Genomic DNA, 137,816 nt, shown 5'->3' with positions numbered 1-137,816 from the left:
CTAACCAAGTCAAAATAAAAAAGGCTATTAATGAGGTGCAATAAAAAAGGGGGGCACTAACTGCTAGGATAAATGAGGCACAAGAGAGAATCAGTGATATAGAAGACCAAATGATGGAAAAGGAAGAGGTTGAGAAAAGGAGAGATAAACAACTACAGGATCACAAGGGCAGAATTTGAGAGATAAGCGATACGATAAGATGAAACAACATTAGAATAATTGGGATCCCAGAAGAAGAAAGAGAGAAAGGGGCAGAAGGTATATTGGAGCAAATTATAGCAGAGAACTTCCCTAGTGCGGGGAAGGAAACAGGCATCAAAATCCAAGAGGCACAGAGAACCCCTCTCAAAATCAATAAAAAATAGGTCAACACCCCAACATCTAATAGTAAAACTTACGAGTCTCAGAGACAAAGAGAAAATCTTGAAAGCAGCTCGGGAGAAGAGATATGTAACGTATAATGGTACAAACATTAGATTGGCAACAGACCTATCCACAGAGACGTGGCAGGCCAGAAAGGACTGGCATGATATCTTCAGAGCACTAAATGAGAAAAATATGTAGCCAAGAATACTATATCCAGCTAGGCTGTCATTGAAAATAGAAGGAGAGATAAAAAGCTTCCAGGACAAACAAAAACTAAAGGAATTGGCAAACACGAAACCAGCCCTACAAGAAATATTGAAGGGGGTCCTCTAAGCAAAGAGAGAGCCTAAAAGCAGCATAGACCAGAAAGGAACACAGACAATATACAGTAACAGTCACCTTACAGGCAATACAATGGCACTAAATTCATATCTTTCAATAGTTGCCCTGAATGTAAATGGGCTCAATGCCCCAATCAAAAGACACAGGCTATCAGATTGGATTAAAAAACAAGACCCATCGATATGCTGTCTGCAAGAGACTCATTTTAGACCCAAAGACACCCCCATATTGAAAGTGAGGGGGTGGAAAACCATTTACCATGCTAATGGACACCAAAAGAAAGCTGGGGTGGCAATCCTTATATCAGACAAATTAGATTTTAAACCAAAGACTGTAATAAGAGATGAGGAAGGACACTATATCCTACTTAAAGGGTCTATCCAACAAGAAGATCTAACAATTGTAAGTATCTATGCCCCTAACATAGGAGCAGCCAATTATATAAGGCAATTAATAACAAAATCAAAGAAATACATTGACAACAATACAATAATAGTGGGGGACTTTAACACCCCCCTCACTGAAATGGACAGATCATCTAAGCAAAAGATCAACAAGGAAATGACTTTAAATGACACACTGGACCAGATGGACTTCACAGACATATTCAGAACATTCCATCCCAAAGCAACGGAATACACATTCTTCTCTAGTGCCCATGGAACATTCTCCAGAATAGATCACATCCTAGGTCACAAATCAGATCTCAACCAGTACCAAAAGATTGGGATCATTCCCTGCATATTTTCAGACCATAATGCTTTGAAACTAGAACTCAATGACAAGAGGAAAGTCGGAAAGAACTCAAATACATGGAGGCTAAAGAGCATCCTACTAAAGAATGAATGGGTCAACCAGGAAATTAAAGAAGAATTAAAAAAATTCATGGAAACCAATGAAAATGAAAACACAACTGTTCAAAATCTTTGGGATGCAACAAAGGCAGTCCTAAGAGGAAAGTATATAGCAATACAAGCCTTTCTCAAGAAACAAGAAAGGTCTCAAATACACAACCTAACCCTACACCTAAAGGAGCTGGAGAAAAAACAGCAAATAAAGCCTAAACCCAGCAGGAGAAGAGAAATAATAAAGATCAGAGCAGAAATCAATGAACTAGAAACCAAAAGAACAGTAGAACATATCAACGAAACTAGGAGCTGGTTCTTTGAAAGAATTAACAAGATTGATAAACTCCTGGCCAGACTTATCAAAAAGAAAAGAGAAATGACCCAAATCAACAAAATCATAAATGAAAGAGGAGAGATCACAACCAACACCAAAGAAATACAAACAATTATAAGAACATATTATTAGCAACTCTATGCCAGCAAATTAGATAACCTGGAAGAAATGAATGCATTCCTAGAGATGTATCAACTACCAAAATTGAACCAGGAAGAAATAAAAAACCTGAACAGACCTATAACCACTAAGGAAATTGAAGCAGTCATTAAAATCTCCCAACAAACAAAAGCCCAGGGCCAGATGGCCTCCCAGGGGAATTCTACCAAGCATTTAAAGAAGAATTAATACCTATTCTCCTGAAACTGTTCCAAAAAACAGAAATGGAAGGAAAACTTCCAAACTCGTTTTATAAGGCCACCATTACCTTGATCCCCAAACCAGACAAAGACCCCATCAAAAAGGAGAATTACAGACTAATATCCTTGATGAACATGGATGCAAAAATTCTCACCAAAATACTAGCCAATAGGATCCAACAGTACATTAAAAGGATTATTCACCACGACCAAGTGGGATTTATCCCTGGGCTGCAAGGTTGGTTCCACATCCACAAATCAATCAACATGATACAATATATTAACAAAAGAAAGAACAAGAATCATATGATCCTCTCAATAGATGCAGAAAAAGCATTTGACAAAGTACAGCATCCTTTCTTGATCAAAACTCTTCAGAGTATAGGGATAGAGGGTACATACCTCAATATCATAAAAGCCATCTGTGAAAAACCCACAGCGAATATCATTCTCAATGGGGAAAAGCCGAGAGCTTTCCCCCTAAGGTCAGGAACTCGGCAGGGATGTCCACTATCACCACTGCTATTCAACATATTATTAGAAGTCCTAGCCACAGCAATCAGACAACAAAAAGAAATCAAAAGCATCCAAATCGGCAAAGAGGAAGTCAAACTCTCACTCTTTGCAGATGATATGATACTTTATGTGGAAAACCCAAAAGACTCCACCCCAAAACTGCTAGAACTCATACAGGAATTCAGTAAAGTGGCAGGATATAAAATCAATGCACAGAAATCAGTGGCATTCCTATACACCAACAACAAGACAGAAGAGAGACAAATTGAGGAGGGATCCCATTTACAATTGCACCCAAAACCATAAGATACCTAGGAATAAATCTAACCAAAGAGGCAAAGAATCTATACTCAGAAAACTATAAAATACTCATGAAAGAAATTGAGGAAGATACAAAGAAATGGAAAAACGTTCCATGCTCATGGATTGGAAGAACAAACATTGTGAAGATGTCAATGCTACCTAGAGCAATTTACACATTCAGTGCAATCCCCATCAAAATACCATCCACTTTTTTCAAAGAAATGGAACAAATAATCCTAAAACTTGTATGGAACCAGAAGAGACCCCGAATAGCCAGAGGAATGTTGAAAAAGAAAAGCAAAGCCGGTGGCATCACAATTCTGGACTTCCAGCTCTATTACAAAGCTGTCATCATCAAGACAGTGTGGTACTGGGACAAAAACAGACACATAGATCAATGGAACAGAATAGAGAGCCCAGAAATGGACCCTCAACTCGATGGTCAACTAATCTTTGACAAAGCAGGAAAGAATGTCCAATGGAAAAAAGACAGTCTCTTCAACAAATGGTGTTGGGAAAATTGGACAGCCAAATGCAGAAGAATGAAACTGGGCCATTTCCTTACACCACACACAAAAATAGACTCCAAATGGTTGAAAGACCTAAATGTGAGACAGGAGTCCATCAAAATCCTAAAGGAGAACACAGGCAGCAACCTCTCTGACCTCAGCCACAGCAACTTCTTCCTAGACACATTGCCAAAGGCAAGGGAAGCGAGGGCAAAAATGAACTATTGGGATTTCATCAAGATAAAAAGCTTTTGCACAGCAAAAGAAACAGTCAACAAAACCAAAAGGCAACCGACAGAATGGGAGAAAATATTTGCAAATGACATATCAGATAAAGGGCTAGTATCCAAAATCTATAAAGAACTTATCAAACTCAACACCCAAAGAACAAATAATCCAATCAAGAAATGGGCAGAAGACATGAACAGACATTTTTCCAAAGAAGACATCAAAATGGCCAACAGACACATGAAAAAGTGCTCAACATCACTTGGCATCAGGGAAATCCAAATCAAAACCTCAATGAGCTACCACCTCATACCAGTCAGAATGGCTAAAATTAACAAGTCAGGAAATGACAGATGTTGGTGGGGATGCGGAGAAAGGGGAACCCTCCTACACTGCTGGTGGGAATGCAAGCTGGTGCAACCACTCTGGAAAACAGTATGGAGGTTCTTCAAACAGTTGAAAATAGAGCTACCATATGGTCCAGCAATTGCACTACTGGGTATTTACCACAAAGATACAAATGTAGGGATCTGAAGGGGTATGTGCACCCCAATGTTTATAGCAGCAATGTCCACAATAGCCAAACTGTGGAAAGAGCCAAGATGTCCATCGGATATGGATAAAGAAGATGTGGTATATGTACACAATGGAATATTATGCAGCCATCAAAATGAATGAGAGCTTGCCATTTGCAATGACGTGGATGGAACTGGAGGGTGTTATGCTGAGTGAAATAAGTCAATCAGAGAAAGACATGTATCATATGACCTCACTGATACGAGGAATTCTTAATCTCAGGAAACAAAATGAGGGTTGCTGGAGTGGTGGGGGGGTGGAAGGGATGGGGTGGCTGGGTGATAGACATTGGGGAGGGTATGTGCTATGGTGAGCACTGTGAATTGTGTAAGACTGTTGAATCACAGATCTGTACCTCTGAAACAAATAATGCAATATATGTTAAGAAGAATAAAAAAAGAAGCAGATAGCAGGAGGGGAAGAATGAAGGGGAGTAAATCGGAGGGGGAGATGAACCATGAGAGATGATGGACTCTGAAAAACAAACTGAGGGTTCTAGAGGGGAGGGGGTGGGGGGATGGGTTAGCCTGGTGATGGGTATTAAAGAGGGCACGTTCTGCACGGAGCATTGGGTGTTTTGCACAAACAATGAATCATGGAACACTACAACAAAAACTAATGATGTAATGTATGGTGATTAACATAACAATAAAAAATTTAAAGATAAAATAAAAAAATCACAAATACATCTGAAAAATCATTTGGCATCTTGCTGTTTTTGTAGCTGGACAACTTAGATCTTATTCATCAGCCTGCTGAACTCTTCCTTTTTCAGAAACAGATACCATCCAAAAATATTTTGATATCCTTGTTTTTAACTGTTGTAGCTTGCTGAATCAAAGCAGCTGAGTTTGATGCAAGTCCAGTGTCATTTCCTTCAAGAATTAACTCATCTTGGGGTGCCTAGGTGGCTCAGTCTTTGGGTGTCTGCCTTCGGCTCGGGTCACGATCCCAGGGTCCTGGGATCGAGCCCTGCATCGGGCTCCCTGCTCCGCGGGAAGCCTGCTTCTCCCTCTCCCACTCCTCCTGCTTGTGTTCCCTCTCTCACTGTGTCTCTCTCTGTCAAATAAATAAAATCTTTAAAAAAAAAAAAGAATTAACTCATCTTTCTGGACTTGAAATACAGAACAAGCAACACCTGGCCTCATCCCAAACCTGTGGATAATATTTTTCACCCAGGAAATTTCAACAAGAGAACCATTCTCCTGAATAACAACGTTGATGGGGAAGTGAGCATACGCAAACCTCATCTTGCAACGGAAGCCCAGTGTAACGCCTTGATTATGTTCTATACACAGATAATGGGGAAAATAGCCAGTTTTTTTCTATTTCTCCACCACTTGCGGACTCTGAGCCTCTCCTTTTTCTTTCCAAGAAGACTGAGTTCTACATTGATGTGATTGAAGTCACCTCACAAGGTTCTTCTGGGGCCCTTTACAGTTAACAGTGCATCCCTTCAGAGTGATGTTGACTTTTCTGGAATGGCGACAGTGTGATTGCTGAGAATGGTCTTCATTCCCACAGTAGATGTGGCAGAAAGTGTCTCAGTTCCACTGTTTTGGGACTCATAGCCTGAACTACATTTTCCAGAAGGCTATGCTGCTGCAACTTCACATTTCATGGAATATGTTCTTCTGAGCTTGAATAGGCAAATTGCTGAAACCTATGAAGCATTGCACTTCAGGCTGGGTCGGAGTTCTTTGCTTCAGGCTCAGTCTTGTGGAAGAGAGGGACTGACGACCCAGCTCTGGTTGTCCCCTTATTCTTGGAGCACTGGACTACACTTCATGGAAGCCTTAGAGGTTCCACTCTTTCCGTTGGAACTCAGCCATCTGCCAACCTGAGGAGCCTTTAGTGGAGCTCCTGGAGGCATGATGTTGTGCTAGGCAAGGCCCAGGGCTGCCCAAAATGTGGAATCTCAGTGCAGGAGCAGACAGGGCTTAGGCCTGTGTGGGTGGAGGCAACAGAACAAGTCAGTGGAAAGATCCTGTATGCAAGACTTTTTTTTTTTTTAAGATTTATTTATTTATTTGACAGAAAGAGAGAGAGAGACAGTGAGAGAGGGAACACAAGCAGGGGGAGTAGGAGAAGCAGGCTTCCCACAGAGCAGGGAGCCCGATGCGGGGCTCGATCCCAGGACCCTGGGACCATGACCTGAGCCAAAGGCAGATGCCTAATGACTGAGCCATCCACGCGCCCCTATGCAATACTTTTTTTTTTAAGCAAATGTTTTCTTTTTTTTTTAAGATTTTATTTATTTATTTGAGAGAGAATGAGAGACAGAGAGCACGAGACGGAAGAGGGTCAGAGGGAGAAGCAGACTCCCTGCTGAGCAGGGAGCCTGATGTGAGACTCGATCCTGGGACTCCAGGATCATGACCTGAGCCGAAGGCAGTTGCTTAACCAGCTGAGCCACCCAGGTGCCCCCCTATGCAATACTTTTAAATCCACTTATGACATCTGCCTCTTAAAAGCAGCATTTATACCATTTACACTTAATGTAGCTACTGAAATATTTTGATTTAAATATGCCATTTTATATTTCACTCTGTGTTGCATGTTTCCTTTTTCTCTCCTTTATGTTGGATTTTTAAAATTATTATTCCAAATTTTCCCTTTACTAGTTGGTAGGTCCTTTTAGTCACTGCTCCAGGAAATGTCATACTTACCAAAATACAAGGTTTTCAATACTCTTATTCTCCTCTCAAGTAATGCATTTAATTACATTTGTCCCCTTAGACTTAAAATACAAGATCAGTAACTGCATATCTCTGTATGTATACAATTACTGAATTTAATGGACACTCTTACCCAAATTACAGTACAATTTTGTTTGGTTTGTTAGTGTTCATTTACATTTACTCGTAACACTGATACAAGTGGTGTTCAGAAAAAAGTTAGGTCTTGTCAAAGAAAAACAAAGCAAGATGCTACTTACAGGTGGTAAATAAAGATTTTTTCATTAATAACTACCATAGTAGGGAAGAGAGTCCAGTGTAAGTAGCTCAAATTCCCTGAAACAAAAGGCAGGAGACTTTTTTTTTTTTCAAGATTTTATTTAAATTTCAGTTAACATATAGTGTAATATTAGTTTCAGGTGTAGAACTTAGTGATTCATTACTTACACTACCCAGTGCTCATCACAGGTGCCCTTAATACACATCACCTAATAACCCATCCCAACACCCACCTTCCCTTCAGTAACCTTCAGTTTGTTCTCTATAGTTAAGAGTCTGTTTCCCGATTTGCCTCTCCTTTTCCTCTCCATGTTCATCTGTTCTGTTTCTTAAATTCCACGAGAGAAATGACATGGTATTTGTCTTTCTCTGACTGACTTACTTCCGTTAGCATAATACTCTAGCTCCATCTGCGTCATTGCAAATGGCAAGACTTCATTTGTTATGGCTGAATAATATTCCATTATATACACACAAACATAGATAAACCACACTTTCTTCTTTTAAAGATTTTATTTATTTGAGAGAGAGAGAGAGAGAGCATGAGCAGGGGGAGGGGCAGAGAGAGAGGGAGAAGCAGACTCTCCACTGAGCAGGGAGCCCGGGGCGGGTCTAGATCCCAGGTCCCCAGGATCACAAACCGAGCTGAAGACAGACACCCAACTGAGCCACCCAGGTGCCCCTATATATGTAAGCCACATCTTTATCCATTCATCAGTCGATGGACACGTGGGCTCTTTCTATAATTTGGCTGTTGTTGATAATGCTGTTATAAACATCAGATGCATATATTTCTTCAAATCAGCATTTTTGTATCCCTTGGGTAAATACCTAATAGTGCAATTGCTGGATCATAGGGTAGTTCTATTTTTAACTTTCTGAGGAATCTCTATACTGTTTTCCAGAGTGGCTGCACCAGTTTGCATTCCCACCAACAGTGTAAGAGGGTTCCCCTTTCTCCACATTTTTGCCAACACCTGTTGTTTCCTGTTGTTGATTTTAGCCATTCTGACTGGTGTCAGGTGATACCTCATTGTAGTTTTGATTTGTATTTCCTTGATGATGAGCGATGTTGAACATCTTTTCATGTGTCTGTTAAGGGCAAGAGACTTTTTAAATGCTGGGTTGTTGCTAAAAAAAGACACTGCAGGGTATTAAGGTGGTCCATGTGACTAGGCCACCTGGGTTTGCTAATTTGCACTTATCCAGAGGAGAAACAAATCTCTCATATCTTTAGGAGCTACTTGTGCAAACTGGAGAAAGCTGCCCACCAAAGTTAGGCCCTTACCCTCCCACAGGGACTAAGGCCTGAGCAGGAGCTATCTATTCAAAAAGCTTGAATTCCCAGGTCCTACAGAAGACAGGGGTGGTAGAAGATCTACATCTTTTTCTCTTTTTTAAAAGAATTTATTTATTTATTTGAGAGAGGAGGGGAGAGAGCACAAGAGAGCAGGGGAGCAGCAGAGGGAGAGGGAGAAGCAGGCTCCCTGCTGGGCAGGAGCCCGATGTGGGGCACGATCCCAGGACCCTGTGATCATGACCTGAGCCTAAGGCAGATGCTTAACAGACTGAGTCACCCAGGTGCCCTGAAGATTTATACCTCAAAGGGGCAGAGAAAAGCTTTTTAAAATAACTGCTCTAAGAAAGGGGTCATGGACCTATTGCCTGTTACCAGATTTTGGCTGGAACAAACAGTATATTCTCATGGGAGCATTTGAGCTTTCTGAGGCAGGCATTTTAAGAGGAATGGGGTCATCCTAGGGACACAGCCTTAACATACTAGCAACCAGGGCATAGTTTGGTTAAGTCTCTTAGTGCAGACATATGTGGAGTTGTTTGTGTCAAGAAGTTCTGCAGTTTTCAGCTTTCTATCATAAGATGAAATAACTAGGAAAATATTTTGTCTTGATAGGCAAAATATTTATGATATTAGCTAAAATAGTGTTTCACAGAGATAAGCATTTTTAGTGATATGTAGACCTGTCCTACCATTACAAGAAGTTTAGCATCCCTGGCCCTTGGATAATAAATTCTATTAGCACCTTTCTGTCATCGTAACAATCAAAACATGTTCCCACACATTTCCAAATCCTCCCTAGAGGGGGATATGATCTCCCACTAGGAAACACTTACTCTGTGATAAACTGGAGTTTATCTAATCAGAAGAGTATTTTTTCATTGAAGTATAATTGACATACATTATATTAGTTTCAGGTATACAACATATTGATTTGACAATTCTATATATCACTCCATGCTTACCACAAGTGTAGTCACCATTCGTTACATTATTACAACATTATTGACTATTCCCTATGCTGTATTTTTCATCTCTGTACCTTATTTATTTTACAGCTGTAAGTCTGTACGTCTTAATCCCCTTTATCTATTTCACCCATCCCCCACCCACTCCCCCTCTGGCAACTACCAGTCTGTTCTCTGTATTTAAGAATCTGGTTGGTTGGTTGGTTGGTTGTTTTTCTTAGATTCCACATATAAGTGAAATCACATGGTATGTCTTTTTCTGACTTATCTCCCTTAATATTGTACCCTCTAGGTCCATTCATGTTGTTGCAAATGGCAAGATCTCATTCTTTTATATGGCTGAGTAATATTTCATTGGAAAAATATTCATACCACCTCTTCTTTAGCCATCCATCTATCAATGGATACTTGGTTTGCTTCCATATCTTGGCTAGTAAAGCATGCTGCAATAAACATAGGGGTGGATATATCTTTCTGAATTAGTGTTTTCATTTTCTTTGGGTAAATAGCCAGTAGTGGAATTACTGTGTCATATGGCATTTCTATTTTTAATTTTTTGAGGAAACTCTATATTGTTTTTCACAGTGGCTGCACCAGTTTACATTCCCACCAACAAGGGTTCCCTTTTCTCGACATCCTCCCCAACGCTTGTTATTTCTTGTCTTCTTGATACAAGCCATTCTGACTGGTGTGAGGTGAAACCTTGTTGTAGTATTGAGTCACATTTCCCTGATGGTAACTGCTGTTGAGCATCTTTTCATGTGTCTGTTAGCCATCTATATGTCCTCTTTGGAAAAATATCTATTCAGGTCCTCTGCCTATTTTTTAATCAGATTGTCTTTCAGTGAATTACATAAGTTCTTCATATAGTCTAGATATTAATCCTTTATCAGATATATCACTTGCAATATCTTCTCCCATTCACTGGGTTGCCTTTTTGTTTTGTTGATGGTTCCTTGGCTGTGCAAAAGCTTTTTGTTTTGGTGTAGTCTTAATAGTTTATTTTGCTTTCATTTCCCTTGCCTGAGAACATTTCCAAATATGTTGCTAAGGATGATGTCTAAGAGATTACTGTCTATGTTTTATTTTAGGAGTTTTATGGTTTCAGGTCTCATAATTGGAAGAATTTCTAGAGATATGATGTTAGAGAAAGATAGCAACTGGTCTCTGAGTAAGGTTATCTCCCTGCAAGTAATTTAGAATTTGTCCTCTGAAATCATTGCCTCCTCTCACATACGGTTCTAGTGATTTAATTTCTACTCCTTGTTGATGAGGGAGCAGTTAGTTTTTGTCTTCCTTGTCCTTCAAACCATCACATTGTTTACCCTTCCTAGAAGTGCTTCCCTGCTGAGGAACTGGATTTGACTTCTAGAATACCCAGAACATGATCATATACTATTTCTTTACTCATAAGCAGACCTTTCTAAGTAAGACATAATATCCTCTTCAGAGCTAAGGAATGAGCCATGAGAAACTGTGAAGGATGAGGGGAAAAAAGCATATCTTTCAATGGATGAAATCACAATCACAGGAGTAAGAGACATTGCAGATAATACCAGAATACATCAGTGAGGAGTCAACACCTTTCAAATATCTGAAATCTCCCACTCAAAGTCCTAAGGCCTACGCTGGAAAGACCTGAGTCATAGGGAAAAATGTGATACTTTTCAGGCTGGATCCTAACTCTATAACCACCTACTCCTTGGGTGTTTTTCTTCGCTTATATTTTCTCACATTTCAAAAGGGGGAATGCACTTTTCCCCCAATAATTACCCTTTTACCGGTATTTTTCCTTAGTTTTCAGTAGCCTATGGTGAACCTAGGCATGTTTTTTATATTTTTCCACTTGGGTTTCTTGGGGGATTCTTGAATCTGTAAATTTGTGTTTTCAGCTCTTTATAATTTTCATACAGATCTGTAAAATTTCACCTATTATTACTTCAAAAATGTTTTACATTATCCTACAGGTAACTGAAGAGAGTATTAATTTTTTAAAAACCTTTTTCTCTGTTCTTCAGTTTAGACAATTTCTATTGATCCATAACTTCACTTTCTTTTGTCTTTTCCTGGCAAAGCCCATTTGCTGGCAAGCCCATCCAATGATATAGTTTTCAAATATGCTACTTTTAGCTCTAGAAATGATTAGGGACAAAGTATCTTAAAAGGCTTCTGGGGGAAATAATGAAAAAATATGGAGGAAAAAAAGAATTGATAAGTTACATATTCTTTAGGATTTTCTATCAACACAATCATATCTGTAAATAATGACACTTTTTTCTTTCAAATCACTGCACCTTTTTTTCTTGCCTTACTGAATTAGTAAGAATCTCAATTACAATATTAAATAGAAAGCCTGATAGCAAGTATCTTTGTCTCATTCCTAGATGCCAATGGAAAGTTTTCACCATTAAGAAGGCTGATTTCTCTAGAATTTTATACATACCTTTTTTTTTTTTTAAGATTTTATTTGTTTGACAGAGAGAGACACAGCGAGAGAGGGAACACAAGCAGGGGGAGTGGGAGAGGGAGAAGCAGGCTCACCGCTGAGCAGGGAGCCCGATGCAGGGCTCAATCCCAGAACTCTGGGATCATGACCTGAGCCGAAGGCAGATGCTTAATGACTGAGCCACCCAGGCGCCCCTTATACATACCTTTCTTTATGTGACTGAGGAAGTTCCCATTTTTTGGTCTTTGCTGAAAGGATAAATTCTATGAAATGTCTTTTCTCCATCTATTCATGTGAGAATATATGATGATTCTACTTCACATTAGACACATTAACATAATGTGCTAAATTACACTGATTTTCAAATGTTAAACCTACTTGCATTCTGACAATATTCCGAATTTAGTCATGATATATTATTCTTTTCATATATTGCAGGATTTATTATTATTTTGTTTTGTGTATTTGTTTTCATTAGTGAGAGTGACCTATAAATTTCCTTTCTCTTGAATCTCCTTACAAAGTTTCAGTATCCATGTTTGCTTCACTTCTTAAATAGTGTGTTCCAACATTTATCAATTCTCTTGAGACTTTGTACGAGTGGGTTTTTTTCCCTTAAATCATTGGTAGAATGAAGTCATGTGAGCCTGAACTACTAGAAAGGCCTATAATAATGGATTCAGTTTCATTACTAGGTATAGGACTCTTCACATGGCCTGTTATCCCCCAGCAAAGTTGATTTATTGTATATTACTAGGAATTTGTTTCATATAAATTTTCAGATGTATTGGTATAAACTGTGTATGAAATCCTTTCATTATCTTTTTAATGTATGCAGGATTCAGAGTGACCCAATTTTCATTCCTAGCTTGTTTTCTTTCTCACTCTCTGTTCATCTGATGAAAATGGAAAAGTGTGGCATGTTTATACAAGAAAATATAAATGTAGCATTTTGACACAAAAATGAATAATAAATGATGTGGGAAGCAAAGGCAAAAGAAAAAAAAAATTTTTTACTGCCACTGATAAGACCTTGAAACAGGTAGAGTGATCTACCTCTAGGTGCTCAGCTGCCTCGATGTTGACACTTTGCTAAGGGCAAAAGTCAATCTTAGTCCAACGCCCCAGGATCCAGTAAATCTTATTTAACATATAAAAATTTCTTTGGAAACTTCCTTTATCTCTACCCCCCAAGATATATGTTGGCATCATCCCTCAAGCATATGGCTCACTGACATACATCTGAAGGGTCTCATGACTAAGGTTTTATTAGACAATAACAAATGACCTTTTCCTAATAATAGCCAGCCTCCTCAAGGTTCTGGAAACCTTGCTTCCAAAATTCCTTAGAGACTTACGCTATCCCTACCCCCCTCCCAACTTGAAAGTACACAATCAGTCGGGGCGCCTGGGTGGCTCAGTTGGTTGAGTGGCTGCCTTCGGCTCAGGTCATGGTCCTGGAGTCCCAGGATCGAGTCCCACATCGGGCTCCCTGCTCAGCAGGGAGTCTGCTTCTCCCTCTGACCCTATCCCCTCTCATGTGCTCTCTCTCTCTCAAATAAATAAAATCTTAAAAAAAAAAAAAAGTATATAATCAGTCACTCTTCATAACCCCAGTGCAGCTCTTTCTGCCCATGGGTCCCTATCCTTTAATAAAACCACCTTTTTACACTGAAGATATCTCAAGAATTCTTTCTTGGCCATCAGCTCCAAACCCCAACATTTCGTACATCAATAAATAACCTAGAACTACATGCAACAACATGCAATTGGTGAATCACACAAACAATGTTGGGCAAGAGAAGTCAGGCACAAGAATATATACTGTGTAATTCCACTGATATAAATTAAAAGATTGCCGGGGCACCTGGGTGGCTCAGTGTGTTAAGCGTCTGCCTTTGGCTCGGGTCGTGATCCCAGGGTCCTGGGATCGAGCCCTGCATCGGGCTCCTTGCTTCGCAGGAAGCCTGCTTCTTCCTCTCCTACTCACCCTGCTTGTGTTCCTGCTCTCGCTATCTCTCTGTCAAATAAATAAATAAAATAAAATAAAATAATAAAATAAAAAGATTGCCAAATCAATCTTTGCTGTTAGAAATTTGGATAGTGATCATTCTTGGAGAATGAGAAAGAAAACAGAAGAGAGCATGAAGACATACTTTGGGATGCTGGTAATGTCCTGTTTCTTGATCTGGATACTAGTTAAATAAATGGATGTGTTCAGTTTCTGAAAAATCCATCCAGCGGTTCTTAGGCTATATGTGCTCTTAGGTATGTATATTACACTCAAAGAAGTTACTATTACAAAATCAGAAGGGCTTCTGCTTTTTTGCTCCAAAATGGAAAAAGCTTGTAAGCGATCACTACTGTCCTCACAGCAAGAAAAAAAGCTAATAAGCAAACTGAAAATTAGTAATTCTTTTATTGCCCCCAGAGAATTGAGGTTACAGGGCAAACAAATGGTCTGAGAACCGGAGAGAGAATCACAGATAACCTGAAGGAGAAGCTGCTAGAGGCAGGGACTGGTAGGAATTGATGAACTGCTGGAAACAGAGTGTGGACCAGCTTGAGAGTTAAAAACTCCTACAGGCCCCCACTTTCTTGAGTTTGACCTCTAAGAACATCACCACTTTCTCAGAATGAAGATCAGAAGAAAGTCTCCTCTTGCTTCTAGCAGGGGGAGGGGAAAATAACCATTTTTAAATATTTTATTTTTATTTTTTAATTTTTTTTCATTGAAATATTTTAGATAGTCTGTTGTCCACCTGCCCTCAAGGGAAACTAATTTACCAGAGAATAACCAATGTGGAGGAAGGGAAATACCCAGCCCCCTCTAGCCCTCCTGTGTCACCTAAGTGGTTGAGGGAGGAAAGGACCTGAGAAGAACTTGTGCAGGTCACAGGTCAGGGTCTCAGGCAAAGTGAGAGACTAGGACCAAAAATTCTTCCCCACCCCTACACTTCCTCTATATCAACAGGATTCTTGTATAAAAACAGGGTTAGAGCTGAAAAAAGAAAAATCCGCGATCATATCAATTGATCAGAAAATTATTTAACAAGGGGCGCCTGGGTGGCTCAGATGGTTGGGCGTCTCCTTCGGCTCAGGTCATGATCTGGGCCGCATTGGGCTCCCTGCTACGCGGGAGGCCTGCTTCTCCTTCACCCTCTGCCTCTCTCCCTGCTCCTGCTCTCTCTCTGTATCTCTGTGTCTCAAGTGAATAAATAAAATCTTAAAAAAAAAAGAAAATTATTTAATAAAATTCAACAGTCTTTCATCATAAAAACATTAAACAACAAAATCCTTGCTAGTTATTTTGTGGATATCGACCGAATGATACTAAAGTTTGTATGCAGAGGCAAAAGACGAGAATACCCAACACAATATTGAAGAAGAACTAAATCGGGGGTCTGACACATAATTATCCAGTCAAATCTTAATATTTATATAACATTTCTCTCTTTGGTTATGCTTGGAAAAGCTATTCCTAAACCAATATTACCAAACATATACAAGATTATCACCAGATCACTTTTACATTTAATGACTCAGTCAGCGTTGCATATATCCTAATGTAAAGTATTAAATTACTTCACTCCTACTCACCATTATTAAATGTAGCTAACACGGTGTATTGAGAAAACCAGTCCATTCTCGGCAGTACCAAAAGTTACTTTCCTGTATGTTATCACCAGGCTGCAGCTACCTTAGGGAACACTGCGCCAGAGTCCCCGCCATGGCCCTGGGGCCGCACCAGTGACCCTACTTTGCGGCTCTGCACCCACACGCCTGAGGCTTCGGCAGCCGCCAGTTCCGGGCTGCCCTTCCCTGCCTTCTAGCCTGATCTGGACCACCAGGACGCGCGCACCGCGCCCTCTCCTGTTTCCCCTCCACCGTTACAAGTCCTCCCGTGCCGCACTCAGAGCGACGACTCCCGGGGGGCCCGCGCAGGGACGTCCCGGCGGCCAACTCGCGCTCTAGCGAGACTTCTGGGATTTGGGCTACTTTTCCCACAAGCCACCGCGGCCACGGACATTCAGGTTCGAACTACATTTCCCAGAGGGCAGCGGTCACAGCGGATCTTTGGCTTCCCATCCATTTTCGCGCGGTTCTCGTGCTGCGCACGGTGAGTTGAACTCATCTCAGGATGTAAACGGCATGGGGTGCGGACAGGCTGGACTCGGGGCATCCAAGTTAATCCGGGGTTGGGGAGGAAGTCTTTAAAGCGTGGAAGCCGGTAGTAGGGGCGGCCAGTTGTTACCGTGATCTCAGGCCTGCGGTTCAAGCACCATAGAGGAGGGTGGTGTGTGTCTATAGGGACAGGTGGGGAGGGCGGTGGCGCGCGCGGCGAGATGTGCCTCCGTTACAGTGGGTACGCTTGTGGAGTGAGAGTGAGACAGGTGTGTAGCTGTGCGCGTGTGATGTGCATTTGGTTGCGTGTCTTTTACCTGGATGGCGATTGTTGTGGCTCTATTGTGTCATTGTCCCATGGCTCTAGGTTCCCTGCTGCTTCCTTCGTCTTCTCTCCTCTCAGCTACCTGTGGCTGCCACCGAGGAACGGTCGTAAGAAGGAAGTTCGAGGTTGGGAACGCCTTGGAAATTCTTTGCTTGGGAGCTCTAAGGGGCAGCCACGTGTCTCAGAACCACGGCGTTCTCAGAGATCTGACCGCAGGAACTTGCTGTAAACCTTACACAGATTACACGCTGTCCCACTTCCATCTGTTTGTGTGTGTGTGAACAGGGCAGGGGTGGACGTAGAGAATGTTGTACAACGAAGTCATTCTGTGCTCCAAGAAAAACCTGGCGTCTTATCGCTCCCTACCTGGTCCTGCCATTCCCCCAAAGAAGGACCCTGATGAGGAAAGAATTGTTATATCCCCAAAAAAAAATCAGTGTTTGGGCTAGTTTTTCTTTCATAAAATTCCTGGTTTTAGGGCATGCTTTCCTTTGTCAGAAATGTCCTAATCGTGATCTGGTTTCTTCCCAGTGGATGTTGGGTACTACTGAGGTAAACCTCGTTAACATTTTCATGTTAATTGGGTTATCATTCACATCCTCCTGTGTATTCTCTTATTGTAGACCAAAAAGATTCAGAGTTTTTGGTCTAGAATCAAGGACAATTTTCCTGTTTTTGATGATGTGAAAAATTAATGTTCAGTGTTATGGAAATGTTTAATGATTAACCCATATGGTTGAATATTATGCAGCTGCTAAGATTATGTTTATACAGGGGCATCTGGGTGGCTCAGTCGGTTAAGCGCCCCACTCTTGGTTTTGGCTCATTATCTGGGGGGTGGTAAGATGGAGCCCCTAGTACAGCTCCGGGCTCAGGGGGGAGTCTGCTTGGGATTCTCTTCTCCCTCTGTTCCTCCCCCATTCATGCACATGCTCTTTCTCTCTAAAATAAATCTTTTTTTTTTTTAAAGATTTTATTTATTTATTTGAGAGAGAGAATGAGAGAGAGAGAGAGAGCACGAGAGGAGGGAGGGTCAGAGGGAGAAGCAGACTCCCCGCCGAGCAGGGAGCCCGATGCGGGACTCGATCCCGGGACTCCAGGATCGTGACCTGAGCCGAAGGCAGTCGCTTAACCAACTGAGCCACCCAGGCGCCCCTCTTTCTCTCTAAAATAAATCTTAAAAAAAGAAGATTATGTTTATAGAGTTAGACTTAAGAAGAAAATGTATACTCTATAATGTTAAGCAATATTCATATTTATCAACAGTAATACCCTGGAAAATTTTTAATTAAATATGAATCCCACTTAAGAAGGTATTACTGTGAGAAGTTTTCCAAGGAGTGCATCATAAATATTTTAATTGTTTATTGAGAAAGGGTAGTGGTGTAGCTACATTTATCAAGTATCTATTGTCTATCAAACACTCTTCTACCTTTATTACATTCGATGATGCAGTCTGCAAGTGCCACTTACCTGTATTGTGTTCATTTTCAGTAGAATCTTGGTAAAGTGTTGGGGAGATATAAATTTATACATAAATTCCTTACCATCACCGTGCTTTCTTAGGTCAGCATAATTTGACAGTAAGGTGACAGTGGTGGCTACTGTCAGAATAACATCACTCCCTTGTAAAATCACAAGTCGCATTATCTGAATCTCCCTAGTGGCCTCTGATGCATTTATTCCCATTCAGTGTTCACCTTACTTACTAAAAAAAACATAAAAGTAGCAACCATGTCATTTGAGTCTTTTTATCAACCCAAATACTAAGATTGCATGATTAGGCATATCAAGCACTTAGTAAAAGTCTGATTGTTTTATCCCAAATTCTACTCCTAGGAATTTATATTAAATACACAAAAATATAACAGTAGGTAATAGGTTAATTAATTCAGTTCTACTATATGATGGCATATATACCATTATTAATCGTGATGATACTGGTCCAGGCTAATAAATATACATAATGTAGGAATGGCATCCTGTTGAATTTTTTTTTTTAAGATTTTTATTTATTTATTCATGAGAGACAGAGAGAGAGAGAGAAGCAGAGGGAGAAGCAGGCTCCCAAAGAGCAGGGAGCCCGATGCGGGACTCGATCCCAGGACTCTGGGATCATGACCTGAGCCGAAGGCAGACGCTTAACCATCTGAGCCACCCAGGCGCCCCTGTTGAATTTTTTTTTTTAACGCCCAGCGTGGAGCCTGATGTGGGGCTTCATCTCACAACCCTGAGATTGTGACCTGAGCTGAAATCAAGAGTCAGACACTTAGCCAACTGAGCCACCCAGGTGCCCCAACATTTTAATCATTTTTAAGTATACAGTTAACTAGCATTAAGTATATTCACATTGTTCTGCAACCATCACCACCAATCATCTTCAGAATTTCTTCATCTTCCCCAACTGAAACTCTACCCATTAAACACTTCCCATCCCCCTTCTACCCTCCACCCCAGTCCCTGGCATCCACTTTCTGTCTCTATGAATTTGATTATTCTAAGAATCTCATATAAGAGGAATCATACAATATTTGTCCTTTTGTGACTAGGTTATTTCACTTAGCATGATGTCTTCAAGATTCATCCACGTTGTAACTTGTATAAAATAACCCTGATTTTTATGGCTGCATAATATTCCCTTGCGTGCATATACCACATTTTCTTTATCAGCTTATGGACATTTGGCTTTCTTGCACTTTTTGGCTGTTATAAGTACAAACACTTGTGTAAAAGTTGTTTTGGATTTTTTTTTTTTTTTTGGTGAATGTGTATTTTCTATTCTTGGGGTATATACCTAAGGGTGGAGTTGCTGGATCACATGGTAACTCCTACATTACCTGTTTTATTCTCATGATGTTGATGTAAGTGAAACTAATAGAATAATTCAGCAGCTTTCCAGAGGATATGACTAACAGGGTGGGAAATAGCTCTGTGAAGAAAACTCAACATCAGTATATGTTAAGACTATTCTCAGAGACTTTACCCATTTTTTAGGCAGTAATCCAGCAGTGAGCATACATAAAAATCAGAGAGTGTTGTATTACTGGTAGCTGAAGAAAACAAAAACCATTTAGCAAAACAATCCAAATTTAATGTACTTCTCCAAGACCAAGTAAATACTGTTTAAAAAAATGAACTTTGCACATTTTGGAAAACAACTTCCACTTAAAACATAGCAAAGGTTCATATGCATATATATTTTAATTTTAGACATGGCCATTGAATCAGTAACTTCATATACTGAAACTCTCATCAAGATCAAAAGAAAAATATGTGCCATATATACAGGGGAATATTATTCAGCCATTCAAAAGATTTTGCTATTTGCAACAACATGGGTGGACATTACCCTAAATGAAATGTTAGAGAAAGACAAGTAGCAATACTGTATGATCACACTTAACATGAGGAATCTAATCCTCCACCCCCTCAAAAAAAAAAAAAAAAACTGAACTCAGATACAGAGAAAAGATTGGTGGTTGCCAGAGGTGGGGGGAGTGAAATGCATGAAGGTGGGCAAAAAGTTCAAACTTTCAGTTTTAAATGAGTTATGGGTATGTAATGCCCAGCATGGTGACTATAGTTAATAATACTGTTGTAATCATAATACTTTATTGTGTATTTGAAAGTTGCTAAGAAAGTAGGGGCTTCTCATCACAAGAAAAAAATGTATGTATGATGATGGATATTAACTAGACTTAACTGTAGTGATCATTTTGCAATATATACAAATACCGAATCATGCTATATACCTGAAACTAATATAATGTTGTATGTCAATTATATCTCAAAGAAATATGTAAGTTTTAGGGTCAAGTCTAATGCAACAATATATTATCTCTAGAAACTGGTTATTGAGGCATGACCTTCTTGAGGTTGCTTTAGGTTTTTTCCATCAGCTTTGCTTTCTAAGTTCCTTGATCCCTGGTGAAATTTTGAGATTTTATGACTCAGATTGCATAACAATATTCTGGAACACACACACACACACACACACACACACACACACACACACACACTTTGGCTAAGATTAGCCATGTGAGCTTCACCTTTCTTTATTCATCAGTACAATGAAATGCCTATGTCAAAGGAAATCTTCTCTTCAAATGTCTATGTCATTGAAACAGCAAAGAAACCTGTCTCTTGTGTGTAGGCAATTATTACTTTCCAAGAAAAAAAAAATCAAGAGAAAAAGAAAAGCACTGTATGAGTGTATAGCTTTCTGGACTTTTTTTTCTACTGGAGCCTGATGATTTGTCAGCCTTTCAATATTGAGATATGCATGTATTTTACAAATAGTATAGTGTAACTGTGATTTCATAATCTGATTTTTCTGACAGTATTTCTGGAGTATTTTCCATGTCTTCATTATTTTCCCTTCACATTTTGTATGTAACGTGTTTCGTAATATATTCAGCAGTTTTTCTGGAATCAGAATGTTGAACCCTGCCTGACCAATTTTATGGCTTTTTTAACCTGTACACCCTTTCTTCTTTTTTATTTAATTTTTTAAATGATTTATCATTTGAGAGAGAGAGAGTACAGGGAGGGGCAGGGGGAGGAGACCAGCAAGACTCCCCACTGAGCAGGGAGCTGGCTGCGAGGCTCCATCCCAGGACCCTGAGATCATGACCTGAGCTGACACCCAACTGACTGAGCCACGCAGGTGCCCCTAACCTGTACACCCTTTCTAATCTGTTCATCCTCACTGATCCCAAAGCCAGAAAGTAAGGCTTTACTTACTTGGTATTTACTTGGTTTGGATGGTGCAGGTCATTTTCAATCCTGAAAGCTGTGAATGAAGGGAGGAGAATGTGTTCAGGGCAGGACTGAGCAGCCCAGTCTCAGGTGCCGAACAGCTTCCCCAAATTGGAGGACTGGCCAGAGAGCTGTCTGATGAAGTATCTGCGTTTCCTGGGGATTAGGGGAAGAGTTTCAATTTATCTAAAATCCTTTTGTAATTGGGTGTGTTTGTATGTTAGGAGGTATTAAGTAAAATGGAATGGAGAAGCAAAACATTTCATTTCTTACGTAGTAACACTAAAGCATGCTTGCTCTCACAGGGTCTCTTTTTCCTTCCCAGTTCTGGATTCTCTTGTTTTTTCTAGTAGAGAAACCCCAAGGAAGACTGATCAGTTTTTGCCGATATCAAACCATGACATATGTAAGTTGATGTTCCCTTCTTGTTGAAATAAATGTTTTCATTACATTTCATTTCATTCTTGTGATATAAATGTTTTCATTAATTATCCTGGAAACTTACTACCGGGAAACACTCCAATCAATTATTGGTTCCCTATACTAGTGAACAATCGTTGCAGATAACCTCTTGTTCTCCTGTGACCAGTCTCTTCCAACCTGTGTTTATGTATATACTGGCTAGAATATGCATTATCTCTTATGTGCCCAACTTATTTTAAGAGCAGTGATGGAAGAATGAAAAAATAAAGTCCTGTAAAGAAATGATTTGAGCTTCCCATGTCAGGATTATAGCTGATGAATTAGAGATGAGGATCCCATTTGCCAAACATGGAAAGATTCTGACATTCTCATAGACATGAGTTTTCTAGGTACAGGTGATAAAGCCTGGTAATAAATGGTCTCTGTCTTAATGTAGATTGAGATTAATGCTTTGTGAGGCTTTTAAAATTGAATAGACATGTGATTTAGAACTTGCAAATATATGGATCATGGGTTTTAGTAAGGAATTTCTTTTTTTTAATATATATATATATTTTTTTTTACTTTTAAGATTTTATTTATTTGAGAGAAAAAGAGAGCTCAAGTGGATGGGGGGTAGGGAGGGGTAGAGGGAAAGAGAGAGGGAGAAGCAGACTCCCTGCTGAGCAGAGAGCCCGACTTGGGCCTCCATCCCAGGACCCTGAGATCATGACCTGAGCCGAAATCCAGAGTCAGATGCTTAACCCACTGAGCCACCCAGGCACCCTATATTTGATTTTTTAAATTGAGATATAATTGACATATAACATTACAAATGGTTCCCCACTTAATTTTTCAACTTTATGATGGCATGAAAGCAATACCCATACAATCATTCTGTTTTTCAATTTCAGCACAATATTCAACACTTTATTATAATGTAGGCTTTGTGTTAGATGATTTTGCCCAAATGTAGGCTTATGTAAGTGTCCTGAGTATGATTAAGTTAGGCTGAGCTAACAGTGATGTTCAGTAGGTTAGGTGTATAAAATGCATTTTTGATTTATGAGATTTTCAGCTTATGATGGGTTTATCAGGATGTAATGCCATCATAAGTCAAGGAACATCTGTATATTAATTTCAGGTATACAGTATAATTTGATATTTGTCTACATTGTGAAATGATCACTACAATAAGTCTGGTTAACATCCACCACTGTACATAGGTACAGGTGGATTCATTGTAAAATGTGTATATATCCATGAAACCATCACTACAATCAAAATAATGAACAGATCCATCACCCCGCAAAAGCCTCAGTAATCCTTCCCTCCCAACCCCCCAACCCCTCCCACTCTGCTTCCAGGCAGTTACTGATCTGCTGTCTGTTAACATAAATTAGTTTACTCTTTCTAGATTTGTATACAGATAGAATCAAACAGTATATACTCTGTTTTGTTTCTTGTATTCAGCATAATTATTTTGAGATTCATCCATGTTGTTGCATATATCAGTTCAATCCAAAATATAGTTGAATAGTATTCCATTATATGGATGTATCATAATGTATTCATCCTTTCTCCTGTTGACATTTTGGTTGTTCCAGTTTGTGTTATTATAATTAAAGCTGCTAAGAACATTCCTGTGAAAGTCTTTGGGTGCGTCTAAGTTTTTATTTCTCTTAGGTAAATGCCAGAAAATCAAACTTCAGGTGAGTTTCTGTGTTCACAAAACTTTTATTTGGACATGAGAACATTTGATTTTCTTTGCCTGAAGTATATACTTCAGGTTGAGACCGTCTTTACACCTTCCATCCACAGTTAATGGATAGAAGTCATTGAGATAAATCCTTCACGTGGCTCTGATTTTCTGTCTTCTCCAGGTAATAGTCATATATTCAATTGGCAAATCATTTGAATTATACAGTTGGTCTTTGTTTTATTTATTTATTTTTTTATTAGAGAGAGCACAAGAGTGGGGTGAGGAGCAGAGGGAGAAGCAGACTCCCCACTGAGCAGGGAGTCCGATGTGGAGCTCGATCCCAGAACTCTGGGCTCATGACCTGAGCCAAAGGCAGACGTTTAACTGGCTGAGCCACCCAGGTACCCCAGTTGGTCTTTATTTTAGATGGTGATTAAGCAAGGCAGCATGGGTTTATGTGGAATTACACACCACATATTTCTGATATTCTACAGAGGCCTAATAGTCAACAAATGACAAAGGCATCTGCTTTGTGAAGCTTTTGGGAGTGGGATTGCAACTGGGTATTTGAGGATAGAGATCCATGTCAACAAGGGGAGGAATATGTTCAGGTGATCTCTAAGTTATAACCAGTAGTACTAGTCAGGTGTTATTTGTGGCCTGGCAGCCTGAGTTTTTTTCAGGTATATCATTGGGTGGATTGTGAGAGGCAGTGTGGTGTGATATTGAAGCGGATGGGCCCTGGATATCCAAGATTTGGTTTGAGTCTTGGCTCTGTCACTTCCTAGCTGTATGAGCTTGGTGTATTCACACAGCCTCTGTGTTCCACAGTGCTCAGATGTACTTTATAATAGTACATATTTCATAGGAATATAACCAGGTTAAAAATGTAAAGCTCATGACAACAGAGCCTGGAACATAGGAGTCTTCAGTAAATATTAACTGTTGTGATTCTAGGTGATTCCCCTTCAGGGTCCAATAGTAATGGAAATACGAAGGTAACTGATGGTTATTTGCAAGGTAAGAAAATTATCCAGAGGCTCAACTGCTTAAAAACAGGGGTTCTTAATCTTCCGTTCTTTGATTGCTCTTGTGAGCTTCCAGAGGCCCATAGATCATTTGAAACAGTATTCAGAAGTGTGTATTTACTGATTATCAAAGGTGAATATGACCAAAAACATTCAGAAATGTTGGTTTGGAAACAAAATGGTAATAATGGATACAATCTTGTATAAAGTGTTCAAGATTACAGAAATAGTTGAGTAAATCCCACCACATACTACATACATACATGAGATAAAATAACATGCAGCTAGTGAAATTATGCTTATAAAGATTCTTCATGGGGCACCTAGGTGGCTCTTGGTTAAGCATCCGACTCTTGGTTTCAGCTCAGATCATGATCTCAGGGTCGTGGGATGGAGCTCCATGTCAGGCTCCGCACTCATTGGGGAGTCTGCTTGAGATTCTTTCTCTCTCCCTCTCCTTCTGCTCTTCTCCCCTACACACTCACATGTGCTCTCTCTCTCAAATAAATAAATAAATCTTTAAAAGATTCTTCATAAGAAGGAAAAATACATAATGTAATGTGAACCAATATTCATAAACATGAAAAGTATTATTCAAAAGCACTTTAAAATTAGATATGAATCTCATTTAACACTATAGGGTTATATAAAATATTTTACAAGGTTTGTATCCAAAATGGTATTTTAATTATATATGTGTAAAGGAGACATCTGTATCTACATTTGTTGAGAATCTACTGTATACAAAACTGTTTTCTGTCTGCTTTTTACACATGCTTTCAATCTGCTGATTCCACTTACCTGAATTATGTTCATTCATAGAAAAATCTTGATAGTGAAACTTTTTTTTTTATTATGTTCAGTTAGCCACTATATAGTACATCATTAGTTTTTGATGTAGTGTTCAGTAATTCATTATTTATGTATAACGCCCAGTGCTGATCACAACACGTGCCCTCCTTAATACCCATCACCCTGTTACCCTCTCCCCCCACGCTCTCCTCTGAAACCCTCAGTTTGTTTCCTGGGGTCCATAGTCTCTCATGGTTCATCTCCCTCGCTGATTTCTCCCCCTTCAGATTTCCCTCCCTTCCCCTCTGGTCCTCCATGCTATTGCTTATGTCCCACATATGAGTGAAACCATATGATAATTGTCTTTCTCTGCTTGACTTACTTCACTTAGCATAATCCCCTCCAGTTCCATCCATGTCAGTGCAAATGGTGGGTATCCATCCTTTCTGATGGCTGAATAGTATTCCATTGTATATATGGACCACATCTTTATCCATTCATCAGTTGAAGGGCATCTTGGCTTCTTCCACAGTTTGGCTATTGCGGACATTGCTGCTATGAACATTGGGGTGCATGTGGCCCTTCTTTACACTACATCTGTATCTTTGGGGTAAATACCTACTAGTGCAATTGCTGGGTCATAGGGTAGCTCTATTTTTAACATCTTGCAGAACCTCCACACTGTTTTCCAGAGTGGCTGTAACAGCTTGCATTCCCACTTTTGAATTATACTGATGATATTACTCAAGGATTGTCCAAGAAATGGTAGGTGAAATTTATTTCAACAACATTGTTTTTCCAATTCAGAGTTAGAGTTTACAGTTTATGAGTGGAAAGATCTCCCTATAATTTTTTAAAAAATATTTTGTATAATATTGGTGCCATATTTCCAGGTAGGAATTATATCTGACCATTGCAAGAAAATCCAGTAACCTAAAGAATTATGAACAAGAAAGAGAAAATTACCCATAGTCTGTTGTCATCATGTCCTTCTTCCTCCCTGCCCCCCCTGCCATTAATCACCAATTATATTTTGATACAGATTTTTCCAGTTTTTATCTGTAAGCATATATTTTTGGTCTTGATTCTGTAATATAAAATAACCTTATTTGATCACATAAGGTGACAAAAGAATTTCCAACTCTTAATTTGTAAAAGAAATCTTGAGTTGCATTATTGTCTCTATGCCTGTAAAGAGAAGGCCCTTAATCCCCTCCTTACTTGAAAAACCTTCCTGAGTATTTTCACCTCTTAGGAGCATAGATTTGTCAGTTAAAATCAATTACCAGAAAATGGTAACATTTCTGCTAACATAGCGTTTTTTCTAAAGATTTTATTTATTTATTAGAGAGAGAGCACAAGCAAGGGGAGCTGCAGGCAGAGGGAGAGGGAGAAGCAGGCTCCCTGATCAGCGGAGCCCAATGTGGGGTTAGATCCCAGGACCCTGGAATCATGACCTGAGCCAAAGGCAGGCACTTAACTGACTGAGCAACCTAGGCACCCCAACATAGCATTTTAAAATCAATTTTTTAGGGGCACCTGGCTGGCTCTTAGTTTTGGCTCACTTCCTGATATCAGGATCATGAGATTGAGCCCTGCGTCAGGCTCTACGCTCAGCTCAGAGTCAGCTTGAGATTTCCTCTCCCTCTCCCTCTGCCCCTCCTGCTCATGCTCTCTCTCTCTCTCTCTCTCAAATAAATAAATCTTTGAAAAAAATAAAATCGATTTTTTAAAATGAGATTAAATGTCATTTCAGAGAATATAGAAAAGATCTGATGTCTGGGTTATTCCAAGTATCTGTTGTATAAACATTTCCAATGATAGATTCATTGTTAACAGAAACATGGAATAGGTGGTAAAAGTTATGAATAATCAGATAAATCTCCACCTTGTTCCAAAAAACAGTATTTAGACACTCACTAAATTCTTAATTTGGCACCTGATCATCAGATTCTCTGAACTCCTTTAGGATGTTGAAATGATTTTTCTGAACTGCCTGTGGCAGGGGATGGGCATATTTTCTCCTAAAGTGTTGGAAAATCATTTTTGTAAATATTTGTTTATTGAGGAGAATTACATGCTTAAAGCCAGGCTTTGACATTTTTTTTAATTAGCATTATAAGAATGCAGGCCTAAGGAACTTAAATTTTATTGTAAGAAAAAACAGAATTAGCAGAATTGTGTTTTCTTTTAAAACAGTAAATTAAGGAACTTGGAAGGCTCTCCACTTCATTTTTTTAAAGATTTTATTTATTTATTTGAGAGAAAGAGAGAGGACAAGAAGGGGGAGGGTCAGAGGGAGAAGCAGACTCCCTGCTGAGCGGGGAACCTGATGCGGGGCTTGATCCTGGGACTCTAGGATCGTGATCTGAGCCAAAAGCAGACAGATGCTTAACCCACTGAGCCACCCAGGTGCCCGAAGTTTCTCCTCTTTAAATAATAGTAACTAACTTAAGCAATTATTTTATTAAGTATTTTATATAGATTACATAATCTTCAGACTTTTATATGCTATTTTATATTCTTTCCCAGTTTACCAACGAGACTTCAAGGGACTGGCATGTTCATAAACATCAGAGTTTCAATCTGAAATTCATGTCCAAAAGGTCTGACAACAGTCTGAGCCACCCAGGTGCCCCCAACATAATTCTTTTACCATGTTGCCTACTGTTAACATGTTTTCAGTTTCTTGTTATAGAAAAATTCTCTGAAAAACATTCTGCATATAATTTTTATACCTCTTTTTATTTCCTTAAATTTTTAATAGTGGACCTTCATATAAGAAATTAGACATTTTAAGGGCCTACAATATTGTCTGACCCTGTGATACTAGCATTTGAGTTGATTAAATGACTAAACATATGTAGCCCTTCCTTCCCCCCCTTTTTTCTTTTTTCTTTTTTTTTTTTAAAGATTTTATTTATTTATTTGAGAGAGAGAATGAGATAGAGAGAGAGAGCATGAGATGGGGGAGGGTCCAAGGGAGAAGCAGACACCCTGCTGAGCAGGGAGCCCGATGCGGGCCTCGATCCCGGGACTCCAGGATCATGACCTGAGCCGAAGGCAGTCGCTTAACCAACTGAGCCACCCAGGCGCCCTCCCCCTTTTTTCTTTTAAAGAGAGCGAATGTACTGAGTGGAGTTGGGGGGGGGCGTGCATAGGAATAAAGAATCTTAAGCAGGCTCTACACTCGGCACAGAGCCTGTGACACAGGGCTCGATCTCACGACCTGGAGATCATGACCTGAGCTGAAATCTAGAGTCAGACGCTTAACCTAATAAGCCACCTTGGTGCCCTTTTATATGTTACATTTAAATGCCAATAATCCAACGGGATATAAACTACGATTAAGAATAAGTATAGATCAAAAAAAAAAAAGAATGAGTGTAGATCAGTGTATAGTAAAGACCACTAAAGAGAGTTAGATGACCTACCTTGGGAATTCATGGGAAAGTGACATTGGTTGGATTCTGGCCATTACTACAAAGTGCGAACAAGTTATACTGAGCCCATGGAATCTCTCTGGAGATAAGTGGGGTTTATTGTGTAAACTTTTGCTTTCTAATTTTTTCCCTCAACTGATGTTTAGATGCAAAATGAGACTAATAGGATAAGTTGATTGGGCAGTTGTCTGGAAGACATTGTGGCTAAATGTCAAGAAAAAACCTCCTTGGGGTCAAGAAGACTTTAGAGTACTCAGAGCTTTATTCCAAGCTCAAGAGAGTGTTTTAAAATTAAATGAAGTCTCGGGTCGCCTGGGTGGCTCAGTTGGTTAAGCATCTGCCTTCGGCTCAGGTCATAATCCCAGGGTCCTGAGATCGAGCCCCGCATCGGGCTCCCTGCTCCGCGGGGAGCCTGCTTCTCCCTCTCCTACTCCCCCTGCTTGTGTTCCCTCTCTCGCTGTGTCTCTCTGTCAAATAAATAAATAAATAAATAAATAAAATCTTTAAAAATTTAATTTAATGAAGTCTGTACTTTTTGGAGAATAGCTTCTAACACATACATTTGTGTATATATATATTTTTAAGTCAATGTATGACCACTGTTAAAATAATTATGAAGTATATTTAAAACAAAAAGAAAACCAAGATTACGCCTATAAAAAAAAGGGATGGTAACATAGGATTGTGTAATGTAATAAAATGGATAAATTACCAAACCTTTCCATCAGTTGATATCCTGTTCCCTGTCCCGCAATGTCTGTCTCTTTTTTAATGATCTAATCATGTTGTACTACTATTTTTTATCTTATTTTTCTATTGGTAGTATATCTGTAATATTGTCCATGTCCTCAAATATATTTTCCTTTTTAGCATCTAATGGCTGCTTTGTATTCTGTTGCCTGAATATTTAGTATTTAAGTAGTCAGCTTGGCTGGACTCAAAACACAGAATGTAGGCCTAAGCAATTCCTTCTTTGTGTTCATTTCCCATATATTGACCAACTTCAACGGACCATGAGGCCATAAAAACACCTCTGGTTTGGATGGTGAGGGCTCTTTCAGCCTTGGAAGATGGGAGTGAAGGCAGGTGGATCCACTCATGGAAAGACTGAACAACCCAATCTCAGGACTAGATCAGCCTTCCCAACATGGGAGCTTGTCCAGGAGATCTCCTGCTCCTGTGTTTGGATCTGGCTTCAATGCCAGAAGTGATTTATTCTACAATGACCTTTGTGTAGTCTGGTGTCCTGGGACTTGGGAGAGACCTTAGATCCATCTTCCATTTTTCCCTAAATTGTGTGTGCAGTAGTGGGGGCTAATTTTAGAAGAATGGAGGAACAAAAAGATTGTACTAAATTAAGTCATATTGGGAACACTAAAACTTTTTTTTCTTCTCTCAGCTCTGGAGTCTCTGGAATTTGAATTGTTTTCAATGGAGGAACACCAAGGAGCACTGATCAGGTCTTACATTTCTAAAACCATGACCTGTGTAAGTTGGTTATTCCTGTCTTCTTGCAATATTATGATTTTGTCTATGTGGGTTTTTTGCTTAATTAACCCAAAGCTTCCTACTTAAGAGGGCCTCTTTCAAGTTATCTGCTCTACAGTTTGTCCTAAAATTAAAAAAAGTGATAGAAAATAGCTCAGTTTCCTCCTAATGAGTGTAAATCATCCGATTTACTCAAACCACTTCTATGCTTATTCAATCAAAGGCTATGATGGAGCAGTAAAGGAGTGAAGTCCCGTGAAGGAAATATTTGAGTTTCCTTTATAGGTCTCTGGTTTGATGAGTTAGAGATGTTGGTCCCATTTAATTACCACAGGTAGACTTTCAAATTCTCCACAGACCTGAATTTTCTAGGCAGATGAGATGGATATTGGTATCAGTTGGTCTTAGTCTTAGTATATGATGGTATCTCATGTTCTTGAGCATTGTAGAATGATAGGAAACATTTGGGTCATGCATCTTTCTAAGGAATTATTGAGAGACAAATGTATCTATTTTGTGGTTGAATGTGATCTGATGAATTTGGGTGACATCTATTTGATTATGGCTCATCCTTCATCAGTGTACAGTTAGAAATAAAAATGTTGAGTAACTGATGAAAGATGACAATGAATGAGAATTTATCCTAAGGAGTGTAAATGTGTTAATTTCTAGAATTGATGAAGACCTTTGAAATTTTGTCCAACTAAGTATATAAATGTCAGGAATGGATTAAGTCTGAGATATCTATAATACAATGTATTGTGACACAGCCAGAATTTATTTGTCAAAACAAAGAAAAATGTTTATGATGTGTTCTGACAAAGGATGAACTCAATGCCTATAGAAATGTCAACTTTTTTCAAAAGCTTTTACTTAATAGAGAAATTTTTATATTCAGTATCGGAGGCAAATCCCATCTTTGTTTAACTCTGAAGGAAAAATAATTTAGAACCTCACGTTTTTTTGAGAATTTATACATCATGCAACTAGCTGACTACATGATTGTGCATTATACTTTATTGAATAGGAAAAAAACTTTAATCTTATCCATTCCCCAGTAGGTCTGAGTTTTTGTGATGGCCCACAACCTACAAAGATTTGTCTGTAACAATAGGATTCTTCAGGAATATGTAGACATTTGGCTTTGATTTTCTAGTCCATTTGTACCATATCATTCCCTTTCTTTAATTCACTCCTGTAGTCTCCTGTCTTTACCATCTTGAAAATGTGTTTCCAATTTCACACTACATGGGTTTGCAGTTTCAGGAATTAGTGACATTCAGGGATGTGGCCATAGACTTCTCTCGGCAGGAGTGGGAATACCTGGACCCTATTCAGAGGGACTTGTACAGGGATGTGATGTTGGAGAACTATAGAAACTTGGTCTCATTGGGTAAGTTCATTTGCCATGAGAAATTTAGAATGTGCTCTGTGGTATGTTGACTTTCAACACAGGGAATTTCAAAGCTCTTTCAAGATGTAAGCTGAATTTCTTTTTCTTGTTCCCAGAGGGAGGTTTGAGGTCTGTCAGTTTGTCAGTGCCTCTACCACCAACCATAGTCATTTCCTCTTCTGGTGATGCTCACATTTCCCTCGCCCTTCCTGTCATTGCCTCCCTTCCTTACTTCCCAAGGGGCTGGACAAAAGTTCCTTATATTTATTCCATATATAGCTATTGTCCAAGAAGCCTCGTTTCCCATTGTGTTCAGGCTGAATATTGCTATGTATTTGCTGGGTCATCCTCTGATCCACCTGCAGGGCAATAGTTAGATGAAGATTTGTGATTGGCTGTAGCTGTGAGAAGAGCTCTATAACTTCTATAGTGTGGACTGGATAAACAATATTCATTTAAAACTGAAGGGTACACATTTCATTTTCTGCAACCAGTTTTATATGATTTATGGTTGAAAGTTACAATTCATGAGCATGATATTTATAATTGAATGAATATTTTATAAGTGAATCAGGTTGCTTCTTGTTTTCCTCTTAAGGAAATAAGATAATTTTAATTGGCATTATGTCCCAATTATGATACTTTTCCTGAGAAGCAGGGGGGAGAGGAATATCTATACATGCATACAAATTTAATCATCAAATAACCATGCAATAATAGTATTATCATACCGATTTTACTTGCCAACATTGGGGAGCAGTGTGTTGAAATGATTTCCTCAAAGTCACAAGGTTGGTAGACATTAGAGGAGAAAGAATTTGTGCACACGCCCTTAGCTCCAATGAGTGTCCTCAAACATTGTTAACCTTTTCAATCACTTTGTTCAATTTTCTCTTAAGAGGAAGAGTCTATAGTGAGTTTAAATTAAAATAAAATTTCATCATACCTGCCTGGTTCCTTAAATCATCTCATCCTTCTATTATCTGAAGTCTGTATCTGTAACATTTAACCTTGATTTCATGACAAATTTAAGGAAAGCTAAAGATTTTGTGAGTTCTGTTTTTATTTCTGTACCATGTGGCTTTTTTTTTTTTCTTGTAAGCAGGACATTCCATTTCTAAGCCAGATGTGGTTGACTTATTGGAGCAAGGAAAAGAGCCCTGGATGATTTTGAGGGAAGAAACACAAGGACAGTATACAGGTAAGGAGGGCAAGGAAGGCAAAGAGAAGCCATCAGGGCTGGTAGCAGCCTATGTGGTAAGGGGGAGGAGTACATCTCTGTGGTATTGGCAAAGCCCTCCAAGGTACCAAGACTCGGTGGTGCCAAGAGCATGGGCTTGTGACGTGGGGAGGAAATCAAGGTCTCAACATGAGCTGTAGAAGAAACTTCAACTTTACACCATTTGCCATTCATCTTATTTCCTTATATTTCAAACCCATTTTCAGTGACAGGGAATCTCATGTTTCATTCATGCAATATTTTATCTATATATTGGATTCAGCTGTTCTCTATGTCCCCTTTTGCACACACACACACACACACATATCAATGCAGTGATAGTGAACAGTGATAGTGAACAAGGCTTATAAGGTCCCTGCTCTCGTGGAATTTACATTGTACTAGATTGAGGATAACAGTAAACAGCTAAATAGATAAATAATATTGGGCAATGGAATGATGGAAAGTAAGCAGAAAGTGGGCCATTTTAGATAAGGTAGTTGCGGATGACTTTTCTGAGGTGGTAACATTTGAGAGGATACCTGACATAAGGGCCTAGGACATGTGTTTGGGAAGAATGTTCCAACCTAAACGCATAGCTTGGAAGGCTCAGGAGTGGCTGGGGCAGTGGGAGAAAGGGATGAGGAGACTGGAAGGAAGGGGGCCAGGGAGAGCTTTGTGAGTTTGAGGAGCACCATCGTAGACCAGAATAGAAGGCCTCAGGAGAGAGTAATAAGTAACGCAGCCACAACTGTTAGGAGGAATCAGCTCATATGAGGTTTTATTAGATTTGAATCATTAGGAATAATAAGTATTAGTATCAATTGTGTTATCTGTTTTAAAATTTTTAATTTTAAACCATTTTTTTAAAAATGTTAGTCAAATACAGAGAGCCGCTTTAAGCACATGTCCAGCGCAATGAGTTAAATGCGGTAAACACCAATGTTATGAATTAAAACTTCTTTCTTCTTATTTTGAAATAATTTCAAGTCACAGAAAGGTTGTAATAATAATGCAAAAATGTATTTTATACCTTTCAACCAGTCTTTCCAAATGAGGAAAGCTTTCTAGTCCACAATGAAGCCCTTCACAAGTCCACACCCAATCACAATCTTCTCCCCCTGCTAAGTGCAACCACTCTTCTCATTTTAATAGAAATCAGTTCCTTCCCTTTTTTCTCCCTCCAATGTCTTTATGTGCTTTTAAAATCTTCTTTAATCTCTAAGTTTCCTCTTCATCTCTTTTGTTCCTAACCATTTATTTGCTGAAGGAACATCTTCCATTCTGTTTTGCTGATGCCATTTTGAGATTTACTTAAACATGTTCTCTGACTTCTCTGTATCCTCTAAAGATTTTATTTATTTATTTGACAGAGAGAGACACAGCGAGAGAGGGAACACAAGCAGGGAGAGTGGGGGAGGGAGAAGCAGGCTTCCCATGGAGCAGGGAGCCCAATGCGGGGCTCAATCCCAGGACCCTGGGATCATGACCTGAGCGGAAGGCAGTCGCTTAACGACTGAGCCACCCAGGCGCCCCTCTCTGTATCCTCTAAATAAGTAGTGGGATCAAGAAGCACAATGAGATTTAGATTATCTATATATAATATTATATCATATAATATATAAATATATTAAGTTTATAAATATATACATAAATATATTTTTAGAATTTAAATATATATTATATGATATATATTTTGGCAAGACAACTTTCTGGACAGTCTTGTATACATAATATGTTGTCAGTATCGAATGCTGGCTCCTTCCATATCAGACAGAATCGAGTTTATTGCTTACTGTTGTAAAGGAAAACACCACCAAAAAGAGCTTTGGTAGTATTTCAAAGAAGGAAATGCAAGGATGGATGTTATTGACAATTGAAAGTTTGGTTTAAGGCCAGTCTTTCAGTGTGATTAGGATTGGGTGAAGATCAAGATACAACAGTGGAAAATTCATGGAAATTAGGTAAGAATTTTGAGGCTTGGGGGGCATCTGGGTGGCTCAGTTGGTTAAACATCTGCCTTTGGTTCAGGGTCCTGGGATCGAGCCCCACATTGGGCTCCCTGCTCTCTTCTCTCTTTGCCACTGCCCCCTGCTTGTGCTTTCTCTCTCTCTCCCTCTGCCAAATAAATAAAATCTTTAAAAATAGGGACGCCTGGGTGGCTCAGTCGGTTAAGTGTCTGCCTTTGGCTCAGGTCCTGGGGTCAAGTCCCACATCGGGCTCCTTGCTCATCGGGGAGCCTGCTTCTCCCGCTGCCTGCCACTCCCCCTGCTTGTGCTCTCTCTCTCTCTCTCTCTTTCTCTGTCAAATAAATATTTAAAAAAAAAATACTCTTCAATAAAAACTCAATAACAGTGTATTTTTATACTTTTGTGAAAAATTGTTTCATATGTTTAAGAGCCAGTTCTCTCTATTTCGTGAGTATTGGGATTGTGTGTCTCCCCCATTTTTCTATCTGGCTTTTAATCATTTGTCCCTCAATTTTTTTTTAAGATTTTATTTATTTATTTGAGAGAGAGCGAGTAAGTGAGAGAGAGCACAAGCAGGGTGAAGGGCAGAGGGAGAAGCAGACTCCCCGCTGAGCAGGGAGCCCTATGGGGGGCTCGATCCCAGGACACTGGGATCATGACCTGAGCCGAAGGCAGCCACTTAACCGGTTGACTGTGCCACCCAGGCGCCCCTGTCCCTCAATTTTGAAGAGTGTTTTTATAGGAGTGCCTGGGTGGCTCAGTCGTTAAGCGTCTGGCTTCAGCTCAGGTCATGATCCCGGAGTCTTGGGATCGAGCCCTGTATCCGGCTCCCTGCTCCACGGGAAGCCTGCTTCTCCCTTTCCCATTTCCCCTGCTTGTGTTCCCTCTCTCGCTGTCTCTCTCTGTCAAATAAATAAATAAGTAAATTCTTTGGGGGGAAAAAAGTGTTTTTATATATTAGGAGTATTAGCCTTTTGTCTGAAGTGTATGTTGTAAATATTTTCTCCCAGTTTCTCAATTTTTTTTTGTTATTTTGATTATGGCAGTTTATTTATTTTTTAATGTAGTCAAATTCATCCTTATTATCTCTGAATTTTGTGTCTTGGTTAGAAGCTATCTCAAGGTTAAAGATAAATACACATCTTTTCTTCTATCACATGTATGATTTTATATTTTACATTTAAATCCCTAATCCATTTGGAGTTTATTCTTTTTTTTTTTTTTTTAAAGATTTTATTTATTTGACAGAGAAAGACATAGCGAGAGAGGGAACACAAGCAGGGGGAGTGGGAGAGGGAGAAGCAGGCTTCTGCCGAGCAGGGAGCCGGATGCGGGGCTCGATCCCAGGACCCTGGGATCATGACCTGAGCCGAAGGCAGACGCTTAACGACTGAGCCACCCAGGCGCCCCCCATTTGGGGTTTATTCTTATGTATAAAGTAAGGTATGGATCTAATGAAATCTTTTCCCACACGGCTACCCCAGTTGTCCCAACACCATTCATTTAAACATCCATCTTTGCTCCCTTCATTTGAAATGCCACCTTCGGGGCACCTGGGTGGCTCAGTCTTTAGGCGTCTGCCTTCGGCTCAGGTCATGATCCCAGGGTCCTGGGATCGAGCCCCGCATCGGGCTCCCTGCTCAGCAGGAAGCCTGCTTCTCCCTCTCCCACTCCCCCTGCTTGTGTTCCTTCTCTCACTGTCTCTCTGTCAAATAAATAAAATCTTTAAAAAAATAAATGAAGTGCCACCTTCATCATATAATACATTTCCATATATTCTTTGGTCTATTTCTGGGCTTTCTGTTCTGTTCTGTTCTATTTGTGGATCCATGCACCACTACCACATTGCTTTTATTATAGTTATATTGTAGCGCATTTTAATGTTTGTTAGGGCTAGTCACCCTTTTAGATTTTCAGTGTTTTTCTGCCTATTTTTGAATGTTTGTTTTTCCATGTGAACTTGATCATTAACTTTTCTAACTCCATGGAAAGCTTATTAGTATTTTATTTGAATTGCACTAAATTTACAGATTAATTTAGGAAGAACTGAGATCTTTATAATGTTTATTAATTTTCCCTAAATACTTAATCATGTTCTTTACTGTTATAAATTACATTTTCTCTACCGTTTTGTCCTTTACCTAGTTATGGTTTTCCAATAGAAAGACTCTTAATTTTTTCAACAGGTTTATTGATATATAATTTACATAACATAAAATCATTCTTTTTTTTTTAAGATTTTATTCATTTATTTGACACAAAGAGAGAGAGAGGCAGAGAGCAAGTACAAGCAGGGGGAGCAGCAGACAGAGGGAGAAGGAGAAGCAGCCTCCCCACCGAGCAAGGAGCCTGACGTGGGACTCAATTCCAGGACCCCGGGACCATGACCCAAGCCGAAGGCAGACGCCCAACCAACTGAGCCACCCAGGCACCCCTAAATCATTCTTTTTTTTTTTTAAGATTTTATTTATTTATTTGAGAGAGAGACACAACGGGAGAGGGAACACAAGCAGGGGGAGAGGGAGAGGGAGAAGCAGGGTTCCTGCTGAGCAGGGAGCCCGATGCAGGGCTTGATCCCAGGACCCCAGGATCACGACCTGAGCCAAAGCAGACGCTTAACGTCTGAGCCACCCAAGCGCCCTAAAATCATTCTTTTAAATTGAACAAATCAGGGGCACCTGGGTGGCTGTCAGTTGAGCATCCATCCAACTCTTGATATTGGCTCAAGTCATCACTTCTCAGCCTTTTGGCTAAGATCAAGTGATAATTGGTTTAAGTCATGATCTCAGCATAGTGATATGGAGCCCTGCATAGGGCTCCACGCTCAGCAGGGAGTCAGCTCGAGATTCTTTCCCTCTGCCCCTCCCCCTGCTCATTCATGCTCTCTCTCTCTCAAATAAATAAATGAATAAATCTGAAAAAATAAAGGGAACAAGTCAGTGTTTTTTAATATAATCACAATTTTGTGCAACCATCACCAGTATGTAATTCCATCACCCCAAAAAGAAATCTGATACCCATTAGCAGTCATTCTCTATACCCTACTCTCAGCGTCTGGTAACCACTAGTCTACCTTCTGTAGATTTGACTATCAGGAGTATTTTATATACATAGAATTATACAACATGTAGCCTTTTGTGAATGGCTTCTTTCATAGCGATTTTGAGATTCATCAATATAATATCAACTTCATTCTTTTATTCTGGCTGAATAATATTCTATTCCACTCTGATTTCTTTTGTTGTTTTTATTTTGGTATCATACTTAGGAAATCATTGTGTAATCCAAGGTCTCAAAAATTTACTGCTGTGTGTTTTTCTAAGAAGTTACTAGTTTTAGCTCTGACATTTAGGCCTTTGATCATTTTGAGTTAATTTTCATGTGTGTTATAAAGTGTAAGGTTCCAACTTCATTCTTTTGTACACGAATATCCACTTGTTCCTTCACTGCTGCTAAAAAGACCCCATTGAATTTTGTTGGCTCCCTTTTCAGTAATGAATTGATCATAAATGGAGATTTTATTTCTGGACTCTGAATTCTATTCCATTGATCTCTGTATCTGTCTTTATGCCAGCACCATACTATCTTGATTTATTGTAGCATTGTAGTAAGTTTTGAAATCAGGAAGTGTGAGAACTGTTACTTTGTTCTTCTCTTTTTTTTTTCCTTCGGGATTATTTTGGCTGTTTGGAGTCTCCTATATTTCCATATGATCATTTTCAGCAACAAAGGCAGTTGACATTTTGATATGGATTGCATTGCGTCTATTGATTAATTTGCGGAACATTACAATCTTAACAGCATTGTTTTTCATGAACCTGAGAGGTCTCTCCTTTTATTTAGGTATTTAATTTCTTTCCACAATATTTTGAAATTGTCAGTGTATAGATCTTAGGCTTCTTTTGTTCAATTTATTCCTACATATTTTATTCTTTTTGTTATAATTGTAAATGCATTTCTTTCTTAATTTTGGTTTTAGATTGGTACCCTTGATTTTAGTAAGTTGCCATTATATCCTGGTATACTATTACATCATCTATGATATAGTGATAATCTTATTTCTTTTTTTTTGATAATTTTATTTCTTTACCTCCTTTTCTACCTCTGATTTGTAAATTGAATGGCTAATATCTTTTGTACAGTCTTAACCAACTGAGCCACCCAGGCGCCCTAGTACAGTCTTGAATAGTTGCAGAGACAGTCGGCTTCCTTGATTTGTTCTTGATCTCGGCAGAAATGCCTATAGTGTTTCCTCACCTAATAAACCAGCTTTAGAACTAAGGAGGTGTGTGTGTGTTTTATGTTGTGGAAGTATCCCTGAGCTCCTGTTTGCTTGGATTCTTCTTTGCTAATATTTTATATGTTTTCTCTTGATATTCATAAGTTATTTTGGCCCATATTTTCTTTTAATGTCACTTATCAGGTTTAGATATTAATATTTTTTCATAAAAATTACAAGAGAGGGGCGCCTGGGTGGCTCAGTCGTTAAGCATCTGCCTTCGTCTCAGGTCATGATCCCAGAGTCCTGGGATCGAGCCCCGCATCAGGCTCCCCGCTCTGCGGGAAGCCTGCTTCTCCCTCTCCCACACCCCCTGCTTGTGTTCCCTCTCTCACTGTGTCTCTCTCTGTCAAATAAATAAAATCTTTAAAAAAAAAATTACATGAGAATTAGAAAGTTTTCCTTCATCTTTAACGATCTGGAACAAGTTATGGAGCATTAGCTCTATGGGTAAAAGCAGTTATGGCCTTCTGTGACTTCTCCCCTAATATTTCCTTCAAAAAGGACAAAGGAATGAAAAAGTAGTAAATCTAAACAAAATCCACATCCTAGTATATCTTGAAGGCAAGATACCAAAAGTTCCCGATATCTGTAAGAAAACCCCCACACTTGCCCAGGAAAGGTGGTTGGTTCTTCTTGCTCTTTAATAGTAAAATTAGGGTAGGGACGTCTGGGTGGCTCAGTCGGTCAAGCGTCTGCCTTCTTCTGGGATCGAGTCCCTCACTGGGCTCCTTGCTCAGTGGGGAGCCTGCTTCTCCCTCTGCCTGCAGCTCCCCCTGCTTGTGCTCGCTCTCTCTGACAAATAAATAAAATCTTTTAAAAAAATAGTAAAATTAGGGGTGCCTAGCTGGCTCAATTGGTAGAGCACGCAACTCTTGATCTCAGGGTCATGCGTTCAAGCCCCATGTTGGGCATGGAGCCTACTTAAAAAAAAAAAGTAAAATTCAATACTATTGAAAGAGCCTCACAATGAAAATGACATTTACAAAGATCACCAACTGATAAGATTTTGCCATATCTTCTTTATTTCTCTCTATACCACATTTATAGAGGTATTTGAAGGCATGTCTTAGGTATTATGACTTGACCCATGAATCATTCACCAAACATCTCCTAAGAATAAGGGTGTGTTTTCTTATTTTTTAAAAAGTTTATGTATGTATGTATGTATGTATGTGTGTGTGTATGTTATTTCTTCACCCAGTGGGGCTCAAACTCACAACCCAGAATCAAGAGTTGCATGCTCTTCGACTGAGCCAGCCATGCTCCCAAAGGGTATGTTTTTGGGGTACCTTGGTGGTGCAGTCCATTGAGTGTCAGACTCTTGATTTCAGCTCAGGTAATGGTCTCGGGGTCCTGAGATCAAGCTCCGAGTTGGGCTCTGCGCTCAGTGCAGAGTCTGATTATCCCTCTCCCTCCCCCGCTTGCTCTTGCTCTCTCTCAAATAAATAAAATCTTTTTTTATAAAAGTGTCTTTGTAAAGGTTTATATAAATATTTTTCATAGAGAGGAAGTTCCGTTTTACATAATTGCTAAGATTTTTCTCAGGAATTAGTCTTTCTACATTTATTGACAATCATATGATTTTTTTCTCCATTGTTCTCTTTCTGTGTCGAATTCTATTTATTGACTGACTGAATTCTGGAGTCTAGTTCTGGTCATGGTGTGTTGATATATTATCCCTTTTCAATATTGTTAGATTGGAATTTTTAATATTTTATTTAGGTTTCATGAATGAGATTAGCCTGTAATCTTCCTTTTTTATTATCCTTTTTAAGGTTGGCTTTAACAGTTACATTAGCTTTATGAATATGTTGAGGAGAATGTATGCTTTCTCCCCCCCTTTTGGAATGTTTGAAGAAATATGACAGGAAAACCACCTGGGCCTTCAGTTACATTGTAGTTTTGGGGTTTTTTTGGAGACGGCGGGGGGTGGGTGCAGGGAGGGGCAGAAGGAGAGTGAGAAAGAGAATCTCAAGCAGGCTCCACACCTAGCGTGTGAGCCCCACACAGAGCTCAGTCTCACAACCCTGAGATCATGACCTGAGCTGAAATAAGAGTCACTTTTTTTTTTAAAGATTTTATTTATGTATTTGACAGAGAGAGACACAGTGAGAGAGGGAACACAAGCAGGGGGAGTTTTGGAGAGGGAGAACCAGGCTTCCTGCGGAGCAGGGAGCCCGATGCAGGGCTTGATCCCAGGACCCTGAGATCATGACCTGAGCGGAAGGCAGATGCTTAATGACTGAGCCACCTAGGCGCCCAGTCACTTTTTTTTTTTTTAAGATTTTATTGATTTATTTCAGGGAGAAAAAGAGAGAACACGAGCAGGGGGAGGGGGTGGAGGGACAAGCAGACTCCCCACTGAGTGGGGAGCCCAAGTGGGGCTCAATCCCAGACCCCAAGATTGTGACCTGAGCTGAAGTCAGACACTTAACCGACTGAGCCACCCAGGCACCCCTGTACTTTTTTTTTAAACTTACTTGGTTTGGGGTGCCTGGCTGGCTCAGTCAGTAGAGCATGTGACTCTTGATCTCAGGGTCATGGATTTGAGCCCTACGTTGGGGATAGAGATTACTTAAAAAACAAAATTTTTTAAATAATAAAACTTACTCAGATTATGTAACGCTAGAATTTTGAAGTTTTCTGTCTGTTGATTTTGTAGAGGCTGTTTTGTAGAGATGTATGTGTTTCATCCAGGTTATTAACAAATGGTGTTTTTTCATGATGTCATTTTACTGTATTTGTGAGGTGTAGATGGCCCAAAAGTGAGGTCCCTGTTAGCTGGAATTCCTGCATTGAATATTGTTGCTGTCTCCTTTTACTTTTATTAGTTTTGAGAGAATCACATTAGTAACATTGCTTTAAAATGCAATATTTGGCATTGTGGATCTTCTGTGTTATTTGTGGGCACTGTTTTTTAAAAGTACTTTTATCTTTCTAATCTGTTTTCATTTTGTTGCTCTTTTTCTAGCTTCTTGCAATAAATGTTTAGATCATCAATTTTCAGGTTTTCTTTTCTCATGTATTTAAATCTGTTACATAAATTTTTTCTACTTTACATTAGATATAAATGGATGCAGATGTTATAATTTGGTTCAAAATAATTTCTCTATGGAAATTTAGAAAATACTGCCTTAGATTCACTATTTTCTTTCTTTCTCCCAGCCTTTTGTCTTTAAAAATTACCAAGCCAAATGATAATATTAAAAATATATATGTAGTTAATTACCCTTCACATAGATTTAACTTTGGTTATTAACATTTTGCCTTTTTCTCTCTATATATGCACCTTCCTTCTTGGCTCACTTGATGGTAAGTAGCAGTTAATCATTAAATTTCACCTCTCAAACACTTCTGTGTGCCTTTCCTAAGAATAAAGGCTTTCTTCTATATAGTCACACTATTTGTTTTTTTTTTTAAGATTTTCTTTATTTGACAGAGAGAGCACAGCAGAGGGAGAGGGAGAAGCAGGCTCCCCACTGTGCAGGGAGCCTGATGCAGGACACGATCCCAGGACCCTGAGATCATGACCTGAGCTGAAGGCAGCCGCTTAACCAACTGAGCCACCCAGGCGCCCCTATAGTCACACTATTATTATCATAGCAATTCAACCTTACCATCTAATATAGAATCCATATTTAAATTTTTGAACTTTTTCCAAAAAATGCCATTTGTAAAATTTATTTCCAGGATCCATTCCAGATTCATACACTGCACTTCATTTGGGTGTTAGGCTTTTTATCTTACTGTTATCCTACCTTTTTTTTCACTTTCATTTGGTTATTTTGTAGCGTACAGTTTCGTTTTCTTATGGAATGTCTGTGTTGTTTGAAGTTGTCTTCTTGTAATTAGAATAGGGTTAAACATTTTTGCCCAGAATACTACAGGGGTGGTATGTAATTATTTTTTTAGTAACCTTTATTTTAGATTGATTCTAGATTTATGGAAAATTACTAAGATAGTAGAGAGACTTCCTGTCTATACCTCTCGTGATTTCTACCATTTAACATCTTACATCATTAAGATGCATTTGTCAAAACTAAGAAAATAACATTGGTATTAACTAAACTCTCGGCTTCTTGTATATTTCACAGGTTTTTCCATTAATGCCATTTTTCTGTTCCAGGATCCTTCCATTCAGGGTAGCACATTGCATTAATTTTTCATGTCTCCCAGTGTCTCCTGGTTTGTGACAGTTTTTCCATTTTTCCTTGTCTTTCTGGAATTTCCCTGCCAGGTATCCTTCAGAATACCCCCTAATCTGGGTCTGTTGTTTTTCTCATGATTAGACTGGAGATAGGGGTTTTTTAGAAAGACTGCAACAGAAGTGAAATGTCCTTTTCATCACATCACATGAGGGGTACATGATATCCATGTGACGTCACTGGTGATGTTAACTTTTCTCCACTCCGAAGTTACTATTTTTCCTTTTCCATACTCCGCTCTTTATTTTTATTTTTTTAAGATTTTATTTATTTATTTGACAGAGAGAGACACAGTGAGAGAAGGAACACAAGCAGGGGGAGTGGGAGAGGGAGAAGCAGGCTTCCTGCTGAGCAGGGAGCCCGATGCGGGGCTCGATCCCAGGACCCTGGGATCATGACCTGAGCCGAAGGCAGACGCTTAATGACTGGGCCACCCAGGCGCCCCTCATACTCCATTCTTTAGAAGCAGCTCACTAAGTGTAGCTCACCCTGAATTCTGGGTAGGGGTGCAAGATTGGGAATTAAGCTTCTGTAGGGTAGAAAATCTATATATTTTACCTGGAATTCTGTATAAAAGATTTGTCTCTTCCCCCTTTATTTCAGTGTGGACTCATTCATGCTTATTTTATACTTGGAGTTCTTAATTACATGTTAGGTTCTTTATTTTGCTTTGGACACTGATAGCTCTTTTGGATTGGTTCCTGTGTCCATTAATATCCCTATCGTTTTGGTTTTTGAGGATTTCTTTCCTGATACGATTTTCAGATTCATTTTGTTTTTTTCCCCTTCCCTGGTCCTAGAATCAGCCATTTCTCCTAAGAGCCCTGGTTTCCTTTTATTGGAAAATAGTATTTAGAAACCAAGATCGGGGTGCTAGGGATACTCATTGCTGTTGGTGTGCCACTGCCTCTATGCCCTCTACACCACCTAACCAGGCAATAAACGTGTGTATGCATGTATACGGACATATAGCTGTCATTGTTTTATTATCTGTCTGTCTGTATCTGCATTAAGCTAAACATGAGCTCATACTGATGTCTCCAGCTCCCATCCAGTTTTTCAGGGTGCATTCTAGCCATCTTGTCCTGTTTAGCTGTTACTTTTTTTTCTCAGACAGTGAGAAAACTGGCTCCCACCATCCATCATCCATCCCCATGAGAAACAAATTTACTAACTTGGTAGTGCTCATGTGCAGTTCCTTTGTCTTTAATTTTCAGTCAAAACATTGTTTTTTAAAGTTTGTAATTATTCTATCATAGGGTACAGTTTGTGTAGTGTATTGATCAACTACAAGTACTTTTTAATTTCCCAACATATGTTGATAATCTAGTTGGTTTTGTAATATTGATTTCTAGCATAACTTGTGATCGGGCAGCATAATCTGTATGATTTTGATCCTTTGAAATATGTTGAGACTTGCTTTGCAGCCCAGTTTGTGGTCTATTTTTTTTTTTTAAAGATTTTGTTTATTTGAGAGACAGAGAATGAGAGAGAGAGAGAGCACATGGGGGGGGAGGGTCAGAGGGAGAAGCAGACTCCTTGCCGAGCAGGGAGCCCGATGTGGGACTCGATCCAGGGACTCTGGGATCATGACCTGAGTTGAAGGCAGTCGCTTAACCAACTGAGCCACCCAGGCGCCCTGTGGTCTATTTTTATAAGTAATTTGTCTGTGACTGAAAAGGAACTGAATTCTGCAATATTTGGCTTATAGCCACAAAGTTCTAGATACTTTATTAAATGTTTATTAAACATTTAATATTTATTTTTTTATTAAATGTTCCACTCAGACTTTGGACTGTGTTGGTATTTGGTTTATTTCATGCTGTGTTAATAGATGAACACAAAATTAATAACCCTTATTAAACAGTCTTCCATGTGCTTTGTAGAAAATTAGAGAATAGAGACAGGTAAAATTTTTTCTAAATATTAAAACGTCTTGGGGTGCCTGGGTGGCTCAGTTGTTAAGTGTCTGCCTTCCACTCAGGTCATGATCCCAGAGTCCTGGGATCGAGCCCCTCTTCGGGCTCCCTGCTCAGTAGGAAGCCTGCTTCTCCCTCTCCCACTCCCCCTGCTTGTGTTCCCTCTCTCGCTGTGTCTCTCTCTGTCAAATAAATAAATAAAATCTTTAAAATAAATAAATAAATATTAAAATATCTTATTTCTACCACTATAACACCTTAGTGGATATAATACACGCATGCCTATACATGTTTTTCTTTTTACCAAAGGGACACCATAGTCTTACTGTTTTATAACCTGATTTCTTTATCAGTGATTTTTCTGCTTACTATTTCTATGACATTTTTATTTTATTGCATCTTCAAAACCCAAATTCTATTCATATTACTCCATTTGGCCCAATATGATTTGTTCAGATCAGTATCCCAATGCAAGACTGTGCATTCCATCTTTTCTGCTTTTTTTTTCACAATATTGGCCAAACACAAGTTAATACTCAGAAGCATGTGTTTTTTAACAAAAACATAAATCTTTTAAATTTTCCTTATGTGTTTGGCCCAAGATTTGTGAGATTTATCTTGTATCTTCCCTGTCCCGTTCTTGGAATTAAACATTTCTTTAAGGATTCCCTGATCATAATAATAGGTATTTAGAGATGACAATGCAAATGATCAGGGTGCTTATTGCCACTAGCCTTTTTGACATTTTTTCTATTTCCTGAAAACCTATTTCAGATTTTTGTCCTTTGTAGGATTGATTTTGATCAATATTTTCTTATGTTTGTCTTCACTTTTATATCTTAATGTTTTGTTTGTTCTCCCCCTTTTTTCTTGATTAGTTTAGCTAGTGTATCATCATACGTTGATTTTTTTTCTCCAAGAGATATCTTTTTGGTTTTTTGTTTTGTTTTTTGGGTTTTTTTGTTTTCTTGGAGATTGGGGGTGGGGGAAAAAGGGAGCAGGAGAGAGAATTTTAGGCAGGCTCCACGCCTAGCCCCGAGCCCAACACAGGGCTTGATCTTACAACCCTCTGATCATGACCTGAGCCGAAATCAAGAGTTGGACGCTAACCATCTGAGCCACCCAGGCTGCCCTCGAGAGATATCTTTTTGAATTTATGTGTTGGTTTTCTTTTTCTAAACTCATTACATTCTGGGTTTTTTATCTTTATACTTTCTGCTTTCCTTTAGCTTACTTTGATGTTTTTCTAAACATTTTCATAAATTGTTTACTTAATTTGTGTTGAGGTGACAACTTTTCTCTGGGCATTATGGTTAAATATTTTACCTTCTGAAAGGTATTATTTTCATTTTTGTCTGGTTATATTTCTTTAGTTTCACTGTTTATTTCCTCAGTATAATAAAGATGCTGACTCTATTTTTGATTTTTGACTGCTCACAGCTTTCAAGCCCCACGTTTCTACCCCACTGTTGGGCAAGCAGATAAAAAGCCTGAGAGCTCCCTACTTTGGTGCCTGTGGAAAGTTCAAACCATGCAAACCTCATGCCCAGGAAACCTCAGCCCTGCCCTACACCCTAACTACCAAAAAAAACCCCAAGTCATTCTCTTCCAAATCTCTCAAGTCCTCTTCAGCCCTATTTGGGAACCACTTTGCTCTTTCTAGGAAGCCTTGTTATACAAGTAATCTTTTCACATCTTCCTGATGTATATGTGTCATCATTAGTCTTGACGTCCAAGTCAAAGTTTGTGTGGGTATCCGTCCTGCCTCTTCTGGTGCATTTAATTAGCAGAGAGCCTTTAATTTTTTAGATGAAGTGCTTTTTGTTTTCTGATGTTGCTGTTATTTTCAGTGTTATTTTTTGAGGTCAGAGAATGTATCATGTCACCTGTTATACACATCCTACAATTGAGTCATATACTCTTTGCCCTTGACTCACACCTCCCCTCATTCTGCAGTGATACTCCTGAGTCTTTTCCTGAATCTGGATTGCCATCTTCCACCTTATATCTGATATTTCCTTTTAACAGTCCCAGGCACTCTGGTATCCCAGGACTTTACTCCACATTTTAATTTCTTGATTCTCTCCAGCATCTCCAAATGGAAGGAATTTCTTACTTCATTCAAGTACATATCTGTGATTGTCTGAAAAGGCATCACAATACTGGGAAGTACAAGGATGGCTGGCCTTGAAAATAAAGAAAAGGAAGAAAGGATATGAAAAAGGATATGAACCACCACAGATTTAGCATATTTAGATGGAGAAGGAATAATAAAACTCAACTGAAGATAAGTAAGAACAATTATTTAGCACCTTGATATATCAGAACCTTGTAATTCAGTGATGAAAAAAAGGACTGGGCGCCTGGGTGGCTCAGTCAGTTAAGCATCTGCCTTCGGCTCAGGTCATGATCCCAGGGTCCTGGGATCGAGTCCCGCGTCAGGCTCCCTGCTCAGCAGGGAGTCTGCTTCTCCCTCTGCCTCTGCCTGCCACTCTGCCTACTTGTGCTCTTTCTATCTCTCTGTCAAATAAATAAATAAAATCTTTTTTAAAAAAAGGATTGTGTCTGCTTTTGGGGAAGTTTAGGGAAATGTAAGTAGAATATCAAATAAGGAAACTAATGATATCATAATTGGAAACAAAGGGATGGTGGAAGGAATGAAGTGCTAGAACATAAAAAGAGAGACATGGATATACTTAGATAGAGTAAGCAGGTGCAGCCTTTCTAAGGGATAGGACATTTATCCTGAGACTAAAGGATGAGAAGAATCAGCTTACAAAGTGCCCAGGTCCAAGGAGTCTTGTCATACAAACAGTCTTTGGAAAGCATCAAGTGATAGAGAAGATTGTACCATATCCTAAGTGCTGAAAGGAGAGAACGTGAAAGGGGGCACCTCGGTGGCTCAGATGGTTAAGCGTCTGCCTTTGGCTCAGGTCATGATCCGGGGTCCTGGGATCAAATCCCACATCGGGCTCCCTGCTCAGCAGGGAGCCTGCTTCTCCCTCTCCCTCTGCTGTTCCCCCTGCTTGTGCTCTCGTTCTCTCTGTCAAATAAAATCTTAAAAAGAGAGAGAGAATGTGAAAGGAGATGGGGCAAAGGAGTCTGGACATTCCAAGAGTAAAGAGAAACGCTAGAGAAACTTAGGATAAATTCTTAACCTTTGATCTGCATTTAAATCAGTGGTAGAAAGATTCAAAATAAAGATGCCAAGGTTTTTTCCCCTCTCAGTTCTTAGTTGGTCTCTGACAGAACCAGGATATCAGATTTATAACAAGCTTGCCAAAGATTCTGGCCCATACCTAAATTTCAGTAACTTCATTATCTCACATAATTTCACATACATCTCTGAACTCTTGGCCTTTCAAAAATTTCATAACCATATTTTATAATTCAATAAGCCCTCACTTATTACGATTGTTGGTTCGTATTTCTTTCGTACAAGTTCCATGTTCTCTAGTATAAGAAATACAAATATTTTTTTGTTTTCTTTTGTTTCAGATTTGGATTTACATTGTGAGGTGATCAGCTATGTAGAAATGCCCACTTATGAGAAAGATATATCTTCTATACAACATCAGAGCACATACAACAGTGAGAAACTCTATGAATGTAAGAAATGTCAGAAGAAATTTAGTAGTGGCTATCAATTTTTTCTACATCACAGGTTTCATATTGGTGGAAGGCCTTATGAATGCAAGGACTGTGGGAAGAACTTTCGTAGTGGCTATCAACTTACCCTACATCAGAGATTTCATACTGGTGAGAAACCCTATGAATGTACAGAATGCGGGAAGAACTTTAAAAGTGGTTATCAACTTACTGTACATCAGAGATTTCATACTGGTGAGAAAACCTATGAATGTAGTGAATGTGGGAAGGCCTTTATTTATGCCTCACACATTGTGCAGCATGAGAGAATCCACACTGGTGGGAGGCCTTATGAATGTCAGGAATGTGGGAAGGCCTTTAGTCAAGGTGGACACCTTAGAATTCATCAAAGAATTCATACCGGTGAGAAACCCTATAAATGTCAAGAATGTGGGAAGGCTTTTAGTAGGCGCTCAAACCTTGTTGAACATGGGCAAATCCATACTGATGAGAAACCTTATGTATGTGAGAAATGTGGGAAGGCCTTTAAAAGATGTCACCAACTTACTGTACATCAGAGTGTTCATACTGGTAAAAAACCATATGAATGTAAAGAATGTGGGAAGGGCTATACCACTGCCTCATACCTTATTCTACATCAGAGAATTCATAAAGGTGGGAAACCATATGAATGTAAGGAATGTAAGAAAACCTTTACCTTGTATAGAAATCTGACTCGACATCAGCGTATTCACACTGGTGAGAAACTTTTTGAATGTAGGCAGTGTGGGAAGGTCTATACTACTGGCTCAAAACTTTTTCAACATCAGAAAACTCACACTGGTGAGAAGCCCTATGAATGTAAGGAATGTGGAAAGGCTTTTAGCTTATATGGATACCTTCATCAACATCAGAAAATTCATACTGGTGTGAAACACTTTGAATGTAAGGAGTGTAAAAAAACCTTTACTTTGTATAGAAATCTTATTCGACATCAGAGTATTCATACTGGTAAGAAACTTTTTGAATGTAAAGAATGTGGGAAGGCCTATAGTACTGCCTCAAACCTTGTTCAACATCAGAAAACTCATACTGGGGAGAAACCCTATGAATGTAAAGAGTGTGGAAAGACCTTTAGCTTGCATGGATATCTTAGTCAACATCAGAAAATCCATACTGGTGTGAAACCCTATGAGTGTAAGATATGTAGGAAAACCTTTACTTTCTATAGAAACCTTACCCTACACCAGAGTATTCATACTGACGAGAAACCCTTTAAATGTAAGGAATGTGGGAAGACCTTTAGACGTAGTTCACACCTTACCGCACATCAGAGTATTCATGCCGATAAGAAACCCTATGAATGTAAGAAATGTGGGAAGTCCTTTAAAATGTATGGATATCTTACGCAACATCAGAAAATTCATACTGGTGGGAAACCCTATGACTGTAAGGAATGTGGGAAGGCCTTTAGTCGTGCTTCAAACCTTGTTCAACATGAGAGAATTCATACTGGTGAAAAACCCTATGTGTGTAAGAAGTGTGGGAAAGCCTTCAGATATGGTTCAGCCCTTAAAGCACATCAAGGAATGCATACAGATATGAAATTCTAAGAACATAGGAATGTGACAGTGCCTTTAGGCACGGCCTAGACTTTTTTAACACCAGGTGAGAGAATTCATAATGTAGTTCTTATCACTTTATAAAGATCTCAGTGTCACTCCTGTTTTAATGGAATGTTTGACTTTAAACAATAGCAAATTAAACCCAGAGTAGCCAAAGCAATCTTGAAAAAGAAGAATAAAACTGGAAGTATCACGATCCCAGACTTCAAGATATACTACAAAGCTGTAGTAATCAAAGCAGTGTGGTACTGGCATAAAAATAGACACATGGACCAATGTTACAGAATACAGAGCCCAGAAATAAACCCACAACTATATGGTCAATTAGTCTTCAACAGAGGAGGCAAAAACATGCAATGGGGAAAAGTCTCTTCAACAAATGATGTTGGGAAAACAGGACCACTTTCTTACACCAGACACTAAAAATAAACTCAAAATGGATTAAAGACTTAAATGAAAACCGTAAAAATCCTAGGGGAAAGCACAGGCAGTAATTTCTCTGACATGGGCCATAGCAACATTTTTTTAGATAGGTCCCCTGAGGGAAGGGAAACAAAAGCAAAAATAAACTACTGGGACTACATCAAAATAAAAACTTCTGCACAGCGAAGGAAACAACCTACAGAATTGGAGAATATATTTGCAAATGACAAATAAAGGGTTAGCATCCAAAAAATACAAAAAAACTTACACAACTCAACACCAAAAAAACAATCCAATTTAAAAATGGGCAGAAGACGTGAACAAACATTTCTCCAAAGAAGACATAAGATGGCCAAAAGACACATAAAAAGATGCTCAACATCACTCATCATCAGGAAAATGCAAATCAAAACCACAATGAGATATCACCTCACACCTGTCAGAATGGCTAAAATCAACAACACAAGAAACAGTGTTGGCAAGGATGTGGAGAAAAAGGAACCTCTTGCACTGTTGGCGGGAATGCAGACTGGTGCAGCCACTAAAAAAAAAAAAAACCAGTATGGAGGTTCCTAAAAAAATTAAAAATAGAACTATCACAGGATCCAGTAATTCCACTACTGGATATTTACCAAAAGGATACAACAACACTAATTTGAAAAGATGTATGCACCCTATATTTATTGTATTATTATTTACAATAGCCAAATTATGGAAGCAGCCCAAGTGCCCATCAATAAATGAATGGATAAAGATGTGAAGTATTTATATATATATATATTTGCCATAAAAAAGAATGAAACCTTGCCGTTTGCAATGACGTGGATTGATCTAGAGGGTATAATGCTAAGTGAAATAAGTCAGGCAGAGAAAGACAAATACCATATGATTTCACTCATACGTGGAATTTAAGAAACAAATGAACAAAGAAAAAAAGGCTCTTAACTATAGAAAACGAACTGATGGTTACCACTCTGGGGGTTGGGGGGATGGGGGAAATAGGTGAAGGGGATTAAAAGAACACTTATCGTGATGAGCACTGAGTAATGTATAGAATTGTTGAATCACTATATTGTACACCTGAAGCTAATATAACACTGTATGTTGACTGTATTGGAATTAAATTTAAAAAAAAATGACAAATTAAGACCAAAATATGGGAATCTCAATTTTTTCATGCCTACAACGTGCATGGAATTTTCAATTAAGTTTGTTAATTTAGGGGTGCCTGGGTGGCTCAGTCAGTTAAGCGTCTGCCTTCGGCTCAGGTCATGATCCCAGGGTCCTGGGATTGAGCCCCACATCAGGCTCTCTGCTTAGCGGGAAGTCTCGAGACTTCCCGCTGAGCAGAGAGGACTTCTCCCTCTCCCTCTGCCGCTCCCCGTGCTTGTGCACTCTCACTCTCTCTGTCAGATAAATAAAATCTTAAAAATTTTGTTAATTTAATGAATGGCTAAACGCCTTCCATAATAATGGCTGTGTTACAAATTACCTCAAATCTTAATGGCTCATCATTAAAACAGCTCTCACAGTTTCTGTGGGTCAGAAATTCAGGAGTGACTTGGCTGAGTGCTTCTGGATTGGGTTTTTCATGAGATTTCAGTCATCTGAAGGATCGGGTCCAGGTGGTTCACTCACATTGGCTTCTGGCACAGAGAAGGAGTGTGTCAGGAGAAAGCCATCCTCATCCACAGTGGACCTGATTTACATGAGGAAATCCTGGACTTGAAGTTGATGCTGTAAATGGGTGAGGCTCCTGGCACTTCTTTAGTGTATTTTGCATGTGGTAAGAATGTAAACAATTTATACTCGGGTCCCTGGGTGGCTCAGTCGTTAAGCGTCTGCCTTCAGCTTCGGTCATGATCCCAGGGCGCTGGGATTGAGCCCCGCATCGGGCTCCCTGCCCTGCCGGAAGCCTGCTTCTCCCTCTCCCACTCCCCCTGCTTGTGTTCCCTCTCTCTGTCAAATAAATAATATTTTTAAAAACAAAACAAAAAAGCCAACAAAAAAACAATTTATACTCAGAGGACCAGTGGTTGTGTTTTAAGAAACATATCCACAAATTCTTTGAAACTGCACCCTTCAAAACTGAAGCCTCTCTCTTGCTGCATTCCAGGCCACCTGAAAATCTGAGTAAGTATGTCTGCTTCTCACAGTTTCTGTGAATCAGGAATTTGGGAACAGATAGGCGAAGGAGTTCTGGCGCCAGGTATCTCATGGATTGAAGATCTCAGAGATTGATGGGGGTTGGAGGATCTGCTTTCGAAGATGGCTTCGTTTTGTGGCTGATAAGTTCATCCTGGCAAGTTATTTCCTCTCCAGCGGGACCTCTCCATGTGCTGCTTGAGTGTCCTTGTGACAGGATAATTGGCTTTTATCAGAAGTGATCCTATAATCTAGCCTTGGCAATCACTTCTGCCTCATCCTCCTGATTAGCAGTAAGTAGGTCAAGTCCAGCCCACATTCACCAGTCATCCTTTCATATTAATCTTGTCTGCTCTAAAATTACGTTAACTTTCTTTTGTAAGTATTTAACTGGTATAATTTTTATCATCTTTTTCATTGCCACTTCTCTTTCTCCTTAAGCTTTAGATGTGACCCTTTTAACACCTACACCCAGATTTTTTTAAATTTATTTTTTTAAAGATTATATTTTCTAAGTAATCTCCACACCCCAAGTGGGGCTTGAACTCACAACCCCAAGATCAAGAGTAGCACCCTCCACCTACTGAGCCAGCCAGGTGCCCCTATTTTAATTTTTTTAAATTAATTAATTTTTTTTGATGTAGTGTTCCATGATTCATTGTTTGCGTATAACACCCAGTGCTCCATTCAATATGTGCCCTCTTTAATACCCATCACCAGGCTAACCCATTCCCCAACCGTTAATTTTTTTTAATAGGAGAAAAAAACCCCAAAGTTTTATTTTGTGCAGTGGAGGCTCAATAATGAAATTGAAACCTCCTTAATTTTTAAATTGATGTTTAATGGAATTAGTCCATTTAATTTACCAATGATTATTGACAAACATGAATCATTTTTAGTTGCCTAATGTTCTTTCTGTTTTTCTCTCAATTTCTTGTTTTCTTTCACATTTACCTATTCTTTCTTGATCCTTTTTTTTTATCACTTTGGAAAATTTTCACTCTTGTTTGATTCTGTAGGCTGTTAATAGAGAAATACAACAAGCATTTTAACTTAAAGTCCAAATTTAATTAATACCTACAGTTTTCCACACACCTGACATTTGTTAGAATTCTTCAATTTCAGGGGCACCTGGGTGGCCCAGGTGGTTAAGCTGGACTCATGATTTTGGCTCAGGTCATGATCTCAGTGTCCTGAGATGAGCCCCAAGTGGGGCTCCTCACTGGGTGTGGAGCCTACTTAAGATTCTCTCTCCCTTACCCCCTGCCCCTCTCATCCTGTACCCGAGTGTGTGTTCTCTCTCTCTGAAAAAAAAAAAAAAAAAGCTTCAATTTCAACCTGGCACCTCTACCTACTGCCAGGTGGCGTCTGTCGGCATAAAAGGCACCCTATCAATGATTGTAAGGCCCTTTCGGCTCCCCCGCCAGATGTCACCCCAACCCGGATCTGGGCAAGCCTGTGCAGGCAAGAGGAAAAGGCAAGGATGATGGCTTCAGGTAAACAGTAGATGCTGCCATCAGCTTGGTGTTGGACCAGATCAGATCGTGTCTGAACCACCCGGAAGAGAACCTCTTATCTCCATGTCTGTCTCCAGGAGCTGCCTGAGTCCAACTGGCAGACATGCCTTGAGTTCCAGCCCAGCTCAGGGAGGCCCCTAGGCTCTGCTAGCCCCCAACCAAGCCCCAACCCTTCCTCTCTGGGCTAGGTTTTGGCCCTGGGCACTCAGCACCTGACTTAGATACCTTTTCAAGGTCTGGCCTACAGGTCCTCTGGTAGGTCTGCCTGCCTGGGCCACCCTTCTGGTACTCCCCTTGGCATGCCTGGCCAGCCCCCACCACATGGCATCCCCTCCTGGGGCCAGGTATGAGCCTGCAACCCACCCACCTTGCCTGCCTGTCTAATTCCTGGGCTCTCCCCACTCTGCCCAGGCCTTGAGTGTCTACATTAAGCATATCTCAAACACCAGTGAATTAAAAAAAAAAAAAAGTTTCCACTTCAATCCTCCCTTAAAAGTTGCTATTATGTAGTTCCTTGATAATTTTTCCTTTAATTTTTTTCAGGTTTTTGTTTTTTTAAGATTTTTACTTATTCATTTGAGAGAGAAAACATGAGCGGAGGGGAGAGGGAGAAGGAGAAACAGACTCCCCACTGAGCAGGGAGCCTGACTCGGGGCTCCATCCCAGGACCTGACATCATGACCTGAGCTGAGGGCAGACGCTTAACCGACTGAGCCACCCAGGTGCCCCCCTTTTATTTTTAATTGAACAAATTAGACATTATATTAGCAGTTCACACAGTAAATGGTAAGATATATAGAGGTTATACAGTAGGAATAGTTAGCACATTTTATAAATATTTTATTGTCTTTAATTTTGTTTTCTATTTTCTGTTGAATTATTTTCTGCCTTCATCTTTATTTCCTTCTTTCTGCCGTTTTTTTTTTTTTTTTAAACTAATCTCTATACCCAACATGTGGCTCCAACTCACCACCCTCAGATCAAGAGTCACATACTCTGCCTACCCAGCCAGTCAGGCACCTCTGCTTTATTTTTAGTTTGCCCTTCTTTTATTGAAATCTTTCTTTTTTCCCCTTTGTCCCCCCATTTTCAGAAGCAAGTCAATCTGTGTAGCCCATCCTTAAGAAAGAGTTACACATTCCAGAACTTTTAAGGTCAATTATAACATTTTTTTAAAAATTGTGATTAAAAGGGGATGCATTGGGCTCCCTGCTCAGTAGGTAATGATATTTTTCTGATATATAAAGAAGAGTCCAGTGATGCTAATGAAGAGAATGTGGTAGCCTATGGAAAAATATAAAGAAAATGAAGAGAAAGAGGCTGCTGAGAACGGTTTTAGAAATGGTAGATGTATAGGATTACTCAGGAGATTCATGAGCAATAAATCTAAGAACTGATTTAATGGAGGAGAGAAGTGATTGAAGGAAACCAGAATAGGTCACCTCCAAATAGGCCTCTTTGACATAAAAGTTACTTTGAGCTGAAGGCAGTTAAGAAGCTACAAACCCAGGGATGCCTGGGTGGCTCAGTTCGTTAAGCATCTGCCTGCAGCTCAGGTCATGATCCCAGGGTCCTGGGATCGAGTCTGGCATTGGGCTCCTTGCTCAGCGACGAGCCTTCTCCCTCTGCCTGCCACTCCTGCTGCTTGTGCTCTCTCTCCAATAAATAAATAAAATCTTAAAAAAAAAAAAAAGCTACAAACGCAGAAAGAACTCCCCCTTTTCTGCCTAAGGGCAAAAAAAACTATTTTGCAGGAGACTTTTCTCACCCCAGAGAGGGCATCAGAGGAATCTGCAAACAAACCCTACTCCATTTGTTTCCTCCAAACCTTCCCACAGTTTGCTGCTCTTGAAAGCCTAAAACTGCTTTCTTTGTCCTGTCATTTCTCTATAAACTTATTCTTTGTTGAAGATGCTATATAATCTGAAATTCTAAGCCACCAATTTGAGTTATTTTTGTTTTAGAGTTCTCCTAGGTGATACCTGCTGCCCACCATGATAAGCTGTTTTTCTGCTGTTAATCTTGTCTTTTATCACGGGGGTCTCAGCCAGCTGCTCCAAAAGGAAGAAGGAAAATTATTTTTCCTCCCCTACATGATCAAGAAGTTCTTAGGTTGTGGCTTCACTATGTTTTTTTGACTTTATTGGTATTTGTGAATGATTAATTTTTTAGTCTTTGTTCCTTTTTCTCTTAGGGTATTGACCAATATTTTAAGTGAGAGAGACATTAAATTAATACCTGTTTGTCCATTTAACCTTGATAAATATTTCCCCAAAATTCATAGATGTTGTTTTTGTTTTTGCTTTATTTACTTATACTATTCAAATATTTTTGATACTTATACATAACCATTAAAATTTACAAATAACGATTATGTGAAGGTTCTCTCTCTTTCTCTCCCTCTCTCTCTCTTTGGATTTCTCCCCTTGCTTATGTTTAGAAAACCTGTAGCCTAAACCAAAATAATAAAAATATTTACAAGATATTTCTTCAGATCGTTTTTTTTTTTGCCACTTCTAATTATTCAGTCCATCTTTAATGTTTCTAAGGATGAAGACTGCAATGGCAGGCGAGAATTTTACCACTGAACCACCCATGCACCGAATGAAGAACCCAGTGGAATGAAGAATTTAACGTCACCTGTATACTATGTTAGTCATTTCCTTAACACTTCGTTGGACACGCTAGACCTTTTCCTATAGTATAAAAGTTAACATTTGCATACATTACTGAACAGGTTGTCTTTTATTTCAGGGGACACAACAGACGCAGCATCCTACGTTCAGACTATCCACCCAAGCAAGCACACCATGGTCTTCGGGGCCACATCGTTGATTCTACGGGGCGGACCCTCACACACACTCCTGAGGCCTCCGAAGAGAAGAGCTCCGCAGTCCCCTTCTCAGAATTCCCTGGTCCGGGACCAGCCGGACTCGCCTTCACTCGGCAAGGACAGCCGCTGCACGCGCCCTTCGCCTCAGGTCCCGGCCTCCCGCAAGTCGGTGATGTGCGCTTGCGCACGCCCAGGCCGCGCGGCCACTCCCAGAAGTCTCCGGGGCTCGGGCGGGGGGCTGGCCGCTTTACTTCGGGACTTTTACGACCCTGCGTTCCGGGTCCCACGGTGCGGGTGGTGACTGGGACCTCGGGCTCTTTTTGCGTGTCTCTTGTTGGGCGCCGCGCGTGAGTGGCCTCAGTGTGAGGAAGACGTCCTTGTGGGTCGCCGCGGAAAAGGCCGTGCGGTCGTAGCGTGGAGGCCGCGTGGACGGCGAGTGGCGGTGAGAGTGGGAGCCGGGACCGCGGGTGCCGGTCCCCTCAGGCCTGTGGGTGCTCGAGCCGCAGAGGAGGGTGCTTGTGTCCCCGTGAGAAAGACGGCAAGGGTGTGTGTTTGTGGGAGGCGGAGCTGGGGTGCAGAGGTAAGACTAGGAGAGGTGCGTGGTTGCCCTCGTGTGACGGAGACGTAAGGTGCGTGTCCTTCATCTGAGCTTCGGTTGTGGTGGCTCTGGGACCGGTGGCTCTGGGTTCGCGGCCGCTTCCTCCACCTTCCTGTCAGCCACGTATGACTGCCACCTGGCGGGAAATCATATACTGAGCCCTTCATAGAGGATTTTGGTAAGAAGGTGTAGACCAGCTGTTAGGATGGGAATTTTAGATCATGAATTTACCCCTGAGACAGGCTTCTAGGAACGTGTGGATAGAGAGACTCCAAGAATGGTATTCCTTCCTGGGACTGTCCTCCCTGGGAGTTTTCTGGGATTCATTTACATACTTGAGAATGTCAGCATTCTCTTAGCCCTAAAGGAAGGAACCGCATGTGAACAATCTTTCTTCATTCTGGTTAATATGTATGAGGTTACAGCGGGATGTAGCCATGGAGGGTAGAACATAAATGCTCAGCACTGTAGTGACTCTGATTATTCCCCTTCAGGTTTCTGTAGTTAAGAAGAAAATATGAGGTTGTGACGTGTGTTTACAATTTAAGGGACTGAGCCAGAATTCAAGTGTCCAAGACCAGGATTTCTTAACAAGGGTCCTTTGTATTTATGGGTGTAGATAATTGCTGCATATATTTGGAAACTTTCATTTTCCAAGGGTGTATGTATTCAAAAAATATACACCTCGTTTTATCTAGCATCAAAAATTGTTATGCATTGGTACAACTTTGCACAAAATTAGTGATCAAGATAATGGGAACGGTTGAGAAAGCCCATGACATCAATGAGAGATTATTATGCAGATGATACAGTTTCTGTTTATAAAAATTAGTCATTATAAGGAAAGAGACTGTTATCTAATGAAACCATCTTAATATTTGTGGAGATAGTATTCAAGAAAATTTTAGGGGTGCCTGGGTGGCTCAGTTGGTTAAGTGTCAGCCCAGGTCATGATCTCAGTGTCCTGGGATTGAGCCCCATGTCAGGCTCCCTGCTCAGCAGAGGGTCTGCTTCTTCCTCTCCCTCTGCCCCACCCCCTGCTGTTATGCGTGCGTGCTCTCTCTCTCTCAAATAAATAAATAAAATCTAGAAAAAAGAAAAATTTAAATTATATATGAAGTTCACTTTTAAAAATAGAATTTTGTAAAACCCTTTTGGGAGGATTGTATCCAAAATGATATTTTAATTGGTTATTCAGAGAAGAATGGAAGGTATGTAGTCGTATTTATTGGACAGCTTCTGTGTACTCAAAAAACTTTTCTGCCTATTTTACATACATATTCTCATTAACATGCAAAGGCCGTTTCCCTTCTGTTAACGGAAAAATCTTTATAGTGAAATGTATCTGATTATTTCTGTGTAGTACAACTAAAGGCTATTAAAGAACAGGTAAGTGGTAGTTGTTTCAATCACTGATTTCTCATGGTAGGCCTAATATGTACAGATTTTTTTAAATTTTTATTTTTTTTAAGATTTTATTTATTTGTCAGAGAGAGCACAAGCAGGGGGAGGGGCAGGCAGAGGGAGAAGCAGGCTTCCCGCTCAGCAAGGAGCCCGGTGCAGGACTCAATCCCAGGACCCTGGGATCATGACCTGAGCCAAAGGCAGACGCTTAGCCTACTGAGCCATCCAAGCATCCCAGTACAGATTTTTTTAAATGATGAAAATATAGCCTCTGCCATAACAGTGACTTAAAACATTTTAAATACTTTTGAATATGTTGTATTTATTATAATAGAATTAATGCAGACATTGCAGAAGAAATTGATGTCCTAAGAAATTTAAGGACAACATCTCACTGCCTAAAAATTATCACTTTTTTTTTTAAAGATTTTATTTATTTATTCATGAGAAGCAGAGGGAGAGAGAGAGGGGGAGAGAGAGAGAGAGAGAGAAGCAGAGGGAGAAGCAGGCTCCCAAGGAGCAGGGAGCCCGATGCGGGACTCGATCCCACAACCCTGGGATCATGACCTGAGCTGAAGCAGACGCTTAACCATCTGAGCCACCCAGGTGCCCCAAAAATAATCACTTTTAATATTTGGTGTATGTGTTTCCAATTTATGTGTGAACATTTCTGTGTGGCTTTGTTTTGGCAAAACATAATTGGTGAAATAAAAGAGTCAGAGTTCTACTCTTAGTTTGAAAAAGAAATCTAACCCATTCATGGGTTTTCTTGTACCTCTGTTTGTTAGGGAGGAGGAAATGCCAGGGATCTCCTTCTTTGAAGAACATTCAGTTTTCACCTTTTAGATATTAGGAATGTTGCTCAAAATCTTATTTTTTTTTTTAGAATTTTTTTTTAATTTATTTTTTAACAGAGAGAGAGAGAGTGAGAGAGGGAACACAAACAGGGAGAGTGGGAGAGGGAGAAGGAGACTTCCCGCTGAGCAGGGAGCCTGATGTGGGACTCGATCCCAGGACCCTGGGATCATGACCTGAGCCGAAGGCAGACGCTTAATGACTGAGCCACTCAGGTGCCCGCTCAAAATCTTATTGTGGCACCAAATTACTAAATAATACGTCCTTTCATAATTAATAATTTAGGCAGTGGCATGTGCCTGTAGTTCTTGCTACTTGGGAGGCTGAGGCAGGAGGATCACTTGAGCCCAGGAGTTCTGTGCTGTAGTGCACTGTGCCCATCGGGTGTCTGCAGTAAGCTTGTCATTGATACAGGAAACTACTATGTTGCCTGTGAGCTGGTCCAGGTCAGAATCAGAGCAAGTCAAAACTCCTGTGCTGATTATAATTAATAATTTACAGATTTAAGGTTACTTTCCAAGAAAATAGCACTAAATTCTAATTCTAGGTGTCTGGCAAGTACAAATAATATTTCCAAAGATAGTTTTTATAACAGAAAATAAGGATTGTAATATAAATCCTCCTATTCAGAATAAGATTCATTTGTTAAGATTGCATTTTATCACATGCTGATTATAGGTGTAGATATAGAGAATACATATATATATTGAATATATACCTTTTATCAGTCCCCAGCAGCCATAGAGAGCAAGAAGAACTCCATTCAGCATCATAAATATGCTTGTGTGTGTTTATATAGCTGCTGGGGAGTGAGGAAAGGGACATACTGTCTTCCTGTCTGTAATCTCTCTGTCTCTCTCTCATTACTAATGATTTTATCAAGAAGGATTATATTTTTTCAAAGATAGGAACTGGAATTTTTAAAAGTAAAGAGAGAGCCCAAGAAGCACAAATTTTCTATGAGAAAAACATAATGCAGCAGAATTAATTTCCATGTATAATAATGGATTAAGGGTCGTGTAATGACTTTCACTTTCAGTATGATAAATAATTTATATCAGCCATCTTATACTTTTTAATGTTTATATAGATTGTCTTGTTCTTCAAAACAGTCATGTGATAGGTAATACTCTTAACCTTTCTTTGCTGATTTTGTAATAAACAGGGGCACTGAGGTAATATTAACCCTCACAGCTTAAAGCTCGTTTTCAATTCCTATAAGTCTGACAATAGAGCCTGTGTTCTTAATGTCAACAGAATATCACCTCCTACATTATGCATACCATTTAAAACCTGTCTTTTTCACTGAGTTAATATTGTTTTCCATCATTTCTTATGGATTATTAATGATGCCACAATACCATATTGCAGACCGTAATATGTTTAACCTGTTGGCTTCTGTGAGAAAGTTGTTTTTAATTTTTGGTTATCAAAAATTATTCTCCGATGAACATCCTTGTGCACATGCCCTACATATTTCTATAGTTATTTCCTTTAAAAATTTCCCAGAAATGGAATTTTGTGGTTAAAAAAAATCAAACTTTTTAAAGTGCCTACAATATGCTAGACCTAGAAATTTTTGGCTTTGGAGTATTACAATCCTGGATAGCCATAGTTGGCTTCCTTTAAAATGCTTATTATCTAAAATGAGGTAAAATCTGAATAGAAATAATTGTAGGGCAGTGTGTGGTGAAGACCACTGGAGAGATTTAAGTGACCTATTTTGTGAATACAGGAAAGACACACCAGTATATCTACAGCAACAGTCAGGATATAAACAAAATATACCAATTTTATGGAATATCTATGGTAATAAGTGTATTTTGTGCTATGACTTTTATACTCACAGTTTTCCTTCTAATTTTGTTAGATGTAAAGTAAAACTAATAGGATATCAATTCAGTTGCTGTCTGGGGGACATGGTGGCTTAGCTGACAGGTTTAGAAACCAAATAAACCCTTCTGTCAAGAAGACTTCAAATAAAGCTGTATGAGAGTATCATCAGTTCATACAAGATATTATACAGAGACTGCTTCCTATTTCTTCTAGACAGAACTCCATCATACCTGAGAAGAAATGATAGCATGAGTTCAGATAGTGGGATCCAAAGGAAACAGACAGAAGATAAGCTGTTCAGTAAGATAGACTAACTTTAGATAACAAAGGACTTTCTTGAATTCTCCTTTTTGGATATCTTCCTGTTAATAAATAAAGAAAGAAAAAACACATGTATTTCAAGTTAATCTATGGTCATTGTTACAGTAATTATGAAGTACACTTTAAAAAGAAAAATCAAGAAAGGGGTGCCTTGGTGGCTCAGTCAGTTAAGCATCCGACTCTTGATTTCAGCTCAGGTCATAACCTTAGGGTCCTGAGATGAAGCCCTGAGTCAGGCTCTGTGCTCAGCAGGGAGTCTGCTTGATTTTCTCCCTCTTCCCCTTCCCACTGTGTGCTTGCTCTTTTTTTCTCTCTCAAATAAGTAAATCTTAATACATACATAACAAAAGAAAAATCAAGATCAAAATAAAAAGAAAAACACTGTTATTGGATGGTTCCGTAACCTTCCAGACGTTTTTATCTATTGATTTCAATTGTCTGTTTCTCTGCCAGTTTTTCTCTACACTGATTGATATATTCTTAGGGTGTTTTTTTTTTATTGGTCAATCTAATTATTCTTGACAGTATATCTGGAATATTTCTCATATCCTTAAATATTTTTCCCAACTTCACATTTGATACCTACTTTGTATTGTAGTACAATGATGGTTTGTCATATATTTAGTAAGATTTGCTAGACTTAACATACTGAACACTGATGTTCCATCTCCAATGTCTTAACCACCTTCACTCAGTTCCAAAGCCACAAAAGAGTTTCTCATTAAGATGACATAGGCTCTTTTCAGTCTCAGAAGATGAGAAGGAAGAGGATCAAAATAAGACTGCACTGCCCATTCTTGGGTCTGCATCTGTCTCACCAAAGTGATGCAGTGGCCAGAGAACTTCTGCTGACATTTGTAGGTCTGATTTTTTTTTTTTAAAGATTTTATTTATTTATTTGAGAGAGAGAAAGAGAGAGAGAGCACATGAGAGAGGGGAGGGTCAAAGGGAGAAGCAGACTCCCTGCCAAACAGGGAGCCCGATGCGGGACTCGATCCTGGGACTCCAGGATCATGACCTGAGCCGAAGGCAGTCGCTTAACCAACTGAGCCACCCAGGTGCCCTGTAGGTCTGATTTTAATGCAGATATGCTTCTCTTCTATGACTTTGTTCATCAGAGACCCCTGGGATTCGGGGAAGGAAAGGGCCTTATCTAGAATCCTAATCTCCCCAAATTATGTGTGATGGATAATAGGTTTGGAACCTGGAGTGGAAAATCCTAACATTAATTTATGTCCTGTTGGGAACACTAAAGCAACATTGGTCTCAAGGTTTTTCTCTTCTCCCAGCTCTGGCTTTCTGGATCTGTGCTTTTGTTAGAGGAATCGTGAGGACTGATCCGCTCTTGCAGGTCTAAAACCATGGCCCATGTAAGTTGGTGTTTCTCTCCTTCTTGAAATATGTGTGGTTTTTTTAGATTGTGTGAGTATTTTCATTAATTTTTCTGAAGTTTACTACCAGCAGAAGTCCTGTCCAATAACATTCTTCCCATCTTTTGTTCCAGTGAAATGTGGTACTAGATGACCCAGCATCCTCTCTATGTGACCTGTTGTAAACTAACTAGTGTTTACGTTATTACTGTGAAATTATTCAACCTGTCTTAAGTGTGCATTCTTTTATCAAGGGCAGTGATGGAGTAGTGGAGGAGATATGTCCTTTAAAGATTTATGTTATGTGAGGTTGTTCTATAGTGTGGACAGATGGATACAATGGTTGTATTCGACCATCCATGAGAAGACTTTGAAATTTTCCAGACTTGAGATTTACAGGTAGATAGGATAGAAATTTGGTATTGAATGACTTAAGTCTCAGTGTAGAGTAAAATCTCATAATTTGTGTGAATTATTATATAATTGTGATTTGCAAACTGAGTCATAGACTTTGGGAGGAAATCTCTGAGAGATAAATATGAAGACTGTTCTGTTGTTGGATGAGACATACCGAATTTAGGTGATCTCTGTAAATTCATCATCCTTCTTCGGTATTCTTTAACTCAATGTATTAGTTATCTATTGTTGTGTAACAAATTACCCCAACACTTAGCAGCTCAAAGCAGTAAACATTTATCTCACAGTTTCAGTGGTTTGGTAATCTGGGCATGGCTTAGCTTGCTCTCCTGTCTGGATCTCTTACAAGGCTATCAAGGTCTTGGTGAGGGCTGAAGTCATCTTAAGGCCAACATTGGGTGTATCTGCTTCCAAGCTCACTCACCTGGGCTTTGACAGGATCCAGTTGCTCATGGGCTATTGACTGGAGGCCACTCTTGGTTAAGCAGGTGAGACATCAAAAGAGGGCAGGCAGTGTGGAGATCACAGTCTTTTGTAATCTGTCAGAAGTAACATTTCATCACTTTAATCATATTCTATTTATTAAAAGCAAGTCACTCAGTTCAGCTCATACACATGTGAAGGAGAGTACACAAGGGCATAAATACCAACAGATGATCATTGGTAACCTAAGTAGAAGCTACCTACCATACTCAGCATAAGCTAGGTGTTCAGTGACAGATGGTAGATGGCAACAAGAAAACTATATGTCATCATAAGTAGTAGGTGAACATAGAATCACAGAATTGGGGAAGACCTTACAAATATGATATATCCTACCTGTATAAATGATTAAATCCAACATATCCATAAATTATGTCATGTGCCAGAAAGTACATGGATTTGTCAAAACAAGAAAAAATATTTATGGTAAGATCCCACATAATGAAGTATTTAATGCTTGAGGGAATTCTTAATTTTATACAAACCTTATTTTCTAAAATTGAGACTTCCTACTATGTTTTGAAAAATATTTGATCAAATTTTCTCTTCTCTAAAAAGCAAAAATTTTCTTCAGCAACCCATGTTTACTGAGAGTATGTTATAGATAACAATCAAACATGGTTGAATTCACTATTTAATAGTGGTTATTATTTTATCTAGTCTCAAGTGATTCAAATATTTAAGGAATATTTTGTCTATTCTGGCAGGCTTCTTCAAAAATATGTATATATTCTGCTTCAGTCCCCTCCTGTGTTATAGATTTTTAGCCTACATACTTGCTATATTGCTTTCTTCATGCAGTGGAGTCTTTATCTCCTCTCCTATCTTCAACAAAATATTTATCTAATTTCTCTAGTAATACATGGGTTTGCCATTTCAGAGATCTATGACATTCAGGGATGTGGCCATAGACTTCTCTCAGCAGGAGTGGGAATATCTTGACTCTCTTCAGAAGAACTTGTACCGGGATGTGATGATGGAGAACTATGATAACTTGGTCTCATTGGGTATGTTTATCAGCGTCTAATGACTTAGGATAATTTAGAGTCTGTTCTTTAAGATATGCATTTTTTTTCCACTGTGATTTTTAGGGCTGCTTTTAGGAAACTAGTTATATTTTTTTGTTATTTTTTCCAAAAGAAATGGTTTGAGCTTTGTCAGTTTGGAAATTGCCCCTCCATTAAATTGTTGGGGAAGGAGGATTTTCCTTTACCCTTCAGAATTCTTCTAGCTGGTCTAAGAATTAAACTGACATGAGACAGAGTAACAGGAGGAAAAAAAGTTTATGTGTACACAGAATCCTCAAATGAAGAAATCAGGCAGTTTTTATACTTTTTAGACAAGGAGACAACAAATCTGTGAAGAATTGACAGGACAAAGAAAACTTATGTTCGGAATTTCAATTAGTAGGTAATCTTAACCGGAATTTGGGCTGCAGTAGTAAATTAGTAAAAAGTAACAAGGGTAGTTAACACAGACTTCTCAGCTTTAAGTTCCCTATATTTGTTATAAGGATGTCTCTTTATATCCTGATACAGGGAGGGTACTTTCCATTAGGAGATTTATTTTCTGCTTTCTGAAGACAAAGTGGGGATCATAGTGTTCTTCTTGCATTTAACTTTTTATTTTTTTAAGTAGGTTCCATGCCCAGTGTGGGACTTGAACTCATGGCCCCGAGATAGAGAGTTTCATGCTCTACCAACTGAGCTAGCCAGTCGCCCCTGCATTGAACTTTTAATTTAAAATAATCAATAAAGGGGCACCTGGGTGGCTCAGTCGGTTAAGTGTCTTTGGCTCAGGTCATGATCTTATCCTGGGATCGAGCCCCACGTTGGGCTCCCTGCTCAGCAGAGAGCCTGCTTCTCCCTCTCCTGCTCCCCCTGCTTGTGCGCTCTCTCTCTGTCAAATAAATAAATCTTTAAAAAAATAAAATAAAATAATCAATATGCTGGAGTGCTGGGGTGGCTCAGTCAGTTGAGCACCTGACTCTTGGATTTGGCTCAGATCATGATCTCAGTGTCATGAGATCGAGCCCTGTGTCAGGCTCCATGCTCAATGGGGAGTCTGCTTGAGTTTCTCTCCCTCTCCTGCCCCTCCCCAACTTGCATGTGCTTGCTCGCTCGCTCTCTCTCAAATAAATAAATCTTAAAAAAAAAAAAGTGCTGGGGCGCCTGGGTGACTCAGTCATTAAGCGTCTCTGCCTTTGGCTCAGGTCATGATCTCACGGTCCTGGGATCGAGCCCTGCATCAGGCTCCCTGCTCAGCAGGAAGCCTGCTTCTCCCTCTCCCACTCCCCCTGCTTGTGTTCCCTCTCTCACTGTCTCTCTCTCTGTCAAAAAATAAAATAAAATCTTAAAAAAAAAAAAAAAGCCAAAGTAGCACATTTTGGGATGGTCTGCCCTTCGCCCCTACAACAGCTTTATCTTCTCTGTCCTTCAGTGATATTCATACCGCCTCTGGTCTTAAGTTGCCTCCCTTCCTTTATGAATAAGGTCTTGTTTAGAATTCTCTAGTGCTTATTATATAACCATTGTTAAGGGATTCATGTTTCCTATTTATTTATGCTCAGAATGTCTATAGATACTCAATTTTATTATCTACTTGAAGGTTAATCAGCTTGACACAGGGTCCTGAATTGCTCTTATTGCCCTAAAAGAGCCTCTATAGTTTAAATAGCAGTGGATTAGATAAATGGAACTCATTGAAAACTGAGGCATACACATTTTAATTTTCATAAGAAATTCTGTTTTGTGATTGGAAGTTGTAATCTACGAACATTACATTAAAATGGAATGAATATCTCATAGCTAGCTCTTCTTGTATACTCTTCGTAAAACAACACTATCAGTAAAAATGTTACTGTTCTTAGCATGTAATAGACAGTGCTCTGAGCACTTTACATATATATATATATCTCAACTTGTTTGATCCCCCTAACAGCCCTGTTCACATTTTTCAAGTGAGAATACTGAAGCACTGGGTTTAAGTGACTTTCCCAAGGTCAGACATAGCTGGAAGGTCAAAGACAAGAATTGAACCAAGGCTCCACATTCTGTATTTTAAACTGTGGTATTATGCATACTCTCAAGAAAAAGAGGATTTATGCGTGTGTACTAAAAAACAAAAAAAACCCTTATTATACTTGATTCTTGTTTTTTAGGTCCTTTACTCTCTCTTCTCAAAAATCTTATTCAATATCATTTTGACCTTTAGTTTATTATTATAATTTTAACCAAGCAACATTTTGTTCTACATCATGTGGCATTTTTTTTTTTCTTTGTAAGCAGGACATTCCATTTCTAAGCCCGATGTGATTACATTATTGGAGCAAGGAAAAGATCCCTGGATGGTTGTGAGGGAAGACACGAGAAGATGGTGTACAGGTAAGTGTGAGCAAGTCAAGCTATGGGAATATATCTGTTTAGGTAAAACCTAAGTGGTCAAGGAGGAGACACACACTTGAAATGTTGGTTGGAAAACTCCATTAACATTAGAGAAAATACTTGTGATCTAGAGGGGAAATATATGCTGTGCATGAGCTCCCCAGTGAATTTCATCTTCACCTCATTAACTACTCCCTCTTGTTACTCTTCTCATATTTCCCTCCCAGTTCGGTAATGGGCACTTTCGTTCCTCCTCATGCACCGTGTTATCTGTATTTTGGACTCAGCTGCTCTCCAGGTCCTCTTGTGCACTTAGATGTGTATATGTGGTTTCACTGTCTAAAAATAAATACATTTCTATATCTGGCTAATACAATGGAGTTTATGGTATCTTAGGGAAAACATAAAATAAACATATAAACAAATAAGTAGGTAGATAACTTCAGATGATGAAATATAGTATAAAGGAAACTAAGGACAGGACAAATTTTGGTAAGGTAAGTGGTCAGGGGCATTTTCCTGAGGAGGTAAGATGTCAGGTCCCAGGCTATTTGAGTATAAGAGCAAGAACATTCCAAGAAGAGCAAACAACAAATGCAAAGGCCTGAAGGGGAACATGAGTGTTGTGTGTTCAGGAGCAGCAGGTAGATCAGAGCAGAGTTATTGAAGAGTGACTAACAAAACAAAGTCAGTATGTTATGGGGGATCAAACCATGTAAGGTGTTGTGATTCATTAAGAGTTGTCATTGTTTTCCAAGATTATTTGTAGAGCTATGATTTGGTTAAAATTTTTATATCCTTTATTTTCAAAAATTAAACTTTTTTATTAATTATGAGACTTATACAGAAATCTAGATAAAATAACCATTAAGTGATTAGTTATTCACTTTCTGTCATACACTTTTTATATATTTCTTAATTTTTATTTAAAAAAAATTTTATCCTAATATTAATCTATTGGGAGTTTTTTTCTTTATAGGTTAGTATTCTGAAATCATTTTTTCTTTATCTCTATTCCTGAACTCTATCACTTCATTTCTCAGTTTTTCTAACTCTGATTTATGTTGTTTTTTCATTTCACATAGCATTTTCTTAAAATCAGAACACTTAATATTAAGATGGCAATACTACCCCAAATCCCATCAGCTCATTTGTAGAAATTCACATTCTGATCATAAAATTCATATGGGTATGCAAGGGATTCAGAATAGTAAAAAAAAAATCTTGAAAAAGAAAAAAAGTGGGATTCATATTTTCCAATTTCAAAACTTACTACATACCAAAACTTTTAAGGGATGCTTTGAAACACTACTAGGAAGGAGGTTTATAGCTCTAAGTGCATATATTAGAAAGAAAATTCTCAAATCAACAACCTAACTTCATTACCTCAAGAAACTAGGTAAAAAAAGAATGAACTAACCTCAGAGATAGTAGAGGAAAGAAAATAATAAAGAATAGAGCAGCGATAAACACGGTAGAGAATAGAAAAACAATAGGAAAAAAATCAGTGAAACCAAGAGTTGCCTTTAGAAAGATCAAAGTGAGAAAACATTAGCTAGATTGACTAAGAAAAAGGAGAAAAAACTCAGTTAAAATCAGAAATGAAAGAAGAGACTGTAAACAACTGTATGCCAACAAACTGGGAAACCCAGTGAGATCCTGACCTAATAGAAAATCTAAACAGACATACTAGTACAGAGATTGAATCAGTAATCAAAAATGAACAAACAACAACAAAAAAATGAACAGACACATGCAGAGATGCTCAACATCACTCATCATCAGGGAAATACAGAACTACACCTCTCAGTTTGCTAAAATTAACACAGGAAACAGCAGGTGTTGCCGAGGATGTGGAGAAAGGAGAACCCTCTTACACTGTTGGTGGGAATGCAAACTGGTGAAACCACTGTGGAAAATAGTATGGAGGTTCCTCAAAAAGTTAAAAATAGCACTACCCTGCAGTCCAGCAATTGCACTACTAGGTATTTACCCAGAGGATACAAACATACTAATTTGAAGGTATACATGCAACCTGGTATTTATAGCAGCATTATAAGCAATAGCCAAATTATGGAAAGAGCTCAAATGTCCATCAACTGATGAATGAATAAAGAAGATGTGGGTGTTTGTGTGGTGTGTGTATACAATGGAATATTACTCAGCCATCAAAAAGAAATCTTGCCATTTGCAACAACATGGAGCTAGAGAGTATTACAGTAAGTGAAATAAGTCAGAGAAAGACATATCATATGATTTCACTCATATGTGAAATTTAAGAAACAAACGAACATAGAAGAGAAAGGAAAGGAAAACCAAAAAAATAGACTCTTAACAATGGAGAACAAACTGATGGTTACTGGAGGGGAGTAGTTGGGGGGGATGGGTTAAATAAGTGATGGGTATTAAGAAGGGCACTTGTGATGTGCACTGGGTGTTGTATATAAGTTTTGAATCACTAAAATCTATACCTGAAACTAATATTACACTGTATATTAAATAAGTGGAATTTAAATAAAAACTTGGAAAGAAAAAAAAACCCTGCTAAACAAAGAATTAACACCAATTCCCCTCAAACTTTTCCAAAACATTGAAGAAGAAGGAACACTCCCAAACTTACTCTGAGGCCAGCATTACCCTGATACCAGAGCCAGGCAAATCCAGTGCAAGAAGAAAACCACAGGTCAGTGTTCCTGATGCATATTAAGGCAAAAGTTCTCAACAAAAATACTAGCAAACGGAATTCAGCAGCACATGAGAAGGATTATACACCATGACAAAGTGGGATTTATTTCTGGAATGCAAAGATGATGCAATATATAAAAATCAAGCAATGCAATACACATTAACAGAATGAAGGGGAGAAAAGCCACACGATTATCTCAGTGTAGAAAAAGCATTTAACAGAATGTAATACTTCTCATGATAAAACACTCAAGAAACCAGGAATAGAAGGAAACTGCCTCACCATAATAAAGGCCATCTATGTTAGTCCACAGCTAACCTCATACTCAGTGGTAAAAGACTGAAAGCACTGGTTTTGCTGCATCCATAAGTTTGGTATATTCTGTTTTCATTTTTATTTATCAAGATATTTTCTAATATCCCTGTAATTTCTTTGTTGTCCCATTGGTTTTTTAAGTTTATGTTATTTAATTCCCACACGTTTGTGTATTTTCTAGTTTTCCTTCTGCTTCTGATTTCTAATTTTGTTCCTTTGTGATTGGAAAAGACACTCTCATTTCAGTCTTTTAAATTTTATTGATAAAAGTTGACTTGGGTCTATGTGGTCTATCTTGGAGAATGTTCCATGTGTACTTGAGAAGAACATGTATTCTGTTGTATGTAGAATACACATGTATGTCTCTTAGGTCCAGTTTGTTTAGACTGTTGTTCAAGTCCTTTGTTTCCTTATTGATCTTCTGTCTGGTTTTTCTATCCATTATTGAAAGTAGAGTATTGCTATTATATTTTAGCAAGTAATCAAAGCAATAAAACAGACTGTACATTCTGTCCTGCTGTTTGTGGGCAGTAGTTTAATTCTCAGTTTAGTTCTCTAAGGTTTTGCTTACAATGTTTTGTGTCCTCCTCATGCACCTATGATTCAGGTTTAGGCTAAGCTTTGAACTCGTTTGTATCCGAAACTAGGGAATCTCTTTTTCAGAATGTTCCCCCTCAAGAGTTCCTCCCTTTCTTTCCAATTAGGCAGTGTTCCTTGCCATGATTCTTGCAACAAGAAATATGTCCAGGCTTTTACAGCCCGTTTTTTGCCCCAGTTTAACGGTCCCTCCCTTGTGACAAGATTGTGAGTGATAGAGAAAATAGCAAGAAACTCACCCTAGTGTAGTTTACTTTTTAAAGTTTTCACTCCTCTCCACAGTCCTCTGCTCTTATTTTAACTTGATTTTTTTTTTTTTAAGTAGGCTCCACACCCAACGTGGGGCTTGAACTCACAACCCTGAGATTAAGAGTCGCTTGCTCTATCTACTGAGCCAGCCAGTCACCCTTCCAGAGATCTCTTCTTTGGTTTACTCTAATTACTGACCTCAAGTGTTTGGGTTTTTTTATTTTGCCAAGCATTTTTAGTTGATATCAGTCAGAGAGGGAGACGACTATAAGGGATTTACACCACTATGATGGAACTAGAACTTCTTCAATTAAAGAGTTATTTAACAGTGAAATTATTTTTCATTTATTTTCCCTTGTATCATTGTGGACTCATTTTTTTATTGTTTATATTTATCACAGTCATTTTTATAATACTGTTTTCACAGTGTTGGTCAGTCATGCTTCTGTAAGTCTTTGACATTTTCATTTCTTTCTTTCTTTCTTTTTGGCATAAAATTTCTAAGCTTACCTTTTTTGCCCTGTTCCAAACTGTTTAACCATGCTGGATCTATATAAATGACATTGATATTTAGAAATGATAATTTAGGAGTTAAAGAATACTCATTACAACTATCTTTTTTTACAACATTTTCTATTCTATTGCATTTGGTCTGTTTAAGCTTTCTCTTCTTAGTGATTATTTTGAGCAATTTTGATGAATTTTTCTAGAAGTATTAGTGATGTATTCAAAGTATTCATAATATCAATAAAATTCATTTTAGTTTTGCATTTCCCCCTAAGTCATTTTTTTTTAAGATTTTATTTATTTATTTGACAGAGAGAGAGACAGTGAGAGAGGGAACACAAGCAGGGGGAGTGGGAGAGGGAGAAGGAGGCTTCCTGCTGAGCAGGGAACCCGATGCGGGGCTCGAGCCCAGGACCCTGAGATCATGACCTGAGCCAAAGGCAGACGCTTAACTGAGGCACCCAGGCGCCCCTCCCCTTATCATTTCTTTCTTATTTTTTTATTTTTACCACTTTTTGGTTGGTTTGGCTAATGTTGACTTTTTGATTTTTAAAGCACCAGCTCTTTAGTTTACTTGTTAAGACTATACTTTTCAACTCATTACATTGTGCTCTTAATTTGTTTTTGTTTTTGTTTTTCTTTCCTTTACTGTTTTTTTTTTAAGTTTTGGAATTGGCTCCTTTGAACTCATTTATTTCTTTTTAATGGCAATAATTACTAAAGTCTTTGAATTCTCTGAATGCTCAAATTGAATGCCCCAAATTCAGGTATGTACTTATTTTCTCTGTTGTACCCTTTCAGTTTTTTATTTCCATACTTACCCAGTATTTATTCTGGAGAGGATATCCATTTCCTATCAAATGTATTTTGGTTTTCTGATATTGTAACTAATTCCTATTGTTACTTGTTTCTGGAGAGAAAGTGTTTGTATTATCTCAGAGTCTAGCACATACCATACTCTACTCACAAGGTAGTATTTCTTGCCCCCAAGTGTCTTCCCACTTGTTCAGCACATATAAATTTAATCAAGATATTCTGTCATATTGGTTGTTATTCTGCAGGCTACATCTGTTCATTCTTTTTCACATATTTCCTGAAACTCTTTTTCCAGATTCCTTTACTGTATAGTTCAATTTCACTTTTCCTCAAAGTACCCAAATCCTCAGAATTCCCCATGATTTTCATTAGGGTGTATACCTAGTTCCTGTCTGAAAATTCATTGACAGAATTCTAGGAGTTAATAGAATGGTCATTCTTGGTTAAAACGGAAAGTGAGAGAGGACCTGAGAAAAGATATGAAGGAATAAAACAGATGGAACATTTGTAGAATGTGTACTTAATAAGAAAAAGCTCAGTGAAGATAAATAAACAAGAACTCTCATTATTTTATTTAAAAATGAGAACAAAGAAATGCACACATGGCTATGCATTGGAGGGAATGACCACAATATTTATATTTTAGGGGGAAATTTTAATTGCAGATTAAAAGATCCAGTATAAAAAATAGTTTTTAATATATTTATATTTTATATGGAAACTGATACTGGAGAGAATACATTAAATTATAGTAACATGTAATGAGTTATGGAGACACTATCAGTAACTATGGCAAACTGTACAGCTGATTTTAGAGTTCTCTAAAATATTAGTCTCTAATGGGTCATATTTTCGATTTTTTTAATGTTTTTTAATTTTTAAAGAAATTTTACTATAAAACAGTCACTAATTTTGTCCAGGAAAACAAAATGTTTTTCTCCTTTCTTTTAGATTTGGAGTCAAGATATGAAATAATCAGCTGTGACAAAGTACACATTTATAAAAAACATTCGTCTTTTACCCTACATCAGAAAATTTATAATAGAGAGAAACCTTATGAATGTGACAAATGTGGGAAGGCCTTTAGTCGACATACAGACCTTACAGTACATCAGAGAATTCATACTGGTGAGAAACCCTATGAATGTGAGCAATGTGGAAAATCCTTTAATCGTGCATCCAACCTTCTGCAACATCAGAGAATTCATACTGGTGAAAAACCTTATAAATGTGAGGAATGTGGAATGACATTTAGTTGTAGGATAGACCTTAGAGTTCATCAGAGAATTCATACTGGTGAGAAACCCTATGAATGTGAAGAATGTGGGAAGGCCTTTAGTCGTGCCTCACATCTTACTCAACATGGGAGAGTTCATACTGGTGAGAAATCCTATGTATGTAATGAATGTGGGAAGGCCTTTAGTCAGGGTGGAAGACTTAGACTACATCATAGAATTCATACTGGTGAGAAACCCTATGAATGTAAGGAATGTGGGAAGGCTTTTAGTCAAGCCTCTCATCTTGTGCAACATGACAGAATTCATACAGGTGAAAAGCCCTATGAATGCCATGAGTGTGGGATGACCTTTAGCCGTGGTATAGATCTTAGAGTACATCATAGAATTCATACTGGGGAGAAACCCTACAAATGTAAGGAATGTGGGAAGGCCTTTAGTCGTGCCTCAAATCTTGTTCAACATGAGAGAATTCATACTGGGGAGAAGCCCTATGAATGTAAGGAATGTGGGATGACATTTAGTCGTGGTTATCAGCTCATTCCACATCAGAGATTGCATATTGGCATAAAACCCTACGGATGTAATGAATGTGGGAAGGCCTTTAGTCATGCTTCAGCACTTATTCAACATGAGAGAATTCATACTGGTGAGAAACCCTATAAGTGTAAAGAATGTGGGAAGGCCTTTATCCATGGTGGAAGCCTAAGAATGCATCACAGAATTCATACTGGTGAGAAACCCTATGAATGTAAAGAATGTGGGAAGGCCTTTAGTCGCACCTCAAACCTTGTTAGGCATGAGAGAGTTCATACAGGTGAGAAACCATATGAATGTAAGGAATGTTGGAAGGCCTTTAGTCATATTGAAAGCCTTAGAGTGCATCATAGAATTCATACTGGTGAGAAACCCCATGAATGTAAAGAGTGTGGGAAGGCTTTTAGTAGCAGCCATCAACTAATTGTACATCATAGATTTCATACTGGTGAGAAGCCCTATGAATGTAAGGAATGTGGGAAGGCTTTTAGTGTGTATGGACGACTTACTCGACACCAGAGTATTCACAGTGGTGAGAAGCCTTTTGAATGTAACACATGTGGGAAGTCTTTCAGGCTTAGTTCAAGTCTTAAAGTACATCAGAGAATTCATACTGGAGAGAAGCCTTATGAATATAAGGACTGTGGAAAGGCATATATATGCAGTAGAGAATGTATAGTACATCAACTTTATAACACTGAGAAACTGTGTGAATGAAAGGAATGTGGGAATGATTTTAGATATGATTCAGTTCTTAAAAGGCATTAAATAATTTATACTGGTGATAACTCCTCAAAATGTAAATAATGTTTGGAATTTTTTCATTATTCAAATGTTCATATTAAGAAATTTATAATGTATTTTTATATAATATAGAGAAGCCTTTATTAGCATTTCTCTGTTTATGGATTGTCAGAATATTAATAATGGAGAAAAATTCAGAGAATGTGGAAATGCCCTTGTTTTTTATGCTTTATTTATAAAAGCTCTCCAGCCCTAGTTATTGTTAAATTTGAGGAAATTCATACCACAGAAAACCCCTGTTGACCTAACGAATATGCAAGAACCATAGTGATTGCCATTTGATTCTTTACAGCCTGTATGACATTGGGCAAGATACTATATCCCTGTGGGAGTCATTTGTAAATGGTGATGATAGTACTTGCATTATAGTGCTGTTTTGGGAATATAGAAAACTTGGAAAGCCACCTTAAACATAGTCTCTGTTCAGTAAGTATTAGATACTATTTTTTAGATACTATTTTTAATATCATTATCTGTATTGTTATTAGTGAACTATTAAGAGATCAAGTCAATATGAGTGTAATGAACTTAGAAAAGCTTTATTACTTATGTAATTACTTATGCCTTTTTGAATTTTAAGTAATTTTTTTCTGGGCAAAATCTAGTAGAATATGAAAGTCATGAGGATTTAAAACATGAGTTTTATTGGAGGACTGACACATTTGTTTACATACTGTGGATGCTTTCATACTTCTCTGGCAGAGCTGAATAGTTGCAATGGATGCTGTATGGCCCACAAAGCCTAAAATATTTACTGTCTGGTTCTTTTTTTTTTTTTTTAATGTTCAGTTAACCACTGTATAGTACATAATTAGTTTTTGATATAGTGTTCAGTGATTCATTAGTTAAGTATAACACCCAGTGCTCATAAGAGCACATGCCCTCCTCAATACCCATCACCCTATTACCCCCTCCCCCCACCCTCCTCCCCTCTGAATCCCTCAGATTGTTTCCCGGGGTCCACAGTCTCTCATGGTTCATCTCCTTCTCAAAGGCCTTCTCTGGTTCTCCCCCTTTGGCTTTCCCTCCCTTCCCCGGTGGTCCTCTGTGCTATTGCTTATGTTCCACATATGAGTGAAACCATATGATAATTGTCTTTCTCTGCTTGACTTACTTAACTTAACATAATCTCCTCTGGTTCTTTACAAAAAAATTTGCCAGTTCCTGTTTTAGAGTAATATCCCCATTTTTTCAATACTTGGGATTTTTGTAGAGTACAAGAAAGTTGTCTTACTGAATGGCCCCACCTTCTGGGTTTTTTAAATTATTTCCTTGTGGGTCATTTATCCTTTCTTCTATCTGTAATAGTTCTAGTAAATTCAAAGTTAAAATAAGAGGTTTCATTGAGTCAGTGTTGTGAACATTAAAAAGCATACAATGTTGAGTTTTCCCCACTGTTAATGATGCTGGATGTTAACACGGGTTATAGTGGTGACTGCTAGATCGCTCCATTGTAGAGATCCATTTTATAGTTATTAATTTGTATGGTAATATTTTATCACCTCCTTTTACAAATTGATCATCTCATGTACAAGTTCTGAATTAAATAGAAAATTGAATCAGGTCCTATTCTGAAAGGAATGATAATGAAATGCTTATTCACCAGAACTTTGGTATGTTATCAGTGTTATACTCATTGGAAATTTAATACTCTTCAATACATGGAGAAAACTAAAAATGAAGACTAGAACTTTCTGTTCTCAGCTTTATCTCCAGATTGTATCAATTGTTTGCTACTTAGTGGCATTGATAAAATAATAAGAATTCTACAAAGCTAGAAATTAAAAATGACATAAATTCTAAGCCAATATAAAAAAGCAGTTAATAAAACTAAAATTCTAGAGCTTATTGATTATTAATCAAAATCATATTCTAACAGCTTTGGTTTTTTTCTGGGAAAAGCAATGAATACATCTAGAAGTAGAGTTTAGTGATTTAGAAATGAAACGGAAATCTTGAAACAATGTTTTTTAACTTTAAATTTTCTTCTGTTAGAAGTATCTTTTTTTTGAAATGTTTTTGTTTTTTTTTTTTTAGATATTATTTATTTATTTGACAGAGAGCACAAGCAGGGGGAGTAGCAGGCAGAGGAAGAAGCAGGCTCCCCACTGAGCAGGGAGCCTGATACGGGGCTCGATCCCAGAGCCCTGGGACCATGACCCGAGCTGAAGGCAGATGCTTAACTGACTGAGCCACCCAGTCATCCCTGTTAGAAGTATATTAACATCAAATAGGCTTTGGTAAATCTGCTGAAGGTAAAAATAAGAATGATTATATTATAGTATCATTAGTAAGAAAGGGGATATAATCATAAATATGGAAGAAGAATTTTAAATTATAAGAAAATACTTCAGTTTATTCCAGCATATTGAGAAATCTAGAGAGAATGTATTATGTTCCTAGGAAAAATGTAATTTATCAAAATCAACCTAAGTTGATATCAGACCCTTTTTAATTAATTAATTTATTTAAAGATTTTATTTATTTGACAGAGAGAGAGCGAGAGAGGGAACACAAACAGGGAGAGAGGAAGAACCAGGCCTCCCGCTGAGCAGGGAGCCTGATGCGGGGCTCGATCCCAGGACCCTGGGATCATGACCTGAGCTGAAGGCAGACACTTAACAACTGAACTGCCCAGGCACCCCTAATTTAAATTTTGAAAATGAAAAGAAAATAACCTTTTTCTTTCTTTTTTTTTTTTTAAGATTTTATTTATTTATTTGAGAGAGAGAATGAGATAGAGAGACAGCATGAGAGGGGAGAGGGTCAGAGGGAGAAGCAGACTCCCTGCCGAGCAGGGAGCCCGATGCGGGACCCGATCCCGGGACTCCAGGATCATGACCTGAGCCGAAGGCAGTCGCTTAACCAACTGAGCCACCCAGGTGCCCCCTTTTTCTTTTAAAAGCAGCACTATGGGGGTGCCTGGGTGGCTCAGTCAGTTAAGCATCTGCCTTCAGCTCAGGTCATGATCCTGGGATCGAGCCCCACATCTGGCTGTCTGCTCAGCAGGGAGCCTGCTTCTCCCACTCCCTCTGCCACTCTGCCTACTTGTGTGCGCACACACTGTCTCTGTCAAATAAATAATCTGAAAATAAAAATAAATAAAAACAGCACTATGGCACATACTCAGATAAGAGTTAAGGAATTATTCCTAACAGAGTCTTTCTAGCTCATTTTTACATGCATTACATAATTATAACATCTCTAATAGAATAGGTCCTAAAAATCAAGCAAAATGAGTTTTCCATGTGAAATTAAGCATAGAAAATCTAAATACATTACATACCAATTGAAATAAAGGATCTACCAAAAGAAATATGAAACTAAAAAGCATTAATTTAGAATATCTAAGAGTTAACTTGTGGTTTCATTATAGATCTTGATGAATGACAAAACAATTGATCTGGTATTTTCAAGATTAGAAAAAAGCAACAAATGACAGGTTGTGGGCCAACCACCTATTTTTCTAAGTAAAGCTTTATTCAAACAGCCATACTTGTTCATTTACATATTATCTAAAGGTGCTCTCTCATTTCAATAGTAGAATTGTCTAGTTGTAACATAGACCGTATGCCCCATAAGCTGAAAATATTTACTATTTGCTCTTAACTACTGGTCTTTTAAGAAACTGGCTGACCTGTGATCTAGGTTCATTAGTTTTTCTAATCTTTATTTAACTTTAGGAATGAGTTGAATTATAGATAATTGATTTCTTCAATACTAAATGGAAACTTGCCCCCACTGCCACATTTTACCATTTTCTAAATCAGGATGCTATTTACAATTGATAACTACTTTCATTTCCTTCCAGCCAGATAAATGTCTTAAGTTAGTCATTTAAAATAACTTCCTCTGTATTTTCTGGCATTGTCAAGAAAGTGCCAGCGTCAAATCATACTGGTTTTGATGAAATACTCTGTTTTTCCACAATTAGTGTTCAATTCTATAAAAGAATCAGTACCTTCCAAATAAGATGATTGTGGAAAATCACACCCAGTGTCAACTAACCATCTATGATGTCACTGTGATTGTCCCTTATAATGAACACTTCTGTGTCCATTTATTGCAGATGGGGAATCCAGTATCCTATTCAGTCATTCATCATCTGACAATTAACACCATTGTCCCATACAAGTTTAGGTTTGAGAATTAAATATAACACAAGACAATAATTTGAGTTCTATAGTAAAATATGTCATTGCAATAGGGCAGCATGGTACTTTTCCAGGTTACTATATATGCATGTTGAATATAGAGACATATCTCTACCCAACGTTTTGAAAATTATGCCCCCAGGCACACCATTAGTACTTAATAGTACTTTTTAAAAAGTTACTCTGCTTAAATAAGTTAATGAAATACTGAATACTAAATCTCTACCTTTGAACAATGAAAAGCTTATTATCAACCAAACATGATTAGAGATCTGTGGTAAAGAACATTTTAAAATGTTACCAGTGGGGTGCCTGGGTGGTGCAGTCGGTTAATTTTCTGACTCTTGGGTCCTGAGACCAAGCCCTGCATCTGGCTGGCTCTCTCTCTCCCTCTATCCCTCCCCCACACTTGCGCTCGAGTGTGCCCTCTCTCTCTCTCTCTCAAATAAATAATCTTAAATGTTACCAGGGAATCCCCATTCCTGATGCCTATGTGACCAGGGAATCCCCATTCCTGATGCCTATGAACATTTCCAGGAAATGTTGCCAAATCCAAAGAGAGTGACTCTAGGGTTGGAATTATCAGTCATTATTTCATGTTATTAGTGATGATTGGATGGCAGACAGCTCACATTATGAACCACAATTATCTTTGTTTTTCTGAATGTACAGCTCTATTTTTCTACAAACTGAAATATCTTTTAGCCCAATCTTTATGTACATATACCTCAATGAATTTAAATCTTGCCTTTTGACCATGATACAATTGTTGACAATTTTTCATCGTAGGAAAAAAAAAGTGAATAGCTTTGCTCCTATATACTGGTGTTACTAGTTTTACCAAGGCATAGGTTGCATACATTTTCAGCCTTGGTATGTATTGCTAACTTCTTTATTTTTGACGTCTGACATCTGACAACTCAGTCAAAGGTGAAGTATGCCTTATGTTTCTCCTTCTAGTATGTGGTTTAGTTTTTAGGGTTCTTTTTAAGATTATTTATTTTAAAGAGGGAGAGAGAACATGGGGGGTGAGAGGAGCAGAAGTAGAGGGAGAGGATCTTAAGCAGAATCCCCCACTGAGTGCAGAGCCTGAGGCCAGGCTCAATCACAGGACCCTGAAGTCATGACCTGAGCTGATATCCAGAGTCTGACGCTTACCAACTGAGCAACCCAGGTACCCCAGTTTTTAGTTTTTCTAATTACTAGTGAGTTGAATATTTTCCACATATTTTTATTGGCCAGCCATGCTACTTATTGTGATTTTTCTAGTTCTTCTACCCATTTATTTATTTTTTTTCTCCTGATGCCTTAAAAAGTACTCAGTATCCAAATTCTTTGCTTTTTTCCCAGACTTATGTTGATTTATTATGTTTTTTACTGTGTTCAGTACCCCTCATACAAATATTTTAAATTTTGATATAGTAAGTTTTTGGTCCTACCAAATATTCTTATTTCTATTCATAATTTTATTAGACTATTTACTTTTCTAAATAATCAGTTATCTGAAAGTCAAAATGAAAATTCCTTTTCTTAATATTTATATGGATTATTTTCTTTCATTGAAATAGCTTTGCCTTTGCTTAAAGCCAGTTTCTACTCTTTTAATCTATCAGCATTTCATTAAACATTCAGCATTTCTCTAAATAATTGCTCTATTTATATTGCTAATAAACCAAATCTTAAAGATTTAACAAATGAAGTGTCTTTAATTATATAGTGATCAGTTGCAAATGTAAGTTCCCTTAACATCTGCTGAAAATCATTAATGTTTTTAAAAATCACCCCAAATCTGTAAATGTTGAGACAACATTCACAAAAGATTGAAATATTCATAAATCTTAGTGAATTTACAGTAATTTGTTTTCAAACATATTGCCATAGATTTGATTATTTTTTCTCTATTCTTACGTATTTTTATTTATATTCTAATACCTTCCCAGTTTTTCTTCCTTGGTGTTTTTTCCCATTGTGAAAAGTTTTGTTTGTTTGTTTGTTTGTTTAAGATTTTATTTGACAGAGACACAGCGAGAGAGGGAACACAAGCAGGGGGAGTGGGAGAGGGAGAAGCAGGCTCCCCACGGAGCAAGGAGCCCGATGTGGGGCTCGATCCCAGGACCCTGGGATCATGACCTGAGCCGAAGGCAGACACTTAACGACTGAGCCACCAGGCGCCCCAGGGAAAGGTTTTATAGTTTATAGTTTGAGCATTCTTACCTGACAAACAAGGTAGAAGGATCTGAATGATCACCTAGTTGTTTCTTGGTCAGATTATCGGGACTGGTCAGAGTCAATGTGATCCTGAACTCCTTTAGGTCTTTTTTCTTTTTTCATCTGATAACACATTTTCAAACCATGGTAAAGTACACATAATATAAAATTTATGTTAAGGCAGTAAAATTTACTGTCTTAACATAAATTTTTAAGTGTACAGTTCAGTGGTATTAAGTACATTCATATTGTTGTACAGTCATCACCACCGTCTATCTCTAGAACTCATCATCTTGCAAAACTGAAATTCTATAACCATTAAACAATAACTCCTTATTCCCACCTCCTCCTAACCCATGGCAGCCATCATTCTACTTTCTGTCTCTAAGATTTGAACAGTTCTTGGTAAATAGAATCATACACCATTTGTATTTTTGTGACTAGTTTATTTCTAGCATCCCTGCTTTCATTTGGTTACTGTTTGCATGGAGTATTTTTTTCCAGCCTTTCACTTTCAACTTGTTTGTGTCTCTGGTGAGTCTAAAGTAAGTCTCTTGTTCAATAATTTTTTTATCCATTCTGCCAAACTGTCTTTGATTGTAGAGTTTACTCCATTTATATTTAAAGTAATAACTAATAAAGGACTTATTTATGTCACTTTGCTATTTGTTTTCTATTTGCCTTATAGTTCGTCCCTCATTTTCTGCATTATTGTCTTCTTTTGTGTTTAGTTACTATTTTGCAATGAAGTGTTTTAATTTCCTTGTCACTTATTTTTGTTTGTATTCTAAAGCTATTTTCTCTGTGATTGCCATGGGGATAACACTTAACGTAATAACATTGTAACATTCCAATTTGAACTTATACCAGCTTAAAGTTTGGGTCTCTTTTAATTATAAAGATTGGCTGATTAACTTGTAGGATATTTAAGGCATAATCAGTTCTTTCTTTTTTTTAAGATATTAAATAAAATTAAATAAATAATTTTATTTGACCAAGAGAGAGACAGTGAGAGAGGGAACACAAACAAGGGGAGTGGGAGAGGGAGAAGCAGGCTTCCCGCTGAGCAGGGAGCCCGATGCGGGTCTCGATCCCAGGACCCTGGGATCATGACCTGAGCTGAAGGCAGACACTTAACAGCTGAGCCACCTAGGCGCCCCAGCATAATCAGTTCTTGTTAACTAAAATTTTGTGTGATTTTTCCCCATTATTATAGTATATTAAATGTGCCAGTTTGCTTTTTAAAATGTTTTGCTTCTTATTTTTTTTTTAAAGTTTTTATTTATTTATTTGACAGAGAGAGAGACAGTGCAAGAGAAGGAACACAAGCAGGGGGAGCAGCAGGCAGAGGGAGAAGCAGACTCCCCACAGAGCAGGGAGCCCGATGCGGGACTCGATCCCAGGACTCCGGGATCATGACCTGAGCCAAAGCAGACACTTAACGACTGAGACACCCAGGCCCCCCTGTTTTGCTTCTTATTAAAAGTAATTGTTCTTTTAAAAATAATTGATAAATATTTCAACTCCTGAGAGATGAATGATTTAGCCTGTTGTTGTATAGTCTCTTAAGGATGTTTGGCAATTTTTTTTTTCTTTTTGGAATGCTATTGAATCCTATATCTATTTAGTTACTGTTTGTGACATGCCTCATACTGATGACCTTTTGGACCTCCTTCTGTGTGGTTATTCTGAATGATCATCAGTGTTGATCCATTTTTCCTTTTCTTAGTACAATTCTTATTGCTTTCATGCCTGCTTGGAATTCCTGTTTCCCTCCCTATTTACACAGATTAACAAAATTAGAAATGGTTATCTTCACTTTCTTAACAGACAACTGATGATAGGGCACCTGGCTGGCTCAGTCAGTAGAGCATGCAACTCTTGATCTCACGGTCATGAGTTCAAGACCCATTTGGGTCATAGAGTCTACTTTAAAAAATTAATCAAGGGGTGCCACAGGGTGGCTCAGTCAGTTAAGCATCCAACTCTTGGTTTCAGCTCAGGTCATGATCTCAGGGTTGTGGGATTGAGCCCCATCTTGGGCTCTGCACTCAGTGGAGAGTCTGCTCAAGATTCTCTCTCTCCCTCTGCTATTCCCCCCACTTGCTCACATGCTCCCTCTCTCTCTCAAATAAATAAATAAATATTTAAAAAAAATTAAGTCTCTTGGCTAAACAAAACCAAATTAAACTTGCAGTCTGGGGCATTCACTCCTCAGATATTAACTAATTAATTAATAGACAACTGATGAGAACAAAAAAGTATACCTGTTTGTATTAACACTCTAACTTATTGATGTGAACAGTACAATACATGTAACTTACTATACATGTTTATATCATAACTATTTTGTACATTTTTATATTAACTTTTTTCTAACCCTCTCATTTTAATGTTATCATTTTATGCCTGATTATTAAAATATTGTTGAGGTGCTTGGGTGGCTCAGTTGGTTAAGCATCTGCCTTCGCCTTAGGTCATAATCCCAGGGTTCTGGGTTCAAGCTCTGCATGGGGCTCCCTGCTTGGCAGGGAGTCCGCCTCTCCCTCTTCCTCTGCTCCGTCCCACTCGTTCTCTCTCTCTCTTTCAAATAAATAAAATCTTATAAAATAAAATAATAAAATATTGTCATTTTGTACTAAAATGGAACTTCACCTGAAGCAGTTCCATTACATTGACTCCTTTTTCTTTAGCACTGTCCATGACTTCCTTGAAAGCATTACATTTTTTGAAAATGTATGTTTAGACCTGTCCTTTTGCCTGTTTACTTTCAATTTTGCCCTGAAACAGGGAATCAGCCTCTCTCCTTATATAAACTAGAGAACAGCATTAGACACCAAAGTTTGGCTGTTGTGTGATGAGAGGTGAAACTGGGGAGGGAAATGGAAGAAGATGACTGGGTTTTTTTCAAATGCTCTGGAAGTGAACCTTTATGTCCTCAGTTCCAGGATCTTGGTTGAATTCAGTAAGTCTTTCCACCAGTAATAGTCTCCAGGAAATCACTGAGTCCCACTGTGCTTAGTTCCATTTAACCAAACTTAAAACTATATCTTTGGCTCCCATAGTAAACAGTCTTACTTATAACCTGTGTGGAATTCATTATATTCCTCCTTTGAGGTAATATTCCAGTTGTTATTTGGTGTAATGACCATTCAGATGAGGGACTTCATTTATTGCTGCTGGGTGTAGCCACAGAACAAATTATAATCAACAGGCTGACACTGGAATTTTCTAGCAGTTTCTGGGTAACTTTCTTGAAAGCATTTGTTCAGATCCTTTACTCCTTTTCTTCTTCCTTTCTTCCCATATGCTATTGCCTGCATATGGCCATCACATATTTGTCATATTCATATAGTTTCTCCAGACTTTTATGTGATAGGGAAATACACTACCTGTCTGGTTGGAGCCGCTAGTTACTTTGTGGAGCAAGGCTACATAGGAAGTCTAATGAAAGAAAATAAATGTTTCTAATTGTGTTAGTCTGCTTAGGCTACTCTAACAAAATACCGTGGACTGGCTTGAAACAACAGAAATTCATTTTCTGAGTTTTGGAGGCTAGAAGTCCATGATCACAGTGCCAGTCAGTTTGGTTTCAGGGTAAGTACTTCCTCCTTAGGTTGCAGAAGGCCACCCTCTTGCTATGTTCTCACATGGTAGAGAGAGCATGCTCTCTGGTATCTCTTATGAGGGCACTAGTCTCATTATGAGGACCCCACCTTCATGACCCCTATCTAATTCTAATTACCTCTCAAAGGCCCTGTCTCCAAATACCATCACATTGCAGTAAGGGCTTCAACATACGAATTTGGGGCTGGGGACACAAACATTCCATCCATAACAACAGTCCTTGAAAAATACAAGTATAGCAGATTTGCAAAAGTAAAATCAGTAATTCACCTGATATATAGGTTTCAGAATCATGATAGCTGATCATTCCTTAAGGTTCCTTTTTTGTGCAGATCTTTGAGGCAGGCAGACATGAGTTGCAGAAGTCCATGAAAGCATACATATATTTATCAAAGGTGATATACTAGAATATTCATAGTAGCCCCTTACATTAGAGTCTAAAGTTGGAAAGTACCTGAATGCCCATCAACCGTAGAATGGATAAATTCTGGTATATTTACACAATAGAATAATATACAGCAATGACAATGAATCATCTAAAACTACAGTCAGCAATGTATATGAATCCCCCAAAGAAGAGTGTTGAGAAAAAGAAACCAGATACCAGGACTATGTAATATATAATTTCAATTATGTTTTCTAAAAGTACATATTGGGAAACTAATTTATGCTCTAATAAATTAGGACAGAGGTTTCCTTCAAAGGTAGTGACTGGAGGAAATCATGAAAGGGAACCTTAAAGGTGCTGGTAATGATGTTACTCTTAATCTGGGTGCTGGTTACAAAAGATTGTTTAGCTTAGGAAAATTCATTGCACTGTTCCCATGTATGTGCATGTTGGGTGAGAATCTGTCTTGGACCCTGAACAACTCTGCATATTATTGCTGAGTGTTTTGGGCTGAATTGTGCTCCCCCTCTGCCAAAAAATTTTAAAAAAATCACAAAGCCCTAACCCTCACTACCTTAGAATGTGACTGTATTTGGAGATAAGGCCTTTAAACAGGAGTTTAAGGGGTGCCTGGGTAGCTCAACTGGTTAAGTGTCTGCCTTCAGCTCAGGTCATGATCCCAGGGTCCTGGGATTGAGCCCCACATCAGGCTCCCTGCTGCCTGCTTCTCCCTCTTCCTTTGCCTCTCTCTCTCTCTAGTCTTAAAAAAAAAAAAATAAAGGGGTGATTAAGTTAAAATAAGGACCCTTAGGGTGAGCTCTAACCCAATCTCTCTGATGTTTATATAACAAGAGATTTGGACACACAGAGACATGACCATGTGAACACACAGCAAGAAGGCAGCCATCGGCAAGCCAGAGAGAGAGTCATCAGAACGAATCAACTCTGACACTTTGATCTTGGACTTCTAGTTTTCAAAACTGTGAGAAAATTAATTTCCGTTGTTTAAGCCACCCAGTCAGTGATATTTTTGTTACGGCGGTGCTAGCAAACTTACACTGTGTATACGAAAACGACAAATCTCTAACTACCTTTTATCAGGACATTCTCAGGGTTGTGCTTGCAGCAAGTAAGTTTGAGGCATAAGGAAATGTCTCATTCTAGACAAAGAGGCTTGCTCATAGGCTGTTAGAAAGTAGCATGCTCCTTAGGGTCAGTGTTGCTCACCTGTAACATAACCCACCACCTTGTGGGTAGGCATCTGTCTAGAGCCACCTGCTTCATGCCTCTGGGACTTTGGGGGCATGGAGAACTGACACAAACAAGAAGCTCAAGTTTCTTGGTGTGCCATGAGTAAAGTCCTTTGTTTTCAACCAGAAATCTCGTGTCTTCGGCCAGCTTCCATAGAACAGTAATAGGCTAGCTCAATAGCCATCACATAGGGTAAAATCTCAGTCTCTTCAGAAACCTTGACAGTGCATACTGTAAAAAATATATACATTTTTAGGTTCATGAGAGAATAGTCTTGACTTCTATCTCCCAAACTGACTTATTTGAAAAAGCCCCTCTACAGTCCAAATATGTTGAGCAAGTCTGGATAACAGCCACTCCTTCCTTCAGCACCAGGGATTGCAGTCTCTTTCTGGAGTGGAGACAGAAATTAGCCATGTTCTCTCCTTCATGCATATGCCATATTCATTCTCCCTCAAAGTTTTGACAAAGGAGACTCACAGCTTCCCTTATAACAAGGAAAGATTCTGGGGATCCACATCAGGACCAGGAATTTCTTGAGTATAGCTTGGTCTGACTGAGTAAGAGACTGAATTTACTTCCTTGGTATTCCAAGTATAAGAATTTTTTTTAAAGATTTTGTTTATTTAAACAAACAAAAATCAATTGTGTTTGTATACGTGAATAATGAACTGAAAGAAATTAAGAAAACAATCCCATTTGCAATTGCATGAAAAAGAAAATACCTAGGAATAAATTTAATCAAGGCTTAACAACTGAGCCACCCAGGCGCCCCCAAATATAATAATTTTTGCTCTTAACCTCTCTGCATATAATGTTAGTGGCACTCCCTCTTGGGCCTGAGGGGAGCAAAAATCCACTCGCTTTTTCTACATCTTTGTTATCCATTCATTTCCCAACACTTCCAGGCTATGCTTACTCCTGTCAGGAAATAGAACTACTGCTTGGAGATTATACTGTAATTGTTGTTAAAATGATAATTGAAATAGATTTTAAAAAAACAAAGGGAAAGCAAATACTATTAAAAACACTAGACTGTGGGGTGCCTGGGTGGTTCAGTCGGTTGAGCGTCTGCCTTCGGCTCACATCATGATCTCAGGATCCTGGGATTGAGCCTCGTGTTGGGCTCTCTGCTCAGTGGGGAGTCTGCTTCTCCCTTTCCCTCTCTCCCCCACACACTAGACAGGTTTGAAAAATGACAGACCTTAAAGCAGTTAACTGATTTGATAGACCTGGGCAGGGAGGGAGAATGAGTAATTTAACAATTAGAGGAAGTTAAAGAGAAGATAATTTAGATGTATAGAGATAGAAACTATGAGAGGCCATGAGGCAGTATCATTGAATGAGAAGTGCCAACTTATTTGTAATCAGAATTCCAGAGAATCCATAGAGTGAATGAGGAGAGGAGGTAAGAAGAATGTTAACATTTGAGAATTTCTCAGTGCTGAAGAAACCCATGAATCCTCAGATGACACAATAAAAAAAAAAAATTGTTGCCAAACATTTAAAGAACTAACACCTTCTCAAACTCTTCCAAAACATAGAAGAGGAGGGAATACTTCCAAGCTTATTTTACAAGGCCAGTGTTACCCTGATACCAAAACCAGACAAGGATACTACAAAAAAAGAAAATTATAGGCAAATATCCCTAATGAATATGGATGCAAAAATCCTCAATACAATATTAGCAAATCAAATTCAGCAATACATTAAAAAGATCATACCCGGTGATCAAATGGGATTTATTCCAGATTGAAAGGATGGTTCACCATCTACAAATCAATGTGATACACCACACTAACAAAATGAAGAATAAAAATCATATGATCACCTCAGTAGATTCAGGAAAAGCGTTTGATGAAAGTCAATATTCATTCATGATAAAAATTCTGAACAAAGTGGGCATATAGGGAATGTACCTCAACTTAATAAAAGCCATATATGACAAACCCACAGGTAACATTGTACTGAACAGGGGGCACCTGGGTGGCTCAGTTGTTAAGCGTCTGCCTTCAGCTCAGGTCATGATCCCAGAGTCCTGGGATCGAGCCCCGCATCGGGCTCCCTGCTCCGCGGGAAGCCTGCTTCTCCCTCTCCCACTCCCCCCTGCTTGTGTTCCCTCTCTCACTGTCTCTCTCCCTGTCAAATAAATAAAATCTTTAAAAAAAAACAAAAAACAAAAAACGTACCGAACAGTGAAAAGCTGAAAGTTTTTTCTCTAAGATCAGAAACAAGACAAAGGTGCCCACACTCACCACTTTTATTCAACATAGTATTGGAAGTCCTAGGTTAAAATCAGTAAGCAAAAAAAAGAAATAAAAGTCATCAAATTGGGAAGGAGGAAGTAAAACTGTCCCTATTTGCAAATGACATGTATAGTAAACCCTAAAGACTCCACCAAAAATCTGTTAGAATAAATGAAATTAGTAAAGTTGCAGGATACAAAATCAATATACAAAAATCAATTGTGTTTGTATATGTGAATAATGAACTGAAAGAAATTAAGAAAACAATCCCATTTGCAATTGCATGAGAAAGAAAATACCTAGGAATAAATTAACCAAGGAGGTGAAAGACCTGTATATTGTAAAGTATAAAACAGTGATGAAAGAATTGAAGACACAAATGAAAGATATTCTGTGCTCATTTATTAGAAGAATTAATATTGTTTAAATGTCCATACTACCCAAGGTAATCTACAAATTCAATGCAATCCCTTTAAAAAATTCTAATGGCATCTCTCAAAGAAATAGAACAAAGAATCCTAAAATGTGTATTGAATCACAAGAGACTGAAGAGCCAAAGCAATCTTAAGAAAGAAGAACAAAGTTTGAGGCTTCACACTTCCTGATTTCAAACTATTACAAAGCTACAGCCATCAAAACATTATGGTATTGGTATTAAAATAGATACATAGATGACTGGAATGGAGCCCAGAAATAATCCCACACTCTATGTACAATTTATGACAAAGGAGCCAAGAATATACAATGGGGAAAGGATGGTTTCTTTAATGATGCTGGGGAAACTGGACAGCCAAATGCAAAAGAATGAAGCTGAATCATGAAATTATACTCTACGCAAAATCAACTCAAAATGGATGAAAGACTTGACATAAGACTTGAAACCATAAAACTAGAAGAAAACATAGGAGATACACTTCTTGGCATTAGTCTTGGCGATTTTTTGGATTTGACACAAAAGCAAAGGCAACAAATGCAAAATTAAATAAGTGGGATGTATCAAAAACGCTGCACAGCAAAGGAAACCAACAAAATGAAAATGCAATCTACAGAATGGGAGAAAACATTTGCAAATTATATATTTGTAAGGGTTTAATATCCAAATTATGCAAAGAACTCACAACTCAATAGGAAAAAATTCAACTTAAAAAATGGACAGAGGGGGCACCTGGGTGGCTCAGTTGGTTAAGCGACTGCCTTCGGCTCAGGTCATGATCCTGGAGTCCCAGGATTGAGTCCCGCATCGGGCTCTCTGCTCAGCAGGGAGTCTGCTTCTCCCTCTGACCCTTCCCCCTCTCATGTGCTCTCTTTCTCTCACTCTCTCTCTCTCAAATAAAAATTTTTAAAAAATGGACAGAGGAACTGAATAGACATTTTTTTCCAAAGAAGATATATAATTGGCCAATAAGTGCATGGAAAGGTACTCAACATCATTAATCATCAGGGTAATGCAAATCAAAACTATAATGAGATATCCTGTCACACCTGTTAGTATGGCTGTTATCAAGACAAGAAATAACAAGTGTTGGGGAAATAACCCTATGAGTGTGGACTGTGCACTGTTGTTGGAAATGTAAATTGGTGAAGCCCCTATGGAAAACAGTAAAGAGTTTCCTCAAAACATTAAAAACTACCATATGATCCAGCAATTCCATTTCTGGGTATTTAACCAAAGGAAACAAAGTCATTATCTTGAAAAGATAACTGCACTTCCATGGTTACTGCAGTATTATTGTAGTAGCCAAGACATAGAAACAACCTAGATGTCCATCCACAGATGACTGGATAAAGAAAATGTTACAGGGTCGCCTGGGTGGCTCAGTCATTAAGTGTCTGCCTTTGGCTTGGGTCGTGATCCCAGAATCCTGGGATCGAGTCCCACATCAGGCTCCCTGCTCAGCGGGAAGCCTGCTTCTCCCTCTCCCACTCCCCCTGCTTGTGTTCCCTCTCTCGCTGTGTGTCTCTCTCTGTCAAATAAATAAAATCTTTAAAAAAAAATGTTACACATACACAGGGATATTATTCAGCCACAAAGAAGGAAATACTGCCATGTGCAACAACATCGATAGACTTTGAGGACACTATGCTAAATGAAAGAAGTTGGAGAAAGACAAATACTGTGTGTTTTCACTTATATGTGGAATCTAAAAAAAAAAAAAATGAACTCAGGATAAATTGGTGGATGTCAAAGGCAAGGAGTTGGGAGTGGGTGAAATGGATGAAGGTGGTCAAAAGGTACAAACTTCCAGTTATAAGTAAGTTGTGGGAAAATAATGTGCAGCATGGTAACTATAGTTGACATTATTGTATATTTGAAAGTTGCTAAGAGAATAAATCTTTAAAGTTCTCATCACTGGAAGAAATTTTGTAATTATGTGTGGTGATGGATATTAATTACACTGATTTGGTAATCATTTCACAATATATACATAATTCATTGTATGTACACCTAAAACTAATAAAATGTTATATGTCAATTACACCTCAAATTTTATGTATTTTAGAGCACATGCACAAATGGGAGGGGCAGAGGGAGAGAATCTTCAAGCTGACTCCCCGCTGAACATGGAGCCCAATGTGGGGCTTTATCTCACGACCTGTGAGATCACAACCTGAACCGAAACCAAGAGTTGGAAGCCCAACTGACTGAGTCACCCGGGGCCCCTACATCTCAATTTTTAAAAAGCCCACAATGATGGGAGTGAGTCAAAAAGGATACAGGAGCCGGCTGAAAAAGCTCCTAATAGCACTGAACAATTTAAGCAACCAAATACATAACATCATGTTGGATTATAACCCAGCATATAAAGTAAATATCCAGAAAAACATGATATAAATAAATGATTTAATAAATGGGGAGAATAAACAAATCTCCTATATAGTAGAATTCCAAATAATGTATGTAGATTCTCCACCCTTAAGGAGGTGCATTATAACTCTCCAGTCCTTGCATGTGGACTGTGCATAATGACTTCATTCCAAAGAACACAGTATGGAAAGGGGAAAAAAGAGTAACTTTACAACGGAGAAATCTGACCTACTACCTCAGCTAGGTGATCAAGTTAACTTCATCAGTGAAAATTTATGTTTGTAGTATTATACTTGATATGATTTGGTGAAAATGGTGCTTTGCTTCTGTGATCTTCCTCCCCAAAACCCATTAACCCATAATTATGAGAAAAATATCAGATCAGTCTCATTTGAGGGACATTCTACAAAATCCCTAACTAGTATTCCTCAAAACTTCCAATGTATCAGAAGCAAGGAAAGTTTGATAAACTGTCACAGCCAGAGGAACCTATGGGAATATGACAACTAAATGTAACATGGTGTCCTAGATGGGATCCTAGAACAGAAAAAAGGACATTAAGTAAAAACTAAATCTGAATAAAGTTATCAGATTAATACTTTATAATGTGTCAGCATTGGTTCATTAATTGTGACAAGTGTACCATAATAATGTAAGATAACAATAGGGGAAACCTGGTGTGGGATTTATGGCAACAATCTGTGCGATCTTCACAACTTTTCTGTTAAAGTTTACCAACAAAAATTCAGCATGCTCATAATAAAAGTTTTCAGCACACTAAAAATAGCATGCATTTCCTCAGCTTGATAAAAAGAATGTAGGAAAAACATACAGCTAACATCATATTTAATGGTGAACTTTGGAACACTTCCCCTTAAGGTTGGGAATGAGGTAAGGATGCCAGTTCTCACCACTTGTATTCAGCATTGTATTAAAGGTCCTAATCAGTATGACACTGTAATAAAAAGAATAAATACAAGAAAAGGTGAAGTAAAATGTTTTTAAAGCAATTACAAATTGAAGAATTTAGATCTTAAAAAGCTAAGTAGCTAAGTAAACAAAACAGAGAGGACAAGGATGTAAGACAAATCTCCAAACTGGCCTCTCTGCCTTGACTGACAGCAGGTGTCCTCTGCTTATGGATATAAAACTTTGATTTGCAAATAACATGTTTGCATTTGAAGAGAACTCTATGGAATATTTTTAGAATACTAGTGAGTTTATCAACTTCACAGGATGTAAGGTTAATATACAAAATTCTATTGAATTTCTGTATTCTCCCAACAAACAATTGGCAAATTAAGTGAACAATACCATTTACCATGACGTCAGAATCATCAAATTCTTAGGCTTAAATCTGCCTAAAGGTGTGCATGATCCCTATTTTGAAAACTGACTATTGTTAGGATAAATTAAGGGAGACCTAAACAAGTGGAGAGGTGCCATGTTCATTGGTAGGTTTGATATTCTTAGAATGTCCATTCTTTCTAAATAGATCCATAAAATTAATGCAACCCCTTTCAAAACTTCCAGCAGCCTTCCTTGAAGAAATTACTAGTTGATTTGAAAATTTATGTGGAAATGCAAAGGATCTAGAAGAGACAAAATATTATTTAAACGAAAAGCAAAATTGGAGGACATTACCGGATCTTACCACTCTCTACAGTAATCAAGATAATGTGCCACTGATGTAAGGACAGACAGATATATCAATGGGACAGAATACAGAGCCCTGAAATAAATAGTCAATTAATTTTTGACAGAACCAGTGCAATTCAATGAGAAAGGAAAGTTTTAGCAAATGTTACTTGGAACAATTTAGCTATTTCTATGGAAAAAAGATTGAAACTCGGTGTCTACTTCCACCATACACAAAATTAATTTGAGATAGATCAAAGACCTAAATGTTAAACCCAGAACCATAAAGTGACTAGAAGCAAACAGATGGACATCTGCATCACTTTGGTTGGAGAAAAGAAAGGTTTCTTGAACAGGACACACTAACCATAAAAGGAGAAATGAGGGTGCCTGTGTGGCTCAGTCATTAAGCATCTGCCTTCAGCTCAGGTCATGATCCCAGAGTCCCAGGATGGAGTCCCACATCGGGCTTCCTGCTTACCGGGGAGTCTGCTTCTCCCTCTACCAGTTCCCTCTCTCGCTATGTCTCTGTCAAATAAATAAACTCTTAAAAAAAAAAAAGTGGAAGAAATGGTATGTTGAACTTCATCAAAATATAAAATATCTGCTCATCAAAAAACACTGGTAATAGACAAGAACATCTTTAAATCAAAATAAAAAGACAACCCAATTTAAAGGGAGTGGGGGACAAATGACTTGGACACTTCATAAATGATACATAAATGGCCAATAAGCACTAGAAAAAGGGGTCAACACAATTTATCAGCATTCAGTCACAATGAAATACCTATGCCCACTAAAATTATCTATGCCCACTAGAAATAAAAGAATGTGACCACACGAAATGTTGGCAAGTATATAGTCCAACTGGAATGTTCATATATGGCCTGTGGGAGTATAAAGTGATACAACCTCTTTGGGAAAATATTCCTTTTTTTTTTTAAGATTTATTTGTTTATTTGAGAGAAAGAGCAAGGCGGGGCAGAGAGAGAGGGAGAGAAGCAGACTCCACACTGAGTGTGGAACCTGACTCAGGGCTCGATCCCAAGACCCTGAGATCATGACCTGAGCCGAAATCAAGAGTCTGATGCTTAATCAACTGAACCACCCAGATGCCCTTTGGGAAAATATTCTTAAGAACCTAAATTCCTTGGGGTACGTGGGTGGCTCAGTCGGTTAAGTGGCTGCCTTCGGCTCAGGTCATGATCCTAGAGTCCTGGGATTGAGCCCCACGTTGAGCTCCCTGCTCAGTGGGAGTTTGCTTCTCCCTCTGACCCTCCCCCCTCTCATGTGCTCTCTCTCTCTCACTCTCTCTCTCTCAAATAAATGAATAAAATCTTAAAAAAAAAAAAACAACCTAAATTCCATCCTGAAGTGTGTACCCAAGCAAAATGAAAACATATCCACAGTATTGTCCAAGAATGTTCAGGGTGCCTGGGTGGCTCAGTTGGTTAAGCGACTGCCTTCGGCTCAGGTCATGATCCTGGGGTCCCGGGATCGAGTCCCGCATCAGGCTCCCTGCTCGGCGGGGAGTCTGCTTCTCCCTCTGACCTTCCTCCATCTCATGCTCTCTCTCTACCATTTTCTCTCTCTCTCTCAATAAATAAATAAAAATCTTTAAAAAAAAAAAAAGAATGTTCATAACAGCCTCATTCATAATACCTCTGGAGATAATTCAAATATGCATCAACATGAGAATAAACAAATCATGTATGTTCATACAATAATTAAAGAACAAACTACTGATATGCACAATATAGATGCATCTCAAAAAACATATGGAGCAAAATAAGCCCAAAACAGGAGTCTGCATACTTTATGAATCCATTTATATGAAGTGCAAGAACAGGAAAAACTAAAGGCAATAAGAGTGGTTACCGTGAAGGAGGGAGTTGGAGAAATGACTGGAAATGGACACAGAAGAACTGGAAAGGGCCATATGGAAATACTTTACCTCAGCCTGGGTGGTGGTTACAGGGGTGCATACAATTGTCAAAACTTGGTGAACTGAAAGTTTAATATCTGTACCTTTTATTGCATGTTAATTACACCTCAATGAAACAATAAAAACAAAATACACATAAGGAGCCTTATACTTTATTTCAAAGTTTGTGAAATACATTTAGGTTACTGCATAAAGTCAAAATGATCACTAGAATGAACCCTAATGGTATTTTTAAAATTATACCGATTGACAATTCCTTTAAAAAAAATAAAAGTAGAAGTACCATATGAGCCAGCAATTCCACTTCTGAGCATATACCAAAAAAAAAAAAGTTAAGATTTTGAAGAGATATTTATACACCCATGTTCATAGCAGCATTACTCATAAAAGCCAAAAGGTGGAAGCAACCCAAGTGCCCATCAACAGATAAATGGATAGATAAAATGTGGTATATACATATAATGGAATATTATTCCATCTTAAAAAGGAAGTGCATTCTGACACATGATACAACATAAATGAACCCTGAAGACATAGACACTATGCTAAGTGAAATAAGCCACAAAAGGACAAATACTTTTAAGTTTCCACTCATATGAGGTACTTAGATTCATAGAGACAGAAAGTAGAATGGTAGGTGCCAGGAGTTGGGGGTAGAGAAAATGGGAAGTTACTATATAATGGGAACAGAGTTTTAGTTTTGCAAGATGAAAAATGTTCTCTGGACAGATGCTGGTGATGGTTGCACAACAATGTCAATGTACTTAGTGCACTAAACTGTACACTTAAAAATGGCCAAAATAGCAAATTTTGTTATGTATCATTTACCACATTTTAAAATAATTTTTAAAATTTTATCTGTTGATAAAAATAAGTCAAGCTCGGTTTCCTCACCAGGTTTTGACAATTGTATACACCTCTGTAACAACCACCCAGGCTAATAAGGTAAAGTATTTCCATATGGCCCTTTCTAGTTCTTTAAACTAAACATTTAATACCTTTCATCTTGTTTTTCCCTCTTCTGGAAATAGGATATTTGAGGAGATATTTTATGGGGGGGGTTTGTCTGGGAAAAACTCAGTATGTTTTTCTTTACTCACACGGACAACATGTTTGACATTGGATGTGTGGGGTTTTTTTTCCCCACACAGACCAATTCTCCAATATGAACTTGGTGTCCTGTAATTCAATTCAATTATGACACTAACTAGAGCCAGCACAGATACCGCAGGTTAAGGGCTCACTCCCACAAGACTGCCCTCCACTTCAGACCCTAATCAGAGGTAGTTGGTACCCAGGTTACCCAGAACTGTCTGACTTGGATAGAATTTGCAGGCTCCCACAATCCCCTCCTCAGATTCAATAATTTGCTACAGCAGCTCACACAACAAAAGAAAACATTACTTACTATTGCTGGTTTATTACAAAGGATATTTTAAAGCATTCATATGAACAGTCAGATAAAGAGATACATAGGGTGAGGTGTGGAAGGGTCCTAAGTGCAGGAGCTTCTGTCCCATGAAGTTGGGGTGCAGCACCCTCTGGCATGTAAATGTGTTCACCAACCTGGAATCTCCCCAAACCCCATACTTTTGGGATTTTTTAAATGGAGGCTTCATCGTGTAGGCATGAGTGATCATTAACTCTACCTCCAGCCCTTATTTAGAGGATGGGAGACATGGCTGAAAGTTCCAAGCTTTTATACATGGCTTGGTCTTTCTAGTGACCAGCCCTTTCTAGGAGTCCACCAACAGTCACCACATTAGAACAAAAGACACACCTATCTCCCAGGAGATTCCAAGGGATTTAGGAGTTCTGTGTCACAAACGGGTCCAAGACCAAGTATTAGCAGGAACCAGAGGCAAAGACTTTATATGTGTATGTGTGTGTGTATATATTTTTTTCTTATTATTTTACATGAGGGAATTAACTCATATAGGTGTATGTTTTAAATCTTTAGACTTATTCAACTTATTCTGACCTTGCAGACTGCTTCTCTGGGTTCTTGCTCCTTCCCTGGAAGCTCGCAGGCTTCTCAAAGTTTTGGTTCTTCCCTTTTCTCCTAAACCCTTCTGCCTTGCACTCTGGCTTTTCTCTTAAGCTTCCAGGCATCTCCCCTAAGCTCTGGCTCCTCCTTCAAGGCTCCCTGGCTCCTCTAACCACAAAATCTGCTTCTTCTGCTCTTCTCTCTTATGCTTGCTGAGCATGGGATCTGTTTCCAGAACTTACTAGCTTCTGTACATTGTGAACTCCATCTATTCCCTTTGGCTCTCAGACCTCTCCCCTGAAATCTGTCTCTTGCTCCAGGGTTTCTTCTCCATATTCCCAAGCTTCTGATCTCCTGGGCTACCAAAATTTTTTCCTCAGAATTTGTCACCTCCCTCAGGAGTCTGATTTCTGATGCCCAAGATCTTCTCTTGGGCTTCCAAACACCTCCTTCAAGCTCTAGCTTCTCCCTTGCTCTTGCAGACTCTCTTCTTGAGCTCTGTTCCCTCTCCCAAGGTACCCTCAAACTCCCTTGAGGTCCCAGGCCCCTCCTCTAGCCTTCAGTTCCTTTCCTGTGTTCCCAGTACACTCAGAATCTCATTTGGGCCTCTCAGTGAGCCTCATTTGCACATGATAAAACTGAGAATTAGAATAAAGTAAACAATTGAAAAATTAAAAAAAAAAAAAAAACCCTGAGGCTTAGAGAAGTGAAATCACTGGCTCAAGATTACATGTCATAGGGCGCCTGGGTGGCTCAGTTGGTTAAGCGACTGCCTTCGGCTCAGGTCATGATCCTGGAGTCCCAGGATCGAGTCCCGCATCGGGCTCCCTGCTCAGCAGGGAGTCTGCTTCTCCTTCTGACCCTCTTCCCTCTCGTGCTCTTTCTCTCTCAAATAAATAAATAAAATCTTTAAAAAAAAAAAAGATTACATGTCATATTGAAAGCAGGGATTCAGGGTGCTTGGGTGGCTCAGTCAGTCAAGCATCTGCCTTCGGCTCAGGTCATGATCCCAGGGTCCTGGGATTGAGCCCCATGTTGGGCTCCCTGCTCAGTGGGGAGCCTGCTTCTCCCTCTCCTCCCCACTCTTGATCTCTGTTACTATCTCTGTCTCTCTCTCTGAAATAAATACATTTAAAATCTTTTTTTTAAAAAAAGGCAGGGATTCAAATCCTATTTGAATCCTAGATCTCTTATTTTCATCTACACACTTAAGATAGCTACATCTCCCATTAAAATAGCTACCCATTAGAAAAAGAGAACTATATTCCAGGAATTATGTTAAGTGTTTCACTGAGGTAGGCATCATTATCAGCATTTTACTTTGAGGAAACCAAAAGCTAAGATTAAAGGGCTGATAAATGGCAGAAAAAGAACTGGAATGAGAGTTCTTCCAAATTCAAAGTTGGCATTCTTAATCATTATTTCACTCTATTTCCGCATTATGTAGATGAGAACACTGAGGTTTAGAGACATCCAGGAATGATAGATCAACGTTTGTGAAGGGGCAAAATTATGGGTCTTCTCTGCTTCCTCTCAGATTAATGCTAAATAAATAAAAGCCCCACTGTACCATTCTCCCCCTAGGAACCTTTGCGGAAGGAAATACTAACCAAAGAAAAGAGCTCATGGACAGACTTTTCTATCAAAAGTTGGTCAAAAAAAAAAAAAGTTGATCAAATGCTGACCCCTACCATCCAAAGGATGTACCCCACTGACTGAAAAAACAATTGGCCCTGTTAGGACAAAGGTTATCTGTTTTCTCATGGGGATTCTAGGCTTGGGGAGGAAGAGAAATAAGCCAAAATATTGTTACAAATGAGAAATGTCATTTTATTCAGCATAAGGTAGCAGGTTTCTGGAACTGAATGAGTACAAGTCCTTGTCTAGCCCCACCTTGAAGTGGGGAAAAGGGAAGGAGGCTTAAAATCCATTGCCAGGCTTATTTCCCACCAAGACCCCAAAGTCCTAATGTTAGGCCAAATCATAGAGTAGGAGTAGGGATGTTGGGCGGCTTCTCAATAAAGTAAGGATTGACTTGTGGTAGGTTTTTCCAGGCAAGTTCTAGGAATCCATACTGGGCGATGCCCACAGGTTGGATAGTATGCACCCTGCTCTTCCCAGGCAGAGGTACAATATTATGGAACTTGAGAGGACTTGCAGGGACATGGGAATGACCCCAAAACAAGCCACAGAACAGCCGTTCACCAGGTACCAGCTCCTGAGTTTTCAGGGCCTTTTTGTACATGATCTCTTGGGGTTGGAGTTCCTCTCTCTGCAGCAACTTTAGTAGAAGCCTCTGGATTTGGGGGGACTTAAATTTGTACAGATCCATGAGTTGGTAAAACTGTTCCATCCAAGCAGTGCTGTCTTTTGCATATTGTTGCTGCATCATCTGCAAAACATGGTACAGTGCCACAAATGTCTCCCATTGAGGCACCTCTTCCTTTTTTTTAGAGATGGGCTGTGCCTTCTTCAACTTGGGCAATGTGAGGGGCCTGTCTTTTCCCTTAAAAGCCCTGAGATCCTTCTGAAACATCAGTGCTAGAGTTTGTTTGTCCACAGAGGCATGGGCACCTGTGAAAATCTCTCTTGCAGCAGGATAGAAATGTTTCATTTCCATCTCTTTGAGAGCATTGGATAGTTGCTGTACCCGTGCACTCCTGTAAGTTTCTCCTAAAAGATGCCAATTTATAGCCTTTGGGACTCGAATCCTCTTGGTGATTGATGGTAACACTGGTGAAGGTATGGACAGTGTGTCCCTCTTTGCTTTGTGAAATTTAGGGAGCTCTCCCTTATCCCTCAAGGCCTGGAAGTCCTTCTGGAATATCAAGTCCAGGGATTTTTTATCAACAGAGGGATAGACAGTTGGGGGAACATCCTTTCTGATTGGATAAAGGTGCGGTATCTCCTTAACAGCAGAGGATAATTGTCGTGCCTGCTTCTTCCTGTAGGACTCAGCTAAGAGATGCCAATTGAGAGCTTCTGGGGTTTGAGACCTCATGGTAGCTGATGGTAACACTGGTTCAACGACAGGGAATGGCTCTAGCCGGCTCTCTTTTTCTTTTCTTCTAATTGGAGGGATCACTTTTAAGTGCACTGGACTCAAAGCATTCTTATGTTGTGATATGTCTGTGTGACTTACCTCGAGGTTCTGCCTTAGGTGTTTAGCAATGGCTTTAAGATTGCACAAATGCATCCATTTCATGTATCCCTTTGAAGTGAAGTCTCTGAGGAGCTGGTACAGTCTATGGAAACTGTCCCTGGAAAGCTGCTCCCCTGCTTCCAGTCTTATTAAGGCATTGTTAACCCAGTCCTCATCTGAGAAGCTTGCTTCTGAGTAGCATGGCCTTTCAGCTGGTATAGAAGTAAGGGATAGGGCTGGGGCTGGGGCTGGCCCTGGAGCCTGGCCTTCAGTTTTCCTCACTGGGGAATCCTGGTACTTAATGAACCACTTCCACCTGTCACCTTTGGGCCAACGTTCAGGTTTCTGTGATTTCATGATAATATCTGATAAGTGGGACTCTGGCCTGTGGAGGCCTTCTGGGATCTGGGTCTCTAAGCCTATTCTCAAACCCCTGGCTTTCTCCAAGAGCACATCCTCTTGTCTTCCCCAAGAACTTGTCATAGGGTGTGCTCCAAGAAGTTGACTTTCCTGTCCTTCCAAATCCAGATGAACTCTCAACACTTCTAGGGGCGTTCTCTCTTTTTCCAAGGCTACTGGGAGTGGTATTTTGAAAGGGCTCTTCAGAACTGTTGGCCACATGACCTTATCCATGAGTGTGGGATCTCTCTTTCCATCAAGCCATCTTTCTTTCTTAAAAGGAACTTCCCTTCTAATTGTACCTTCCCTTTTCTCAGCAAGAGCCTCATTTTCTATTGCTAGCTTCGATAAGCTCACTTCTTTCTTGGAGAGCTCTGTTTTCAGTGCTCTCTCTTCTGAGCGTATCACCTCCATAAGTCTGCTCTCCTTGTCCTTCTGCCTTTCCTTCTTTTCCTCCTCCTCTCTTTTCTCTATCTTCTCCATTTCCTCCCCTTCCTCCTCTCTCAGGCTCTCCTCTTCCTCCTCATTTACACTCTCTTCCTCCCCCTCACTCAGGCTCTCCTCCTCCTCCGCAGTCAGGCTCTCCTCCTCCTCATGTGGGCTCTCCTTTTTCTTCTTACTCAGCCTCTCTTTCTCTTGAGTCAACCTCTTTTCCTTTTTCCTTCTTTGGGTTGAACTCTCTTTCTTATGCTTCCTAGCCAAGTTCTCCTCCAATTCCTCTTCACTCAGGCTTGCCTTCCTTTTCTTCTTCCTAATCAAATATTTCCCTTTCTCTCTCCTGGGCAAAATTTCTTCCTCTTCTCCTTCCTCAGTGATGCCCTCCTCCTCTTTCCCCTTCATCGTTGGACCTTCCTTTATTTCCTCCTCAGTCAAACTCTCAGATAAGCCTTCAAACAGGGTATCTCTGATATTCTCTAATAAGTACTTTAGCTGAGTTTTATCTGATTTATTCTCAAGTTTCCTTAGAAGTTTCTTTAGCTGCTTTTTTCCTAACAGATTTTGTTCCTGGACTTCCTTTAATATACTCTCTACCTGGACTTTATCTAATAGTATCTTTCCCTGGACCTTCTCTAATAACCTTTGGTTCTCCTCCAAGCTCTCTCCATCAGTCAGTGTTTTCTCTTTGGTGGCCAGTCTGTCATCTTCTACTTTTCTCTCTTCCTGATCCAGCTCCTTCTCTTGTTTCATTATTTCTCTCTCTTCCTTAAAAAATTCCCACCTCTGGCCATCCATTCCACTCTTCCCCATCATACATGATCTCTCTTCCTCAGATATTTCTGTTTCTTCCAGTGGTACTATACTCCTTTCTCCAACTATTTTATGTAGGATCCTCAACAGGTAACTCTCTCTCTTCCTTATATCTTTTAACCTGGAACTAGCCTCTTTTTCTTCAGAACGAATCCCTTTCTCCATATCCAGTTTCCTCACTGCCTGTATTCTCTCCTCTTTGGTTCGTTTCCTTTTTTTCTTGGCAACACCCATCTCCTTGGTCCTAATGTCATAGGCCAGTTCCCTCTCTTCCTGGGACAATTCCTCTTCTTTCATAATTTCTTTCTCTTCCTCAGTTTTTTTCTTTGTCTTAGTTATGCCAATTCCCTTCCTGGCTATTGCCTTGTCTTTCTTGTCAATACGCCTGTCTTCCTTGGCCAGTTTACTGTCTTTCTGGGTCAGTCTTTTCGTCAGTGCTTTTTCCTGTTTCTCTTGAGATGTTTTCTGCATTTCATCAGCGTGTTCCTCGTCTTCTACAGACAACTTCTCTTTTTCCCAGGCCCATTGTTTTCTTTGAAAGCTCTCTTTCTCCTCTTTCCGACTCCATTTTCTCTCTTCCTGGGCCTGTTTCTGCTCTTCTAGGGCTAGTTGCTCTTTTTCGTGGAGCTCTTCATTTTCATCAGTGGATTTCTTATCTTTCCCAACCCATTTCTCCTCTTTCTTAGCTTGTTTCTCTTTTGGGGGGAACAGTGTCTCAATTTCCTCTATCTTTTTTTCCTCTTCTGGGATCAGTTTCATTTTTTCTCTGGCCCGTTTTTTTTTTCCCTCAGTCTGTTTCTCCACTTTTTGAGCCAATTTCTCCTCTTTCTGATCCTGTATCTTTTCTTTCCAGGCCTGTTTCTTTTCTTCCTGTGACCACTTCTCCATTTCCCTAGCCCATTCCTCCTCTCCTAAGTCAGCTTTCTTTTTTTCCCCGGCCCATTGCCTCTTTTTCTTGGTTATTTCCTCCTCTTTCTGGGCCCTTCTCTCCTTTTCCACAAGGTTTTCCTCTTCTTCTAGGCCCAGTTTCTTTCTTTTCCGGGCTAACCATCTGTCCTTGGATTCTTTCTCTTCTTTCTTAGTCTGGTGTTCTTTCTCCTGTTTCCCAATTTGTTTTTTCTTTTCTTGGATTTGTTTCTTTTTATAGGACTCTTTTTTCTCCTTTCCTAACCATTTCTTCTTTTCTGGAGTCAATTTAATTTCTTGCTCTGCCAAGCTGCCCCTTTCTGATGCCTGTTTTCCTTCTTCCACAGACAGTCCTTCCTCTTCACTAGACAAATGTTCCTCTTCCTGGGCCAATTTCCCCCTTTCCTGGATCTCTTCCTCAACATGTTTCTCTATACCCTGGATGTGTTTCTTCTTTTTGTGGGACTTTTTCTTCCTGCCTTCAACTTGTTTCTTTAAGTGCAGGATTAGTTCCTCTGCATCCCAGGCCAGTTTCTCCTCTTCCACACCTGGCTCCTCTTCCTCAACTGGCTCCTCCTCTTCCACTCTCAGCTGCTCCTCTTTCTCATCCAGCTCCTTCTCTTCCTCACCCAGCTCCTCTTCTTCCTCACCCAGTTCCTCCTCTTCCTCACAAGGTTCCTCTTTCTCACCCAGCTCCTCCTCTTCCTCACCCAGCTGCTTCTCTTTCTCACCCAGCTCCTCCTCTTCCTCACCCAGCTCCTCTTCCTCACCCAGCTCCTCCTCCTTCTCACCCAGCTCCTCCTCTTCCTCACCTAGCTGCTCCTCTTTCTCACCCAGCTCCTCCTCTTCCTCATCCAGCTCTTCCTCTTCCTGGGACAATTTTCTCTCTCCCCAGATAGGCAACCCCTCTTCCTGGGGCCACATGCCTTCTTCGTGGGCCATTATAATCTTATCCAAGTCCCACTTACCCCTTCTCCAAGTCCCACTTACCCCTGCCCTCCCCTCCTTCCAGGTCACTCTTTTTCTTTCCCTCAGTTTCCCCCCTTTTCTAGTCTCTTTCTTTTCTCCTAAGACTAACTTCTGCTCTTCCTGGGTTAATTTCTCTTGTGGGGAAGCCACTATTTTTTCTTCCCAAGCTATTTTTTCTTCCTGATGGGTCAGTTTCTCCTTTCCCTGTATTAATTTCTTCTTTGGTGTACTCAGTTTCCTTTCTTCCTCAGCTGTTTTCCCTTCTTGCTTGGCCAGTTTCCTAGCTTCTTTTTTAAATTTCCTTTTCTCTAAGGCTAGTTTATCTAAGAAAGCAACTTTCTTTTTCTTCATTTGAGAAAATGCCTTGTCCTTTTTTAATGCTTTTTTGTCCCTTTGTCCTCTCAGTTCTGTCCCTTCTTCCTCAACAACCTCTATATCCGCCTTTTCAATTATAATGGATGGTTCTTCTACCACTTGTTCATCCAATTCTGATGAGTCCTTTAGAAGGGGGCAGATCTCTTGGAAGAGTTCCCAGCTGGGCTCTTGGGGACCAAGCACCACCTGAGCCAAGTCCACCAATTCTTGACCCAGATCTCTTAACGTTCCTGGATGCGAATTTGCTATCCGCGAGGTAACAAGATAGCAAATGTCATCCCGCCAAGACCTGGTATCTGATCTACCCACGCGTCCAGGCATACCAGCCAAACCTCGGTCACTCTTCCCATGTTTCTTCCTTGTATATTTTTCTTGCTCAGTAATCTGCGTGACTTTTTTCTTGGGCTCTTCTGCAATTGTCTTTGAAATATCCTTCAAGTCATTTTCCTGTTTCAACTTTGCAGCTACTTTTTCACGGCTTTTTTCCAGTGCCCTTTTCCAACGCCTACTCATGAGTTCTTGTCTTTCCACCTGAGGGAACACCTCTCCATAATCTTTCATGCCACGTTGATCTATGGCCTTCATAACCTCTGTCACCTCCATGTGGCCTCCTCCTTCTACTTCATGTATTTCCACCTCAGGGAACACCTCTCCATAATCTTTCATGCCATGTTGATCTATGGCCTTCATAACCTCTGTCACCTCCATGTGGCCTCCTCCTTCTACTTCGTGTATTTCTACCTCAGGGAACACCTCTCCATAATCTTTCGTACCACGTTGATCTATGGCCTTCATAACCTCTGTCACCTCCATGTGGCCTCTTCCTTCTGTGGCTTCCATCACAACCTCCTCTGATTCAGCATCCTCTTGAGATTTGGCTGGGCTGAAAGTACTTAATTGCAGTTTAGGCTCTAAGGTAACATCCCTGGTGTCAATCTGCTCTGATTGCCTGGCCTCTCTTTGTTCATCTTCATCCTTTGAAGGCACCAACATAGAGCTAAATTTTACAAACTCTGTCTGTCTTGGCTTTCTGGAAACTGTCAGGGCCTTTTTAACTGCAGAGATATTGGGAGAAAAATAGTTAAGAAAAAACAGAAGTTCTGAGTGAATATCCTTTGTAATATCTAGTCCAATGAATAGCCATAAGATGTACAAAGGCAGTGCTCACTTCAGCAGCACATATACTAAAAAAAAAAAAAAAAGAGGTACAAAGGCAAAGGGGACTGAGGCTTTATGGTACAGAAATGCTTGCCATTTTATCCCAGCTTTCATATCCTAAAGAAATAAGACATTGGTCTTTGTTGTGGTATATGTGTTTCTTTCCCAGGAAGGTTATTTTCTGTGGAAAAGAATCTCTTTATGTAATTATGTTCCCACTGGTATCATTTTAGATACCCTGGCCTTACTGACCCTGTCTTTTGGTGCCCTGAGGTGGGACCCAAATATACCCCATATATTACCCCATACATACTAAGCTCTCTTCTTTTTGCTTGAACATATGTCTTTCTTTTCTTTGGTTTGGTGATCTCTTCAGGTATGACCATTTGTTTGACAAGGGTCTCAGGTTTACCAGCCATTGATATGTCTAAATAAAAAGTAGGTTGTTGGTCTCTATATGACAAAGTCAGGTTTTCATTTAGCTGCTGCTCCACCTGAGTAAGCAGGCACTGGATATCTTTAGCTTGGATCCCCAGCAGCTGGTCCAGAGAGGTTTCTCCAATAAATTCCCTCCTACAAAAGTCAAGGGGAAAGAAGGATGACACCAAGCCAGTGATAAAACAAGATTTGAAGAAGGAGGAGGAGGAGGAGTGAAGGAAAGGAGAGAGACAGGGAGGAGGAGGAGGAGGAGGAGGAGGAGAAATTACAATTGAAGAGACAGGGATAAAGTAGCCATGAGGACAAAGTAGTCTGAAGTAAAGGATGGGTAAAGAAGAAATAATCAAATATAGCAAGAAATAGAATTGCCAGATACAAGATGCTTTTTTGGTTGGAAGATTTGTGGACTTGAGTCTTGAGGAATCTTAAGGAAGTGAAGAAGTGACAGAAGGGCAGGCTAATCAATGGTTAGAAGAAGAGGGGTAGGCACCGGAGGAAAAAAGCAAATAGAAAAAAAAGAACATAGGGGGGGTGTCGTGGGGGGGGGGGAGAATAGAAAGAGAGTTGTGTAAAAAGGGAATACATTGTATAAAAAGAGAATAAGAGAAAAAGGTTAGGAACTAGAAGAAACAGAAGGGGGAAAGCCACTACCCAACTTACTGCATTTCTTGGAACGTGTCTCGTTTCTTCAGCAGGCCTGCCAGCATAGTCTTAGTTTGGATGCCTGTGACTGTTATCATAAGGTATAAGGCCTTAGCCCTCACATTTTCATCACTGTCCATCAATCCCATAGCCAGTGGAACAGCAAAGAGATGGCTCAGGACACCTAGCCTCTCCAACCCCTCCCAGGCTAGCTCACGGATGTGTGCATTGGGATGAACTGTATCTTCCATCAGGCGACAGGCAGCCTCAGAGCACAATCTTGGAGATACTTGATAAGTGGCAAAAATTTGTGCCAGGACACTAATGTATGTCTTGTATTGGTCTATAGAGCAGTAAATTGTGAGGTTGAGGATGGCCTCGATTAAATTATTTATAATTCCTTCATCAAATTTTCTTCCTGTCCAATTTCGGTTCATTATGCTTACTAGAACATCATAGAAAGTTCGTTTCCACTTCTTGGATTTATCCCTCTCTCTTCTCATTGAGATGTTCTCTTCTAGTAGAGGCATAGGTGACAGTGTCTGGCATCTGACGAGTTTGGTCATGTCCCAGTCTTTATCTTGGTACAGATCATAGCGTAAGAAGATTGGGGTACCATCAGGCCAAAGGCGGGCACGGATAACTGAGTTGGGGATGTAGCCATCAGGAGCAAAGGGCCATTGCCGCCCTTTACCAAAGAAGCAACATAATATATGGTAGGGGTTCAATCCATCCCAGCCAGCAAGATGTAACTGAGCAGGAGCCAAGTGTTGGGGACGATTATGCTTGGGGTCAAAAGCAATATCCTTATCCTCCCAAAAGTGTGATTTGGGTTCCTCTTGAATCAGAGTGGACATATGACTCTCTTCCTCTACAACATGGGGCACAGTATTGTCAAAGGCAATGACCCGTTTGTTAACAAGGGCCTCTAGTCCCTGTAATTCCTGCAGCCCTTGTCCAAGGTAGACAAATTTGGGTACAAATACTCTTTCAAAAGAAAAGAAGAAGCTAGGCAGGAAGGGTTTAGGGACTTCTTGTATATCATCTGCACTGCTTAGGATGGCTAGGTGAATCAGCTGAGCAGGAGGGAGCAATTTTAAGCAGGATACCAGGTAAAGACTCTGGTTGAAAGTCAAAAGCAGGTCACCCCGATTATTGGCAAAGCAGAGTGGGCCAAAATGCAATGCTGAGTCCAACTCAGTTATGAGTCTACCATGGAAATCCCAGATCCGGACTGAGCCATCAGTGCCCCCTGTGACAAAAAGTTTCAGGGAAGAGCAGACATCAAATGAAGTGATGTGACACTGGTGCAGGCATTTTGTCTCTTTGTCTCTAACAGACCTTTGTTTTGATTCTGAAGATTTCAGAAAATCTTGGTAGTGCCAGAGATGCCAGCAGTGGTTCTCAGTGATGGCACCCACAGAACCTGGCAAGAGGATCACGTGTGTTAGGGGGCAAGCACAGAGAATTTTGCTTACGGGCTGCAGGATTACCTTGTTTTTCTGAAGCACAGCTTCTGTCAGGTGTATAGTATTATCCATGCCATAGGAACAGAGTAAGGAGATTTCCTGAGGACCTTCTAGGGTAGACAGTGCCAAAACTGCCCCAGAGTGAACAGTCTTTTCTATTCGAGCACAGCTGTAGTGGGAGAGGACTCTCACAACGCCACTCTCATGCCCACAGAACATCAATCCTATTAGGCCCATGCCCAAATGGGACTGCCCATAGGCCAGGCACCTTACTCTATCCCTAGAGTTTACTGAAGTGCATACCAGATACTTGGCCGTGCAAGGAGAGCGCGTTGCATCAAACACCAGCACCTCTGAACTGCCTGTTGCCACAAAGAGCTCTTCTTTGTCTGAGTCATAGGCCCAAGCCACGGCCTTATCCATGACAAGTAGAGGCCAGGTGATAACCAGGAGATCTCCTGTTACTGGAGACAAGAAGCGCAATAAACCATCCTTAGTAGCACACAGGATTCGAGTCCAATTACGGCCACAGCAGACCCGCTGCACCTGCTCAGGAGCAGAACCACAGACATTGAAGAGGCTATAAAAATATGGTAGGTGGTGCAATGAGAAAGTGTGGGTAGTCTGGCAGAAAAAAGTGGTGTTATCAATAAACTGCAGTTGCTGCAAATCCTCATCAATATCCAGCTGCCGCAGTAAGTTCCCAAAGGCAAGATTCCATTCCCTTATAACGCCTTCTCGGCCTGCTGTTAGTAAGGTGTAGGTCTCTGGCCGGCTGTAAACACATATCACTGATAAGGAATGGGCTTGGAAGCTGTGGAGGAAGTTACCCTGGTCTAGACTCCAAGCATGGATCTCTCCATCCTCGTTTCCAGCATAGAAATAGCCCTGAGAGACACAAGTGAAGGAGCAGGTGATAGAAGAGCCATTGGCTGTGGGAGTGAACTTTTTTACCTCTTTCAGCTGGCCCTGACCCTGGTGGGTGAAGACCCTCACCTTATTCTCACAGAGAGCCAGGAGGGAGCCCTGGGGGCCGTTCAGGGAAAAGCCCTGTACAAACTCATGATCAGACATGAGCACTGTTTGTGCCATCTGGAGGCCCCTGCCGTTTGGTAAGATAAGCCAGGTAACCACAGCCCCCAAGGTACCAGAGAGCAGTATCTCAGCTTCTGAGTCATAGCAGAGGCAGCTGATGGAGAAACAACAGGGCACTGTGCCCAGAGATATGAATGCTTGATGGTGATCTCCGAAGAGCCGCAGGCGCATGTCACCACAGTAAGCAATTAACATGTGGTAGGAACCTGTGTGGACCATTGCTTCAATGGGTGGCACTTGATCCATCACAGGAAACTTTGTCTTCTCTATCATTCCTCCTATTTCTGTATCTTTCTTCTGTACCCAAAGTACTGCCTAGAAGAGGATGCGAAATGAAAACCTGACCATGGAGGCAGATTCTCCCCCAAGAGTGAGGGGTAGGAAGGGTTGAATGTTTAGATACCTGTTCCCTCCTGTAAGACTAAGGAAAGACTGAACAGCTTGATTTGGGGAGTTTCCTGGTACTGGGATTCAGGTATGTAATAGAAACACAATGATTAAGGCTCTTTCTTTGGCCTTCAGTCTGCTTTCTGGGGAATATGAATTCTCTGGACCTGATGACTAGAGGTGAAAAAAGATCACTGCATCCAGGTCAGACTGGGTTATGGAGATGCATATTAAAATGAGCTAACTCAGAATCAATCTCATCCTGATATTGAGGGCAGTTGAGGTATGATAGGAAAAAAAAATGAGGTAGCTTTACCTGTATTTGTTTTGAATGTGGTTCCACCCAGTTTAAGGACACAAAATAGTTGACATCGATGGCATAGAAACAGATGAAAGGCTTGCTCTGGGGATGGTGAGGCTCCTGGTATAGAGTCTTAGGCCAGTCACTCAATACAATCACATCATTCTTTGGTTTTTCATCAGCCTGAGAGAGAAGAGTGGCCTGAGCTAAAAGGCCTGAGTACCCACTCATTCATTTGGTAAATATTTATTGAGGATTAGTGGACATCTGTTGTTTTTTAGCTAACCAACATTTATTCACCCTACTACTGGCAAGTACTATTTGGGGGAGTCATCTCTTCCTCACCTTCACCCACATCTTAATTCAGAGTACCTCCCAGCCTTTCTCAACCAAGTTTCCATAAGAAGTAAGCCCTAATATCCTAAAGTGTCCATTTTACATAAGGCATTAATTTCTCCCCTATGCATCTAGAATGCTCCTAGTTATGTACCATCCTTAAGAGAACTAAGAAAATATCCCCTCAAATAATTTTGTTTTCCATGGTTTAGATGAGGAAAATTTGAGAAAGGCTGATATGTTCTATGAGGACATAGGGATATGATGCTGAGTAAAAGAGACATGGCCTTAGTTTCCAGAAGATAAGAGTCCAGTGGGGAAACAGGCATTATATAAACAACTAACAAATGTCTGTCTGTACAAAATAAATAAGTACTTCAAAAGAAAGGAATACAATCCTATATGAGTATGACAAAGGAATCCAACCTTGGCAAATATCTCCCAGCTGTCACAGTTGGAACAACTCTTCAGAGTTCCTGCCTATACACAAAGGACCAATCCTGTCACCATCACACTTCATGATACACTGCCTATCACTGCCTGTGGGAAACTCATACTTCACAGACATAGAATGCCCACCATGTGGGCATGAGAACTAGACCCTTTGGCAGGCACCTTTCGCTATTCTTATGTGCATCCAAGGAAAATGTGTGCTATTCACAACATAGAGTTAACTGTGCTTCAGCTCTAACATTCTGTGTTCTGACCCAGTGTGTGTGTGTGTGTGTGTGTGTGTGTGTGTGTGTGTGTGTGTTGTATTAAGGGAGATATATGCCTTTTAACATGATACACAGTAGAATATGTACAACACACACTATCTTCTTGTGACATAGTATATATCTAGGATGTAAATACATGAACTTCCTCATACTAATTAGCCATAACTGAGGCTCGTAAAATCTACTTTTGAGGTCCCTCATCTCAGCAGATGCTTGTGCTTCACTGCCTCTTGAACAATGCTCCATGACTCTAACTCTCCGAGTTTCTCTGCATCCACAAAGGATTTGAGACTATACTGAGGCCATTATCTGCAAGTTACAATCTCTCTTCTCTTTCTATTTCTCATATTCAGATCTTTGTGTATACTGAGAGAATACAGAATACAGAGAACTTCCACTGTCATTGCTGGTTCAGTGATGGGCAGCAGAGTTGAGAGAAAGGACACTGGTATCTGAGCTCTTAATCTCCCATTCCTCTTCATTGAATCTGAAAAGTCATTTACATACCCTTTATTCCATTAATCACCATTCCTCTTCTCCTTTCCAGATTTTATGCACACACAGTTTGCTCATTCACTCAACAGTATCAGTGCTTTTCTCAGGAAGACTCTAAAAGACTAAGACTATCTTAAACCCAAGCAATGTATCTGCACCTGGAAGTACTATCATCTACTCTATATCAATCCCCCTCCTTCCCCATCCCCCTCCTTCCATCCCAACAAAACTCAGATCTTGTTTAGGGTGATCATGGACTCAGAGATTCTGGCAATATAGAGTGGCACTGTGGTACTCCAGGGCTGGCACAGCTCTGTACTTTCTGGCCTTTTCCTCGCTTCTACCTACTTGCAATTTAAAGCTGGTACCTGGAAGTGCAGGAACTATCTTGTAACCTTAAGATGATAAACTAAAATATTAAGGATGGTGTGAAAAGAAAGAAAAAGAACATGGGTCCTTGACAATATGTAAGACAAAGGCACCTCCTGCTTGTTTAATCCATCTGAGTCCATTTTCTGTTTTGTTTTTGTTTTGTTTTGTTTTTTGGGTTTTTTGCAGCAGAATGTCTTTTAATTATAATTGTTATCATCTGAATCTAGAAGGAGGAGTTGTTTAGGGGTATGGGAGGGCTCTTCCAAAGAACATGCTCACATGTTACCCATGCCACAGGCTGCCTTGGCAGGGGTATTTAGTACAAGCCCACTATGTGCATATCTCTCATACACATCACCTTTATATCCTTCAGGGTATTATTTATGAGGAATTTCAAGTCCTTCCACTGAGGAATAAGTCTCGGTGAAGGTGACATCTTTGTAATGTTCCAGTTCTTTATAGACATCATGGATTACAGAACCTGTGGAAGGCAAAAATGACTTAATCACAACATCTGATGTTAGACTGGAAATCAAGGGAATTGAGAGAGGAAAAAGCAACAGGAAAAGAGAGAGTATTAGAAACAGGAGAAACTCTCTTATTTCAGAAAGATCGAGTGACAGTGAACTACTGACACTTGCAAAAACATGGATGAATCTCAAAAACATTATAGTGAGGAGAAGCCAGACACTAAAGAGCTCATACTATATGATTCCAATTTTATGAAATTCTAGAAAAGAGTCATCTAACCCATAGGGACAGAGCAAATCAGTCATTACCTGGGGCTGAGAGATTGGGAGATTCCTGAGAAGGGGTAAAAGGGAACTTCTTTTTTTTAAGATTTTTTATTTATTGGGGTGGGGGGAGAGAGAGAAGGAAGAGAAGCAAGAGGGAAGGAGATACACCACAGAGCATACCAACAATTCTCTCTAAAGAAATCATCATATAAAAGCTAGACGTGAGAGGACAATGAGCTAAGGGTCACAAAAATCTCTTCCACACTCTTAGCATGCTCTGCATAGTTTTTCTGACATTTGTTGTTCTCTAATGAAATTCCCAGCATACTGAATAGTCACATTTAATATCCTGTTATATGTGTATATTAAAAATTCTAGGGTTTGGGTCACTTGGATGGCTCAGTCAGTTAAGTGCCTGACTTCATTTTGGCTCAGGTCATGATCTCAGAGCCATGAGATCGAGCCCCACCTCAGGCTCTGCACTGGGTGTGGAGCCTGCTTGGGATTCACTCCCTCTCTCTTTGCCCCTCTCCCACTTGCTTGTGTGCATGCACAGTCTCTTAAAAAAAATCCTAGGGGCACCTGGGTGGCTCAGTAGGTTAAGTGTTGGACTCTTGATTTTGGCTCAGGTCATGTTAGGGTCATGAGATCAAGGTCCGTGTCAGGCCCTGGGCTCCACACTGAGCATGGAACCTTCTTGAGATTCTTTCTCTCCTTCTCCCTCTGTCCCTTCCCACTTGCACTCTCTCCCTCTCTCTCTCTCAAAAAAAAAAAAAAAGAGGCTAAGGAATAGGGGTACCTGGCAGGCTCAGTCAGTAGAGCATGCAGCCCTTCATCTCAAGGTTGTGAGTTCACGCCCCACATTGGTTGTAGAGCTTACTTAGAAAAAAAATGCTAAGGAAGAAATCTTCCCTCTACTTACTAGAAGGAATGCTGCTCAATTCATGACTTGCTTAATAAAGCCAATTAGATTTTAAAATTGAAAAAAATACTAAGGAAAATACCAAAAAGAAAGAAACAAACAGAATGTATGATTTAACCAGTTGAAGGGATAAGAATAAAGGAAATACATATACATACATATGTATACATAAGAATAAAGGAAATACAATATGTATTTCCTTCTATGATGAAACATAACAAGAAAAAAAGAGGTATGATAAATAGAAATAGAATGAGAGAAGTCTAAATATGTCATGATAGTAACAAATACAGACTAAACCCCTTAGAAGACAAATTTTCAGTTAGATCTTTTAAATGAATAAAATATAGTTGCACGCTGTTAATAAGGACAAATCTAAAATGTAAAAACATAGAAACATTAAAGTATCATTATTTCCAAGGCCTTCTGTTCTGAAAATCACCTAAAAGCAATAAGGAGAACCAATAGATCTTTGCAAACACAACTTCAGTAGAACCAGGAGATAAGTATAATCTATAGATAACAAATTACATGTAACGGCTGAGAAAAGCAGCGAAATCAGTGGCAATTATGACAAAAGAATTGGAAATAAGAAACTATGGAGAGAATTATGAGCAGAAAGAGGGACAAACAGAGGCACATCTAAAAAAACACCAAGAAAATAAAATTTCCTAAAGGTGAGAGACCCACCACCAGGTGAGAATCTATACTCCTACTTGTAACTACAACTGGAAGAAACTGGGAGGCAAAAGTAGAGGAAGCAGAGCTGCTAATGTTCTAACTCAGACAATGATGTGCAAAAAAAAAAAAAAAAGCTTCTGCACAGCAAAGGAAACAGTCAACAAAACAAAGAGGCAACCCATAGAATGGGAGAAGATATTTGCAAATGACACTACAGATAAAGGGCTGGTATCCAAGATCTATAAAGAACTTCTCAAACTCAACACCCAAAAAACAAATAATCAAGTCAAAAAGTGGGCAGAAGATATAAAAAGACACTTCTCTGAAGAAGACATACAAATGGCTAACAGACACATGAAAAAATGTTCATCATCATTAAGCCATCAGGGAAATTCAAATCAAAACCACATTGAGATACCACCTTACACCAGTTAGAATGGCAAAAATGGACAGGGAAAGAAACAAATGTTGGAGAGGTCGTGGAGAAAGGGGAACCCTCTTCCGCTGTTGGTGGGAATGCAAGTTGGTACAGCCACTTTGGAAAACAGTGTGGAGGTTCCTCAAAAATTTAAAAATAGAGCTACCCTATGACCCAGCAATTGCACTTCTGGGTATTTACCCCAAAGACACAGATGTAGTGAAAAGAAGGGCCATATGCACCCCAATGCTCATAGCAGCAATGTCCGCAATAGCCAAACTGTGGAAAGAGCCGAGATGCCCTTCAACAGATGAATGCATAAAGAAGATGTCGTCCATATATACAATGGAATATTACTCAGCCATCAGAAAGGATGAATACCCAACTTTTACATCAACATGGATACGACTGGAGGAAATTATGCTAAGTGAAATAAGTCAAGCAGAGAAAGTCAAATATCATATGGTTTCACTCATTTGTGGAACATAAGGAATAGCATGGAGGACATTTAGGAGAAGGAAGGGAAAAATGAGGGGCGGGGAATTGGAGGGAGAGATGAGCCATGAAAGACTATGGACTCTGAGAGACAAACAGGGTTTTGGGGGGGTATTAGTTAGCCTGGTAATGGGTATTAAGGAGGGCACGTACTGCATGGAGCACTGGGTGTTAAACAAAAACAATGGATTGTGGATCACCACATCAAAAACCAATGATGTATAGTGACTAACATAACATAATAAAATTTTTTAAAAAATGGTAAGCACAGCAGCAGGGAAGCGATCTAGAAAGCTCCTATAAATATTTCTTTTAATGAAGATCAAAAATTTAACACTAGCAGTAGGTAACGGAAGGAGTAAACAGGCAAACATTTATGAGGCACTATCTAAACAAATAATCTAGATGAATGTGAACAGAAATAAAATGAGAACGAGAGATGCTAAAAAAATGAATATATGAAGAGCATTCAGGAGAACTGCTACAATGGATTAGATAAAACTTATAACTAAGTATTTTGTCATGAATGGGAAAAAATTAATTGCCTCTAAGATGGAAGGTCACAAAGCAAAAATGCAAGAATTCAGGAAAGAGTGAAACATCAGAATAAGATCAAAGGTGAATAGGCAGAAATGGAAAAAAATGAATTTGGATCCCTATCTCACACCATATACAAAAATTAGCCCCAGAGTACCTAAAGGTAAGAACTAAAACTCTAAAACCTTTTATTTTTTTAAAGATTTTATTTATTTGACAGAGACACAGCGAGAAAGGGAACACAAGCAGGGGGAGTGGGAGAGGGAGAAGCAGGCTTCCCGCCGAGCAGGGAGCCCGATGCGGGGCTCGATCCCAGGACGCTGGGATCAATGACCTGAGCTGAAGGCAGACGCTTAACGACTGAGCCACCTAGGCGCCCCTCTAAAACCTTTTAGAAGACAACGTAGGTATAAATCTGACCTTGGAGTAAACAATGGTTTCATAGAGATGACCTTTAAACCACAAACAACCAAAAGAAACAATAAAGATGAACTGGACTTCATCAAAAAATTTGTACATCAAAGGACACTATCTAAAAAGTAAAAAGGTAGCTGCTTCCTGGAGACCACAGGTGTAGAAACAAGTGCCATGCCTTAAGTCAGACGGGCTTCTGAAACCAGCAGGCTATCTGTGTCTTCTTACATATAGTGAAAGGGTCACCCTTTGAGACCCCTGACCAAGGAAAGGCTCAGCTACTGACATGCTGGGAACAGATGGACTACAGGCTCCAATTTACCTCTTCCCACAAATTCCTCAGCATCTCTCCTACATCCTGGTCAGCTTCTACAGCAAGTGTGATGTTGCTCATTTCCTCATCAACACAGCCTCATTGCTCAATGTACTGCTGCCTAATTTGCCCCAATTCCATGGGGTTCATATCATTGGCATCAGCAAATACTGAGAGATGGGGCTGGGGATGACACCAGACCAAAGGGCTGTAACATCCTTTCCTTCTCCATACTGTCTTTTGTATCTTGAAAGCCTGAGAACTGTATAACCTTTCCCAAATTCCCAAGAAGAGAACAGTTTGGAAAATCCCTAGGCCCAGCCCTGCTAAAAGCAGGTTTCTTTGAATCAGGAAATGTGGGAAAGATAAGGGCCAAATCTCTCCTCCACCCCAGGAAGCCATGTTTAGGCAGCTTGTTTGGTGATTAAGTTTTTCCAGATCTTCCACCCCCACTACCTTCCAGATGTTTTGCTATACATTTCCCTTACAATAAAAAAAAAAAGTAAAAAGACAACCTAAAAATGGGAGAAAATATTTGCAAATCACCTATTTGGTAAGTGTACAGTACCTAGAGTACGTAAAGAACTGTTACAACTGAACAATAAAAAGACAAATAACCTCAATTAAAAATAGGCTAACAATTTGAAAAAACATTTCTCCAGAGAAGATATACAAATGGCCGATACCTATGTGAGAAGATACTCAACATCATTAGTCATTAGGGTAATGAAATCAAAATCATAATGAGATACCACTTCACATCCATTAGGATGGCTATAATTTTTTAAAAGATTTTATTTTTAAGTAATCTCTACATCCAACATGGGGCTCAAACTCATAACCCCAAGATCAAGAGTCACACGCTTCACTGACTGAGCCAGCGAAGTGCCTCTAGGATGGCTATAATTTTTAAAAATGGAAAATAACAGATGTTGACAAGGTTATGGAGAAATTGGAATCAAATTGTCAAAACTTGGAAGTAATTAAGATGTCCTTCAGTAGGTGAATGGATAAACTGTGGTATATCCAGACATTGGAATATTACTTAGGGCTAAAAAGAAGTGAGCTATCAAGCCATGAAAAGACATGAAGGAACCTTAAATGCGTATTACCAAGTGAAGGAAGCCAACCTGAAAAGGCTACAAACTGTATGATTCCAACTGTATGACATTCTCAAAAAGTCCAAAACAATGGAGACAATAAAAAGATTATCAGGGTTGGGGTGTGGCAGAGATGAATAGGCAGAACATAGATGATTTTTAGGGCAGTAAAAATATTCTATGATATTATAATTAATGGATATAGGTCATCATACTTTTGTCCAAACCCATAGAATGTACAATACCAAGAGTGAACCCTAAAGTAACCTATAGATTTTGGGTGATTATGATGTGTCAGTGTAGGTTCATCCTTGGTAAAAATGTACCATTATGGGGGAGCCTGGGTGGCTCAGTCGGTTGAGCATCCAACTCTTGGTTTGAGCTCAGGTCATGATCTCAGGGTTGTGGGATCAAGCCTCATGTCGGGCTCTGCACTCAGTGGGGAGTCTGCTGGAGATTCTCTCTCTCTTCTCCCTCTGCCCCCCACTCTCTCTCTAAAATAAATAAATAAATCTTTTTCAAAACGTACCATTATGGTGAGTGATGATGATATGCATGTGTGGAGGCAGGGAGTATAAAAGAGATCTCTGTAACGTCCTGTCAAAAAGTGCTCTTAAAAAATAAAACCTTTAAAAAATACATCTTCACTCAAAAACTTGTACATGAATCTTCCTAATAGCCCACAAGTAGAAACAAATCTAAATGTCCATCAACTGATGGTTACACAAAATTTTATACATATAGACTGGAATGTTATTCGGCCATACAAAGGAATGAAGTACTGGTACCTGCTACACTGTGAATGAACCTTGAAAATACTATGCTAAGTGAAAGCCTCCAGACAGTGGGTAACTACACAAAAGCTAATTATACAATGAGTTTCAAACATGAAATTCTGAGTTGTGTGGACATGAGTACTTTGCCCTAATATTCCATATACTTTTCTGCAATGTCTCTAAATTGCAAACAAATTACAGCTGTACCAAATGTTAAGGACAGCAGTGTATAATAAGGATAGATAACAACAGGAACTGACTCCAAGGCCCGAAGAAGGAGATGTTTGCTTCACACATTGAGATAGGAACCTTCAGAGGACATGCAGCTTTCCTAGAACATCAGTGGCATTTGTTTGTTTGTTTTCCCACAAGGAGGAACCCTTTACAAGGCAGATAATTGTGACTAGAGGGACTCAGGTGAAAGTTCTGGAGTGAAAAAAGTTTCTCCAGAGCTAAGGGGAAACCGCCTATACTGAGGGCCTACTATACGTAAAGCATTACACATATATCTGAATTCATCCTATCTATCTTCCAAATAGAGATATGAGAAGGGCATTATGGTAGGCAGAATGGCCTCATAAGGATGTCTATGACCTGATCCCTGGAACCTACAAATATATTAAATTACATGGCAAAAAGTTATGCAGGTGTAATTAAGGTTAGGGATTCTGAAATGGGGAGATTGTTTTGGATTATGGGTGGGGAGGGAAATGGAATCTTATTCCATGAATCCTTTAAATCAGAAAACTTTCTCCAGTTGCAATCAGAAGGAGGTGGCACAAGAGGAAGCAGAAGGGTAGCTGGCAAAAGGGGAAGTCGGAGAGATTCTAAGGGTAAGAAGGATTTGATGTGCCATTGCTGGTTCTGCAATGTCGAGGCCCATGCAAGGACTGGAGAAAGGCCTCTAGGAGCAAAGGACAACGTCCAGCTGAAAGCTAGCAAGGAAACAGAGACCTCAGTTCCACAATCTCATGAAACTGAATTTTATCAAAAACCTGAATGAGCTTGGAAGCAGATTCTTTCCAGGGCATTTAAATATGAATCCAGAGCCAACCGCTTGATTTTAGCTTTGTGAAACTCAGAGCAGAGAAACTAGTCAAGCCTACCTGGACTTCTGGCCTACAGAAATATGAGAAAGTAAATTTATGTTGTTCAAAGCAGCTAAGTTTATGGTAATTTGTTAACAGCAGTGACAGAGAATTAATTCAGGCACTAACATTTTTTGAAAATGTACTTATGCAGTAAGTAATTTCCGTGTATTATCTCATTTAATACCAACAACCTTCTGAAGTAGTAGCTTGTTTTATTCCCATTCTGCAAAAGAAGTTAATTGGCATACCTACAGTTGTACAACTAGTAACTAACAAAGCCAGGATTCCAACCCAGGAAGCATGACTGCAGAGTGCATCCTTTGAACTACTGAGCTACACAACCTTCCTAGAGCCAGTGGAGCTCACAGAATGTATATTAAGTGTGTTCAAGGTGAAACAGCATTTAATTAGCTCAAAAGTGAGCCTGGTTGGTCTAGTTTCACAAAACGCTAATTCCAAAACCAATCAACAAAAATTTGTTGAGATTCTACTTTAGAACGTGTATTTTGCTATTGACTGGGTATCCTATGTTCAAAAGTCGGCACTGTCTTCAAGGAACTTCAATTGTTAAAATTTGGTAATTGCTGTAATGGAGCACCCAAAACTGCATGGGACACCCCAGAAGGCACCAGTAGGAAATGCTGCCACTTAACCCAGGAGTAGCATGAGGAGGTTGCCAGGCAGATGAGACTTAGGGAAGATTTTTTTTTTTTTAACTCCAGATTTTTCATTAAGTTCCGCAGACATAAGATTATTCTGTCAAATTACTATAAAAGTTCCTAAATGCTTATTCTGAATTTTTGCATTTATCTGGCTGAGGACCTGGGCAAACAGCTCCCAAGCTGGCCCCAGAGTGCTCTGAGTACTGCCTTGGGGACTCCTCTATCGCTAGCTGAACAATTCCAAGCATTTTCTTGATCTAGCAACAGTTACTACCTCACTTCAATTTCCACCAGAGGTAAAGTTTAAACCCTTCAGAATCTTGTGTACAATTCTCAAGGACATGCATGGAAAGAACAAAAGGCTGGCCCCTAGAGAGAAGTTTTTTTGTGTTTTTTTTTTAATGAAATAATTAAACATGTTTAAATGTCAGAGAAAATACAGAAAAGAAAGAAAAAGCTGCTACACCAAGCTAATGTGAAGAGAAATGAGAGTTAAATCCCACAATCTCAAAGACTCTGTAAAATTTCCTCTGGTAATTTAAGACTAGGAGCTCTGACTGGGAAAATGGAAAATGCCTGACACTTGTGTGTCTCAATCCTGGGCTAACACTCCATTCCACCAGGTTTGCAGTGAGAGGCATTTCACTTTAACCAGTCTTGGCCTCAGAAAGGAATGCTCTTCTTTTTCCATACTAAAGCCTTTAAAAAATAAAGGGAAATAATGAAATTCAAAGGTATTATAATGAAAAAGTGCAACATAAATTCAGGGTGCTATTATTTTTTTGAAGATTTTATTAATTTATTCGACAGAGAGAGACACAGCGAGAGAAGGAACACAAGCAGGGGGAGTGGGAGAAGGAGAAGCGAGCTTCCCACTGAGCAGGGAGCCCGATGCGATGCGGGGCTCGATGCAGGGCCCTATCCCAGGACCCTGGGATCATGACTTGAGCCAAAGGCAGACGCTTAACGACTGAGCCACCCAGGCGCCCCTCAGGGTGCTATTATTGTGTGAGAAGTGAGGGGGCATGCTGACATTGAGGGAGCAGAGGACAGGCGCAAAGAGAAACTTCAGAATCAAATAGACTTACATTTACAATCCTACATTCTGCCACTTTGGTTTCCTTTCTTTGTTATCCTGGAGCCGAGTCACTACAGTGCACTGGGTTGGAGAGGGCTTAAAGACTGACCTTGAATGACAGAGTGGCTTTCCGAGTCCTAGCCATTTCACCTATTACATCAGATGACTAGACACTACTGTGTTGGGGGTGGGAGAGGGTGCAGGGGAGGAGTTTGGCCTTTTTATACAAACACACATTGTTGCGTGTTTACACACGCCAGCAACAGCTCTAAGGATTGTTGCTGCATTGTCTCCCATAAAGCCTTAAACCAGGGCTGCCAAATAAAATAGTTAAATTTGAACTCGATTCTCAGTTAAATCTGAATTTCAGGTAAACAATATTTGGGACATACTTACGCTTAAAAAAATGATCAATTTTTTAAGTGAAATTTAAACTTAACTGGATGTCCTGCATTTTTGTTCACTGAATGTAGAAGCCCTCCTTAAAAGTACTGTTGTAGCTTTCTCCGGCCACATAACTAGAACGTGGTAGGGCCAGACAGTCACAGTTCAGGCCCGTTCTTAGCTATTATGCTAATCACTGGACAGGCGAGTATGTGCGCGTGAGGCTTTATGACAGAGGCCCTGCATCAGCGGCCCACGTGCACAGCTGGCTTTGTGTGCTTCTGAAGGGTACGAGGGCAGCGCCCGAGCCCCACCAAGCCTGGAGAAGCCACAAAGCAAAACCTATTATAAAAACAACAGTGGTACGCAACAGAGCAGTCAGTACCCAAATATTTCTGTGGCTTCTCTCTGCACCCGTCCTCACAGAGGCAAATAGGTGGGCGGGGCGGCCACGGAAAGGCAAACCTGTAAGAGTTCGCCCGGGGCCGCACTGCCGCCCTCCCTCCCTCCCTCCCTCCCCTCTGCCTTTGGTGTAGACGACTGAGGAAACCGATGTCTGAGCGGGTTGGTCGGGAGCACGCGCGCTGCCTGAGCGGAAGCGATCGCTCCCTTCCGCGCCCGCCCAGCCCAGCCCAGCCCAGTCTAGCCCAGACCTGCCCTGCCCTCTGCGAAGGCCTCACCTCCGCCTTGCTGGGGCTAGGAAATGCCATTGGCAAGTCTTGGCGGGAAAGCACGCGAGGCTCATTCACCACGCGTGCGTGCGGGCACGTGGGTGAAGCTAGGACGCGCGGCGAGCAAAGGCTAGGCATTCGGATGCGCGCGCCCGCGCTGGCAACAGGCGGTTCTATCCCAGAGGCACTGCCCCGCAATGGACCCCACTTTGCAGCCCGGGAGCCCGCGTGGCTAATCCTGCCTCCTCGGTGGAGCTCCAAAGGCTGCCTTCCTGCGTCGCGCACGCGCTCTCTGCCTTCTTTCCCAACAGGATTCGCGGCTCCTCTCCGGTTCTGAGACGGACCCCCGAAGGGAGGGACTGGGAGAGCAGCGTGGAGGGGTGGCCCCGCGGGAGTAGTGCGGCATTTCCCTTGAGGCGGGAGACTTTGTCCCTCCAGGCAGGGGCCCTAAAACAACACTCAGGACGGCAAGTGGCTTCTACTCCCAGTTTGGGCCACGGAGCGAGACTGTATTCCGCGGCGTTCATGGTGCAGCGCTCCCTAGGCCATACCTTTCTCCATCTCTGCAGGGCACATGAGGGCTGCCCACAGGATTTTCCAGGATGCAGCCATATCCTGCAAACTGCAGTTTCCAGTATGATCTCTTCCAAGTTCCGTGAGTGTCGCTTTTGCCTTCAACTGGTGCCCCGTTTCTAGAAAAACTCCTGGAATATTTTATCAATATATCTTTCTTCCAGTTTCTTTTCTCTCGTTCTCTCTTGAACCCACTCTAATCAGACTTTCTGCACCCATCACTCAACTAAAACTGCTATTGTCAAAGTTAACCAATAATCTTCATTTTGCTAATTCTCATGGTTGACTTTCAGCTCTTACTCTACTTGACCTTTTAGCAGCGCTTGACACAATCGATCGCTACCACCTGCTTGATATACTTAGTTTCTATGACATTTTGGTATCTTGCTTTCCCTCCTACCCAGTAGTCAGTCGTTCCTTCTCAGTTTCCTGTCCTGACCTTTTCGTGACCTCTTAATGTTAGAGCTCTTCAGGCTACGGCCCTTGTTCCTCTTCCTTATCCACACGCACTTCCTTGGTCATCTTATCCAGCCTTGTGGCTTTAGGTATCATCTATATACCAGTGATTGCCAAATTTATAATTCCAGCCCAAACCTGTCCCCTGAACTACAGACTCTTACATCCAGTTGCCTACTAGACATCTTTACTTCAGTGCCTAATAGGAATCTCAATCTCGTTTTGTCCAAAACGGAACTCATGAATTTCTCATCTTCCTCCTGGTATCAACTCCCCTGTTAATCTTCCTCAGCTAACTTGATGGTGCCTCCAGCTTTCTACCTGGTCAAGCCAAAAAACCTTGGAGTCGTCCTTGACTCCTCTCTCTCACATTTATATCCAATCAATCAGCAAATCCTGATGGCTTTATCTCCAAATAGATCCATATCTGCTCAATACTTTTCACTTCTGCTTCTCCCTGTTTCAAACCCACTATCCTCTTCCCTCTGAATTACTGTATTGCCTCCTCACCTATGTCCCTTCTTTGGTTCCTGCCCCCAACCTGTGACTCCCATTACCACAATTTATTCATACAGCCATCAGAGTGTTGTTGTGTTTTTTTTTTTAATGCAAGTTAGATTGTATCACTCCTCTGCTCAGAACCCAGCTATGGTGTCCATCTCATGCAGGGTAAAAGCCAAAGGCCTTAAAATGGCCCCAAAGCCATTATAAGATAAAGGAAAATCGGGCGCCTGGGTGGCTCAGATGGTTAAGCGTCTGCCTTCGGCTCAGGTCATGATCCCAGAGTCCTGGGATCGAGTCCTGCATCAGGCTCCCTGCTCGGTGGGGAGCCTGCTTCTCCCTCTGCCTCTCTCTCTCTGTCTCTCATGAATAAATAAATAAAATCTTTAAAAAAAAGATATAAGGAAAATCTATACGGTACCCTAGAACTAAGAGAGCATACCTAAACAAGGACAAACTTGTTTGGAAGGATGGTCTCTCTCCAAGGCTGCGGTTCAGACCATACTGGAGAAGGTATAGTTCAGCTCACTGGGTAGCAAAAAATTTTGCTGGTTTTCCCAGGATGGAGCTGGTCTGCAATCTCTGGGCAAACAGAAATGAACCCTTTGGAATGCATACTTTCCACAGATGATCAGCAAGCAGTAACATGGGTGAGCAAGGGAAGCAGAGGCTTGCTGGGAATCCTCCAAGCCACAGGCCAGTAGCACAGAACAAGAGCCACAGGTTGGGGCACTGGTTTCCCCATTAGTGCAGGAAGGTAATTGGAAGACCAAGCCAAGGCTGCAAGGTCACCAAGAGACTGCATGTTCTGGGTGGCTGACTGTGGCAGAGCTCTTTTGGGTGTCCTCACTTCTATACTGCCAACCCATTATATAGGAGCTGGTAACAGCAAGAGAGCCCCTTCCTCTAGCGTCGTTCCAGAGCCTTCCACTGAGAAAGCTTAATGTTGTGCTCACTGCAAAGGAGAGATGCTTAAAGGAATTCTGTCCATATGGCAGAGCATATATTGAAGGGTAAATTTGAAGCTGAGAGGCAGTCAATTGACAACATTGTCTTTCTAATAAGACAAGTACTTTAGCATGCTCTCATGTCCATTTGGGCTTCTCCCATCCTTGCCCGCTCCATCCATGTTGATATTGTCCAATGGATGTTCTCTTTATTTTATTTGACCTAGCCTCTTAATGCAACAATAATAAGAAATAATAATTACCAAAATATTTGGTGACCCTTTTCTTCCTTTTCTCTTATAACATCTCCAGGATTTTTATTATTTTTTATTAAAGATTTTATTTATTTATTTGAGAGAGAATGAGAGAGCACAAGCAGGGGGAGTGGCAGGCAGAGGGAGAGGGAGGAAAAAGGAGAGGGAGAAGCAGGCTCGGGGAACGTGGGACTCGATCCCAGGACCCTGGGAACATGACCTGAGCTGAAGGCAGACGCTTAACTGACTGAACCACCCAGGCGTCTCTCTTTTCTTATTTTTAATCCTTCTTCCAAAACTGTTTTCAAAGTGAGACTTTCTGTGACAAACTTTGTGAAGCCTTGTGCGCCTGAAGTTTTGTTTTTTTTTTAATAAAGTATTCATTGATTGCCAATTTGGCTATCAATTTGGGTATTAATTTATTTCCCATCCGTATTTTACTCTACAGTCTTCTTCCATCCAAGGGTTACTACAAAGACATTTGATGTATTCCTTTGTAGATAATTTGATCTTTGGAGTTTACTTTGACTTTCTTAAGTTTTACTATGTGTCTAGATTTGTGTTTTTATTCTATTTCACACTCTATAATCTTTTTCCATTAGGATTTTTACTTTTTTGGGGGTTCTTGGAAATTATCGTAATTATTTCTTCAAATATTTGTCTCCATTTTTATTTTTCTCTCCTAGAGCTCCTGTTATCTGGATGCAGGCATTTTTATTTCTGTCCTGTGTGTCTCATAGCCTTTATTTTATATTTTCTCTTTATACATTTCTGGCTGTTCCCTGGGGAGCTCCTTAAGCTGTTCTTTCAACTTACTCATTTCTGAGCTATGTCTATCCTACTGTCTCACCTATTTTGTTCTTTATTTCAGTTGCTATATTTTTAATACCTAAAATTTCCACTTGGTTCCTAAATTTATATTATTCTGTGTTTCATATTGCAGGTATCTTCCCTGAATTACTTAAGAGTATTTATCTTGTATTTAAAATTCTCAGTTCTGCTTCAGGTGGTGTATGTTTTTCCATCACTTTCCCTCTTTTAAGGAATTTGTGTTCCTCAGGTATGTGGGTACTTTGGCCTGTGAGCTCATGTTCTCTTGGGGCAGTCATCCTTCCTATCTAGTAACATGTACTGAGAAAGGGCTGGAAACTAGGCCAGTTCTGGTGAGTGTGAGGACAGGAGAGGATGAGACCCAGCGTGGAGTGCCACAGGCCCCAAATAACCACTACTGATTCCTATTTGCTGCTCGTGTAGTAGGAAACTATGTGATTAGGGTTTCTCCTTTAAACCCTTAGGGAAAAGCAGCATTGGCGTATTGACGTTTCTAGACTTTTACAGCATACATTTACCTCATTTAATCTTCATAAGATGACCAGCTGTCCATCAAAATTCATTTTTCTCCTCTCATAGTATTGAACTGAGGCTAGGAAGCAACTGCTCAGCTAAGGCTGCTCAACCACTTGCATTTTGGTGAGGCCATTAACCATTCCTGCCAATGGAATGTAAACAGAAATGATAAATGTTGCTTTCCGGCCAACAGCTTTGCCTTCTTCACCTCCTATTTTCTGCAGGCAGAGGACTCCAGGGCCCTAGCAAATGGTAGAACCACAAGATGGAAGAAGACATGGTCCCTGAATCACTGCATGGATGACCAGGAATATCTGCCATGTATGCGAAAGAGAAATAGCTTTACTTTCATTAAGCCATTGAAATGTTAGCTTTATGTTACAGTAGCTGGATGCAGATCTGCCCAGTACTTCTCACTTCTACTGCTTCTTTCTCCATGGTTCAAACCCACTATCTTTCCTGTGAATTATTGTAGTAACCTCCTGATTTACCTCTCTGCTTCCATTCCCTAACTAATACAGGTAGATGTTATTACTCTGCCCATTTTACAGATGCAGAAACTTGCCTTTGCTGGCAAAGCTAGGGTTTGAATCCAAGCAATCTAATTCTAGACCCCCGTACTGCTTTTTATTTATATATTTTAAAGATTTATTTATTTTAGAGAGAGAGCATGAGAGAGCGAGTGGCGGGGGCAGAGGGAGAGAATCCTCAAGCAGACTCCGTGCTGAGCTCAGAGCCCACGTGGGGCTGGATCCCATAACCCTGAGATCACGACCTGAGCCAAAACCAAGAATCAGACCCCTAACCGACTGAGCCACCCAGGCGCCACACTCCACACTGCTTTTTAAAGTACTACTAGACTAAAGTCTGTTTCTTCCCAACTGCATTTTATTGAAGACTGCACAGGTTATCAGACACATGCTTATATCTTTACATTTTTAGCCTCCAAATCCCCCAATAATTGACTTACAGTGAGCGTTTGGTCCAATCCCAAGAGATCACAGGGGATTGTAACTATTTTGTTTCTCTGTGTTTTGTGTTCTTTTATGAGATGGTCAGTCAGGTGCAGCCATCAGAGGAGACAGAGGAGAGGCTCAGGAAACCAGTTTACCATACTCCAGATTCTAGAGACGGGAGGCAGGGCACACCACACAGGGCCGCTTGAGAAACACACCAAGGTATTTAGGAGGCAGAAGACAGGAATGAGAGGAAGGCTTAGGCCACCATCTTGGTTGGGGTTTCTGACGGAAAGGCAGGGCAGGGCAGGACGAACACTAAGATTAGCTACTGTGAATAATCTCAGCAGGTTTTGGACTTTAGGGGTGGTCCCTCATTGCCTGGCACCTGGCCCTGGGATGATTAAGCCAGAAGAATATTGCCTCCTCTTCTTTTGTTTACTCCATTTTTACCACATACCTATTTTTCAGCTGCATCAAGGTCTCCAATTATTGACCTTTCTCCCTATTTATCAGCCAGCCTCCTGCTCACTTCATTTCCTTCTCTATCCAGCCTAGATACCAGGAGCTTTTGATTTATCCACTCCTTTGCCAGTATACTTAATCCTCATTGCTTCTTTTTCCCACTCAGTAAAACCTTCCACTGTAGATCAGTCCATATATGCACACTGACCAGGTGTTCACAGCTGCCCATTTTTTAACCCTCTACCTTGACTTGACCAAACTTTAGTGGGGTTTCTCTTCTCCCTGACAGCTCCTGAAATTTAATTGACCTCTTTTGAGCGAGCACTAAAATGCAGAACATCTCCCTTAACAGCTCTTCCTGAGAATCAGCTATCAGCTGAACACAGGAAGAAATAATTCCTGTCAGATGAACCTGATCGTGCTTTCTGCCCACCTCCTTACTTGCCAGTTTCCCCATAAAAGTCCCTGTTCGCCCTCACTATAAAAAAAAAAGAAAAGCCTTTGTTTGATTTGATCACATTTACTGCTTTTGCACCAATGCTTCTAAGCGCTCCAGGAGAATATTGTGCATCCCTGGAGATTGGTGCCTTACAAACTCAAGTCTTTTCTCACTCCCTGCATGCTCCCAGCAAATAACTTATTACTTCACTCAAGAAAGTGAATGTATTAGATGGGAGCTCTGACAAAGATTCTTTGCTTGACCAAACCTTGTCAGACTCCTGAACCTTCTCCTTGGCCCATCTGCGCACTTTAAAATCCAGGGTTTTTTTTTAAAGATTTTATTTATTTAGCTTAATGACTGAGCCACCCAGGCGCCCCTTTAAAATCCAGTTTTAGCAAGAACCCTGCTAAGTCAGTTTAGCAAAACTACCCCTCACCCTTGAAATATGATCACCCAACATATCTAATGGGGTTCCTCATCCTACACCACCCTCCAGGTGATGTCTGATTGCCCTGGCCTGCCTTTAGGAAGAATCCCATTAGGTCAATTGGGCCAGAATCCCTTCTTCCCCCTGATGTTTCTTTTTAGTAATTTCCTGTTCGCTGACCCCCTACCCTGCTCTTTGGCTATAAATTTACACTTGGCCCTGTTGTACTCAAGCTGAGCCCAATCTGTCTCTCTCCCACTGCAAAATTCCATCACAGTGGCGTACCTATCAAGATAGTCTCCCCCTGCTTAGTAATAAAATCATGCCTTAACAGGTGTTATTGAATATTTTTTTCTTAACTTCTTGTCACACCACAGTCTTATCTGTTCTTATTCCTCTTATATGTTGGAAAGATACACCGCTCCCTTTGTCTGAAACGAATTCTACCAGCTGAGCTCCGGATCCCATTATTTTCTCAAGGACCTCACATGTACCAGTATCTCCAGTATGCTGCTTTTTCTTCTATATCATTAAGACTACCATCTTCCCTGACTTGGCCCTATCAACATATCAAACGTGTGCGGTTCTCCCATATTCAAGTCTCCCCACCCTGCCTTCTGATGAGATGCTGCTTTTATGCCCTCCCCCCATTTCACAGTCAGTCCTATTGAGTTTACATTATATTTTATTCTCATTATTCATTCACTCCTCAACCCACTGCTGTCTAACTTCAGCCCCAATCACTACACTGAATCTGCTTTGGTCAAGGTAACCACAACCTTCTTTTTTTTTTTTTTTTTAAGATTTTATTTATTTATTTGACAGAGAGAGACACAGCAAGAGAGAGCGCACAAGCAGGGGGAGTGGGAGAGGGAGAAGCAGGTTTCCCACGGAGCAGGGAGCCCAATGCGGGGCTCGATCCCAGGACCCTGGGATCATGACCTGAGCCAAAGGCAGACACTTAATGACTGAGCCACCCAGGTGCCCCCACCACTACCTTCTTATTGTTAAATGCAATGAATCCCCTTCAGTTCTCTTCACACCTCTCTGTAGTAAGAGACCCTGTTACTATCAGACCCTGACCACTAGCTCCTTCAAACATTCCTCCTCCCGTGGCTACTCTGGTCCTATACTTTCTTGATTGTTCTTCTGCCTCTCTCTGGCTTTTCCCTCAGAGTCTCTGTCAAGGAAATAATGTTCCTTGAATATTGTCATGTTTCTGCATGTTTTGGTTTCTTGAGCAAAGGAGAATGACATGCTAGGGAGTGCCTCCTTTTCTCCAGACCCGCGTTCCAATGATGTTAGACCTAGGGCCATCTGCTTCTGTTCAAAGGGTAATAAAAATTCTCCCTCAGAGCCAAATGCTTGCATTATAAGGTAGGGACTCTCCTTTTTCCCCTCCTGAGAGAAGTTATTTACATTGGGAGGGATTTGTTTACTTTAGGGAAATGGGTTTCTTTCCCTCTCTTAGGAGGGAATGGTGGCAGGTGGGTAGCATGTAGTCTGTATAAACTCAGATTCATAATTTTCACATTTCTCTGTTGTGATTCAAAAAAATTCTTTTACATGAGCAGGATCCGACTGGTTCCCTTCATGTCACCTGTAGTGTACTGGCCATGGGGAACTAATGGAGTTATTGTTATAAGTAACAATAATAATGTCTGGTCTCTGATCCAGAAACCTCATGTTTGCTTTCAGAATAATATAAACAGATGTAGACATTAAAAATTTGTCTGTCTTTTCTTGTTCTACCCATTCATTAAATGGTGGTGCTCCTTAGAGTTACAGCCTATAGTCTTTTCTCTTTCTAGTTTATGCTGCTTGGATAATCTCAGCCATTTCCAGAAGTTCAGTTACTATCTATATATTGATGACTTCCCAACTTCCATCTCCAGCCCAGACTTTTCTGTTGAGTTTCAGACACAAATTTCCCACCATTCACCGGACATTTCCATTTTCTTGCTCCATAGAAACCTCAAACTCAGCGTGTCTCATACTGAGCACCTTTTCTCTGCCTTTCTTTGATCTCCACATAAAAACTCCTACCTTTTTCAGGAAAAACAACATGTGTTCAAGTTACATGAGAAGAAAACCTGGTTGTCATATATGACCTATTACCTTCTCCTTTTTTTTAGAGAGAGAGCAGGTCAGTGCACACACATGAGCAGGGGCGAGTGTGGAGATAAAAGCAGAGGGAGAAAGAGAGAGAGAGAATCTTAAGCAGGCTCCACGTGGAGCCCGATTCAGGGCTTGATCTCATGACCTGAGCCGAAATCAAGAGTCAGATGCTCAACCGACTGAGTCACCCAGGTGCCCCAGAAGGTGTTTTTTCATTTATTTACATCTTCTTTAATTTCCTTCAGTGATGTTTTATAGTTTTCACCATATAAGTTTTTCACCTCCTTGGTTCAGGTTAGTTTGTAAGTATTTCACTCTTTTTGGTGCTATGGTAAATTCAATTATTTTTCTAATTTACTTTTCAGATTGTTCATTGTTAGTGTATAGAAATGCAACTGGTTTCTGTGTGTTGACTTTGTATCCTGATACTTTGCTGATTTCATTTACTAGATTTAACACCTTATTTTATATATGGTGTCTTTAGGATTTTCTACATATAAGATCACATTATCTGCAAACAGAGATAATTTTACTTCTTCCTTTTCAGTTTGGTTGCCTGATTGATCTAGATAGAACTTCCAGAACCATGTTGAATAGAAGTGGTGAAAGCAGTCATCCTTGCCTTGTTCCTAATTTTAGAGGGAAAGCTTTTGGCTTTCACCAGTGAGTATGAAGTTTGCTGTAAGTTTTTTACATATGGCTTTTATTATGTTGAGGTAGTTTCCTTCTATCTAGTTTTACGAACGTTCTTATTATGAAAGAGTATTGAATTTTGTCAGATGCTTTTTTTGTATCAACTGAGGTGATCATGTGGGTTTTTTCCCTTCGTTCTGTTAATGTGGTATTTTACATTGATTGAGTTTTGAATGTTGAACTAATCCTTGCATCCCAGGAATATATCTCATTTGGTCACCATGTCTAATCCTTTTAATATGCTGCTGAATTCAATTTGCTAATAGTTTGTTGAGGATATTTGCATCAATGTTCATAAGGGATACCAGTCTGTAGTTTTCTTTCTTGTAGTGTCTTTATCTGGCTTTGATATAGGGTAATGCTGGCCTCATAAGTGAGTTAAGAAGTGTTCCCCTTCAATTTTTTTGGAAAAATTTGAGATGGATTTGTATTAGTTCTTCTTTAAATGTTTGGTAGAGGGGCGCCTGGGTGGCTCAGTCAGTTGGTTGTCTGCCTTCAGCTCAGGTCATGATCCCAGGGTCCTGAGATTGAGCCCTGAGTCGGGCTCCCTGCTCAGTGGGGAGCCTGCTTCTCCCTCTCCCTCTACCACTCCCCCTGCTTGTGCTCTCTCACTCTCTATCAAATAAATAAAATCTTTAAGGAGAAAAAAAATGTTTGGTAGAATTCATTAGTGAAGTCACTGCATCCAGGACTATTCTTTGTCAGGAGATTTTTTATTACCAATTCAATCTCCTTACTAGTTAGAGGTCTATTCAGATTTTCTCTTTTTTTATCATTTAGTGTTGGCAGGTTTTGTGTGTCTAGGAATTTGTCCATTTCATCTAGGTTATCCAATTTTTTGGTGTGTAATTGTTCATACTGTCTTCTTCTAATCCTTTTTATTTCTGTAGTGTCTTTATCTGGCTTTGATATTAGGGTAGTACTGGTTTCATAAATGAGTTAGGAAGTATTCCCCTTCAATTTTTTTGGAAAAGTTTGAGACAGATTAATATTGGTTCTTCTTTAAATGTTTGGTAGAACGCTTAGTAATTTGGTAATGTCCCCACTTTCATTTCTGGTTTTAGTAATTTGAGTCTTCTCTCTTTTTGGGGGGTGGGGGCTTGAACTCACAACCTGAGATCAAGAGTTGGATGCTTAACTGACCGAGTCAACAAGGTGCCCCTCTTCTCTTTTCTTAGTCCATGTAGCTAAAGGTTTGTCAATTCTGTTGATCTTCAAAGAACCAACTTTTGGTTTCATTTATTTTTTTCTGTTGTTTTCTATTTTCTATTACATTTATATCTGATCTAATATTTATTATTTTCTTCCTTCTGCTATCTTTGAGTTTAATTTGTTCTTTTTTTTCCTAGTTCCTTAAATTGTAAAGTTAAGTTGTTGGCTTGATATCTTTCTTATTTTTAAATGTAAGAATTTACAAAATGGGGGGAGGAGCAAGATGGCAGAGGAGTAGGAGACCTGGATTTCTTCTGGTCCCAGGAATTCAGCTGGATAGGGATCAAACCATTCTGAACACCTACGAACTCAACAGGAGATTGAAGAAAAGAATAGCAACAACTCTCTGAACAGGAAAGCGACCACTTTCTGGAAGGTAGGACATGCGGAGAAGTGAATCCGAGGCGATATTCGGGAGGATAGACAGTGGGGGAGGGGGCCTCCGTCAGCTGCTTCTGGCAAGTGATAGAGCAGTGGAGCACAAAATCGGAACTTTTAGAAGTCGGCTCCGCTGAGGGACGTCACTCCAATGGCTAAGCGGGGGGTGTAACCCTCTCTGGGACAGTGTGGTCTCAGGACCCTTGGGGTCACAGGAAGACCGGAGATACCTGAGTGCGGCAGAGCTCCCAAGTATGGGAGCGGGGAAGCCGGCTGCAGAGACGGAGCCCAGGGGCGGGCTCTCAGCTTGGGGTTGCCACAAACCATGACCTGCGGCATAGTCGGGCCCCTGCTCTTCCAGCAGGGATCCAACCAGCAGCAGATCTGGGGAGACTCCCCTTCCTCCCCAAGGAGGAGCAGGGTGGGAGTGCACTGCAGGGATCTGCTGGGTTTGGAGACTCCACACAGGGTCGGGTGCCAGAGATAGAAACGCTCAGTCACAGGCCAGGTGAGCACAGAGTAGCCAGAGACTGGGGAGACGGGAGTGATTGACTGCTTTTCTCTGGAGGCTCACTGAGGAGCGGGGCCCCGAGTTCTCGGCTCCTCCCGGGCAGAGACTGGGAGGCCGCCATTTCACTCTCATGCTCCAAAGTTGTACCTAAATCTTGTAGGGAACAAAAGCTCCCGAGAGCAAACCCGAGCAGATGACTTAGCCTGGACCCGGCAAGGGCGGGGCAATTCCACCTCTGGCAAAGACATTTGGGAACCACGGCAACAGGCCCCTCCCCCAGAAGATCAGCAAGAACAGCCAGCCAAGCCCAAGTTTACCGATCAATGAGAACAGCAGAACGCCAGCTTTTTTCCCATGATTCTTTAGTCTTTCAAAGTTAATTTTTTTAACTTTTTTTTTTTAATTTTTCTTTTTCCCTTTTTCAACCAACATCTTATCAATCCCTTTTTTAAAAAAATCTTTTTTATTTTTCATTTTTAGAGTCATATTCTATTCCTTCATAGTAGTTACCCTTATTTTTGTTATTATATAAGTTGTTCTCTCTTTAAAATTTTGGGATACAGTTTCTTCTAACAGATCAAAATATACCCTAAATCTCTAGTGTATGGCTTTGTTCTAGTCTCCTGCCTGATCACATTCTCTCCCTTTTTCTTTTTTTTTAAACATTTTCTTTCTTTTTTCAACCAACTTATCACTTCCTTTTATAAAATCTTTTATAATTTTCATCTTTACAGTCATATTCCATCCCTTCATCATATTAACCCTTATTTTTGTACATATATAAGTTTTTCTTTCTTTAAAATTTTGGGAGGCACTTTCTTCTAACAGACCAAAATACGCCCAAAATCTAGTGTGTGGCACTGATCTATGCACCAGCCTGATCATATTTGATCATATTCTGTTTTCTTTTTCTTTGTTTGTTTTTATCTTTTTCTTTTTCTTTTTTTCTTTTTTCTTTCTTTCCTTTTCTTTTCCCCCAGTTTCAGGTCTTTTCTGATTGTTTAGTGTATATTTTCTGGGGATGTTGTTACCCTGTTAGCATTTTGTTCTCTCATTCATCTGTTCTCTGGACAAAATGACAAGATGGAAAAAATCACCTCAACAAAAAGAACAAGAGGCAGTACCAACTGCCAGGGACCTAATCAATATGGACGTTAGTAAGATGTTGGAACTAGAGTTCAGAATGATGATTTTAAAGATACTAGCTGAGCTTGAAAAAAGCATGGAAGTTATTAGAGAAACCCTTTCTGGAGAAATAAAAGAACTAAAATCTAACCAAGTAGAAATCAAAAAGGCTATTAATGAGGTGCAGTAAAAAATGGAGGCTCTAACTGCTAGGATAAATGAGGCAGAAGAGAGAATTCGTGATATAGAAGACCATATAATGGAAAATAAAGAAGCTGAGAAAAAGAGAAATAACTACTGTATCATGGGGGCAGAATTCGAGAGATAAGTGATACCATATTAGAATAATTGGGATCCCAGAAGAAGAAGAAAGAGAGGGGGGCAGAAGATATATTGGAGCAAATTATAGCCGAGAACATCCCTAATTTGGGGAAGGAAACAGGCATCAAAATCCAGGAGGCACAGAGAAGCCCTCTCAAAATCAATAAAAATAGGTCAACACCCCGACATCTAATAGTAAAACATACGAGTCTCAGAGACAAAGAGAAAATCCTGAAAGCAGCTCAGGAGAAGAGATCTGTAACCTACAATGGTAGATACATTAGATTGGCAACAGACCTATCCACAGAGATCTGGCAGGCCAGAAAGGACTGGCATGATATCTTCAGAGCACTAAATGAGAAAAATATGCAGCCAAGAATACTGTATCCAGCTAGGCTGTCATTGAAAATAGGAGAGATAAAAAGCTTCCAGGACAAACAAAAACTAAAGGAATTGGCAAACATGAAACCAGCCCTACAAGAAATATTGAAAGGGGTTCTCTAAGCAAAGAGAGAGCCTAAAAGTAACATAGACCAGAAAGGAACACAGACAATATACAGTAACAGTCACCTTACAGGCAATACAATGGCACTAAATTCACATCTTTCAATAGTTACCCTGAATGTAAATGGGCTAAATGCCCCAATCAAAAGACACAGGCTATCAGATTGGATAAAAAACAAGACCCATATGCTGTTGATATGCTGTCTGCAAGAGACTCATTTTAGACCCAAAGACACCCCCACATTGAAAGTGAGGGGGTGGAAAACCATTTACCATGCTAATGGACACCAAAAGAAAGCTGGGGTGGCAATCCTTATATCAGACAAATTAGATTTTAAACCAAAGACTGTAATAAGAGATGAGGAAGGACACTATATCCTACTTAAAGGGTCTATCCAACAAGAAGATTTAACAATTGTAAATATCTATGCCCCTAACATGGGAGCAGCCAATTATATAAGGCAATTAATAACAAAAGCAAAGAAACACATCTACAATAATACAATAATAGTGGGGGACTTTAATACCTCCCTCACTGAAATGGACAGATCATCTAAGCAAAAGATCAACAAGGAAATAAAGACTTTAAATGACACACTGGACTAAATGGACTTCACAGACATATTCAGAACATTCCATCCCAAAGCAACAGAATACACATTCTTCTCTAGTGCCCATGGAACATTCTCCAGAATAGATCACATCTTAGGTCACAAATCAGGTCTCAACCAGTACCTAAAGATTGGGATCATTCCCTGCATATTTTCAGACCATAATGCTTTGAAACTAGAACTCAATGACAAGAGGAAAGTCAGAAAGAACTCAAATACATGGAGGCTAAAGAGCATCCTACTAAAGAATGAATGGGTCAACCAGGAAATTAGAGAAGAATTAAAAAAATTCATGGAAACCAATGAAAATGAAAACACAACTGTTCAAAATCTTTGGGATGCAACAAAGGCAGTCCTAAGAGGAAAGTATATAGCAATACAAGCCTTTCTCAAGAAACAAGAAAGGTCTCAAATACACAACCTAACCCTACACCTAAAGGAGCTGGAGAAAAAACAGCAAATAAAGCCTAAACCCAGCAGGAGAAGAGAAATAATAAAGATCAGAGCAGAAATCAATGAAATAGAAACCAAAAGAACAGAACAGATCAACAAAACTAGGAGCAGGTTCTTTGAAAGAATTAACAAGATTGATAAACCCCTGGCCAGACTTATCAAAAAGAAAAGAGAAATGACCCAAATAAATAAAATCACAAATGAAAGAGGAGAGATCACAACCAACACCAAAGAAATACAAACAATTATAAGAACATATTATGAGCAACTATGTGCCAGCAAATTAGATAATCTGGAAGAAATGAATGCATTCCTAGAGATGTATCAATTACCAAAACTGAACCAGGAAGAAATAGAAAACCTGAACAGACCTATAACCACTAAGGAAATCGAAGCAGTCATCAAAAATCTCCCAAGAAACAAAACCCCAGGGCCAGATGGCCTCCCAGGGGAATTCTACCAAACATTTAAAAAAGAATGTTCTTTTCTTCTGAAACTGTTCCAAAAAATAGAAATGGGAGGAAAACTTCCAAACTCGTTTTATAAGGCCACCATTACCTTGATCCCAAAACCAGACAAAGACCCCATCAAAAAGGAGAATTACAGACCAATATCCTTGATGAACATGGTTACAAAAATTCTCACCAAAATATTAGCCAATAGGCTCCAACAATACATTAAAAGGATTATTCACCACGACCAAGTGGGATTTATCCCTGGGCTGCAAGGTTGGTTCTACATCCGCAAATCAATCAACATCATACAATATATTAACAAAAGAAAGAACAAGAACTGTATGATCCTTTCAATAGATGCAGAAAAACCATTTGATAAAGTACAGTATCCTTTCTTGATCAAAACTCTTCAGAGTATAGAGATAGAGGGTACATACCTCAAT

General features: G+C 39.7%; 2 protein-coding genes across 11 annotated transcripts; one reads left to right on the top strand and one right to left on the bottom strand.

Annotated features, from left to right (window-relative positions):
• The first annotated feature begins 16,121 nt into the window (after positions 1–16,121).
• LOC112810767 (uncharacterized) lies at positions 16,122–92,874 on the top strand. Of its 10 annotated transcripts, XM_073885225.1 has the most exons (8): positions 16,296–16,624; positions 21,583–21,663; positions 30,024–30,112; positions 31,373–31,505; positions 32,611–32,706; positions 48,599–50,288; positions 74,198–76,070; positions 86,874–92,874. In XM_073885225.1, the coding sequence occupies exons 1-7, from the start codon at positions 16,396–16,398 to the stop codon at positions 75,555–75,557; spliced, it is 3,678 nt and encodes a 1,225-aa protein (XP_073741326.1). In that variant the 5' UTR covers positions 16,296–16,395; the 3' UTR covers positions 75,558–76,070; positions 86,874–92,874. The 10 variants fall into 10 exon arrangements, with proteins under 10 accessions (XP_073741323.1, XP_073741321.1, XP_073741322.1 ...); XM_073885217.1 differs by lacking the exons at positions 16,296–16,624; positions 74,198–76,070; positions 86,874–92,874 and adding exons at positions 23,346–23,371; positions 24,319–24,381 and having other exon boundaries at positions 21,644–21,663; positions 48,599–52,405; XM_073885220.1 differs by lacking the exons at positions 16,296–16,624; positions 74,198–76,070; positions 86,874–92,874 and adding an exon at positions 16,124–16,169 and having other exon boundaries at positions 48,599–52,405.
• Positions 92,875–99,727: 6,853 nt separating this feature from the next.
• On the bottom strand, positions 99,728–121,749 carry LOC112810566 (WD repeat-containing protein 87-like). Its single transcript, XM_073885175.1, has 6 exons — positions 121,580–121,749; positions 112,704–112,826; positions 110,439–110,606; positions 107,190–110,050; positions 106,405–106,664; positions 99,728–105,988 (listed from the first exon to the last, which is right to left on the bottom strand). The coding sequence occupies exons 2-6, from the start codon at positions 112,812–112,814 to the stop codon at positions 99,876–99,878; spliced, it is 9,513 nt and encodes a 3,170-aa protein (XP_073741276.1). The 5' UTR covers positions 112,815–112,826; positions 121,580–121,749; the 3' UTR covers positions 99,728–99,875.
• Between the last annotated feature and the right edge of the window lie 16,067 nt (positions 121,750–137,816).

Source organism: Callorhinus ursinus, unplaced genomic scaffold (assembly GCF_003265705.2).
Source record: "Callorhinus ursinus isolate GAN/ISIS: 27379988/994484 unplaced genomic scaffold, GSC_fseal_2.0 scaffold61, whole genome shotgun sequence".
Classification (NCBI taxonomy): domain Eukaryota; kingdom Metazoa; phylum Chordata; class Mammalia; order Carnivora; family Otariidae; genus Callorhinus; species Callorhinus ursinus.
This window is presented reverse-complemented; position numbering and strand designations above follow the sequence as displayed.

Bases quoted from the DNA above. Each gene is read 5' to 3' on its own strand.
- LOC112810566 (XM_073885175.1), bottom strand. From the start codon at position 112,814: ATGATGTCTATAAAGAACTGGAACATTACAAAGATGTCACCTTCACCG. The intron at 110,607-112,703 runs GTGATGTGTATG...CTTCTCTCTCAG, and splicing joins ATACCCTGAAGGATATAAAG to GCTGATGAAAAACCAAAGAA. The intron at 105,989-106,404 runs GTATGTATGGGG...ATATCTCTGCAG, and splicing joins AGCAAAAAGAAGAGAGCTTA to TTAAAAAGGCCCTGACAGTT.
- LOC112810767 (XM_073885225.1), top strand. From the start codon at position 16,396: ATGTGCCTCCGTTACAGTGGGTACGCTTGTGGAGTGAGAGTGAGACAG. The intron at 31,506-32,610 runs GTAAGTTCATTT...TCTTGTAAGCAG, and splicing joins TAGAAACTTGGTCTCATTGG to GACATTCCATTTCTAAGCCA. The intron at 50,289-74,197 runs TATGAAATTCTA...AATTCATACTGG, and splicing joins CATCAAGGAATGCATACAGA to TGAGAAACCCTATGAATGTG.